Raw genomic sequence first — 143,521 nt, 5'->3', positions numbered from 1 at the left:
GGAGCACCTCTGCTATGAGGACAGGCTGAGAGAGTTGGGGTTGTTCAGCCGGGAGAAGAGAAGGCTCTGGGGAGACCTTAGAGCCCCTTCCAGTACCTAAAGGGGGCCTACAGGAAGGATGGGGAGGGACTCTTTATCAGGGAGTGCAGAGGTAGGACAAGGGGTAACAGTTTTAAACTGAAAGAGGGAAGATTTAGATTAGATATTAGGAAGAAATTGTTTACTGTAAGGGTGGCGAGGCACCGGAAGGGGTTGCCCAGGGAGGTTGTGGATGCTCCATCCCTGGAAGTGTTCAAGGCCAGGCTGGATGGGGCTTTGAGCAGCCTGGTCTAGTGGGAGGCGTCCCTGCCCATGGCACAAGGTGGAACTACATGATCTTTAAGGTCCCTTCCAACCCGCACCATTCTATGATTGTATGATTTTTCCCCAGCACCCTCGTTAGCCCTCACGTCCAGCCCTTGACCACCCTGCACAGGGCCATGCAGAAGTGATGTGACTGAGCCACCGGTAATCACAGCTTGTAGGAGGAAGAGGCTGCTCAGTCCCTGACACAGCACAACCGACAGCACCGCAAATCCTGTCAGGGCTTCCCTGGCTGGCACTAAAATCACACATATTATTTATGGATACCCCTTTTTAAAATTAGATGATTACAAATTAGAAAATACATGCCCTTAAATCTGAAAGTGCAAAAAGGGGTTACAAATACGCCAAGTCATTCTTTTATGTGACCTGAATAATTATGGAAACTGTAAGAATCACAATTTAAAAGGATTTTCAAAACACATGATCTTTCAAAAGACACATCAGTAGAAGGTCATCTGTGACCCCTGCATTGTGTGGGGTTTTCTGATAGAGTAGATAGACCTAAAGTGAGATGACAGCTGCCCTCCCATAATTAGCAAGTAGGAAGCTGAAACAAACTGAAAGCCACCCAAAATATCAATATCAAAGTACGCTGAAATGGGATCGGCATAAAGATAAGCGCTACGCCTAAATCTCTACAGGATGCTGTATCTGAGCTTAAAGGAAGACGCTGATTTTTAATGCAGACACAATACATCTGTAATTATTGTATACCACAATTATTATAGCAGCATATGCAAATCTTGTACATTGCAGTATGAGACTAGACTGCTCACGCGGACGACTAGTTTGTGCGGTCACAGTAATCGCAACGTGAGCGGGAGGGAAAATCCCGCGTGCACGTCCGTCTCCCCATGTTTGGGAGCCTGGGCACATCCACCCCTCCGTCCTATTCACCAGCAACCTCACGTCAGAGCGGCGCTTATACATTCAAAAATCAGGAGTGTCAGTTCTAATGCTGAGGGACAAGTCCCATTGTCTTCTGGCATATTGTGTTTTCTTTGAAATGACTTGTCCTAGATTTTTAGATTAAAAATAACAAGTATATAATTCATATATACCACATAAATTTTATATTAAAAAAAACTTAAAACCATACCTACAGTACTTTAGTACCTGACTTGTATATTTATGTGACTATTGTTAGAAGTGACTAATTGGGTTTGATTAGCTTCATCATTAATATTCTGTCCATAATTTAACATGCTTCAATAAAATACCCTAAAGCAGTATAATGATTAGATTTCAGGAATATGTGTTTTGCAATTAAGTTGCTCTTGATTTTGATATGCAGATTAAGAAATGGTGGTCTCATTTAAAAAAAAAAACTGCCCTTATTAACTCAGCAGTATACTCTGAAGATTAGGTAAGAAATCCAAGATTTTCTCTTTGTATATGCTAGTTAAAATGTATTTCAATCAAGCATATGTGGGCAAATCAGATTTGATTAGTTTAAGTTCACAGTCATTCTATCTAAATGAATAATGTGTCACCTAACATTGCAAAAATTTGATTAATAGTTTATCAGTTAATTAAAAATGGGGTTTAATTTTTCTTTTTTAGGAAAATGCAAGGTAGATATTCCTTGTCTTCATCATAAATGCAAATTATTTCAGCTTGAATCTATTGTTCCTTGTTCGCTTCTTAGCCAACTGGCAAGAAAATAAAGCTTTTAAAATGATCTCTTCTAGAGAGAAGTAGTAAAACTTTGTTTGCTTACACATATGGCTGCCAGTTGTCTAATCCGTGCACATCCCTGTTCCTCCCCCAGCCTCTGCTGGGACATCTCGGAGAAGGTCTCGGATCGCTTTGCTCCATTCCCAGAGCAGGTCCAGGAGGACTCCAGGAGTGCAGTGGCTGGGTAGGACCCACTGAGGTGTTTGGGGAGAACGGAGGGGATGTCATCCACTCCAGGGAGTGAAAGGCATCACCTCAGAGGGCAGGCGTTACTGGCAGCCCTTGCCAACCCCACGGGCCGAGCGCAGCAGCAGCTGGTGGTCCTCAACGTCTCCTCCATTAGTCAGCAAGGGTGCCAGGCCCCCCTTCGCAATGGCAGCTCCCTGGGGCCATCAGCTCGTCACAAGCCCAGAGGAGCACAGGGGCAGGTGGGAACCCAAACTAAGGGCTGCCGAGGAAGGGAGCTACTGGGCAGATTGGGCATGTGAGCGCAGCTGCTGTGGGGTTGTACCTTGTGTGTGTGCATATATATAAATATATACACATGCACATTCACTCATTCTCACTAGCGGACCTCCATCCTGCTTCGCCAGAGGGAGGAGCAGGATGAAGCCATTGGTGGTGCCTGCATCTGTGCAAGCACTCTACACGTGCCTGATCTGTGTTGCCAGCTGTGCATATGTGTGTGTATATTTATATATTTACGTGGTGTGTGCAGGTGCCTACAGGGAATACACCTTCAGCCTCGCTGCTGGTTGGACCCGGGAGCAGGGAGCTGCAGCAGCCTCGCCTCTCTCCGGCTGTCAGATCCTGCTTCATACATTTTCCTCCGACTTTATCTATGCAGAACAAATTGGGAAGGAAGGGGAGGGCAGATTTCCTCCATCTAAAACGCTTAGAAAGTTATTTACAAACACCAATATTAAATAAATGATAATGCTACAAAAATCAAGAATGGAAATTTAAAAACTGGCAAAGTGGAGGTTTCCTTCACGACCTCAGTTCGGTTACTTGGTGCAGCCACGTCATATAGTTTTAATTATATTCTCCCATATTACACTTTCTACAGGGTTTTACATTATCCAGTGCACAGCATGAATAGCGCGCTCTGAATTAGCAAGCGTGAAACATGTACATCTACACATGACATTATCCAAGTACACAATTTAAGACGCTTAGCAGAGCCTCTTTTAAAGATGCTCTTACGAGTCCCCGTTATACCCTAGGGAAAACAGCCAGGAATTTAACAGGGAAAACAGGACAGCCTTCACACTGCAGAAACAGTCACAGGAGGTGCCTCTCGTCACTCGGGCTGAGCGTGGGACTGCTAGGCAGAGCAGCCTGTCTGCTCCCTCTAAGCATCGCCACCAGAGCAGGTGAGATGGGCAGGATGGTGGTTTCTCTGCTAACTCTTCAGCAACTACTGAGAAAATTTGCCTGCTTTTCTTCAAGAAGTCTTTTCCTTTGTTTTTCTGTTTGAATTTTAATGTTAAAAACAGCCCAGAACATTAAAGATTCCTACTCCAAAACAGCCGGCTGAGCTCCTCATGCATCTGGGTTCTCCCCTCCTCCCCGTGGCTCACGCATTGCCTCCAGTGCTCGGAGCATCCAGAACATCCCGCCCTTATTTCTTCCACCCAGACATTTCAGCATCCCATCCTTTTCAGTCTCTCTGCAAATCAAACCTCTTATTTTAGTCCTTATAATTGACTCTTCTGTTCCCTTGTCACCTACACTTTCCATACTTTATATCTTTATTTTTCTGCTTAAGGCAGCCTCCCAGAACTGATCAAGAGGACTATTACCCTTTCTCCTTCTCTGTATAGCCACTATTGCTGCCACATCAGGAAGAAATCAGCTACTTAATTACAGCGTATGAGACAGATAAAATGCCAATTTTGCCTCCTATTTATAATGATCACTTAATTCTGCAGGCATCCCACAAAGAGCAGAATCTGCATGCTGGTCCCTCATATTTTCATATTGTTATTAATAATCTGAGCATGAGGGGGGTGAAAGACAGAAGAGATCATATTCGCTGCTGTACAGTTCTACACTAGATATCGTAACTGTAGCACAATAACGCTGTTTGTGAGCAACTAAATGTATCTATATTAATGAAACTCTGCAAAGCATCGTGCTTTCCTGACACAAGCGGTCCCCTCTGACTTTATAAGCCATCTTCTGATTGATCAAGTAGAACACTAAAAAGGGAAAGAAAAGCCTTATTTGATTATCCACTGGATAAAAATGGAACAAAACAGTTAACAGTAATTAAACATAAAAATCTCCAACTGCAAGTGGAAATATACGATTACAGTGACATGCTCCCAGATTATATTAGACAGAGGGCTACATGTAACCCTGAATAATGGGTCCATCAAGAAACACAATTCACTTCAGTGGAAGCTGGGAGTACTCAGACTTCTAAAAATCAGGCCCGTAAAGACTAACACCTAGGTAACTGTGTCCCTAAGACAGACAGAAACTAATTGGTCATGGATAATAATATAACATGCTTGCCCTCCACCATTAATATGTGGGTATATTAATATATCATGGCTTGGTAACATGGTATGACTGGGATCTATATCAAATGATTATGTCAATGGCCCATTAAGCAAATAGTATATTAAACCAGGAGAAGAGCATTGAGTGTTTGCTCCATAAATGGGCATATAACAGCAGGTTTAGGATTTAACTAGACTCTCCAACAAATGAAATACTATATAAGCTGCAGGTTTGCAACAAATTTGCTCTACCTCGTTGGTTTCTACATAGAACCAGACATGAGGAGGCATTTTCTATCCTAAGATTTGCACTGTAGCCAATTAATGTGAAATATTTTCCTATAAAAAGCCATACAAACATGACCATGTAATTCCCTTCTAACAGAAATGTTCCATTAACATTTCTGATAGAGGTCATCAATTCTTCTTCACCACGTTATTGTCACCATGTCCAGCAGTTATCTATAACACTGAGGACACCAAACATGCCTCCCATCCTTTTTTCTCCCTCCAATGTTTGAGTTCGGCTTGCCAAGGAAGTTTAGCGATGATGAAAACTCCTGGACAGGAGCCCGTGCAGCCTGGAAACAGGGCAAACCTCCCTTTCCCATAGCGCCCCAGATGTTGAAAGGCAATTACCCAGAGGAAAGAGGTTTGACTTCTGTGTCCATTCCCCCTGAAGCCTTGCTATGAGGACTTCCAAAAAGAAAAGGAAAAAAAAAACCCAAACAGACCAACAAATTCAAGTTGTAATGTGGATATTTGTCCATTGAGAACATACTAAAATTGCAATGCTTGCCCAGGTCACCAAGCACCTATCGTCTGGCACTGGTCCCAGCAGAAGCTGGACTGGAAGGGGTGTCGAGGTGAGAGGCACCAAGAAGCAATGGGAAAGCTGCAGAAAGAGCCTCTTCCCTCTGACACCGAGCTTGGCCTCCGGGCGCAGTGTTAGCCCTGGAGCCACTCCGGCTGCACGGGTTTTGCTGCACGGACTCTGCCGGTGACCCCCAGACTCGCCTGGTTTCTCACCGCCGCGCTCAGAGGACCCTCACGAGAGGTTGGGCTGCTCTCTGCCTCCCCGAGCCTGCCAGCTGCAAACCAACTGCATAGGAAACACCTTCCACCTTATAAAGAAAACACAGGACTTTTTTCAAACAAAGAGAAGGAAACTACAGTTAAATTATAAAAGGCTTTAAGCGTGTTCCTGTGCACTGGCCCACCAGTGGGGTGCAGGGCTGATGCCCCCCAGCGTGCGGCTACGTCCTGGCAGCAATCGCTCCCCACCAGCGCCCGCCCAACCTGTCGCTCCTGTATACAATATCAAGAGTCACCTTTTTTTGTGTACCCTTTAACAAACTCATGTAAATAAAAACCATGTGGGATTGATAGACACTATTACTCCATAAAAAAAGACTTCAAAAACCGACATGGAGAGGAGGTGCAGAACCCAAGGTTCAGCCCAGTTATTATAAACTAAAAAGGATTTCAAAAATAAACTACTGAGTCATTTGCTACAAGCTGCAGCTGGGGGCTAGGGCTGCATCTCCTCCCCCTGCACAGGCCGAGGAGCAGCAGAGCTTTGGGGTGCATGGCCCCTGCGTCCCAGTGCTTGCAGGCTGCTTTTAGCCTGGTTCTGATGCCCATCCCCAATTTTGGGCCACTCCCTGTCCAGGAGGCCCTTACCCATTGCCTCCTCCACAGCAGCTTGCCTCACCACCGCTCCCAGCCTTGCTGCCAGCTGCTGATGTTCCCAACACACAGGTCTCCTCCGCATGTCCACCCGCCTGCCGGATGCCGCTGCCCCCTCCTGGGATCCTTCCCAAGCTCACTCCTGCCAGCGGACACAAGTTACTGCTGTTCTGGTTCTCACACGTTGAGCACAAATTGCTCCCCTCCACATGTGTTTTCTGTTCACCGATACACAGATCTGGTGACAGTAATCCTCTTTATTTCCAAAATGGTTAATGAATTCGGGCTCAGTTTACCTCCGCTGTGTGTTCAGCTTTCTGGCCTCTCTGAAGTGAGAATAAAACAGAGCTTCAGACACTTCTGTTCACTGTGCACAAGAGCAAAGTGCTTGAAAAGATGCAAGATAGTGAAAAATCAGTGCGGTGTCTTTCTGCCTCACTCACGCCTGCCAATATCATTTAAAAAAATCAATAGATTGCAATTTGCATTAATTTTAATAAATTTGCATAAACTCAGGCAAATACATTGAAAGCTTTGTCCCTAGCAATTTTAAAGTTATGCTGGAGCAAAATGCTAGCATCGACACCTCATTGCAAGCAACCAACCCCCTCGTTGCCTTGAGGGGTTCGCTAAAGTGGGCAAGTATTCCCTCTCTCAACACGGTACAGGCAGTGTGGGCATGGGAGCAGGGACCCTGCCCCGGCAGCTTGGGAAAACCAGGCACATCCCTGGCTATTGAAAATGCTACACACTGCTAGGCAGCCAAAAATGTAACTTCATACGCTTAGAAGTAAAGAAATCATTTGGTAGTAGAGTAAGAGAGCCCAGACTTGGTTTATGACTGCAGCCCAGTCCTCAGGCTCAGACTGTTCGAGTAGCCTGTAGTTACTGTTTCACTCCCACGTTTTGGAGCCCAGCGTTGGGTCCCTGAGGTGCTCATCAGCCCCGGGCTACCTGCAGCGGCTACCCAGCAGTAGATAGTTCAGGTGTGCACAAAAGCAGGGTTTGACATTGGGAGAAGATTTAGAGTGGTGCAGGCCAGCAAATCTTTCTTCCCTTGACTAAGCTTCTAGGTCAGATCTGCCAGTCCACCTTCTCCAGGCTGCCCCGGCAACCTCCAAGCCAGCGTTTCTCTTTTGAGGAGGGTATGTTTATCTCCCGAATCCATAACCGATCAGGTATAAAGTTTGTGGCAAGACATTGAGATTGCTTTAAAAGCATCGGGTTTCCTGGCTGTCCGCTGTGTTCTTCAGCCAGAGGTGCATTCCCTCAGCCTACGGCATAACCCACTACGTAGCAGGACCGTCCCACTGGTACAAGGCACCACACACTTACTGGCACAGGCTGGGTAAAACCCAACCAAGCAGAGAGGGCAGTGCAGTGTCAGCAGGGAGAACCACAAGCTCCTCATCCACGTCGCACACCCCGAGGTAGGCCGTTGGCAGCTCAGCCTTCAGCAGGGCGGGCAGGCCATGGCGCCGTCCCCCACCAGCAGCCTTGCCTCTCACCTTGGCAAGTCTGAGCAGAAACGCAACTTCTGCAAGGTTTTTAAGGCACACTGTTCTACAAAATTGCTGTAGGTGACAGACAGGCCCAGCACAGTGCCCTTAAACCTCAGCCACAAGCAACAAGCTACCACACCACAGCCCCCTACTAAGATTTAAGGGGGAAGCAAAATATTGCTGCTTACAGGGCTAAAACCAGAAATACAAGGGTAAAAATGTAGTGAGTAACCACTTTTCTGCAAAACGTGTAAAATATCATTGAGAGATTACAATCTGCAGTTGGCTGGGATATAAATAACAAAAATCTCACAAATACACCAAGGCCTTCAACATTGCAGCTAGACCAAAGAGCAGCAATACACTGGAAAAAATTCTTTCAAATCCAGTTCAGAGAGGCTGATTTCTGATGTTCTTCAACTCAGAGCTAGTATAATTTTTTTTTTTTCCCCTGTAGGAACTTACACAAAAATGACAAAGAAGGAAAAATATATAAAAAGCCAAGAAATAATGACTTTTTAATCTTTGATGATATCTACTCAGAGGGTAACTATCTGTGAGGATTGCAAAATTTAACCTATCATTTTCATAGTGACAACAGAATTTATAGATTAAAGATTTATAGATTTTAAACATTTGGAACGAAACCATCTGGCTCCGCAATAGCCAGCCCCAGACTCAGTGCTTCAATAGCTAGAGCTCTTCTCACTGAACAAAAGCCAAACCTCAAGTCGTCAACAGCATCTGGCTATGATAAAGCCTTGCTCCAACACCAACTATTCAGAGATGCGCTGCTAAATTAGCAGGATGCGCCTGAGAAGTTGAACCGCATGAAGGGGTGGCTGGAGAGGCAGTAAGTGTCCCGAGAAGGCTGGATGAGGTGCATGTGCCTTGCTGGGTCGAGAAGAGGACAATTAAAGCTGGGTAGACACCAACTAAATTTTTTTAAATCTGCTCTCGCAGGGGTCAAACGCTGTCTGGGTGCTTAGAATGCTTACAGCCGGGGAGGAGGCAGCTCCTGGGAGCAGCCAGTGGGATGGTGCCATGCCAGGGAGGGTACCAATGCAGCACCCGGCTCCACTTGCCAGGGAAACCACTGCCACACTCCTTCACCATGCCCATCCTGGTCTTAGAGGCCCAGAACACCCCATTGCCCAAACCTCGGCAGGGAAACGGGATCTCTGGGGCCAGGGTGGCCAGAAGCTCGCTGCCCACCCACCCACCAGCCCACCACACTGCCCATTTTGAAGCCACTTCTGTTCCTCAGTGGTAAGGTAGAAATAAAAAACTTAAGACAAATCTCTGACATTTTATAACTGCGTTTGCACTAACAAATGTAGACGACACATTTATTGACATTGTAACAACTCCTCCAGGACAACAACATTTTTAAAAAAATGGAAGAATAAAGATAAATCTCCCATAGATATTGCAATGAATCTTACACTGACATCCTAACAGCCCTGATTCAATCCTTGAATAGGGAAGAGCTCATTAAAAATATCTTCCCCAGCCGCTGCATGGGGCCGATGGCTCCTTCAGCCCAGCCCCAGCGACTCCCGCGTGCAGCTGGTGATGCCAGACAGGAACAATTTATGGTTTCATGAATTTGATGAAGTGACATATACACCCAGATTAGTATGTTTGTAAGAATTGTAAAGGTTTCAGGCTCGGATTTTGTGAACTACAAGTTTAATTGGCCTGCGATTACTATGACTGCGTATGCAAATTAGATCGGAGCAATTTCACATGTAAATGGCCATAAATTGGGCACGCCAAGCCTGCTGTGGACTCGCTGCCGCTCTGCCCGTGTGGCACCAGCCTGCCCCCGAACCCTCTGCACCTGCATCGCGCGGGTGCTGCCCTCGGGATCCCGTCCACGCAGCCACTGCTGCGCGTCGTGAACGATATCGCAGGCTTTTGTGAAACGTGGCTGAAAGCTGAAGCCATGGGCCAGGGAGAGCGCAGCGCAAGGCACAGCTGGCAACGTGGGAGGCAAGGGGAAGGGCTTGCAACCCGAAGGGCGAGCCAGCGCCTCTCCTCCAAGGAGGCTGCTTCTCCTACCATGTGCAATCCCAACCCAGGCCTCTGCCAAGGGCTCACCTCTGCTGACAACTCACCAGCAACAAGGAGTAAACTTTATCCTGAAGTTTTTCTTACAGACTTGGCTACACTTAAGAAGTTTTACAAGTTTTCCAGACTTCAGTGCCTTTCCCCCAGGACAGTCCCCCCCTCCTGAGTCTTTCTTCAAGGTGAGAAGTTAATGGGAACCCCAAGCCACAGGTGTGGAACTTAAGGCTGAGCCCTCAAGTTTAAGGCCATTCAGTAGATTTGAACCTAGACAACTGCTTTTCCACCCAGGGCCAGGAGGAGATGAGAGAGGAGCCCAAGGCCTGGCATAGGCATTCCTGTCCAGGCAGAAGGCACCCAGCAAGCTCTAGTTACATCATTAGCACAAGTTTTGCTGCTGTGTATGGGGCAAAACTACACAAGGAAGAATGCTGTCAATCAATATCGCAAACCAAGCAGTAATTCAGATAAAAAAAAAAACTTTCCTGGGGATTTACACCGTAGCTTTGGTGGCAGAGGAGAGTGGCTGGGGCACGGGTGCTCTGCAGGGCATCACCTTGCCTTTGCACGGAGCCAAGTGCCAGCCCAGGTGCACCCAGGGCCGAGGGGGAGATGCTGCAGCAGGGCCTGGGGACACTGCGGAAGAGCCACTGGCTCCAGACACAGCAGCTTCTGCTCCGTTTCCCTAAATATCTCATTTGTGCACTGTATTTGTTGTTGTTCTTTTTAATGAAGAAAGACTTCAGATCTTCAGCTGTGGACTTGGAGCTCTTAAAAAAAAATTGAAAGGATAAAAGCCTAATATTAATGAAGAAAAACAGAGCTATGCCAGCCAGAGACAACTAATAACCTATGCAGAGATATAAACTGATAAAGATTTGCTGGTCTCTAGTAAGAAGTGAAGCACCAAGAGTTTTCATATAATGCGCTCTTAAGGAAGACTCAAGCATTCAGTCTATCTGAACAAGATGCTTCAGGCTCAGTTTCCTGAAGACTTTTGTGCCATTTATGGACCATTTCTGCATGTAAAGCAGGAAATTAGTGCACTAAAAATGACTTATGCACCAAATTAGTCTGTTTTCATACCCACAAAATCCCAAAGCAGCTGTATTTAACTCTGACCCAAGTATTCACCTCAGGGGTGAATTACCTAGAGAAGCTGGAGTCAGATGGAAAAGCATTTGCAGCTTTAGGAAGCTTATTTTACATATTCACCAGTAACTTCATTTTGTGGAAACAAGTGCAGATTTGGTGCAGATCATGCCACGAGCCAGCGTGGCAGGAGCCATTCCCCGTAGCACCACATCCCCACACTGCTGCTCCGCCTGACCATTTCTGTTATTCTCATGTTCTTTCCATTTTAGGTGGGCACTAAAAATATATTCCAGCTTTAAAAATGAATCCAGAGTACCGAACCTCAATAAGCCGCATACATAGCGGTGCCACCCTTCCCATGCCCTGCTGCTGCCGGGCTGCGAATGTCACCCAGGGATGGGCACATAGGCCTCGGGATCCCACATCAGTCTCCTTCCACTTCATCCTGTGCATGATGATAGGGGCTGAAAGGCACTGGGGAAGGAAAGCTAAACCCGGGCCGTGTTGTACAACAGCCTCCCAAATTGTGGCACCTTTTCCCACCCGTTTTCTGGGCATTTTCCAGAAATGTAGAGATCCTCCCAGTTTCAGCAGGAGGCACCACTCAAAACTTTTTTATAACTGTTAGTCAGCCTCTGGGTGTGTGTTAGCCTTGGGGAGGTCAGAAGCCAGAGCTGGAATGGGAATTTGCTTCTTTTGCTCCCTCTAACGCAATGCAGTTGCCTCTGTTTACATCTGCAAGCTAGGCTCAGCAAAAACATCCTGCACAGATGAACTCTACAAGTACATAATAAATAAATAATAACAATAACAGTTTGTGTTAATATAGCACCTCTAATCCAATTATCTGAAAGCTCTTTGCAAATACTAATTAATTAAGTCTTGCAACACCCCTGTGACATAGGTTATTATTATCCCCATTTTACATATGATAAACGGGAGTCACCAGAACGCTGCTTTCCTGGAGCACACGGTTAGCAGCACGGCCAGAGCCCGCAGCCTGCGCTCCAGCACCACACATCACATCACCCTGAAAAAGGGGGGATTTGGGGGAAAGAGCATCAGACTATAACAGCAGAAGGGTGGAGAAACTTCTCAGCCATGGCGACGCACCAGCACAGCCAGCCCTCACACACAGCGAGAACCAGGCTCCCGCTTGCTGCTTTCCTGCCCCAGGAGACCCCCCCACTGGACCACAGAGAAGACAGATGAGATCACACCTTACCTTTCCAGCCACCAGCACAGCACAAGGCAATAATTGTTTGCCTTGGGTCCACGCCAAGGCAGGGATTGCAAAACAAAGAGAGGCAGGACAAGAGCTCAAGCCCCAAAAGCACTCAGGGGAGCTCAGGACTCTTTTATGGGCAGCTTTGGTTTCCTCCAGGTGCCATGAATTTAAGCATCCCCAGAAAAACCTGTAATTTATGACAAGTGGAGCCATTTGTGTTTGGTTAGGAAATGGCCCATCCCAAAAGGGCAGGAAGGAGTGGTGTCTCCCATGGGCTTCCCTCCCAGCCTAGCCCATGGCAGCTGGGGGGGTGCAGGCCCAGCTCCAGCCGCATGGGTGCTTGCACAAATAGTCTGCCCTGATGCCTTCTGCTTGTCCCAGTAGTTTCAATACTCACTTTGTTCATAAATCCTTTAAGAGAGATTCTAACATCAAGAAAGCAAATAACTTTTTAACTTGCATTTTATGAAAAATTAATCGTTGGAAAGAAAGGCAGCTGCTGTTCCCTCTCTGCTGAAAGCAGGTTGGGTTGCTTTACATGTCAGGAAAGTCAAGGCAAAATACCTCTGAAAATGACCCTTTTGTGCTCTCGCCTGACAGGGAAACACATTTGAAGGGCTTTGAATTTGTTACAACTATTTTACACCCACACAGTTTTTAAACTACTGTTGGCTGGAAGAGCTGCCGCAGGTCCCTGGACCAGCCATCCAAGCCAGGGACACTTTGGGGCACGCTTTGGGCAGGAGCACGGTTGGAGCCATCCCTCCCCTTGCTGCAACTTACCCCAACGCCAATGAAATGGTGCAAAAAATGAAATATTTTACATTCCTCTTGTACCTTTTGAGGAACATGCTGGTTTTCACCCCAAAAGAGCGTTGCTGTCAAACCCATCTCTGCTGCACACCAAGCCATGGGCTGCTCGGTAGTAACGGGAGGAACCACCCTTTCGTCTGCAATGAAATCCATCCTCCCCATTTTAAACATCCAAGTCATAAAATTCACACAGCTAAATGAAAGATGTTGTTAATTATTTTACGGACTCGTTGCCAATTCATTCTCTCCCGCGTGATACGGAGGTCAGTTGAGTGCTGCAGCTTGTCCCCTGCTTCCCCAGCAGCACCGCACGTGCAACACGGAGAAAAACGGGCAAGAAGGTGTATTGCTTTAAGTCAAACGAGATAAGGCATGTTTGCCAGTTGATTACTAAACCTAGGAAAGATCAAACGGCTCCAGTGGAGGAGAACTGGGTACAGCAGCTCATAGCAAGTGCTGTGGCTAATTCCAGACCAAAGGGGAAGCAGGATAAGAGGAAATTTATGAGTAAGCTCTTGAAGTAATGAAACGAAAGTAATGCTGATTGGCCTCATTTACAGCAGTTCAAAAGCTGATCGGCATCGCTGAAGTAGTGAAGGATCAACTGACAATCATTTCTGCGGCGAGGAGCAGAGCTGACCTGTAGGACACAGCATGGGGGGTCCGGGCACGGGGGGCCACGGCTGCTGGTCCCCATGTCCCCTCCCAGCACTGCCCGGACATCCCGCTGGGCCTGCCGGGGCACCAGCCCAGCTTCCTTGGGAAATGGGGTCCGCAGTGCCAAGTGATGAGCAGAGCAGCTCACCAGCTTGGTATTTTTGCTATGAGGACAGGCTGAGAGAGGTGGGGCTGTTCAGCCGGGAGAAGAGAAGGCTCCGAGGAGATCTTATAGCGGCCTTTCAGTCCCTAAAAGGGGGCTTACAGGAAGGATGGGGAGGGACTCTTTATCAGGGAGTGGAGCAATAGGACAAGGGGTAACAGTTTTTAGCTGAAAGAGGGGAGATTTAGATTAGATATTAGGAAGAAATTCTTTACTGTCAGGGTGGTGAGGCACTGGAACAGGTTGCCCAGAGAAGCTGTGGCTGCCCCATTCCCGGAGGTGTTCAAGGCCAGGCTGGATGAGGCTTTGGGCAGCCTGGTCTAGTGGGAGGTGTCCCTGCCCAGGGCAGGGGGGTTGGAACCAGATGATCTTTAAGGTCCCTTCTAACCCGAACCATTCTATGATTCTATGATTCTATGATTTTGCCTCTGTAAAATGGGGGGACAAAGCCAGAGGGTGGGTGAGAGCCCGGAGATACTTGACAGGAGATGAGCACCATGCATGGAATGCACTGTCTCAGTGCAAAGAGGAGCCTGTGGCCAGCCAGGCTTCAGAGGAGCAGGATGTTGGCCAAGGTCCCACCAAGCACTTGCCCTGTCCATGGAGCTCACAGGGCCACCAGGGAGAGCATGGGCCCTGCGGCACGAGGCCCTCCCTGCTTGCCCAGCACAGTCACGGCTGTGGTCAATTACAGGAGCCATTAACCAACAAATCAGAATAAAAGCTGGTGGATCTTCAGTGACTCTAAAACCTATTTTTAGGATTAGGAATGTTTCTCTCCAATGGTTTGTACTGCGTACACCCAGAGATGGGGCAGGGAGAAAGAACGGCACATTTGTTACTAATATACCTTCACTTCGAGACTGAGTTTGACCTGTGTCTGGATCAGAGTTGTATGGGAATACATTATCTGTGAACACGGAGCCATCTGGAAAACACGTGATTCCGCTGAATTTGGACAAAACCATCTGCCCATAGGTTGCACCGACACGCTGACGGAACATGCAGTTTATGGAAATGTTTGTCTCTTCCTGGCTGATGTACTGTGTTATGACTAATTTTTGTAGGCCACATTGCATTAAGTCAGGATGTGCAGTGAAAACAACATGCCTGATAAAATCTTATGTGAGACAATGAAATGTAATATATACATTTTGGAACTATGGAGAGAAAAATGGCCTTTTCCACCTACACATTGATTCAAGGCCTTATGTAAGCAGAAAATCACTGTCCATAAACCTATATGGCCAAAAGTGTAGGGTTTCCAGTAGCATTTCTCATACCTGGGGAAAAAAAAAAGACAAACGCAAATGAGTGAAGTGTTTTTAAGCTTTAGATTTTGATACTAAACACAGCTAGTTTAGTTTAGTCTCTGTAATGTGGAGAATCCTCATCCACAGCTGTTTTACGGGCCACATTGGTTGTGCCTCTCTGAGTCGCTCCCACTCCACGGGGATCAAAACCCAAACTTTATTCGCGTGGAAAACAAAATCCCATAAGAGACCACGAGTTCCCGGGTGTCCGTGCAGAGGCATGGCGGGACTGGGTGGCTTGGTCAGAGGCAGGTGGTGCTCTCCGTGGTGAGGCAACAAGGGAAACTTGTTATTTTTGGGGGGTGGTAAGGGTGCAGGCGTGGGTCTGCGGGGGAGATGGGGAGGATGCCGGGTATGGTGGGAGGATGCGGGTGCGGCGGGAGGATGCGGGTGCGGCGGGAGGATGCGGGGTCGGCGGGAGGATGAGGGTGCAGCGGGAGGATGCGGGGGCGGCGGGAGGATGCGGGGGCGGCGGGAGGACGCCGGGCCGGTCTCCCCGCGGCGGGGCTCGGCGGGGCTCGGCGCGGCCCACGAGGTGGCAGCAGACCCTTTGCAATGCGGCGTCCGGGCTCTGCCGGGACAGCCCGGCCCCCGCTGGGCCGGAGAGCGAAGGAGCTGCCGCGGGGCGAATCGCCTTCGCGCGGGTTTTACACTGCGGCAGGACAGGCCCGGCACGGAAAATTCTCCCGGCGAAGCCAGGGCTGCGGGGGAGTGTTTCCAGGCGGTAACTCAGGTTCCCTCCGATGTATGTGTTGCTCAGACGCTCAAAGCCCTGTGACAAGCCCACCTCTGCCATCCATCCACCCGGCGATGCTCACTCTTTTCTGCCGCGTTCAGCACAGCTCGCTGGCGTGCTACTGATACGATAAGAAACGTCATGTCGTTGAGATCTTTTAAACATAACAACAGGAGAGAATTGTATCTCAAGTATCTTTACTTCCCAGGAACTGATCCTCCAAGGGAGGCGGGCTGGGGTAGGAGCGACCTGCGAGGCCCTCGGCCCCGGTGCCAAGCGGGACAGTGGAGCACTGCTGAGACAGTGGCACTGCTGGAGCCCGTCTCCTGTGCCACAGGCAGAAAGAGGTTCTTCATCTGCTGGGGGAAAATTAAGACATTTCCCACGAGGCGTGTACAGGGACTAACGAGTCCTGCACTAGCCGCCCTTCCCTGGGAGCCGTGGCCTCGGGCACCACAGACACGGCTGGAGTGGGCAGGAGGCCCCTGCAGCAGGGTGGGACAAGTGGGGCTGGTTTTATCTAGAGCTCCAAGGCACGGTCAGTGATGCAAACCCAGGCAGGGCACCATCAAAATTCCATGGCTGGTAACCATATCTGGGGACCTGCGGGGTGATGGCAGATGGCTGAAGGAGTTTTTCTTTATAAACCGAAAATGCAAACGTGGAATCACTGTCCACACTGATTTTCCCCCCAAAGAGCTCACGCGCTAATAGAGACTGCTACACATCTCTGCAATTAAACAGTCAAGACATGCTGAATAATAAACGAGCAGAGAAAGGCCTCGGCTGCAGCTGGGACCGAGTCCCCGGGTAGCTGCGGCAAGTGCAGCGGGCGCACGTCGCTCTGGGGGAGCGCTCCCAGCCCCCGGCTTTTCCAGGGAAGCTCCTCTCTGAAGAGCCCGGCTGTCGCCGTAGCCAGTGCCTTCTCCCTCCCCTGTCCCACTCAGCCCTTGGGAAGGCACAGCGCTGGTGGGGAGGTCCAAGCCCATAGACCCAAGCGACCCACTGTCCCTGTCCTTCACCTCTCCGATCACAGCTGCCAGTTCCCTGCCACCTTTGCATCCCCGATACATAGACCACTGCATATGTGTACATATGAGAATAAAGTAAAAGTTACTTAAAAGGTATGACCTACGTCAAGCAAGACTGTCAAGTGTCTGTTACATTAAATGAGGTGGATGAGTCCTCCATCCTGCTCAGTTTTAGCAATTAGTTTTGGGCAAAGCGTAGGCACAATGGCATTTTACTACTATCTTGGGCGGCAATATACCTTTGTTTAAAAGACTGTAAGGAGCAGAGGAGTGAAAGGAATGAATACAGTTTGAGGTTATTGCTTGGGTGGGCAAGAGAACATGAAAATTCAAAACATCCCAGCAGCCTATAGATGTAGGCAAACTCCTGGCTGTTCAAGCAACTGATTGTTCAATAAATGCAAACGGACAAAGCGAAGCATCACTGAACTTGAGAGATAAAGGTCCTAACAATAGAGGCTTTTTGCAGTGTGAGTCCAATTTTTTTTTTTGCCTGTTTATATAAGTAAAACCCAATTTGAGCAACTGGAGCATCAGCTCTTTACAGTGAAAGATAATTTGGCTGGAGCAGCCAATAAGGTCGTGTAAGATCCTCTAAAGAAAGCCCAAAATATGTATCCTCGTTTCATTAATAAATGGCTTGAATCCAAGCATAAAAACGATGTGACTTTAATGGTTTCTCCAACTGGTAGCCACATTCCTTGTTAGTGAGAGATCCCATGTGGGAACATTAAAATAAGACATCCCCACGCAGGCTGGGAGTGATGAAACACGACCTAGCAGCTTCAGCACGCATCAGAGGATGGAGCTGGGTAATAAAATATTCAAATAAGCAATTCAGCCCTAAATGTTTCTGTACCTGCTGGGTGTCCAGATTTTGACACTGGGATTTAAAGATCTTTATATTTCTAAGTGCCAAGTTTCCATAAGTAAATACGAAATTGAACAGCAAAAGCTGATAATTATGACCCAGTTTGTAGCTGGAAGTCTAACTGGATAATTTAAACCTGGTTTTTGGCTTAGTCCAGGAAAACCATCAAAATCTAGCATCTCTTGGTGAATAAATCTCTGTGAAGTTGGCATGCCACAGGTAGGAGAGGGACCACATGATACGGTAGGTTCTCATTTTTTGCTTCAGTAGACTCATTTTTTATTGAATAGCAGAGTAAATATTTAAGCAAAACTAGTGTAAACTGCTGGCAGGTATGCCATGCTAAGTAGCAGTCATTTACTTTTAAATAATTAAAAGTCAATATACAAGCATAGCATTCCCGTTGCAGTGCGGCATACGGCACCACCGCTCTGCCTACGTGTCACTTCAGAGCCTGATTTACTAACAAAACGTTTAGCTCAGCTCAATTGGGAAAAAAAAAAAAGGGTTTTAAAACCCAGCCCTGTCTATTGTGTATGATCGCAGGTATTTTGGCTGCACAGACCCCAGCGATTTCTGGGTGAGGCTGAATTTGCATTACTTGTGGGGCTGATAAGGAAAGCCCTGATTTCCTTTGCATTATGCATAGTGGAAGTGTCAGGATGGCTCTGATGGCGTTTAATTAAATATTTGGCAGTGTTTAATTAATTAAATATTTAAACATTAAATACTAAATAGAATGTGATATCTGCTTAGTGGACATTATGTCTCAATAGCCATTAGTCATTAAATAGGACTCAAATTGGCCCTAGAAGACTCCCCTTAGCTAAGCAAGGTCTTAAGTACATGCACTTTTGGATCTTCATTAATAAGTAATAGAGGCCAATTCAGACTATGTAGCAACACAGAGATCCCTATTAACGGAAATGTTAATGTCTCTGTTTGAGACCGAACTCTCCAGCCCAGACAGCAGATGAGATGCTCAGAGCGGAGGGGTGGGATGCGGCCCCTCGGGTGACGGACGGGGCAGCGGCTGGGGCGGGGGGGGCAGCAGCCGGGTCGAGCCCCACCGCGGCCGTGGGACGCCTGCCAGCACCTCCGCAGGGAAGGATGAGGCCACGGCGCTCAGATGCCTGTGGTCTACCGCTGTCTGTGTGGGACTATTTTGGGTTAACTTCAGGGGATTTTAAATTAATTACATGGCTTAGCGTTCGCATACACTTACACTCGCGGCAAGAGCCCCGCTCGCCCGGGGAGCCGTGTACGACCGCCTCGGCGTAAATGAGAATCAGGCTGCACACCCCCAGCCTCTGCCAGATTCCCACAGGCTTTGGCCACGGGCGGATCCAGCCACACGTCACCACACGCCAGCGCTCCCAGCCCGCGCTCTCCCCGTCGCACCCGCAGAGCGGCTCAGGCACTGCACGCTGAGCACGTGCATAAGCCCTTGGATGAAGCGAGGTCTATAAAAAAGAAGGGGAATGACGCTTTAAAGATTTTTCCCTAAGATATTTTTAGCAGGAAAACAATGTTTTGCAGGCCCTCGTGGGTTTGAGTTTGCTGTTTCATTATTCTCTATTCCCCAGACGACTACTAGTGGCAAACACTTCATACTTTTCGTCACAGTGATATTTTTGGTAAGATTTATCATTTTTACCATTAAATCTGAATACTGCGCCCAAGTGGGCATTGGCAGTTCCCTTCAGCGCCACATGGCTCAGCAGCAGTTTCACAGCCCGCACAGGCGGCGACCAGGGGACTCAGGCTCCCAGGGAGGGCGGGCTATCCCAGCACCCCCCTGCCAGTGGGGGTCCCAGCCCCAAGACCCAGGGCTCTTCAGGGGGGTGATAAACTGGTTGGAATTTAAAGCAACTCTGAGATGGTTTTAAATGATGCTAAAGTCAAAATAAAACCCAGCAAGGGGATCCCTAATTGTAGAATCACGGAATGTGTTGGGTTGGAAGGGACCTCCAAAGGCCATCTAGTCCAACCCCCTGCAGTGAGCAGGGACATCTTCAACTAGATCAGGTTGCTCAGAGCCTCATCCAGCGTGGCCTTGAATGTCTCCAGGGATGGGGCCTCTGCCACCTCTCTGGGCAACCTGTGCCAGTGTCTCACCACCCTCAGTGTAAAGAACTTCTTCCTAATGTCTAATCTAAACCTGCCCTGCTGTAGTTTAAAACCAATGCCCATCGTCCTATCGCTACATGTCCTTGCAAACAGCCCCTCCCCAGCTTTCTTGTAGGCCCCCTTCAGCTACTGGAAGGCTGCTATAAGGTCTCCGCAGAGCCTTCTCTTCTCCAGGCTGAACAACCACAACTCTCTCAGCCTGTCTTCATAGAAGAGGTGCTCCAGCCCTTTGATCATCCTCGTGGCCCTCCTCTGGACCCCCTACAACAGGTCCACATCCTTCTTGTGCTGAGGGCTCTGGAGCTGGACGCAGTACTGCAGGTGGGGTCTCACGAGAGCAGAGCAGAGGGGGAGAATCACCTCTCTGGATCTGCTGGCCACGGTTCTTTTGATGCAGCCCAGGATGCGATTGGCCTTCTGGGCTGCAGTGCACATTGTTGGTTCATGTTCAGCTTTTCATCCCCCAGTACCCCCAAGTCCTTTTCCGCAGGGCTGATCTCTATCACAACATCCCCCAGCCTCAGCTCAAGATTTCCTTTCTTTGGGGATCTGCTGTAACATGCCCCGTGCCATCAGTGGGACTTCTGGAGGGGCAGTGGTGGCCAGCCAGCTGGACCACAGCGTGGGGCTCAGCCTGCTCCTGCCCCGCGCTTCTCCCCGGCCTCAGTGTTCATAGATCTTCTGTGCCTCCCAGGCTGCATACACGCCGATAATCAGATTGCACTTCTGCCTAGTAGTTTTTACTTGAAATATCATTGAGTTAGCTCTTGAGGGATTTGTGTCTGGTGACATATATATTGGTATTGAAGTCAGAGGTTACCTATTGCAAAGATCATCTTGATAGGATGATTATGAAAAAAGCCATGCTGGTTAGAAGACCCTCTAACTAGATTTGGTCTTCTTCCTTCAGCTTCACATTAGCGACTCCTGGTTTCTCTCTCAGTTTTAGTGATCCAATCTTTCTTCTTCTGAATTTCTCCCTTGGGAGCTTTCTACACAGACATTTTAATATATCACACTATTCTCTGCAGAAATCATTTGCTCAATAAAGAGACTGGATTATTTTTTTAATTGTAACATTAGCAGTGCTCAATAGGAGCCACGATGCCCGCACCTACGCCTGGCACAGGCTGGGAAGGGCTGGTCCTGGATCAAAGCCATCTTAGGAGGGAGTGAGTCAGTCCTTTCGCCTTCATGTTTCCACCGCGCACAGCTGGGACCAGCTTTGGAGGGGACGACGTGGCTGCAGTGCTCAGCAGAGGAAGTTCCTCCACCATTTTGCTCCATGCAAACTCCAGCTGCGCCTTCCGTATGTTTTAAGAACTTGTCGGCGACGGGATAGGCACTATAAAGCAAGCACCCCATCGAATATTAATCAGCACAGTCAGTCGCTGAATTACCAGCTGACTGCCAAACGCAGGTTTATTTCTCAGTTTTAAGGCTTCTTGTCGCACAATGTCAAGTTGTCAGAAGACACCGTCTGCAGAACACAAAACAAGTACCAGTGCCACACGTCCTAATAATTCAGACAGCCTGCGCAGCATCCTCTGCCCACACCACCTTCCCAGGCGGAGCGAGGGCAGCCCGCCCGAGCTGCTCCCTCAGCCATTTCTCCTGCTAGCTTTGCATGCTTGTTGCGTGCTGTTAAAAGGCTTTTCATTTCCTGACAATTTATAAATATGTATTGGGCCTGAAGGATGAGGGTAAAGCAACTGCTGTTTCTTTCTTTTTTTTTTTTTTTTTTTTTTAAAGAAAATTAAACATGACAAACTTAGTTATTCATGCAAACCATCCGCCTGTTATCTCTGATTATGCAGGATCCAAATGGTGAAGCTGAGTGAATGAGTGCATTCATCAAAGTAAACTGTCAGAGGCAGGAACACCGGTTCCAACCTACCCCTACCTATTCTCTTTTGTACTTACGTTTCATCATCTTCAGCAGGCAGTGCAGTTGCTTGGTACCGAGAGCACCTATTTCACTACTATCTCTCTATTTCAAGGGGATTAATTATCCTCCAGAGAACGGAGAAGAAACCCTGCGTGTAGCGCTCTCGTGCTTTAAAACATCACTTCATCAGGATATTTTAAGCTCACAGGCCAGAACATATGGTATTTTGGGAACAGAAGCTGGAAGCCCAGCGCACGTGTGTTTCTTCGCACACCCAGTGCGGAAGGAGGTGAAGTGTTCCGTTAAGCCTCAGCATGCGTGATCGTGTACCTATGTGTGGGAGAAATAGGCAGAAATAAGCTTCACACACCAAAAAGTGACAGATTTATTTTCACCCATCCACCAACCTGCCCCATAGCAACAGTGAAAACCCGGGATATGTAAGTGTGAGAAAACAAGAAAGATCGCATCACGCTGTCTGAAATCTGTGGCAAGTGCCACAGTTTGCTTTGTTTTAATCCAGAGAAGTTGCCTCAGATATCAGTTCTTATACCCAGGAACAGCTTTGATGTGTCTTCTGAGGAAGCTCCCTTTTCCCTGGCCTGGGGAGGATGCTCCCCAGCTGGGGGCCAGGTCCCTCCCGAGGCAGTGGTGGCCACCACGCCAGGGCTGTCCCCGCAGCCCCGGGATGCAGAGAGAGCACTGTTCCCCCTGCAGCCACCCTGGCAGCCAGGGAAAACCCCACCACCGTCCCTCCAGGCACGGCCTTGCATCTCCTCTCCTGCAAATGGGGTGTCACACCAAAACACCCACCTCTATGTCTTACCCCCCCGTAACCTGTCTGTTTGGCAGCGTGCTGGCTGCTTTCGCAGAAGGAGACTCAGGTGAAGATAAAATCATTTTAAGCTACACCTACTCACAGTGGCTGACAGGGTAAAGAGAGCGTGTAGGCAGTGCGTTGTGACGCTGCCTACCCCAACTGTGTGCCCGGCCATCTCTGCCTGAACGGCAGCAGCTCGCAGCAGGAACCAGGCTGCAGCACGTGCTGGTGTTGGGGGGCCCACATTACCCTGGGTGTGCACAGGTGACCCTCAGTAATGTTTTTTAATACCGGTTTTATTTACCTCAGAGTGCACATACACACTGGGAAGGGCCAGTTACTGTTTAATGTGGCACGCACGGATCATCTGTGCAAGATTTGCAAGTTAATTAATTGGTTACAAGTCGTCTTTTCTTCTTCCACCAAAAACATTGTGTTGAACGGTACCTCCTGCCCAGATGATGCTCAGAAGACCGTGGAGGCCCCCCACCTCCATCCTGCATCACCCCTCACCACCCATCCCGCTCATGTCGGTGCAAGCCAAGGACCAGAATTTTAAGCTCTTGGTGGCACTGACGGCAGCCACCAGCCCTGCGGTGCTGTGCCATGCGAGGGAGTTCACGCCGGCCAGGGATCTTTAGGGTGGGCTGGAGGGCAAGGAGGACTTCTTGCAACTTGCAATCCCTTCTGTGGTACGGTACGATGCTTTAGCACCAGGAAAAAGCCACAGCACTCCCTGCACCGTGATTTACACTCTGGTTGAGTCAGTGTGACAGCAGGACTACTTAACGCTACCCTCCACCCCCACTGTTACAGAGTTATGACTTTAAACGCCGAATATGAATCAAGAATTTCCTTTCCATTCAAATCCTCCTTCTGCCCTTCTTATCTGACTCATTTCCAAGCTGCCCACTGACCTTCATGCTAATTGATCATTACTAATAGATAAGGGTAATGCAGCTTTTGAACTGTACTTACCGCGTGCTCTATATTCCTTGATCGGCAAAGACTGCATTTTTTTGCCAGGACTAAGATCATCTGGAATTAAATCAGAAGCCAGCAGATGGTACTTTGAGAGGACCACCACACGCCGGAGCGAGCTGCCATGCTGCTGCATGCATTACCTGAAACGACTGGAAAAACCCAGTTCCCCCAGAGGTGGGGATTCGCAGGAGGGTGGGTGAGGGGGGGGCTCTTCTCTAACACCCCCACGTAGCGTGCTTGCTGTCACCGAGCCCTCTTACACCACTGCCACATCTCCTGGGAAGGTTCCTGGGGTCACTGCTTGGAGTGTAAGCGCTTACCAGTTGCGTTTCCCCGAAGGCTGGGTGCTTCACAGGTGCAAGCTCAGGAAGCCACACAGCATCCCGGGCATCCAGCGAGCTGAGCGATGGCTGCCTTTGGATACGGTGAACTGCAAGGAATTTAAGTGACTTGTCAGGAGTTACTGGGAGAGCCCGAGGCGCAGCTCAGAAGGCAGTTGCTGCCCGTAGCCTCCTCTGCAGCTATCAGATAATGCCAGCCCTCTGTGATGGGCTAATGCTGAAGAGCACATTTCATACACAAATGGATTATTACTGGAATCTTATAGATAAAGCCATTCATCTTCTGAGAACCTTGGGAGTCTGAGCAGTTAATACATATCACAGCAGAAAGATGTATAAAGCTCGCAATACAAAGACGCAGTGAGAAGCGCGTATAGAAGTATTGAAAGGGAGAGAAGAACTGGAGCAGAAAAGCAAATCTGCATGAGATACACAGTTCAGCAGATGCACATGCAAGCTGACCAAATAAACCAGAGCTTCAAGCACTTCCAGGTGAGGTCTTCTGAAGTATCACCATGAGCCAAAAACTTCAAACTCCAATTGCTCAGCCACCAATTTTCTTCAAAACGCCATCAGCAGTACAGCAACCATGAGCCCTCCGTATCAGATTTGCACGTGCACGGGAGCAGCCGCAGGTGGAAGTAGGTGCTGGTGGCTCAGGACACCCAGCCCACATCACACCCGGGCGTTTGTACATCTGCCCCTTTACCCAGCCCCCGTGACAAAAATAAGGGCAGAAATCCTGGCGCCCCATTTTCACCAGCGCTTGTACCCTGGTGATGAGCACTCTAAGAACCCATTTCAGGCAGAATAGAAAATTAATGAGGGAATAAAAGAGGTTGAGTCACACATCTTACATCTCAAATATGCCTTGCACAAATCGGCCGTGATGAATTGTTGTATGAAGTCTGGGTAAGGCTCCTCGCTGGTCAGAATACAGATAAAGCATGCATGGGCGTCTCACATGTTAAACAGAGCTCGTTAAGCGAAAGATGCTGTTTATCCTTTTAATTCTGACCACACTCGGCATCTTATTTAGACCCTGTTTTTCCCCAGACTGGCAGGTGATATGATTGCATTGGCCCCGATACAATCAGAGCTCGCTCTCCGCTCGACAGCCCGGCAGCAGTGACCGGAGCTTTTGTGCCGCTGCAGCTGGGAGAGCCAAGAGCCCGTGCACGGAGATCCCACCCCATCACAACCACGCGGCCGGCATAAAAACAAAACCGGGCAACTTTCAGTCCATGAATATACATCTCATTCAGAGCAAAAAGGAGGCTCTCCAGCAGCAATGCCAAACACGCAGATTAATGACAAAGCTTTGCCTGTGAAAGTGGCCTTGCTGAGTCCAAACACGTTCTCCCGAGATGCCAGATTTTGTAAGTTAGCAAAAATGTTGAGCTGTCTGTTTGCTTTAAACAATTATATCAGCTCGGCAAGTAAAATATGTTCCCTCGCCTGACCTCCCCGTGCTGCTAGGTAGGGCAGCATTTGGCTGTCTCTTGCTTTAACACAGACATCAGGGGACAGCTGGAGAGTTTCCTCGGGAAAAGCAGGGCACAGCCAGCGCCAGGAGAGGCAGAGGGACCAGAAGCACCAACGGGCCCTTGCAGCAACATGCTTTATCACCTGCTGCACCACAGCGAAGCCCTAATACCCCAACTCAGGTGCAAGCCTTAGTCAGGTGTGGGTTTAAGTCTTAAGTGCCAAGTAAAAACTAACCTGTTTTGGGAAGGCATTCCTTTAAATAGAAGATGACTGGTGCCACACACTTTATTTAAAATACAGCCCTAATGCAGACAAGATGAAGGAGGCTATTACTGCTGCTCCCACCTCTCTCCCCAAAAGGCGAGCTGTTGCAGAAAGAGAGATTAAATGATTTATCCCAGGTCACAGTAGAAGTTTGTGGCAGAACTGGGAATTGCAGAGGGTCCCCTGGGTGCCCGCCCAGTACATTAAGCACAAACTGAACCTTCTTCTCCACAGCAGCGGGTCAGAGGCCAGGTCAGGCAGCCTCCCAACTGGAACAGCCTGTCAGCGCCCGGCACTGGGCTGCTGAGCAGAAAAACGCTCGCTGTCAATAGCCAGGGCAGAGCAGCAATATTTATACCCCAGCTAATGGAGGCAAACACCCATCGCTTTCTTATGATTTACACCGAACACGCCGTGGCCAAGCCCAGCCGAGGGAGCCAGCCCAGAGCCAGCCTGCCAGGATACTTTCTCACGCGAGCAGGCGCTCGTTTGAATTTTTCCCCCATTCAGTAAAACAAATCACGCAAACGTAGTTTACCCTGGGGCTGATGCTTGATGTGAGACCACACGAGGCTCCCAGCCTGGAAGACGCACAGGAGCACTGCTCGGGCAAACCTGGGCTAGATGCCACCAGCCTTGAGTGAACTGCAGTGGAAATATAACTAGAGGGCAACCTAGTGCCAGAGTGAGCGCATACACATATCCCAAATATTTCATTGCCGTTATCTCCAGAGCCCATCTAGGCAGCCTTCTGGCATGCGGAAGATCAGGTTTGGGAAAGCCAGAAACGTGGTGGGGGTTATGCTGAAATGGTTGATTACAGCACAAGCTCATTTTGAACAAACAGAATAAAAAAAAAAAGAAAAGAAAAAAAAAAAAGGATTCCTCAGTTTTGCGGCTGCATTGGAGGGACTATGAGATGGCACATCTGGGAATGCCTGGGCCAGGCCGCTCCTGGACACACCGGTACCTCACACCGGGATCACTCAGCCTGCTCTGCAGGTCTCTGTTCACACAGGGCGGTCTGTCCTGGAGCAGGAACCTCCTCCACCTTTCAGCTGCTAATCCGCAAAAGTAGCTTCTCGGCATTCAACTGCATATAAAGCCAATAGCCATCTTGGCTCAAACACAGCGAAAAAACCTGTGCATGATAATACACAGTGGTTATAGAAGGTATTTCCCACGTTATAATCATGTGAAGAGGGAACATAACTGCGTAACAAATCCAAAAGCTATTACACTTTTGTCTCTGATGTTTCCACTTTCAAGCTAGCAGCAGGTGAGAGGACAACACAGCTTGCTCTTTCCAATATTCAGATACAGTTTAGCATCAAAAAAATCTTTCAGAGTGATCACAGTCCAGGAGAACACATCTAATTCCCTCTAAAATAATTTGGAGCTTCACTGGGTAGAAAATTGCTATTTCTGCTCCAATGCCAGAGAATTCCATTTTTAATTATAGAAATTTCTGTTATGCACAATTATAATACTCTTTCATATTCTCCCTCACTCTTAGTTCAAATATACTATTAGCTTTTTAAACCACTGCTATGCACCGAGCAGACACAGGTTGCTCCTGCTGCAGAGGAATGCCGCCGTTCCTGCCTCTTGAATCAACTCAGACCGAGTAACACAGAATGAAGCATCTTTTTCATGTGTTCCAGGACAAATTATCCCAACAATCAATGACAGTTGGGATGCAGCCTTCAGTCAGATGAAACTGGAACAGAAAAATGTTAAATATCTTCTCCAGAACACGGATATATGCACTAATAGTGCCTTGTGGAGACACGGTGCGCTGAGGACCAAATTCAGTGAGCAGGCTGAGAAATGAGAATCCACAGCAGAAGTCAGTGAAAAACAATAACCCTTTGGTACTGGCTGTGTTTGCAGGATCAGGAAATAAAGGGATAAACTCTCATGTCCCAAACCAATAAACACAAAATTATCTTTCCACAATAACTAATCATCCTGTAGAATTAATCAGCTGAACAAAAAAAAAAAAACAACCTGTTTCTGAGGAGATAGCTATTCAAGGGCAACAGTTGGAGATTCGCAGCTCAAATCTGTCCTGGTCAGGCGAAACGAGAAGACTCCAAACACGCAGGAGCTGGTCCAGACCCACATCCTGAGGATTAGTGTTTGTGAAGATACAAAGATGATAAATCAGCTGCTGTAACCCGTGGCTGCGTTGAACAGATTGTCTCCATAAGTTTAGTTCCTGCTTTTTCAGTTCTGACTGGAATTCAGTACCTTTGCTGATCAGAATCAATAACTTTAATTGGTAGTTCAGAGTTAGGGGCAAGGCACATTGGCACTAATGAAAATTAGCTGCTTAAATCACTGGCCACGCAGGGGAGAGGGCCAGGGAAGGTGGTGGGAGAGCAGAAGAAGGCTGCTGCTCTCTGCGCCCCATTGCTGGGGGCACGGCGGGATGGGATGGAGTGGGATGGGGTGGGATGGGGTGGGAGCTGACACAGACAGGCAGCAGCAGGAGAGTGAGCAGGCAGCTGGCTGTGCGTGCCCAGAGGGGCACGGGCCAAGCTGCTCCGTAAGCGTCGGGGCTTTAAACGCACCAAGCGGCTCTCTTTCTCCTCGAGGAGGAAACTTTTCCTCCATACAGATCAAATGCAGACCATGGCTCCGCGGGCAGGAGGGGAGGCCGTGCCTGCCTGCACCGGGGGAGCCTGGCAGCGAGCTCCCCGCTGCCGGGACACCCCCCCGTCACACCAGAGACCACCTTTGGTGTCTGCTCTAACGGCGGCCTCTGCTCACCCCATTGAAGAGGCTGTACACATCAAAACCCCCAGCATCTTCCAATTAAGCTCTTTTGGTATGGATCAAAATTAAAACACATTTGCCGCGCAGGCACATTTGAAGCCCTCACTAGCCAGCAACTAAAGGGTCCAGGCTGGCCCGGTTTCCTTTGAAGCATGCCTGCTGGCTGTAGGGTTCTGTAGCGCTCACTTGCAATTACAGCTCTTTTCAACTTCTCTCTCTCTCTCTTTTTTTTTTTTTTAATTTAAAGAGATTGAGAGGAATTAAAAAACCCTCATCAATCAGATTTATCAAATAAAACTGTAGAGGTAGGGCCAGCTGCAGCTACACATGTCAAACTCAGCTGCAGATATGAAAGGCTGTAATTCATAGTTAGGGTGCTCAGCTTTTTGAGGTTTTAGCAGTGAAGATAATCCCATTGCTATAGTCCTAAACCTACAGACATGCCTGACTGAGCTAGGAGAGGGCACCCCAGGGTCGGTCCCTGCGTACGCGGGTCAGGACTCCAGGAAAATCAGGGAGAAAGATGTGTGTTTGTGCAGAATGAGACACACTCAGGGATGCAAAAGTATGGAGGTGCTTCATGATTTTCCTCACGACTATTTTAACCAAAAAATTGTAAAAACTAAGAAAAGAAGGGATAAGGAGCTTTCCCACCCCACCTGACCACACGGACAAGCCTCGCACGTGGGCTCTGCCCTGGCCTCTCCTGCATCCATGTTCCCACGGAGATGCTTTCCAACACAAAACATCGCAGCCTGCCTTTAGAAGAGGTCTTACAGTGCTGAGCAGCATCTTGTGCTGAAAGATAAGAGCCTGACATTCATTTTCCCTTCAGACCACCCCAGCAGCTTGGCCCTGCAGTGCGGCTGTGCTGTGGGGTGGCTCCCGGAGCCCTCCCGCACCCCCGAACCACCGCCCCGCTCCCCCAGGCCAGCGATGCTCCCCCCAGCACAGCGGTGGCGTGGGAGCATCCCTGCCCACACTCAGTCCGACGTCCTCCCTCCTGCGCTTCTGCACAGTTGAATGCAAAGCCGCTAATGCTGGAAAATACCAGTTGGCTGTGCTGAAACCAAAGTCTGTTGGGTTTTCCACCATCCAGCAGAAAGCCGTAGGGATGGTACAAGGTCCAGCAGATGAACGGGTCCAGAGGAGGGCCATAAAGATGATCCGAGGGCTGGAGCACCTCTCCTATGAGGACAGGCTGAGAGAGGTGGGGCTGTTCAGCCGGGAGAAGAGAAGGCTTCGAGGAGAGCTTAGAGCCCCTTCCAGTGCCTAAAGGGGGCCTACAGGAAGGATGGGGAGGGACTCTTTATCAGGGAGTGGAGAGATAGGACAAGGGGTAACAGTTTTTAGCTGAAAGAGGGGAGATTTAGATTAGATATTAGGAAGAAATTCTTTACTGTCAGGGTGGTGAGGCACTGGAACAGGTTGCCCAGAGAAGCTGTGGCTGCCCCATTCCCGGAGGTGTTCAAGGCCAGGCTGGATGGGGCTTGGAGCAGCCTGGTGTACTGGGAGGTGTCCCTGCCCAGGGCAGGGGGGTTGGAACTAGATGATCTTTAAGGTCCCTTCCAACCTGAACCATTCTGTGATTCTATGATCTTTGACCCCTCTCAGCCAAATCCTTTCTACCAGGGGCACAGGATCCCATACCGACTCACCTGGGTTCCCGGCAAATGCAGACGCTTCAGCATCGACCAACTTCTTTAGCAGAGGTTTCCAGACTGCACCTCACATGGCAAAGGTTTACAAAATCGAGCTGGTTTCTTAGGCTACTGCTGGGCCCTTGTGTCTTCCAACAGACTCCATCTGCTGGTTTTTCAGACAAGCAACTCCTGCAAGGACAAAATATATCGAGTTAAATAATATATACTTCATCTTCTGTTTCCCTCAGCAAAACGGTGCAATTTTGGAGATATTTTGTAAATTCAGATTTATGGTGATTATTTTTCATACTATGGCTACCACAGTGACCATAAGAGAATTTATTGAGGTAATAATGTATTTAAATAGCCAGTTTTCAAAAAATGGAACCATTGCAATGGATTAACGTTCAAACCATTAATATTCAAACATATTAAGTCACTTAAAGGATTTTTGTGTGTGTACACACATTTTGGGGTATATTCTCCTCATAATACGTGAAGAGAAGATATGCTTTACTGTTGACATTTAGCACATTTTCTTTATTGCTTTTCATTTCATTATGAGTAAAAGCGTTATTTGTCCATCCAGCCTTCCCTAGGACGAATGTCATTATTTCTCTTTGCAGAGGCAACCAAAAATTAAAGGAAATATTTTAGATGTCAACATTAAATGTCAAAAACCGATTTTAAGTAATTACTGATACCTTGGCACGTATGCATTTTATTCAGAAAATCCCTGTTAAAAATATTCTTCTGGGGATATTCAAATTTATTATGTAGAACAACACAGCATTAACGCGCGAGCTTCTATTTACTGCTTTGGTTCATAGCAACAAAGATACCAATGGGAAATCATTAAACAAATATGCAATTTTTGCAGCATAATAGGTCTATGTTTGGTATCGTTTGAAAAAAAAAAAACCCAAACCAAAACAAAACTCACCGAGCTCAAACCAACAGAAAAAAATGCAATGATCAGGCAAAGTACAGCAACGCTATAAATGCTAACAGATTTCAGAAAGTGATTTTATGTTAATTCAAATGTTAATGCTGTCCAGGGCTGCTGAAAGGAGCGCGGGGCTGCGGGAGGAGATAGACGTTGCCGGCAGGGGAAAGCACAGGGAACACAAAGGGCCGCCTCTTGGGGTGGGTGGGGGAGTTTTATCAATTATATTTCCTTTAGAGCCCTAACAATAACATGTCAGTAATCTACACATTCTGTACTTAATTGACGTTAATGATTTGGCCGGTTCCCGGTCGTCGCCGGCGAGCCTCCCCACGCCGTGAGAATCCCGGCCATCTTGTGTTCCTCCAGCCCCGCAGCGCAGCCCCAATTAAGTCAATGAGCGCGGGGGGCTGCTGAGCTGCTCCCGAGATCTTCACAGCCCCTCTTCCCAGCCAGGTCCCACCCGGACATCTTCCAGCCCACCCTCCGCATCCCTGAAGGAGCGCGCGACCCCCGGCCCAGCCCCGCACAAAGGGCTGCATTCATGCTCCCCCAGGGGAGACGAACACCCAGCACACGGGGCTGCCCCGGCCGCAGTGGGCAGACGGAGGTGGAGGGGGTCCGGATGGTTCCCCTCGGACACTGACAGCTCGGGGAGAGCCAGGGATTTCTCTCATGCTCCTGAGCAACAGGTGCCAGAACACACACAGGCATCCCAAACCCGGCGTCCGCCCAGCCTGCAGCTGCCCTGGAGGCGATGCCCTGTCTGTAAGCACGCAGCAAAGTCCGATACGCAATGATAAACGGTGAATTGATGCCTCTCAAAACTACTCCCCGCCTGGGTTGCTCTGGTATCTCTACCCTTGGTGCCAGCCAGCAACGTGTCCCAAACTCCCGTGATTTACCTTCTCCAGAGCTGAACCTTTCCGTTACGTCATTCCCAGGAATCGGGGCTTCTGTCCAGGCTGGCTGCCGGGTAGCAAAGTCCGCTCGGCAGCAGGAGGATCCAAACCCACTGCAGCTGCCAGCACGGCCCCAGCCCTGTTGCCACCGGCAGGCAGCCCTTGGAAACCGCAGGAGAAACCCGTAGTCTTACCACAGTTCAAGAGCACACGCGAGTTACAGCAACGACAAAACCAGGGTGCTCTGGGCTGACACGCAATGGCTTCTTGGTGCCTTCAACCAATGCATTTCTTGCACCATCCCAGTGTGACGGGACGTAGAGAAGTCAAGCAAATGTCTCCATGAGCACCAGACTAACAGAGCTGCTCTGATGCGTGGTGTTTCTTCCCTCCTTGGAGCTACTCTTAGCCTCTACCCAGACCCCTTGAATAGCAGATGTACATCACGGCTGCCAGTGCCGCACCCCAGATTCCTTCCCCTCTTCCCTCTTGCTTCCCACCTTTCATCCTGCCAGCACGGAGACTCTGCTGCCACTCATCCAGGGATCTGGCCAAGCACAGAGCACGGTGGCCGAGCTTGTGCGTCTCCCTCACACGGAGGAACAACAGCCCATCTGACTCCTTTTTCTTCTTACCTATATTAACAGAACTCAGTTCTTCTTGAAGCTGTGCAACAAAGGAAGACAACAGACAGGGAAGGGGGTAAAAAAAACCAAAAACAAACCAAAAAACCCATATAAACACACCACATCCCCCCATGAATCCACCTTTGATAGGAAATCAGGCTAAAAAAATAAAAAATTGGCACACTGTCACTGCAAGAAAATACCATGCTCTGTTAGGAGGTCTGAGGACCAGCCATCCTGCAGGAGCACCCCTCCCGCTCCCAGGAGAGCCGGGTGGCCCAGGCAGCGAAACATTCAACAAACCGTTCTGCTGCCACTTCTCGGGGGAAAACATTTGCTTAAAAACAGTCAGATGAATTTGGAGTGATCTATAGGGCACTTTGTTATGTTAATGACTGTTACCAACTGTCTCTTCTTTATATCAAAGTGTTGACTCATTGTCAGTCGGGGCGAGACAAGACAGCTTGCTTGTGCCTTGCAGTCCTTTTGCACTCACCCAAACTACTCATGTGAAGACACTTTAATATGAAGGCACATTGTCTGTGGCCATTATTAATCTCCTGACTGAAGCCCAGAATACTAATAAAACCACGCAGGATCAGCTAACCTTTCCTCGGCGCGTTCTTCATTCTGCAAGTTTTTGGCCAAAATTAAAACATTTTTCTTTGGTCTTGAGAGCCTGCGGCTGACAACCAGGCTTCCCAAACCAAGATGTAAAAAGGGTTTTACTTGCCCTCTACTGTGCCCAAATACCACCATCATCATCATCCTGGCATAGGTAAGGGGGGTGCCTCCTGCGAGCCCAGAAACATCAGCTTTATGAACATCAGAAAGCAAGGTTTTGCAGATCTGGCCGAGATGAGAGAGCAACTTGCTTATTGTCAGACCGACCTTAAACCAAAGTGTAACAACCAAACCTCCCTGCGAGCTGTACGGTCCAAATATTGCATCGACGTCTGGTGAGAACTTGGAAGATGCATGTTGGGGTGGGAGGAAAAAAGAGGTTTTCTTTTAATTCTTGTCATGGTCAATAATTCTATAACATACAGAAAAACTGAGCTGAGGCGCTCAGCTGCAGAGGCTGGCATCTTGGTACACACCTCCCCCCAAAAAAAAAAAGAGACCAAAACACCTTACACAGAATTACAAAATAAAGCACCATATTACTCTTTTCTGTCTGATGTTGTTACTCTGGGATTCAATCCAAGAACGCTCAAACCATTTATCCTAGTTGCACGCAGGGCACGCAATGGGTAAACTCATGTAACTGGAGCCTGAACACGGTAACCTGGCAAACCACAGCTGTCCCTGCTCCTCTCGCCTTCGGGCCGGGGGAACTCAAACCCTTTCCTACACAGCTTTAGTACATCTTTCCTGTCGTTGTAGTGAGCGCCTAATTTCTGACCAAGTGACTTAATTTTTAGTCCTACCTGAGGATTCTTCCATCCATATTTAGAAGAAAAGGCACGATGCGAGATCCGGAGCGTAGCGGTGTGCTGCCTGCCCACGCTCCCAGTTGATTTTGCATCTTTGCTTTCTGAAATTCCTTTCCGAAAGCTCGCATCTGTACACAAGTCACTTTGGACCCCTGACCCTACTGAAAATAAATGAATCTGCCTCCAACTGAAGAAAATGCCGCATACCAAGATATGTGTTTAGTACCAGGAAAATCATGTCTGTGGCTTGGCCTTTAGCTGCATGGTTTTCCAGAAAATGCTTAGGCTTGTTGCTTTTCTGTCAGGAAGATTGTTTAGCTCATGATTGGAACCGGTATCATTTCAGTTTCAAGGAACTTTGTTGTAAACAGTTTGTAAAAAAACCCAAACATTCGATCATTTGATTTTGCCTTTATAGCTTAAAAGTCCTTTAACATATGTGGCTGAATATTATTATTTTTTTTAAATAAAGACGCTAAATGCATCTATATTTAGAGAATCATTTCCCCAGCACAGCCACTGTCCATAAACGCACTAGCTCCTCCTCTTTGCAATGCTCATGGAAATTTAAGAAAGCAGCTAAAGCCTTTTTTCTCTAGCCAAGCCTAAGTCAGAAATGTAACATCTGAGACTTGGAATACATCACCGGAAAACATGCTGATAGAGGAAATACTTGCCCCTCATCAGTTGGGCGATCACAGGCTCTTCTCCACCCCTGGAGCAGAAGCTGGTGCTCGTGTCTCAGCCTCATGCCGAGGAGCAGGGGATTTTCACACCCCTTGCGTATCGGTGGCAGTCTCCTCGGTTCAAACAAGCAGATATTTAACTGAAATGCCCGGGGAGAGGAAGAAGAGCCACCCCCGAGAGGCAATGCTGCAGTTTGCCTCGTACGCTTGCACCCAGGTCCGACTCCACAGCCTCATGGAAGGAAGGATGTTTTACCCGGCCGCCCAAATCCAGGCTGCCACTGCTGCGAACCAACCCAGCTGCGTGGGGCACGGAAGAAACAGCACCCGGAATTGAGAGAAACTCGATGCACGGCTTCCAGCTCCCACAGCACGCGCAGACAAGTGTTTGTGCAAGCGCTCCCCTCATCTCGTGCCGACTGCTGACCTCCACCTCCTGCGAGTGGGGATGTACCAAACCCTCTCGTGTTGTAATTCCTGAGAACCAAGAGGAGATGCTGACCCGAGACCTAGAAACTGGTAGGCACAGGCAGACCAGCCGACTGCTTTATGGGAGACACACCATGCAGGAGAGCTATTTCTACAAACTACTGTTAGATTATTACAGCGTTTCCAACAACTTAGCATCTGGCAGGCTCACAGCGCAGACCTCCGCATCTTCATCCTTTCTCCTCCTCCCCAGGCCCAGCTCACATCCGCCGCCTCAGCTCAGTCATCTGGGGCTATTTCCTTCGGTACAATCACAGCCACCACCGACTTTCAATTCTGTAGTAGCAGCAATAGAAAATTAGCCCTGGATTCATCTCTCTCGTTCAAAGTTTCTCCGGTGCCCCCAGCTTTCAGGCCAAGGTGAGGTTTTGATACATAGCTATGACAAACCTTTCAGGAGGAGGAAGATAATCACATGCCACCTGGGTTACTGCAGAATTCAATTTGCTTTGCAGCATGCTTTATGCTAGCTCTATAGCTATTAAAGGGAGAGAGTTTCCAGTCGAGGAGTGCGCAGCAACGCGAGGCTAAATTGTTTTCTGGGCATTCCCCAGCGCTCCTGCCCCAGCAGAGCAGCCCTACTGTCCTCCCCTGCCGCCTCCTCACCCCCTCTTCTAAGTCTTCCTTAAAATTAGCTGCACCGTTCCTCCCTAAAATGGTTTTCAGTCTGTGGCAAGCAGTGCCTAATTTTCTCAAGCCACCCTAGAAAGGCAGTGCACTCAGACGTTAAGTATCCATATGTGTTGCAAGACAGCCAGAAACAAAGGTTCTTAAAGCATGAGATAAGGATGAGAAAGTAAAAAAAACAGTCACTCCTGCTGGAAAGTTCTGCACCTCCAGCGTGTGATCACGTTCCTACCTGGGAAGCTGCAAAGCTGTGATCTCCACGCTGTGAAACGGCTGCTTCCCACCCAAATAAAGGAGGTTGACCTTTCGGGAGGGGGGAGTTATAAAATTTGCAGGATTACCACCTAAAAACAGAGATCCAATTTAGAAAGAGGCCTGTTATCTGAACAGTTTCATTCACAGATAAATATGTATCTCTCAGATATGTGTTTCCCACACAGCCAAGAACACATGGAACACCTGCATTCAAGAGTGAATAAGTATTAACCAGAAAGTTATATTTAGCTTAAACTGAAAGTTAGAGCTCATCATATCAGTAATGTTATTACAGAATATTTTCTTGAACAGTTGAGAGTCATACAGAAAATACAATCCCCATTTATAAGGGTCAGTTACAGTTTAAATATGATTTTTAAATTTTTTTTTTTTTAAATAGATGACACACATACTAAGCACTGCACTGCAAAGCAACAGCAAAAGGACCAGTACTGAAGCTTTGCTGGTAATTTAGTAATTAAGCATAGAAAAGGGTTATTGTCCATCCTCCCCCCTCCCCGGGTTTTGTGTTTTAAATCTAAGGACCACAAAGTACCAAAACATGTCTTGACAATTCCTCCAGCGTTACCAACTTTTTCAACAGGCAAATATAACATTCCTTTGCCTAGGATATGTTAAAAGCTCTCTGAACTGGCACGCTTCTTCAGCTAACATTTACACCTGTTTTGTTAGCACAGAACTTAGAACCATTCATTGCAAGGGAAAAAACAAAGCCAGCAAAACACCACCAAATAATTTGCTTACCATTAGTTACTGTAGGCATTTTTATTACATTAAAGCTTGAACATTTATCAGAATATTGGGGCAGGGAAGAGCAACAGGGAGAATAACTTAAAAAAATAATAATAAAAAGCAGCCTTGCTGGGAACTAATGTTTAGAAAAATTAATCAACAGCAGAAGTAGGAACTTCATGAAATAAGTCTTGTAGCATTTAAGTTACCTACAGGACATTATGAATCCTGATAGTCTCACAAAAGTTTTCAGTGTTGTTGAATAGTCCTTCAAAGCGAACATCATGAGAAAGACACAAGCAACCTTTTTTTTTTTTTTTTTACATTTATTTCTCTATTTCCCTTTTCTCCAGAACCATGACTGCCCAGAAAACATCTTACTATGACTTCTCAGATTCTCAAACCTTGCAAAGGTCAAGGACAACTCTTCCTGTAAAAAGGCACACAACCAGTCCAGAACTCAATTTTGCACAGAAGACAATTAGCTGTCAAAGACTATGCCAAAATCCCCAAGTTTAAATGATTATGTTTTAAGAAAAAGGTAGGCTTTCCCTACTGATCACTTCTTGCTATTAAGCATAACAACCCAGACAATTTTATTCAAGAATTTCCCAGTACACTGATCATTAAAAAGCGTGTTGTGGAAGGATTGCCCACATACTTGTCATGTTTATTATCCCCTCCCCAGCCACCTGCATCTGGCCAAGGGAAATCCAAGTAGCCCAACATGACAATTTTATCTTAGTATCCAAAAAGGAAGTTTTAATTGATAAAGCAGTAGTGGTAAATAAATAAAGCCACAGTTACTACATTATTCATCCCCAACTCCCACACTACTAGTGGTCACAGTCTGAAAAACCTTTGCTTAACATAATTCAAAGAAAAATAGGAATATACATAAAACCAGCTGTCTTAGACAGCATTTTTATTAAAAATGGATACACAGAGACATAGCAGCATTTACAATAAAGAGTTTTTTTAAAAGGCATCAAGTTGTAAGCCAACCATTTGAAAAAGAGGCTTTGAAATGTTGTCTTCCAGAGCACTTTTTGCCCATTTGTCAACAGGGGACAGTGTGACTGCAGATTATCCAAAGGACAAATGGGCACAGAACTAATCTAAACTTCAAGCCCTTTTTCTGAACAGTTGGTCACATCAAGCATCACCCTCCGTAGCAGCATTTGGAGCACTCTTCGGTGTTCTTTTAAGTGGCTGGTGTACTTGATCCATTTCTTTAAAATATTTTAATGTTCAATAAAAATATTTCAAATAGAAAAATTTTTCTGTCATGAGAAAAGTAAGGTTTCCTTTTCGGATTCCATAAAAGCTTATGAACTTCACTGGCAGCATTTCCATAATGGAGCAGGAGTTAAAACCAGCAGAACAGGCACTTCAGCAAAATTGTCTGTCAACAGTTTCTAAAGTCATATTGGCTTCAGTCCAGAAGATTGTTTCTTACTACTTTGTGGTGGTGTAAGGACACCAGTGGGGAAAGGTGAAGTCCTATTTTGCTCAGCCAATATGGCTTGTTTTGCTTGAGCTTTGTCCTGAAAGCACAGGAAAAGGAGGAAAAAAAATTTTAAAAGATAATCTTTACTTTGGTATATTCTCTGCAACAAATCAATATAATTCACTGTTCATCTGATAGATTGCTGATCTGGAAATGCGTATCTGTATCCATGCTCCCCTAACAGTAACTGATAAATCATGCAATAGTTAGTGAATACAAACCCCAAGAGGTCAGTATTAACTTTTGGAATCTGATGATCAGCACTGTGGTACTTTTACCTTCAAGAAAGCAAAATTCAGAAACAACTGAACAGGGAGAGCTTTAACTTCTACTACAGCTACATAGCCTAAATAGGAAAAAAAACCCCACTCCAATAGCTTAGATTAACTACAGTTTGTTGGACAAGATTTTGATCCTCTGCGAGTTTCTCATGCTAAAAACCACTCTTGCTCAACTTCTTGTCAACCACTGTCACATACCAGTCCCACAAGATCAGTCTCAAGTGATTGGTCTTTATTTTCTCTTTTTCATTAGACAAGGTTGTGTTACCTGTATTTCCTATAGAGAAAGGTCTAACACGCAATATCTGAAGCATCCTGAAGGGTAGAAATATGCTTCCAATTTCTAGAGTAATTATTTGCCATTTGAGAAGAGAGGCTTAAGTTACAATTGCCTTTTTAAACTAAATACTGAACAATTCAGGTCTCTGTCCCAAGAACATTGCAACTGGAGTATAACCTTACGTCTTTTATCATCAGCACTCAGTCTCAATCCGATAATGCTTCACTTAAGTTTACTACATGTTCTAACCAAAGAAGAAATAAGATGTAGGAGATTTTACAGACAGCTTTTGTCACCATTATGCATATACATACCAGCAAGTCCAAGCTGTTTATGTGCGTCTGTATGTTGTGCAAGTCTTCAGGAGCTATACCTCTAAAGTGTTTGAGTTTGGAGCTTCCTACTTCCCTTATAGCCATCGCAAACGGAACCATCCATTTTACACATTCCTCTATCTCACACCATTCATAACCTGGAAGACAAGACATAGGCTTTTCTGCCTGAATGAAGACTTGATGCTTGTAAACTCATTAGACTTAGTTTATAAATGCCAATACCTGAAACTTTCTGCATCAACTCAGATGAGGAGAAGTGATACAAAGCAGAAGCTGCAAGTACTCCATACGTATATTCCAAGCAGCCAATATCCAGCACACAGAGATCTAAGAGCTACAAGACAACAGTTGTTTGATGTCTATCACAAGAACACTTTTTTCCAGGTGAAACAGCATTTGAAGGAAGAAGTCAGTCTTACCTCTGCTATTTGTACAAATATTTGCTGTGGATATTGTGGCAGCAATACCTCATAAAGCTCATTTAAATACGCAACTTGCATGTAAATGTTTAGCCATGATACAACTGTCAGTGGATTTAAGTTCCAGTTAAGAGCCTGAAAGAGTAGACACGCACAAGACTTCAGTATTAATAAAGAATTCCTAACCATGCAACTTTATTTACTCCAGATCAGAAGCTGTAATTCCAGTTCATCAAGGCATCTTTGAAACACACAAATCTAATCCTCTCCTGTACCTCCTCCTGCTGATAGGGTGGGGGAACAAGTCATTTTGTTAACACGCACATAATGGTGGATGCTTTAAATCACATGTTACCCAGAGAACACTGTTTTCTAATTAGAAAGAGAAATTGCCTCTTCACAGCACATAAGATTAACTGAGGCTCTCTGCTTTTAGTATGATTATGCTATACGTTTTTAAAAACTAAAATAGAACTAATTCCACTTTGAAATATTACCTTCATAATGATCAATTCCATACTGAGGATTTCATCTTCTGTACAAGCTCCATCTGTAACATAGGCAAACTGGTGCAACTTTGGTGGATATATTTCCTGAAAGATGGGAGATCAAGTATTAATTTGTGGAATAGGTTGTAACTAATCTCTTGTGCTTAAAAAAAAAAAAAAAGGAAAAGAGAAAAAACCAAAAGAATAACCCACCACTACTTCAGCATTTCAAAACAGAGGGGGTAAAAAAAAAAATAAGTTGAACCAACCCCCGATCCTAACTCTTGGTGTTCTACTCTGCCTTTAATATACACAGGTTTCTTGTTCAACCTCCCTGCTGATAGCCTTCACCTTTCATGCACTATGTTTGACTACAGCACCACGGAAACTGTATCATAATTGACATCAGGATATTTTTTTAATACATGCTAAAGAAAAGGCCTTTTATACCTTGCTTGAGAAGAACAGAATGAAGAATAATAGCCCTCTTAAAAGACAAAACAGTGAGAACTTAAAAAGCACTATGTATTTTAATAGTTCAATTTGTTCCAGTAAATAAAGAATAGCTCAGACTATCATCCAGTAGGTGCTCCACTCACAACAGAACTGCAACAAGCGGCCTCTGTATACAGCAGCCAGCCAAAAACTCATTTAGCAAAAACAATTCAAAACTTTAGATTTAGTCTAACACTGAAAAGACTATCCTTTTAAGATTAAAGACATACTATGATGTTATCTAGTCTTAATTTTAGCCACTTCTAAAAAAAGAGCAGGAATTTTGAAGAGGAAAAAAAGAACCTTTTTTTTTTTTTCCTCTCTCCCAACTGAAAAGTCACAGCAGCAAACTCCACAAAGCCTGACAAAATGCATCTAGCATATAAGTGTGCTGTCTGTCCATTCATACTTTTGTGTTTAAGTAAAGCTGGGGATACTTACCTCAAGCTTTGCTGCTATGAATAAAGAAGAGATACCAATAAGCTGCAATAGTGTTTTTACAACATTCTGTTGTGTTGCCATAAACCGATCAAAGAAATCTTGTGCTAAATAAAAAGTTTCTCTATGAAGCTTGTAGACTTCACAAACCTGGAGAGACATCAGAGATTACAAAGGTCAAGAACAATGTTATAGAGTCAAAAACAGATGCTACAGATGTATTTAAAAAAAACCCAAGAGCTAGACATAAAATTCATATTGGCTTTCTGCTTCACTGCTATTGTGAAGTAACATGTTAAATAAGAGCATGAGTTAAACAGTTTCCTTTGACACAAGATGACTGCCACTAACTTCCCCTCCAAGAAAAAAGAGATCAGAGTGAAAACCCTTTTAGGAAATGCAAGCACATGTTCTAACACCGTCAGAACATCAGTTCCTCATTTTTGCAAAGATGTATCATTCCCACACCTCAAAAGAGAAAATTCTCACAAATACGTCAGAATTAAGAACAGAGACTACGCCACCAAGTCATCCAAACAACAAGAGACTCACATACAGACAGAAAAGTTGTAGTACATTCTACATGCCAATAACAGATAAAGAGGTTGAGAGATGGATTTGGTCTCTAAGCCACCATACCTTCCTTCTTGCAGGGACTTTCATAATCATTTGTGCAGCTTTTATCTGCAGTGTGACCTTAAAAAGCTTATGTGATGGCGCTTTAGGGAAAAATTGATTATTATCCACTATCAATCTAAATGAATATCAGAATATACTGACACTTTGTACACCATCTGTACAATGCACTATTATATTCTTTTTTTAAAGTTTGGTGCTATTGACAAACTTTAAGATGAAGACAACTGTCTAGTGCTAAATGGGTTATGCAAAGATTGTGACGGTTATTAGAACACTTCAACAAAAGCACACTTGAAATACTCACAAGCACAGAAACGCTTACCTCCATTAGCCAGTCTAGAAGGATTGTTCTCATTTTAGGTTGCAGGAGAGGGTGCCTTTGCATATAAAGTTTATCCCTCACATATGTCTCTTCTTTGTTTATCATGTTTTTCCATACATCCTCTCTGTTCGCCCAGCTAAGAGAGATCAATGTGTTTATTCTCAAATCATAAGACGAAAGAAGGCAGAGGAGCAGCTGCAAAATAGCACACTTACCCTAGGACTGGTAATGGTGAAGCTCTAGTTGGAACAACACTTAGATGTATAAAGGGAGAGTAATCAACACCAACTGGATCATCATCTTTATCCGGAGTAGGAATCAGCATATGGGCATTTTTGTGAACATTATTCCAGCATGGCTATTAAATGAAATATGAGATTTTACACTGTGCCTTTTTGAAATACTAATTTTAGCTGTAAACAGAAGACAAGACATTGGCAAGAAACTATGACAGCGACTATGATTACCTATTTAAACTGCATTTAAACTGTATTTATATAAATGGATACGATCTCCCTGAGCCTTCTTTTCTCCTTATAGGAGAGATGCTCTGGTCCCTTAATCGCCTTCATCAGCTCTTTGCTGGACTCTTTCCAGTACATTCAAGTCGCTCTTCTACTGGAAAGCCCAGTATCAGACACAATACTCCAGGTGTGGCCCCACCAGTGCTGGGTAGAGACGGTGTTGCTTATTTTCACAGTAGAGAAAGTTTGCAACTAAAGCTGAAGAACATTTCCCCTGTTCTCCTTTTGAAGGACCACAACTGTTTCATGGAAGAATATCCAAGCTGGAGTCTCCTATTGTCATGTTGCATTTTGTTTGTACCAAAGATTTTTGCATGAAGGCAAGATGCTTGCCTTCAGGTAAAGAATAAGCAAATGGAACTTTAAAACCCAATTTGTGATTATAATTACACAGATACAAGGTCAGGATTTCTCGTAAGGAATATGTAGATGCAATGCCTGAAGTCACAGCTTCATGCAAAGCAACCTTGACAACGAACACAGCAAAACAGTAGTTTATAGAATTTTTCTTATTCATTCATGTTGCAGTGCTAAGATGAAAAAACAAAACACTTGTGATCCAATTGTTTTCAGAATAAAGCAAGTACATGTTAACCTATTGCCACTAAAGTATCAAGTTAATCATTTCATATACAGAATTTTGCCAAGGTCTGCAAATATCAGCCATCCGACACTTCACCCATCATATCCTTTTATTTAGATCAGAACTAAAGTTTAGGTTTACTTTTCTCCTGCCTAATTCTGTTAAACAGGATCTTGGTGTACGCTTCACACAGTTCCCCAGGAAAATACTACTTGTTTTATTTTGTGGTAGAATATAAAGCCAGCCCCACGTCATCATGCCTAAGTAAATTAAAATTTGGCATTTCTGCCTAACAGTGAAGTCAGCCATCTTGCTGCAAACTGATCTGTTCTGCAGTACTAAAAGGACAGAACTCCCTAACAAGATTCCTAATGTGCTTCAAGAAAACAAAAACCACTACAAAAATATCAGAAAAATCATGAGGTGATACAAGTAAAACGCTCTACATGAAACTTTGCCTCTCACAAAGGTTCCACACCTGATTTTTACCCTGTCCTTGCTACAAATGACATCACTTTCCAGCAAAATGGCTACCCTCTAGCATCAGTTTCAGAAACAGAAACCACTGACTCAACAAAACCAAAACCAAATTTCAGTTCACTCACAGCTAGGACTGCTTTGTACTTTGAGTTACTGACACACAGATGAGGAGTTTTTCTTCTTGGAGTTCTACATGCAAATCTAGCATAGCTATATACCCAGCCATGTCATGATTTAATTTGGGTGGGAGAAGACAGAAAGAGGGAATAGAATCTTTATCTTAAAAGTGACAGATTCCTTACAAACTGAAAGTTCAAATGAAAGTGTCACATCAGCATCGCTTTAAGTTAATTTTTGTCCTCCCTCAAAACTAGACTTTAGTCATACTTTGTCCTCCAAACTGCATAGCAAGCCCAGCTGCCAACAGCCTTTGGAGAAGTGCTGCCTTATCAGTTAATCAGCAAACCAACAGAAAAGCAGTACATACTATAATATCTCTTGAAAGGTACCTACTACACCAGCAGCTTCCGAAGGACAAGGGATCTGCTGCACGGAGTTCTCAACCAAAGTAGATACCTCACATACCACACTGCAGCAACAACTACTGTTGATTTAAGATATTTCACCACCCCCAATCTTCCATAAGGAAATATAAATCAAGGGTAAAGAACTTCTTACGTGTTTTTAGAAGTGAAAACTCAGTTTTTGGCTACATAATATCACTCATCAAGACAACTGTGGAAAAGATGCAAGCGACAGAAAAAGATATAGCTTAGCTAGAGATAAGAAGGAAACAAATGCACAGGGCCCTTAAAAGCAAGACAGTACCAGGAAGGGAGACAAGAGTCTGAATTAGTGTAAGTGAGGGAACACTATAGCTCTGGCATGGATTTTAGTTGAAGGAAGGAGCATATTAATCAGACTTGAGTCTTTAAAGCAGATTTAGCAAGACATTCAACCAAAACTAAAGAAACAATACCAAGAAACTTAATTATATCACACCGTAACTGTAAGGAAATGTGAGCAACCACCGAAAAAAGAAACAGTTTAAGGTGGGGAGGGTGTGAGGAAACGATGAAGAGCTTCCTTTGGGCTTGCACAGAGCCAACCCGAAAGCTGGGAGCTGCCAAAATGCAACACATGTTAGAGAGAATCTGTGCAGCCTAACATAGGAAATCCTACAGTCCTGGGCTTACTTCTGAGGCAAAGAGGAGCAGAGTAGGACGCGAACCAAAAATCAACGGGGAACACTGCCTGTGTATGGAGCCCAGCAAGAAAGCTTGGTGACACCACAGTTATATTCCGTGAACAGAACAATTGATCAGAAATACAGTTCTCAGTCCTGAGAACTAGATACAGACTGGAGAAATTGAACTGAGGACATGAGAAGGCTCATTAGGAGGTCCAAACAATTCCATCAGAGCAGTCATGCCCATACAGCTCCAAAAGAAGAAAACCCAGGAGTTCAAAGGTGCTAGTGTTTTGTTTTGTTTTTTTTAAAAAAGCTCAAAAATTTCCACCTGCAGTTTTCTGCAGCATGTCACCATTCACTGATACATCAAACGTGCACTGAAACAGACACCATTCAGGCGTATAGGCCAGACACAAAAAGGAGCAGGTAGCGACCGTTGAGGTTACTGGTTACAGGCAGGGCCTTCAGTGAAGCTGCCACACCTAAAAATACAAGCTGCTGACACACTCACGCATCAAAACGTGAGTTGGAAGCCACCAGAACAAGCTTCCACAGACCAGGGTAAGAAGGGGAGCAGGAAAGCAGAGGAAGAGGGTGACCGCAGAACTGCATTCAAACAGCAAGGTCAGAGGATTTTCAGCATGGAAACTGAAGGCAGAGGAAGAGGAGGGAGACAGGCCTGTTTGTCTCACCCTAGAAAGCAGCACCTCTTAACAGAGAGACACTGAAATCAACTACTAGACTGCTGCCTTAGTTTGCCCATCAGAAGTAGTAAGACCTATAATGCTAACCATTTTTCACTCGGAGGATGCATTAGTTTGAAGTATAGGGCTTTTCTTTGCCATTGGAAAGGGATTCCAGAATTAATAAATAGGAGAGAGAAGAGCAACTCACATTAAGTTGATCCAATTCTTTCTGAATAGCATAGGAGCTTCAGCTACTTTTAATTTTCTAAGGAGTCTGAATATTTTCCCACCCCAGATTTGAGCCAAGTCAAGCTCTCAACTTGGATATAGTTTACATTTGTTGTCTGTCTGAAGACTTGTAAGTTTCTTTTTAGGGTTTTGTTTTTTAAATTGGATCTTACAACAATAACCTAGATTGGTTCAAGAAACTTTTTGAAGGATATTTTCAAACCAGTTAGATGGAACATTTTCACAAGAGGGAGACCAGATTCTGGAAAAAATGCCTAGTGAGAAATTGATCAAAATTATTTCCTGAGAATTTACTCCATCTTCTTTTCACCTGAAAACTTTAGTTAGTTTCATCTAAAGAAACTAACTCCTAGATTCAGTTCTCCACTCTGGATGGAGGTGGCCATGTGATTTGCATCACAATTGCACAGGTGACTCTAATCTAGTTAGATGAATTTTGTTTTACATGGAGCCTTGGAAGTGTATGCATCCACAGAAAGCAGCCAGAATTAATATGAGAATTGCTAGCAGAATTACCGCAGTGCCAGTTCTCTAAAATCAAACACAGAATTTATGCAATATTCTGCTGTCACAAACCTGATGATATAGCCACCCTTTCATCACATAAAGGGTAACGGCATCCTAATTAAGAACTCAGGCCTTATGCTCAACAGAAGCAAACTAATGAATTGACTATGAAGATGCTGTAAAGTGGGATGTGACTATGATATTTTGCCTTGTGCATAAACTAGTGTCAGTAAACAATTTATTTAATGTAGAAGTCATGTGGTAGAGGCTGCAGTGGATTTATAGCTACTTGCATTTTAGAATTGTTGTGCCTCAACAGAATAACTATCTCACTGGCTATCATACAAGCCTGCTATACTGCTGCTGGAACCATAAACATATTCTCATTAGTGGCCCATGGCAATTTATATCAGAGAATAGCTTGTGTCACACCATAGACTGAAGAGCTGCTGCTGTGCAGCCAAATGTTAGCTTTTTTTAAACAGATCTGTAACAATCTGGCTACTTTGTCACAACAAAAAACCTTCTCTATGTAGGGATGGATACACAGGTACCCATTTTAGTTATGGTTTACAGAATCAAAGGGCCAAATCCCAGCAGCATCCTAAGTTTAACTTGAAAAATCCCCAAGTATTTTGGATGCCTACTGCTTAAATTATCTAAGTTTTAATTTACCTATCATTCTTGAAGTAACATTGAATGGCTACAAGGCCAGGAACACAAACAGGAACAAGAAATTGGAAGTCTCTATCTACTTTCAAAGTTGAAGGTCAACTTAAGCAAAATATATTTCAAGTCTCCTTCCACTCTCTTTCTGGAAGAAGGTAAAAATTCAGTCACTGTTGAGGATTCTTTAACAATACCTTGCTATTATGCAATAAACATGCACAAGAATCCCTTACTCAGCTCAAACAGAATGAATCTTTTGGTGAAGGAGAGAGCTGTGGTGAAGGACAGGCAGCTCTTCCTTGTCAGAAGTGAGAAATTAGTTTAATATACTGCACAAAAGAAAGACAGAAGGGAAGGAGAGATCCCCTCATTAAATGCTCACCATTTGAGCCCTGCTTAATATGTTGACTGATAACTAGTATACGCAGTTGCAACAAGCAGAGGCCATTCCAAACAATGATGCCCATCTGTTATGGTAGCACTTTAGTCTTAGAACTTCCAGCTGCCACTTCTGGTTAGATGTGCCACATTATGCATAGCCTTGCGTACCAAATGAGTACGGTCTGTACTCCCCAATCGTGACTTTTGCAGCTTAAGTATCACCCTGCGCGGGCATTAACAGGCTGAAGTCCTAGTGACAGTGACTGAGCAAACATGTGTGTATGTGCAGAAAAAAAAAAAAGAGGGGAATAAATCTATTTCAGAAAACAGGCTACTCTGTTTTATTTAGAGTGGGCATCTCAATGTACAAAAGCATCATGCTTTCAATACCATATACCAATACAGATACCAATAGCATCTCAGGTTCAAAGATTAGAGGCAGTACACTAAGGGAGCAAAAAGACACTACTGAAGTTAGTTTTGACTTTGTAACTCAGATCATTCTAAACATCTTACTGAGAAAACTGGCAATGGTCACTACTAACCTCCACTGCGATCCCACAGCTAAGTGACTTTACAGAAGTTATCCCTTTGTTCTGCAGAGGAATGAAGCCTTACTACTGCATTACCACCTAGAATAAACTTCAAAGTTCTAACCAGGAACCTCAGACTCTCTTGTCAGTCTGACAGCGATACTTGTCAATAGGAATGGAGCTGATGATGGAAGGAAAGGCAGACCTTTCCTCGCTCCCAGGTGACATGGAAGTAGAGACATGACTGCAAACAGAATCATCTCAAAAGATGATTCTGTTTATATGCTTAAGTGTCTTGTGCTTTGGCCTACAAGGTCTATGTAAGCACATGACTCTACTCTCACAACTCTCTAGAGAAGTCAATGCAGACCTCCACCATGTAGGCCTAAAAGCATATTAAGGCTTTTGTAATGTGCACCCTTGCAGTCCCAGGACAGTTGGATACGCTGAAGTATTAACGCAATGTTTTATAGTGACACAAGCCTCATCTCTTGCAAAGACTCCAAAGGAACCTGTATGACCTGAAGTGTTTTGCGCTCTTCATCAGCCGGGGTTGATAGTCCCCCATTGCTATACAGCACATGGTGGCTGTACATCTGCCGCGCCGTGTTCATAATAACAATGAAGTACTGCAAAACAATAACAGGGTTAAGTAAGGTTACAGGCGCATGACCTAAAGCCAAATCGATTACCTGGTCTTCATACTGTTTTTTTCTGGTCATCTCCATTTTGGCAATTTCTTCATCGGGATCCTGTAAGAACTACCAAAAAAAAAAAAGATTAGATGATTTTAGGAGCGCAAACTGTGGGATGAGGGCCCAAACTGTGGGACGGGCTCACATCCCCACCACCCCAGCACCCAGACCCCTGCATGGCCCCCAGGCCACCCAACAAAAGGTGGCGAGGGCCCGGCGGCAGGGCAGGCGCTGGCCTGCGGGGGCACCGGGGCCCGCCGGGCCCATCCCGGTGCCCCCGCAGGCCAGCGCCTGCCCCGCCGCCGGGCCGGGCCCGCACTCACCGTGGCCACATCGGCTTTCCTCTTGCGGGCTCGCATGGCGCACTCCGCACCCCCGTCCCCCTTGGCGGGAGCCTTCTCCTCCGCGCAGTCGCTGCCAAGAGAGGAGAAGCTGCGGGAGCCCCGGGGCGGCGGGGGAGCCTCCTCGGGGGGGGCCTGAGGGAGACCTCGGCCTACAGGGGCCCCGCGGACGGCGGACTCACCTCTCCCGCCGCATGCTGCCCGCCTGGGCCGCGTCGGGGCGACCGGAGCGCCGTGCGGGGAGCGGCCGAGCAGGCCCGGGCCCCAGCCCCCACAAAGGGCCGCGAAGGCGCGGAAAGGGCGGCCGCAGCCCCGGGGCCGGCCCCGCCGGCTCCCCCCCGCCCCGCAGCCGGGCACCCCAGGAGACGACAGGGGAGCCCCGCCGCCCCCTGCCCTGGCTCGCTCCCCGCCGCCCCGGCCCTCACGGGGCAGACCGGTGGGTGGGTGGGGGGGTGCCGGCCCGGCGTTGGCGGGGCGTAGGGGCAGGGCGGGAGCGCGGCGCGGGCGGGCTCCGCTGGGCGCCTCCTGCCTCACGGCGCGGCCGCTCCCGTCCCTGCGCACAGCGCGGCCCGCGCCGAGCGGGACATTTAAACGCGCGGCGCGGGGCCGCCTCCCCGCCCGCCCGCCCGCACACGTGGCCCCGCGCACAGCGCCGGGGGCCGGCGGCGGCGCCCGGCCGGGGCGGGGTCTGCGGGGGGCGCGGCGGGGCGCTGCCCGCCGGGCGGCGGCCGGGCCCTGGGGGAGCGGCGCAGGGCGCCGCGGGGCGCGGGAATCCCGTGGCGGGGGACGGCGGGGCGGGGACGGGGACGGGCCGGGGGCGGGGACGGCGTCAGCGACGCGGAAGCGGTGGCGGCGGCGGCAGCGCAGGTGGACACCGGCGGGACGGCGGCGGCGGGGTGAGCTGAGGTGAGGGGAGCGGAGGGGCTGGGCCTCCCAGCCCCGCCTGCGAGCAGGAACGGGCCCAAGCCCGGGTCCGGCCTGTCCGCGGCGGGAGGCGGGCCGCCGCCATGGCTGGCCGTGGCCTGCCCGCCCCACTGACACGCTCCTTCCCTCTCTCCCTCCCCGCAGGGCGATGCGGCTGCCCGGGCTCTTCGGGCGGCTGAAGGCGGCCGTCGTCGGGGTGGTGCATGTGGGAGCGCTGCCAGGTAAGCGGCGGCCGGGCAGAGCCAGCCGGCGGGACTAGGCCCTCCTGCCGCCCGGCCGCGGCCCCCGCAGCCAAGCCCGCTCCCCAGGAAGCCCGTCCCCTCAGCGGTGCCCTCGTGAGGTGCCACGGGGTTGGGCATCTCCCCTTTCTAGAGGTGAAAGAGCCAGGAGATCCTCCATGTAGGGAGCTAGACTAAGAAAACCAGGGTCTGGTGTCGGTGACTCCGCTGCCGTGTTTTAAGAGGCAATGGTTAGGAAATTACGCAAAGGGGCGTTGGGACGGGATAGACATTGGACTGAGCTCTCGCAGGCCCTGAGATGCGAGAGGAGGCTCAGACAGCGGGCAGGTTTGTTCCACCCGGACCTGCTCACCCTCCTCCCCGGCTCAGGGCAAGCAGAGCTGATTACAGCAGCTGACCTTCCCATTGACCGGATGGTGCCCAGAGATCTTTGTGCTCCACATTTTCCCAGAAGCAGCCTCCAGGCGCTATGGCCAGTTTTTCCCACGCTGTGACATCAGGTCATCTAACGACGTTGCCAGAGGGCTCTTGACAGTCCCTGTTTCAGACTCTCGGTGCCTGGCTTTTGGAGCCCAAGTATCGGAAAAGACTTTTGGAGATGATCTTAAGGGAAACTCATTGAACTCCAACAAAACCCATGCGCGTTCATCTCTGCCATGAAGCACTTAAACTGAATATCAGATACAATCAACCTTTTAGATTAGAGTTTAAGATAGCTTTAACTAATTTTAAATTGACTGGTGTTTTGCATAGCTATTCTGCAGACCTAGAGGTCGGTCTTGCCATAGGTTGTATTGCACAGAGCATCACTAATACAGGATAAGCTGTAATAAGTACAGGAATAACAAGCTAAGAGCAGACCTGGTACAATAAGAGATTATAGCAGATATTCCTCCAGTTTGTGAATTAGATTTAGAAGCTGAATGGTTACAGCAGATCCGTCAAGTTCAGCTAAGGAAAGAGATGCCACTGAGGCATGTCACAAGGAGACACAGCAGCCTTTTAGCAAGTTTACCCTGTTTCTCCCTATTTCAGTATGCCAATCCCTGTAGTTATCCTGTCTTCCTACCTGAAAGCTATTACTGTTCATGGTTTTGGTTTGTGTGTGCCCTGGGGTAAGCAGAATTATTCTTGCAGGGACACCAAGAAGTTCTCTTCCATTGACCCAGATCATTGATGAAGCTTGTCAAGAGGCATCAGCTTACAAGGATGCTGGAGTTGTAAGTTTTGGTTTCCTTCTTCCTATGGCAGCATTTACACTAAGCTGCTTCTGCATAGCCAATATTTTAAATTGAGTCAATGATTCATCAAAAGCATCTTCAATCACATGGTTTAGGAAGATGTTTAAATTCACATCTTTTATTTCAACATAGTAAGTAGACCTTCTAGAATACAAAAATTAAGTATCACATGCACCCAAAATAATTGAAAAAGCTTAGATTCAAATCATGCAATTCAAGTTGCTTCAGTTGAATTACCATTAATTTCTAAGAATCAAGTCAATTTAAGGCGGAAAAAAAAAGAAAGGAAAGTTAACTGCAACCCGGATGGTTGCTGGCATTCTAGGTATCTGGCTGTAGAATACTTCATCATCCAGTCTGACAAGCCACTGTATTTTTAGCTCTGTACAACACACTGGTTTCATGAAGTCAGGGAGGAATGCCATGTGCACAGCTGAGGCACTGCATGCATACCTCATAGTTAGTTCTAGGCTGCAGGATTGCCCCACGTTTGTGTTTGTACCAAAACACCACAGACTCAGGAACTGGGGGGAAAAAAAAAAAGCTTAGCCCCTTTTCTGCTTTGTTTAACCCTTCTATCCAAGCCCCCTGGCAGCAAGGATGCCTGCTTTGTGCATCTAGAAGAGAAAGCCCAAAAGGCCAGTCTCGGCCAGAGGCAAGAAGAGGCAGGTACTACTGACTGAATTGCTGTTGGACCTAAAATGGTGTAGTAATCTTCAAGAGTCAGTAGATTTTAACAGGGTGGGTGTCCTTTTGAAAGGTCAGATATGTTTTAAACATTTCATAGCACATTGTCTTCGGGTGTTGACGTGCTGCTTCTTTGACTTGCCTACATTTTCTGGCATGGTAAGGTGTCCTTATGTCTGAAGTTTGAAAATGTCTTAAATGAACAAGTAGCTCTAAGCAGCTGTTTTCTGCAAAACTTTAATAACAAACCAGTTGAAACCATTTTAGTGGCATAAGTTAGAATGCTACTTTACAGAGTGAACAAAATTGAATATAAGAGCTTAATCTGAATTATAGAAGACCTAGTTCAAAATGCAAGACAAGTCACACAGAGTAGGTTATGGGCAGAGCACTAGTAAGGCTGAATTAGGAAAGAATCCTGAGAACAGAGCTGTTGAAAGGACAGACGGCAGTGCAGAAGAATGATGTTTACACAGGCGGTCTTCAGTGCCCCTGAACCAGATGAGCACGTGCAAGATGTTCACCCAGTTAGAATAATCTCTAACTGCAAGTTGTACAGAATGAGTACGTTTTTTTCCTTTTCATTCTTGTTGAAAGAACAGGTGTGCAATAGCTCTGTATTCTGTACTGTGACTTTATATTTTGTCTTTACAGTTACAGTGTCAACATGAGGTATAGTGTGATTTGATCTACATGAGAAGAGTGGCAAGTACTAGTCTCCATCTTCCTGTGTTAGAGGAAGTGGTTACAAAAGTGATCTGTAACTCCTAAAGCCATTGCCCCACATTCCAGTGCTTGTTTACCATTTCTCTTACATACTAATTGCACATTGAAACCTTTAGCAGCAGGGAAAAAACACCAAGTATACCTAAAAGTGAGGGAGGGTACAGAGGCAGTTACTTTCACTGCTGACATGCACAAAGCTGGAACAGTTTTAAGACAAGCTTTAAAATTGGTAGTAACACAAAATTTTAAATTGGGATTTATACTTTATTATCTTTTTAACAGATATAATGAATTCTGCTATTCCAAGTCTAACTGGTTTACCTTTTCTTCTACTGCATTACTGTCTCTGAACTTGAATATATTTTTAAACCTACCTCTCAGGTAGGCAGATGAGGTGAATGCAGTCATTCCTCTACGCATTTGGACAAATACAGGGCTTAAAGTTATGCTTAGTCTTTTTCCTGTAGAAGTCACAAGAAAATCAGTACACATTCCACACCAATCTTTAATCTAAAGGTCTGTACAGCATAGTGTTACAGCAGTATGACAAACAAACCCTTTATTAATGCCATAAAGGTCAGAGATAATGAGGAAAGCTTCCATAGATATCAGTATGGCTGCCTAACACTTTCTGCAATTCACTTGTTTAGTTTTTACTGGTACTTACTGTGAAATGCAAGTATTCATTACAGATACTTCAGGAGCTTCCTGGCTTTTGCACAAAGATCACCACTATTCCAAACTGACTATCCTGCTTCTGTAATAGGAACATATTTGGGTTTCCCCCTCAGTACTCCCAGTGAGTACTTCTAAGCTGTGTGTTTTTCTTGTAGAAGAAGAGCTAGAAACTTAAAGGTTTTTTCCATGGATGTTTCTACTGACAGTCTTTCCAAATGCCGCCTACAGTAGCCTTTAAGAAGATATGTAACCAGCTTGCTGCTACTAGATATTTACATATTGTCTCAAGTTACTTGAATTGGTGTTGACTTTTAAAAATAAAGTATATGGTCTTACTCACTCAATATGCATTGCACTTGGAAGTAAGTCTTAGTATGTTCAGAAAAAGGTGACTTGTCTGGCACATTAGCAGCTTAACATAATAAATATGAAAGATTTGTGATATTAGAGCACAGTAATGAAAACAAGTGAGTGTTCAGTTAGGAAGCCATCTGTGCTCAAAATGTATATGCTTTGTACTTGTGTGTTGCTAAACAATGAAATTCCCTAGACAAGATTTTATAAGCAGCAAGCTATGAGGCATTATGATCCTTCCAATTTCTATCTGTTTTTGCTTAAGAAAAATGCAAAATATATATTCAAGTTAACTTTTATTCATTCCGTTCAGCCTGGGTGACACTTACTTTGTAGCCAGAAAATAGAGCACAAGTTGCCTCTGATTTCATTGGTAGAGATCATTTTACTACTAGTTGCTGTTATCTAGCTGTAGCCACTTGAGTAGCTGATATTAAAGACAGTTAGAGATACATAAGTAGGACTATTTATTTAAAAAAAAAATCCCAAAATTATAGAGCTGCATTGAGTTGCAAATATCATGGTGCTTCTTACCATGCAAAGTTTTAGGTTTGCTTCTTTTCCCATTGATGTCTCTAGAGGTGCATTTACGGCTATTCTGATCCTCCTGACCCTTCTTTTGGCTCTGCACCTAGAGGAGGAGTTGCTAGTACCTGTTTTACACTGAAGTTTTTAAAAAATTATAAGTTTCAAGCCTATTACTCTTATAGCTACAATGATAGTTGGAATTCAAATTACTTAGAGTTTAATAACAGTTGAGACAGAATAAGCTAGTATTTCTGCATAGAAACACACAGGTAGTTATCACTTCAATTACAGAAATTAACATTTCAAATCTTAGCTATATTGCAGTAGAACAAAACAGTAGGCAACCCTCCCCACAACTACTGCCTATGGTATATGCAGGAAAACATAAGATATGTACTTATCTATATTAAGGCCCTGATCTCATGCTCTAGAGGTAGAGTTTTTAAAGGAATTGCTCAGAAGCTGTGCCTAGACACAGCAAATAAATGCTCTACAAAGGCACTTGATTTCCTTTATAAGGGGCACATGACTGTGGTGGGGGGAAAGGTTGTAATTGTCCTGGTGCATACCTGAGCTTGTAGAATAATGGGTATGGTACAAAAAGCCCCTTTCTTCCTGTAGGAAAGAGTAGTTGCTTTGAGCTTGCAAAGCTTTATATTGGTATGTATGTGTTTGTAAGTAAAGCCTTTCTGTTGGGGAAAACACTGGGGTTAAAGATGCCCAAGGTAAAAGTTACATTAGGTAGATGCTGAGTTAAAGCTTGTATGATTGTTATACCTGTTGTGGTTTTTAGTTTTGTGACTATTTTTGAGGCTTTTCTACTGTGATATATGCGCATGCAGCTGAAGTGTTTTAAGAGGTCATTTCTATAAGTGGAGTAAAGCAAAGGAAATTATTTTTCTATATAATCAGAGAGCTATTTAAATGACCTATTTTCCAGTAGCTAACTGTGATACAAGAGGCACTTTGCACATATGTAGCACTTCAGAAGTCATTCAAAGTAAAAAGGAAATATATTGTTTGAGAATTACTTGTAATAAGGCTATTATATAGAAGCAACACTTAAATCATCTTAATGCTCAATGGAAAAGGAACACAAAAAGTATGTGCTAGAGTTTTATCTCGTACTATCTAAATAAATTTTGCTTTGGAGGGTGTAATACAGTAGCTGTTCCCATAGACTTCTGAACTATAAGCTTAAGTTCCAAGAACTTTAATTTAGCATAACTGTTTTCTATCCACCATTTTAATTAGCTGTCTGATAGTACTGAAGTCTGTTTTACATACATATCAATTCAGTAAACACAGAAATCTGTGGTGTTATATTTTTATATAAAATATGAAAGAAAGCTTTGAGTTAATGCATCTGTAATTCAGCTCTCTGTATTGCAGAACATATGTTGTTCTTTTTTAATTAAACAAAACATAATATGCAAAAGAACATAGTCTATCGGATGGTACTAAAAGAATAACACATTATTAAAATAACACCAAAAATATTCACTGTAACTGTGGACCTTGAGGCCATAGAAAGAGACAACTGCTGAAAAGTGAATATAGTAAGTTTAAGGCAAAAGAGGGAAATGTTGTAACTCTCCCATATGCCTGCATTTTGAACTAGAATTCAATCAGATACTTTTTATGCACACTGGTGTGGCTAGGGTTTTTAATTAATTTTTAAATGAATTAATTCATTAATGTATCTAATGGAATAATTTGCTTTATGCAAATCCTGAGCTGTCAAAGTAGTAGCAACTCACGTAAAGCTCAGTTTCACTGCAGAATTCCTGTGGAATTCTGACAGCCCGTTCTCCTGCTTTTTCAGCTACTAGCGTGGCTCTTCATGAGCTGATCATCTGAAGGCCCCGTTCCCAGATGCTTTTCTTCATGTGTGTCTGTTGAGGGGGATTTTTGACTGCCTGAAAGCCAGGGCTTCTGGTTTGCAGATCCGAGATCCTTGCCCTTATGTTAAGCTTGGGGTTTCCAAGACATCCAGGGTTTGGTGAAGTCTGCCAAGTAGAGCGTTCTTGAGCCAGGGACCAAGGGCTTCCAGGTTTTGTGGCCTCAAGGAATTACCTGGGTTTGAGTGTACATTGCAGTTCTTGAGTTTGTTTTGTTAAAACATTACAGTTCTACATTAATCCTTTTGTCCCATACTACTACGGACAAACTTTGCATTCTTGCTTAGACAGACCTAATATATTGATGTGTACACAGGGCAAAAGGCTAAGGGTTGGTACCACAAAGGATTCAGTAGTTGTGCCTGAGGTACAAGACCATTTGGTCAGTTCAGGTTTGTTGGAACAGTCCTGACATCATTCCAGAGAAACTGACTAAAAGTTTGTGATTTTTTTTTCTTATTTTTTTTTCATGCTGTGGGTTTTTTGAGGACTGGTTTGTTATATGGCTGCTTCCCATCATGGGTAGAGAAGTGTGGATGTTAAATCATACATTGAATTGGACATAGAAATAAAATCAAGGGCAGATGTTTTGGTTATTTGTCATATCTGGTTTTCCTTTGCCTGGTTGAGGTTTTCTTGGACTGGAACTCTGTAATTAAGTATGCTGATGAATGGCACCAAATAGCACGTAGGTCTAATGTTGGGTGTTCATAATATTAGATCACTTTTTTCCATTAATAGGTTGTGTCCTCCTGTTTTTAAGGTAGCATGTATTTTGTGCATTTAAATACTCAGCTGTAAGTCATTTGGTAAAGGCAGCTGTATGCTGGTGCACAGAACGTGTGTGGGTCCTGTGCTTGCACTGACCATATTGTTCCACTGGATTATTTCCATTCTGTTTTCCCCATCCTCCATGTTAGGTGTTCATTTATGATGTCTGTGGCTTAGCCTATAATTCAGCCATTAAATGCTGACTGCATTTTATATACTGTCTTATCTTTTACTGCCAAAAGGGCTTCTACACTACAACAAAGATTAAAGAAGCGTTACATATGAAAGTTTTTTTTTAAAAGGAAACCTTTTTTTTACCCCCTTCCTGATTTTTCTAGGTTATTATCAACCAAACTTCTTTGTTTAATCTCTACTTGTATTTTTTTCCCCAAATGTTCTTCTTTCTATTCTGGTTCAGTTACAATATCTTTGAAATATAAAGCTCTCATTTTAAAGGATTAAGATGTGTGATAGAACTCCAGAGGGAATGGAATTTATTTTCTATATACACAATTAATTTGTCTATTAAACTTTTGTATTTTTAGACAGAAGCAGGTGAGAAATTTCTAGCTTCTTTTAACATTTTCACTGCAAATGCAAAACATCAGGCTTGAAATATGTTTCATGGGTATACTTCTACTCCTTGTTGTTAGACCTTGCCAAAATTATATATAATTTATAGTTGTTGAAAACTTTCTGGTATGTACTATACAATGATTGGAAAAGTACAGGGTACCAGATAGTATACAAAGATTTTTAATAAATTGCATAAATTATATCAGCAGAGTATTTTATCATCACTCCATTGTTTGCTAAGAGTATGTCTGCGTGGAGTGAGAGGTACAGTAGATAATAAATAGCATTATCTTCCTTCAAGTAATTCTGAGTCCAGAATGGGAGAAATGTCAATAATTAATACTATGGTATTAGGCACACTGCAAATAGGCACAATAATAGTCAAACAAAAAGTTCCTTTATTTATCCAAAATAACACTTATTTTCTGACATTAATTGAATTGAAAATTTCCTTGATTATCTCTAAATCCTCCGTTATCCAAACATACTCAATATCCTATATTCCACTTGGGTAATTGAAGTTTGACTTTATGCTATTTTTAATGAGGTATAGGATTTAACTCATTCGCCTATAGTTCACATTTTAGGATGGATCAAAGAAACCAAACTGATGAATGTATAGCTAAAATCACATTTATTTCTCTTCATGACTTCCCTGCAAATACTGTGCTGTTGATGAAAGCACTTTTATAAGTGGTTGTATGCATCAACACAATTTACTGTGGATCCTCCTTCCTTTGAAGGAAAACCTTTAAACTCGTCTGTCTTTTAATACAGAAGAGCGTAATGGTAAACTAGCTGTGTTTTTTTTAAGTTCCTTTTTTCCCAGTTTAATCATATTTCTTTATAATAATTTCCGCAGGATGGCTTGATAGTAGAAAACATGCATGATCTTCCTTACACGGTGTGTCCTGGGCCTGAAGTGACGGCAGCGATGACAGTCATTAGCGCCACGGTGAGACGAACCTGTCCCCATCTTGCGCTGGGTGTCCAGATCCTGTGTGCTGCAAACCAACAGGCGATAGCCGTTGCTCTTGCTGCAGGTAATAGAAATGACTCATCGGTTATTACCGTTGTTTGCTATGGCATTTACTCTCTGCAAATTGTGCATTGTACTAACATAGATACTATGAAAAATGAGACATGAAAAGCTCACTGTACCCTGAAAAAGCAGAAATTAGATTTTGAGGAAGATGCCTGCTTGATTATAATAGATGATACTTGCATACTGCTTCAGTTGGAGGCAGCTAAAAATCCCAAGGCTGCTGCTGCAGCTTTCTATGTGAAACCTGTCTAAATATAATGATTAGTTTAAACCTACTCATGTCTAAAAGCCACCTTTGGTGTAACTCTATTTACTTCAGTTAAATTATATTTGAGGATCAGTTTAACCCACTGTGGTTAAGCATCCTGTTTCAGCATCTAATTATATGTTGTTGCTACTACTGTTATCCATTAAAACTAAGTTTTCATTGCCTTTTTTTAATGAATGGATGGAACGAAGCTTTTTATATAATAACAAAAAATTGAGTGTACAGCTAGCCAAACTACTTAAGATTAAATTGCATTTGGGGGAATTAAATATAAATTAATCTATCTTTATTGCATGAATCCTAGACTTGCTAACCTTTCTGCTCCTACTGCTTGCTGAAGCAATTTTAGTTTTTCCATATGTAAAGTTCCATGATTTAAAGATGGAGACTGGTTTAATGCGGAAGGCTTGTACTTCCTAAATATTTCATAAATTGAGGGTTAATGCCTGTTGTTGCCCAAATTGTATATGTGATTACAGTAAGGTTGCACATTTTTGAATGTACAAATTTTATAAACAGGCAGAACTTTGTAACAATGCAAAACTAAAAGATGCTAGTGTTAATTGAAAACCATACTTCAGGTAAAATAATGTAGGCTAACTTATCTGTGGTGGCAGTTTTAATTATGTTGAATATGTTCTAAAAGTCTTAAATTCCTTTTTTCTGGGGGAATACTTGTTAGTAGATGTGTTTTGAACTCAGATTTGTTTTGAGCGTTTTAAAATCAGAAGTTGCCATTTTCAAGGTATCTAGCTACTTGACAAACTGACAAAACCTAATTTTTATTGCTGCAGTAGAACCTATATGAAAACCTAAAATAAAAATCCTAACAGAATCCGGTTTTAGTTTTTAGGGTTTGTATGCACGTGGGATATTTGAGGTACATAGACATTTGCAAATGTATTTACACATCTTATTTTTTAAAAGCAGTAGTCAAACCGTTGGTGAGTTATACATCCTTTTAGGAGCAAAATTGATCACTAAGGGATATAGTGTGGGAATAATGTATTTCTCTTACTTCTCAGCAATTATTAATGAGGGAGAGAATTCCTGGAGGGCTTGGGTTTTGCTCAGCTCTACTACCGTTCTGCACTATTTGCCCTGTAACTGGAGAACACCAGCTAGGAAGGGCCTGTGTTTAATGCATTTCATTGCACTTCTCTAAAAATGGTTGTCTTGAGTTCACTGAACAGAAAAGCAAAAAGAAAATCACTTTAAGCAAAACCATAGAAGAGTGAGTGCTACTGTGTAGGTAGCAAATCTTTGAGTAGTTTTTCTGTAGCAACTTAGTAGTGACTTTAATGTCAATATAGTTTTAATAGGTGGCTATTAATAAAGCAGGCCCTGTACGCTTCCACTACAAAAAATAATTGCTGAAGGTGGTTTAGCTAAAAAGCATACGTAGCATCTCCTGCTACTATGCAGTCATTTCATTTTCCCTGTGGAAACTCCTATCTTTGGTAGAAATAATGGTTCTGAAAAGAACTGCACTGGGAAATAGTGAGTGTTCTCTAGGTGAAAGTAGTGATTTTATTTTGGAAAGGGGGGGAAAAAGTCAGCAGGTTTACAGTGTGACTAGAAGGAGCTCAACATCAGCAACATGTGGTTATGCTAATAAGCGTGTTGTGGGTAGGCAAATAGTAACAGATGAAACTACTGAGTTTTCTTAGCATATTGAGAAGGTACTGGATAAACCTGAAAATAACAGTAATAAAGGGATGAGGCATCTGAGAAGGCTGAGAATTTTTAAAACTTATTTTGGTTCTTTAGGAAATATTTATTTATTCAGTTAGTCACCTAAAGGAAGGAATGCCAGCGAAACAGTTCGTGCTGGGTGCTTCAGCAAAGGTATGGGGCAGCGGTAGGAAAACAGTGGGGGATCTTGAGGAAAAAGGGAAGCGCTGTGTCTCCACGCTTCTGACAGAAACAACCAGTTCCTCATGTTATCAAAAAACTACTGAGCCAAAACAGTTGTTGTCAACATCCTCCCAGCTCCAAAAGGTTATTGCAGACTGTTAGAGCAGTGCTGAATGCTCTTGGTTCAAGGCGCCGGCAGGTCCACCACAGGGGGCTGAAGGAGGTGGTTGCCCAAGGGCAGCCATCCGGCAGGTCACGGCATCCTCCTGCCCTGGGCCTCTCTGCAGGGCATGTGTTCCTCCTCCATCTGCCCCACAAACCAGCGTCACTGCCTCTGATCTTCGCTTTCGCTTTCCCTCTGCTCCTAAGGGTAGATATGAAAATGTTCGCCCACTCAAAAATCAGTGTAATTATATAGACAAATAGCAGGGGGAGATGCATGTCACACCTTTCTTTAATATTAAAGCCCTCTGGTCAACTTTTATACTCTTCCACATTCAGTGGAATCCCTATGTAGGTCCCTAAGGAACCATAGACCACAAAACATAGAGACAATACAGAATAGTACAGTTTTGTATTTATACTTTTGACTGGAAGCCATCTTAATATCAAATACTTATTCTCAGAAAAACAACCCTTCTTAATAGTTCATTTTAATGACATCCTCTAAAGACTGTATTATCTTCCTTTTTCCTAAAATGCTTTTTGTGGAGAAGCAAGTCAGAATTTGTTTGGTAGGGTTATTTTTCAATGGGTTCATTATTAACAGGTGTACCATGTGTTTTTTAGAGGTGTATAATTTCCTGTTTGTAGTTTCTGATTTAATTAACTGCATCTGCTTGAGGTTGAAACAGAATGATGTATATAAGCAGGTCCTATGAGCATTTGTAGAGGAGGTAAAAATAGATATGCTCCCTTATCTATTTTTGTTTAGCAAATATTACTGGTTATCATTTCTCAGTGCTCAGGAATGTCTGCAATATGTTCACTAAGTCTGGGTCAGATTTAGGCATAGCTTTTGGTTTTCCATACTTATTTATCAGTGTGTCTTGTTTCCTGAAGTTAACCATTGTGTTAATTTCATGTACTCAGTGTTGTTTGTTGTTGATCTACTTGCAAATTACATGGCTTTTCTTTTACTGAAAGTTTGCTAATTGATATTAGAGGGGACTGTTGTGTCTAAAGGAATTGCCCAAAAGCCCTCAGCTGCTATTTCTGTTTTCCCTTGCCTTAGTGAGATGTTCTGCTTGGCTCTAATCTATCAGTGTAGGTCTTTGCAGAGGAGATGCAGGGCCTTTATAAAACAGGGAGTACATGCTGGTGATACTCCCTTTATTTTGCACATTCTGCATGCTCTCCATTACCAATATGTAGCAGTGATTGAGAAGAAATAAATAACTGGCCCATCATTAACCGAATGGAGACAAAGCGAATGGTGAGAAGAGGTATTTCAAGAAATACTGCTGTTGTGGAATATTGGCCTGGCCATCTGCTAGTCTTTGAGGCATAAAACAGTCACCATAGCTATATCCCTGTAGTGATGCACAGGAGCACTTTAGATATTCCGGGTACCCTTCCCTGCTGTACCTTGACTCCATGGGATGGAAAACCCGAGCACATGGGTCAGAGGCAAGTTATGATCTTCTCTTATGGCCAGAGCTTCAGTCTGGGTGCCTGAGAGCAAGGACTGTAGGGTCTACTGCAGAGTGCAGATTCCCCACACCCAGGTGAGCCTGTGTTACACTCGTCATGAATCAGGACTCAGTTTTTAAGTTTATCTTCTCTCATCTCATAAATTTAGAATAGAATAGTTCAGTTGGAAAGGACTTAAAATAATCATCTAGTCCAACTGCTTCTCCACCTGACTGTGAAACTGCCCTTTTTTTGCATTAAGGATGATGTTACTGAAATCCCATTTCTGAATTAGTCTTCATCAATGATAATGACACAGTTGGTAGCTGATTAAGTGAGGCTTTGTATCAGAGGATATCCCAGGTACCCAGATATCTCCATGTCTTCTATAAATGCAGCTTTGCTGTGTGAGACCATTCCTTTCCCTCAGCCACCAGCAGAGATATCCTCCACAGGAATTCACTTGCTACAGCCCACGATACTGTTTAAGGTGGGGTATAATGGGGCAGAATTGTATCCTGCTTTTTTGTTTTTCTTTTTAACCGCCCCCATGCTAATGCTGTGGCGGGGGGAGGCAGCTAAGCTGAGAACTGCAGCGGGGGAGCATCTGCAGGTGCTGTGGAAGAAGGCAGTGGGTGCTGTGGACTCTGCTGGAGACGCTTCTCCCAGGCCTGCAATTCATGCTGAGCATGGAAGGAGCTGCTGCAAGACGATGTCCTGAGTAGTAAAAGGTCTTTGCAGCATGGAGACTGTATGCCTCTAGCATCAATAGCAGGCAAAGTCAATACTCCTCTGAGTTTCCATTTTCAGCACAAAATCAGTCTTTCGGATTCTTTTTGAATTAGGAAGGCAAGAAGAGCTGAGAGCCAGGATTTACTGCACGTATAAAACAAGATAACTTTAGTGGTGGTATCTGCAGCATCTTGCCTCTGTGTAAAGGCAAAGGTTTTTGCCTGAAGTCTAAACTTCAGCAGCAACCAGGAGCTGCTGCCTTGCAGAGGCCGGATCCCATTTCTGTGAAAGCAGTAAATCCAGCTTCCAGCTCCATTTGACTTTAGGAAGGAACGTGTCTGAGAAAGGGCTTCTCAATTACGTCCGATTCACCGTTTTGTGGTGTTAAAAATGCAGTAACAGGCACATTTGCAGCATTCAAGATGGATAAATAAAAGTACTATTTCCTCCATCAATTCAGTTTTGCAATATTTTCTCGCCCAGCAGAAGTGTTTGTCTGTCATTTTTTTCCTTATAATCATAAATTATCATTGGAAGGAAAAAAATATACAATTGATAGACCTCCACAGCTGTTTAGGTTAAGCTGTTTAATTAGAATTAAAGTGGAGTAACACTAACTTTGGAAGAAGTGACAAGTGCGAGTTCCTTGCACAGGCCCTGCAGCGGCTGGTTACTTGATTCCATGTTGTCAATATAGTCTTGCAGTTCTGTTTATTAGGTTTCGTTGGAAATTTCCTGTTCTTGTTTTCCAGTCAGATTACGATTATTTTTTTTTGTTCCCATATAAGTCAGAAACGGGACTGCCTATTAACTATTCAACGGCTATTACTTTTCAACTAGCCAAATGTGAAAGTAAGCAATAGTATCATTCTCACAATTTTACGAGCGTAAAAATGAATTCATTAGCGGAATCTGATTATGGCTTCATAAAACAGAAGGGTAATGATTTGGTGCCTGCACCTATTACAGTTGCTTAAAATTTGTATTTTTGTAGCCCCCAAAACCCAGATAGAGATTGCAGCCTTGTTAAACTAAGTATAATCCTAATGTTGAGCAGAAAGTCTTAAGTTATTAAGTTAAGGAAGTGCAAACCAAGCATCTTACCAACAACTTACAAGCAGTGACTTCAGTAAATGAAATTACTCAATGAATAGCCCCTGTCCTGAGTTAGACATCATGATTGCTGTGAAAATGTAACATATCTCTAGACTCATCAGTAGTCTTATGATTAGAGGAGAAGTAATTTTTTCTTATTTAACTCTGAATTGTGCTGTAAACTTGGGTGATTTTAATAGAACCTGCAGCTTTTGTTCCTAGAGGCAGAAGTCTCAGTCTAGCTATTTGCACTGTTAATTACCCAATGTCTGCTAGCACCCGTAGTGGTGTTGGTGGCACACTCTTGGCTTTGGATCCTGAGAATACTCCATGCTTTTCACCTGCTAATCTGAAGGCCCAGGACAGCTCGCGTTTGATTTGGCATCCATCTGCGATGTTTCTTGTTAGCCGGAGCCTGTGTTGCTAAGCAATACAGGCTCTTCTCTATCAGGCGTAAGCTTTTGTTTCTGCAACTTCAGGGCTTCTGGAATGAAACTGAAATTTTAGAATAAACGGACACCTTGTCGTTTGGTAAATACATTTTAAAGATCGTTTATGTTTATACTTGAAATTTGCTAAGGTGAGGCCGCTGTTGCCTAAATGGTTCTCTGGTGGGTGGGATTGCATTCTTGATGGCTGCTTTCACATGCACTGGTTTCCCTGGTATGACGTCAGCTCTAATCAAATGTGCATCAGACTCCAAAGCTGGAGCAGCAGTAGAGCTTCGGAAGGGTTTGGAAAAGACCTCTAAAGCAAACTGGAAGAACAGCAAAAGCCGCACAAGATGAGTGCGGAGCTTTTAAACGTATGTTAAGTGACAGGTGAAATAAACTTCAAGGCTATGAAGGACTGGAGACAAGAGGGGCATACAATAAGTGAGTCAGAATTCAATCTTGTCCCTCACAGCTTATTACACCATGGCCCAAGGCTTCAGTATTTCAATGCAGAGATATTTCAAGGCTGTGTAGGGGGTCCCTGAGAGCAGATGAATGGCCTGTGTGAAGTCATTGCTATTCATATCTTTCTCTGAAGCATCCATCCCACAAAACCTTCCTAGTGCAAAAAATGAATGAATATGGTGGAGACCATGTTACTAAGACATGGTAGAGTTAATGGTTGGACTAAGTTCGGAGTAGAGTGGAAAATGTTTCACTCTTCCCAAAGCTTATATTTTTGTACCTTTGGCACAGTTTTAGAAGTAATTTGTTGATGTGGTACTGTGGCAATGTGGTGGTAGGAAATGCAAGCTACGTCCAGATGGAGAGTCAAACAGGTTGTATATAATGTGTCGTAGGCTGTGTTTTCTTGCCTAATTTCCTAGAGAAAGAAGACTTAATGCTATTCCTCTGTCTGTGTCCGTGTCCCTGATGTTTTTTGACCTGATGGCAAACTTCAGGCGTATTTAACTTCAGGCATCCAAGGGGAACAGATGTTGGGAAAGAAGTAATACAATGAAAGAGTACCTGGAAAGAGGGGAAGGGCCCAAGTTAATGATCCTTTTTGGAGAGAAGACACATCGTTAGGACAAAGGAGCTGTGTTTTGACCTACCTGCTCCTCCATCGGCATGTGCCCACCTGCAGGTCATGGCAAGAGGCAGGGCAGGGTGTGCAGCTGCCTGTTTGGAGGCACACAGCAATAAACTTGATAGGGACTGGGAAGGAGAAGGGAACCATGGGTATAGGGAGCAAACTGGTGGGCTCTATGGGAGCTGCAGGAGTTGAAGGCCGGAAGATGGCAAGAAGGAGTCAGAGAGAATATGGGTGAAAATAAAGAATGAAAAACTTAAATATGTGGAAAAGCAAGGTTGCTTAGTCGTAGAGCATATGGAACAACCTGTGTTGGGATCACATATGAGGGGCAGAAAGGTGGGGATTTATTTGTCTTTAGTGTTTCTGCTTTTTTCAGTCTTCAGTTTTACCTAAGATTTTGCAAATATCTCTTTTTTTTCAGGTCTTGATTTTATCCGGGCTGAAGGGTTTGTGTTTTCTCATGTTGCTGATGAAGGGATTATAAATGCCTGTGCAGGTGACCTGCTACGATACAGAAAACAAGTTGGAGCAGAGAACATTCAGATTTTTGCTGATATTAAAAAGAAACATAGGTAAATGCAAGCAATATTTTATGTAAATATGAATGTAATAATGATCTTATATTTTTCTCCATTTTCTGATATTATTTTTTTCAATGCCTATTTAGTGTCAGGAAAGTTAATGATATAGGGAGAACTTCGTTGTTCAAGCAAGGTCTTGCAGTGCTATTAGGGGATAAGGTTAAAAATAAATTTGCACTTGTAAGCTGCAGGTTGCTGCATCTGTGGAGTTTGCAGTTGTTTAACCTTCAGGATTTATAAATGCAGACTAAAGTTTTGCATCTGGTGTCAGGTGAGATTTTTGTATACTTGTGCATGTGCCTATTGCGTTTAAAGAAATTTTGTTTCTGGAGGCTAGGCATCCAAGGTTATTTCTAGTTATGCGAGCAGTTGCTATATAAAAGCATCCAAATCATAATATTTTGGCATTGTAAAAGCTATTCTCTTTTTTCTCCTTCCTGCCAAATAGTACTGATTTCTTCTAAAATCAGCGCTGTCTATGTACGGATTATGTTCCATGATTATCAAACAGAAGGAACTTATGACAGATGAATGCAGTTTCTTTTCTGATGATATTTTGTCACAACTGTCACATGGTACTTTCAGCTATTTAGATGTCACTCTTTGGGGTTTTTTTTCCCCAGAAGAACTGCTCAAGTGTTATGTATTATACATGCCAAATAACCTAATTAAAATGTTTGTGTGTAGTATGTGGGTAATCATGAGAATAACCAAGTCTGGGAGATCTTAAATACCTAATAAACAGGTAATAAATTTCAAAATAGAAAGGTGACAATGTAGCATGGTAAAATTAAGCTTTTAAGGTCCTTTCAGAGTGGTTTCTTTCTGATTATTTCTTTATATATATGTATGTGTGTGTGTATATATAAAAATACATTGCATTAGACCTTTTTGTAAAACAAAACCACATTGCATCATGAGATTTTTTTTTCTTTGTCTTGACAACTGATGAATTGATGTTTGGATTGTACTTCCTGTTGTTCAAAGGGTTTGCTTTTTAAGAAGGGGAAAATAGTTTTTTATTTCAGGCAGATTCATAAGCAGGGAAGGAAATGTTAAGGGACTTGTTGGTTGAGTTTTTTCATGTAGAAAAATGCTCCTGTCGCTGACAGCTGCTAGCCTTCTCTTCTTTAAATGGGGAAAAACTATCTTTGTAGTCTACTTGCTGTGTTATGGCTACCCTCCACGTGCTAGTTTTAGGGTGCCTACTACCCTTAAGCCCTCTTTCAGCCTCATTGTATGTATTAGGTACTTAGGCCTGCCTGTCTCCAGCTGCAGAAAGGGAGTTAGTGTTCTCCCTTTTGCATCCGTTGCCATGAGCGGAACGCACTGCACACGTGCTGCCTCTGAGTACGGCCAAAGTATGGTCCCCCCAAGAGCATTGTCCATCCAGGCTGATCCAGGAAAGAGGTTGGATCCATCACCGCTCATCAGTGCAGCATGCTGGCCATAGCCATTGTTTTCTACTTAAATGGAAATATAGAAACAACAAAGTTAGGTGTTGAACCAGCAATAGCTGGGATTCTTTCAAAGTTTAGAACAGTTTATATTAAAAGCTGCCATTGCTATAGGTTCCAGACGACGTGTGTCACCCATGTATCAAAGACCGCTGTTGAAGAGCTAGGTTGCAGGTAATTGCTGTGTAAGATGATTCCTGTGATTATATCATAGGTAATAACTATACTTTCTGTTAGCTGGACTTCGTGAAATGAAGTGGAGGGTGTTAATTCTGTTCTAGGCAACAGAACCTGATTTATGAATGACTGCACATCCACAACTCCCACTTGAAGTCAGAGCGCTGTGTGTGCTCAACATTTCTGAAATACAGGTGCTCGACTTCTAAGCAGCTGTCTCAACTGACACTTGGTAGTTCTCACTTAGCGATCGCTCTTTAGAGACGGGAGACCCAGAACAATAGACCGATCAATTATGGTTCCTTGATGGAAAAGGCTGGGATTTTTTCCTCTTGTTCGTAGTGCAATTTTACTTCCCAATTTAAAACAGGACGCTTATCCTCTCTCACAAAGCCTGCCTCTGGTTGTTCTGACAGTGGGGAAGATGAAGAAATGCAGTCTAAACATTCAACAAGATGGATAACAAATGTGTGTGCCGACAGTAACCACAGGGTACGTTCCTGCTGTTGACAGTGCTCACGCTCTGACGGCAGATGTCAGCGTGGCCGAGACCGCCTCGGCTGCCGAGCTCTTCCTGGCTGATGGGGTTGTACTGACTGGCACGGCTACCGGATTGCCCGCAGATCCTCAGGAGCTGAAAGGTGAGAGCTGTCATACGAAGGTCGGACAACAGGCAGTGAATGAGCTTCTGGATTAATGTAGAAAGAAATCTATATATCCGCTGTTCCTTAAGGGGGGGGAAAAGAAAGAAAAGAAATTCTCGCAGTAGGGTTTGATTTGATACAGCAGAACAAATGTGATTGAGGTGCTATTCACATTGGCTGTCGCGTGTTTCTAAACAACAATTTGACAAGACAAAAATTAAAATTCTTCTAAGCTTATATAACACTGAATGATGCTGAGGCTTAAATGAAAAAAAGTTAAAAATCTATGTAAAAGTATGTAAAAAAAAAAAAAAAAACTAAAACTCTTCCATTAAAAAGTTGTAATATAAACAAAACCTACTTTATTGCCTTATTAGAAAACTAACTATAAATCTTTCCATTGGAGAGTTAAGCATTTTTATCTTTCACAATGAGAATGGGAACCCTCCAAGAAAAGGGGCATTTTGTTATGGCAACATTCAAAACAGTAATACCAGGGAAAGAACTGCTTAGAAGATTTCCAGAAATAATACAAGTTCTTTGGAGAACAGAAAGATATTACATCAAAATAGTTTTTAAATATTGTGGACTTTTTATCAAAGAGTCATTTGACCTATTGACCTTTGCAAAAGGTTGTATGATTCTTCATATTTTTATATTGGCCTAAGTTTGGGCTGTCTTCATGAAACCAGATTGCTCCCATGCTAGAATTAAAGTTCTGTCTTGGGGGCATTTAATTTTCATCACTAATTTTAATTTAGAATAATGGCTTGAATTTCAGCGTCTCACTACATAAAATAGAATGTGTATTTTTTAGGTTTTACTTTTTCTGACATGCTTTAACTTAGCACGTTTTCAAGTTCCAGTGCAGAGTGTATTGTATTGAACTTATGTTAGCTGATCAGGGTGAAAAATGTACTTTACTTGCCATAGATACCTGAACCTCAAACATCTTTTCGAATAACATGAAATCATTCAGTGTTTTAAGGTTTTATCTAGATCATATGTGCTTAACAGCATTTAAAATTAATGTTGAACTTGTCAAAATGGGTTCTTATTTCATACATATTAAACTTGCTGTGAAATAATAGGTTATAAATGACTACGCTTCAATTGCCAATGTTAAAAAAAATGATGGCTTGGTGTGAACACTGAGCTCTTGAATCAGTTGGGTCTTTTGGTCTAGTAAACTAGAAATGACATGGAACAGGTGACCCTGAAAGTTAGGTGTATTTTAGAGACTGCAAAATTTTGTTAATCTAAAACTCCATCCCTGCCTGCAATTAATGTCCCTGTCGCTGTTAATGCAGATTAAATAATTTTTTAAAAGGATTTGGTAAGTCTTAGGGCAAAATCCTAGGTTAAATTCTGCTTTCACAGATGCACGTGTGCAACCTCTGTTGATTTCCTGCATCAGAGAGCAAAACCTCTGAAGCATAGGCTTTTTGTCACAGGTCCCCAGCCAGACAGCATCATGGCTTCTGTTTTTCTTTCGTGTGAACAAACACGTCAGTCTGTCTTATTCTCTTTCTGGTCCCAAAGAACAAAATGAATCAGAGTTGGCAGCTGTAATGAAGTACACACATTAATTTTGTGTTTGGATTTGTGCTATGAAAGCAAGAGTCTGCAGATCATGGGTTTATTTTACTTAGGTCACAGCATTTTGGATGTCAGCAGGCCCTCTCGTGAGAGGGATGTTGGCTTAAAACCGTTAAGAGAAGAACTTAAAAATCAATATTCCAGGGTACAAGGAAATGACAAATTAGGCATATCGATGTCAGCAGATTCTTAAAAGGAATCAGATCTACACTCACAAAGTTGGTGTTGATGTGAGTGAAATTTTGCATTTCACGAATTTATGCAGCCCTGGAAGTGCTGTATTACGATGATACACACAATTGGGCACCTTTCATCACACTGCAAAGCATCTCTTGAAAGCAGAACCAAGAGACAGATGAGATTTTTGTCATGTTTTTTTTTTTTTTTTTCCAGCTTTGTTGTGCAGTAACAGAGAAGTGTTTTTGTCTTTGTGTTGAATTGACTGATTTGTGATGGGGTGTGGGAAATGAGTGTTTCCCTGTCAAGCCAGAGAACTGCGTTCAGTAGGTTTTTGTTTGTAGTTTGTGTTGCTGCCTTCTTGCAGGCGACCATCAGCATTGCTAGACTATCAGCATTGCTACTCGCAGAGGCTGGCAGGCTTTGCCCCAGGGCTCCCTGCGCATACCAGGGCACCAGTGATCGATGGAGTACAAGGTCTAAAAGTCAGACTTCAGGTTATTAAGGAGCAAAGCAAATGGCCTCAACTGAGTAACCCGTGGAAAACAGGGTACACCATGAAACCCAACAGCTGGCTGTGACTGTCACCTCCTTGGTTATTGTTCGTAAAAGGGGCATCAAGACTGATTCACCCTCTCACCTTTTGATAGTACGTTTCGGTCAAGATTGGTACTTTTTGTAAGCCCTAGATTTAATGACAGAGAAAAAGTCCTTTGAATTAAAAAAACTAAAACATGTTACAGTGGAACATTACCATAAACATAGCGTTGTGTACAGTACAGTGATTACTGCATATGAAAAAGCTGTAAAAGAAGAGTAGTCGAGCAAGTTATTGGCACAGTAGTGCTTATTTTTACGCTGCTCTTCACCATTGTTTTCAAGCTAGGAGCACTGGGCCTTTATTTCATGTAACTTTGCGTACCATAGTTCAAATGCTTTCATTGTGCTTTGCAACCAAGCACTATTTCATTTGATTTTATTAAAGACATGTCTGCAGATGTACTGTCACAAGAAAGAGCACAGTGCCCTCTAGTTACAGTTTATTGAAATGGAGAAATGTGCAAGTTGTGTAAACTTTAGGATCTTGTTACTGTAGCATCACAAAACTGTCTCCTTTTCTCTTTGCATCAAAAAAAAATATAATCCAAAAAAGAAAACCAAGAAAGCTGAGAGACTTAAAGCAAAGCTCTGTGTTTAGAGACATCTTGACAGTGACTGAACATTGCCATGCAAAAGCGTATCTCACTGCTGTTGCTTTATTTTCTTTCACAAGTTAGAATTTGTATTAACACAGCCAATAGACACATCACTTTCTACTAATCAACTTTAGGCCTTGATGTGCTTGGAAATGACTTAAAAGTAGCATCTGTAGCATACTTAATTAGGTAACCCAGTCTCATTGCAGATCTGAGCACACCCACTGTCATTCTTCACGTTGTCAATCTGAATAAATCTCCAGCACAGGAGATGCGTGCGGACTCCACGTGTCATGTATGGATCGCAGCAGGAGCTGGATACCTTGCTACTCTGGAAAGCCTCGAGGTTTTTTTTAATAGTGTCACAGCACTCTCAGGTTTCACTGGTTTTTACTCTTTGCCTGGTAGGGCTGAGCTGTTGTCTTACACCCATGTGATCACGCTCTGTTTAATTATTTGGCTCTTCATTTTTCCTGCTGATGTGAAATAATTATAAAACAACTACCTGCTAATGTGCCTTACGCACTTGTTGTAAAAACAAATATTGACTTGGAACGCAGTTCCTCTGGGAATACAGTAAAGTACTGTTGCACAAATCTGCGGTCACTTGTAGCACCTTAATTATGCATTGCTATCTATGTAAAACAGATATGATATTTCTAAGAGCACATAGATACTATATAAATAAAATTCTGAGTTTTCTAGAACAGGATTTCAGTAATAATGCTATAAATAACTAAAAATGAATTATTTTGTTGCTATAATCAGGATGACAATAAGAATATAAAATAGGCATAGAAATAACTAAAGTTTTAATCATATATGGATGATCCATCTGATTTGTTTAAAATTTTCAAGAGGGACTGTGTGGACTGGTTTTATTTTTGCATTAAAATCTTTGTAAGAAGGAGTTATTGTTCCTAGATGGAAAAATGGCGGGGCATGTGACCTAAGAAGAGATTCGAGAGCATTTTAACTGATCGCCTTTCTTCAGTGAACTAGGAAGGTGATAAATAATTAGTCTTCCCTGAAGCATAATTAATAAGTTAGGCTTCTGATGAAACTTCATTTAAACAAACAGTGTTTTGAAGCAGTCTTTTATATGTTGCATATATGCTTTCCCTAGTTACATCAAGCTCTAACCATCTTACATCAGCTTATCGCCAATTAAGGCAATTCATATGTTTTCAAAGGTCACAAATAATGCCTAACAATATTTCTCTAAGTAAGCAATGAAGCATCCAGTCCTACAAGTGACTCTTAGGATGGCTGGTTTGAAATGAAAGGATGAGAAGGATGCTCAGTAATTCCTGAACTGGGCTTTTTAATTTTTTTTTTTTTTTACCCCGCAGAGCTGGTACTGACACAAGTTCTGCAGAAAATACTCTAATAACCTTTTATTTTCTCTGGGGGAACCTTTCCATCATCAAAACAGCCATCCCCTTTTGTTCTTATTATAAAAAATGTGAACTACATTAACTGAGCCATAGACCCGTTTCTGCACGGTCAGGTCTGTCAGAACGCGTGCATTTCACAGTGCACCTGATCACCTGAACCACGGACAGAAATCCACCCCTGTGTGTGAGGAATGAAATGGATCTGTAATATTTTGAGCCCTGTTTTGATATGTTGTCTATTTCTCCTTTTGGAGCCAGATAGAGGGTCAGATAATTAAGTAAGACATACTGTATATAGGAAAAATATTTGGCTTTTTTTGTTCCATTGCCATTTATGGAAAGAGAAGTAGTCTTTATCAGTACTATCTTTGCTTTCTGGTAAAATAGCCGGAGCTATCGGTGTAGTCTCTTGACCACTGCTTGCTTTCCTACTTCCAGGTCCCTGAAATTTATCACAAAGTAGAGAGTACATTCCCTTTCTGTTCCCTGTGAATAAGGCCCTTCTTGTTTCTTCACTGAAGATCTTCTACTAGTTGTCAACATAATATAAATTCAGCAAGGAGACCTGGCAGAAATACACACCAGTCCAACTACCATTATTGTGATTTAAACCGATGACTGAAGAATTGCAATGAGCACAGCTCTGCTGAGTAGTTCGGCCGCTGTAATGATCTCACCAGACTTGCAAAAAAAGAATCTGAGCTGATACAATGAATGGAAACAAGAATGGCATCTTATTCTTGTAGCTATACTTTGATTACTTCGTGGAAAGATTGTGGGAGGTGATTATTCATGTCTTAAGGTGGGGGAAACTGAGAACACAAGACTCCACATGGGGCATGACAGCCCACATGGTCACTCCAGCATCAGTCAAGGCAATGGACCTGGTTTGCCTGGAATCCATATGGAGCGTTACTGCAACGCAGTAGTAAATGATAGCTCCTTTCCATGCATGTGTAGTACCTCAAGCACAACGGAGCCTCTAAGTGTGATGGTAACTGTCAGAGTAAGTAAAAGGGTCTGGTCCTGCTGTGCAAAAACGTCCTGCATCTAGCATGTCTTCTTACCAGGGATGTGGAATAAAAATGAATTTATGAGGGAATATAGTAAAATACAGTACATTCTCTGCCAGCCACTTCAACTTAATCTTGTTTAAATCTTGTTCCTTGAGAATAAAGAGGGGTACAGGTGTGGTACCAAGACCCAACTTTCATGTCTTCCACAGCGCTGAAATCATCCTCTGATGGTTTCCCAAGAACATTCTTCTGCAGTGTTTCATACAATGGGATGCAAAATGGAATAAAAGTGAGATTTTTTTCTTAACAGCTGTTCAGAGCTAAAGGTGGAATATTTTTTCTAGATAAGTTGTTTCATTTTATACTAGAAGTAAGAAATCCTGTGATCATGAGTTTGTTGATACCTTTCTTTATGTTGAAAAACTAAGCCAATTAGGGTCTTGATAGAATTTTAAAGATGGAACTTAACCCTAATTTTGGTTTTCTTCTCTTCAGAGGTTAAACATGCTGTGAAGATTCCTGTGCTGATTGGGTCTGGAGTGACTATGGAGAATGTGAGGAATTATTTGGATGCAAACGCTCTAATAATTGGTTCGTATTTCAAGAAAGAAGGTTATTGGGCAAATGGTGTTGATCCTGACCGAGTAAAGAAATTTATGGAACACATAAGTAAACTGAGAGATTGTCAGTAAACACTATTTTTTTTGTGTGTGTGTATAAATGCAGTATGATACATTGTACAGAATTAAAGCACAAATGCGTGCTTGAATGGCTAATAAAAATAAATGAAAATGCACATCATCTCCATAACTAGCTGGGAAACATGGTGACCCTTTACAATAAACTGGTGCTCTGATGTCTGTTTCTAGGCAGCACATTTCTGTGGTACTCAAAGCCATCATCAATGCAAAACCAAGTCTTCGAAGGCTTGTGTAATACATTCTCTCCTATAAGCAAAATGCTTATGTAGTTTAAGAATTTGTAGTAAATATTCATCACAGGTGAGCTGAATTTTGTTTTGCCTGTGAGTACAATGGGATGCCCTAAGTTTATAGCTAAGAGTATTGTAAATTGGACAAGTTAATTAGCCTTTCAGTTTCCCCATCTGTAAAATGATGATAATAGTACCTACATCACACAGGGGTTGTAAGACATAATGAATGAATGAATGTACGGCACTTTCATCTCCTCAAATGAAGGGCTCTATTAAAGTTCAAGATCATTATTTTTTCATTAGAATTGTGCATTTATTACAAAAATGTAGTAATTGTATACTGTACAAAAATTTAAGATAATTGGGAAATTGATTTACTTACAATACTTATTAGAGAATAAATGTAAATATTTAATTACATTTTAAGTAGAGCTGGAATTTAGTCAAAATGTTTTTGCAAAAATTGGAAATTTTAATAAAGGCTTATTGTTATTTTTCAGCAAGCTCCCACAGCTTTGTACCTCTCCAGACTAGTATTAGTGATGTTAAAAACTGCCAGGTTCCTTCCAATACACAAGGTGTAATTATGATGGAAACCTTTCTACCAAAGCTGACAGGTAAACACAGATTTTCATTATTCCTGTAAAATGTAGGAAGAAAAATATGACGGTCTCGTGTGTGGTGTGAGAGATTCCCCTTGAATTTGATCTTTTATCTCTAAGGACATTTAAAAGAACCCAAAGAATACTCATTATGTCATGGCTGCATAAAATGTGGGAATATGTTTTCATTCCTTGGGACTGGGAGCTAGACTGGGACTGGGGACTGAGATCCTCTGGGATCTCTCTGTCTCTTTCCTTGTCGTCTATGCATCAGGCTTCTGCTGATGCTAATGAAAGTTATATTGTAGGTATCAAAGCAAGCATACAAACATATTTTGGTTGTCAGCTGGCAGAGTGCCCATGGTTCTCTGGACAAAAGATACATCCTCCTTCCAAAGACAAAAAGATTTTCAAGAAATTTAGTTTCATTAACATAATGGTGATTCCAGAACATTACGGTATGAGGTGAAGTCTTCTTCTCAGGTTTCTCTTTTTTTCTGGACTAGTCTGTCTCCCACGTGACTCCCATGAAAAGCAGTGAAATATCTTTGGTGTGCTGACCTCCTGGAAAAGAGATTCTTTACAGTTTGTGACAACCTTGGCAATTCTGCTTTTCTCCCTTTTCCTCCTAAATACGCTGACAAAGTTTCAATGCATAGAAATCCTTTCAGGTGCCTGTTTATTGTGGCTGGCACTACTTTGTTGAAGTCCACGTTTACACAGGCATTTTCATCTGCTATGTGTTTGGACTTCCATCAAAACCAACACGTCTGTCCCGACCACTTGTCGCCACCATTTCCCTTGTGCCAGCGGGAGCGTTCATGTGGCCTCATAGGGACCAGGAAACGGATTCCAGCTGAAAGCTAACCCGGTCTTGTACCAGCTACACTCAGCGTGTGTGGGGGAGAAATTTAGGTCATCATCCTTGTTCCTTGCATCTGCAGCTCTAGCACCAAGCTGCTGGTATAGGTAGTGCAGAATTATTTGAGGATCATGAAGATGCTTTTTATATCTGTCTTCCACACGCTCGTTCACCCACAGCATATTTGCCAGGTAAAACATTGATCTGGTTTAGTTTTTAAGTTCTTAGCCTGAGTAATGACTGCCATCTTACGCCCTCTTTATTGTGAAAAACACTACATTAAATAAAAAAGAATGAATTTAGATATCGGTAATATCAGCATGCTTAAATCAGTACATATTTTTCACTTTTGTGCATTTAGGTCTGTTTCAGGCCTTTCACAGGTTGTGTGTATTTCCATACATCATTGCACAGAAGATTTCATGATGGTTGTCCTAACACATATTTTCCTAATACAATTGTTACCAACTTTGAAAGTTATTTTTGGTAAACCTGTAAGCTAGAAAGGCTGACGTAAGCAGTGAGCAGTAGCCAGTGCTCTAGTGCCATAAGAGTAGTAGTAGTCAGCTGAAAACTACAACCGATACACTGGTAAGGATTGTTGAGTGATGATAATTATTTTTGAAGAAACTGATTACAGTTGCCACAAGTCACATTCATCACTGTGAGTGTGAAAATATAGTGTGTTACCAGCATGTTTCTTGAGTTGGTTTCTACTCATTCACATCCTAAAAACTCGGAAGTGACTGGAGCTCAAATGGGTTTTTATCTGAATAAAAGGGGCGGTAAGTGAGAACGACTTCAACGCTGTATGCAAGGTCTAAATGAAGTAATGTCACACACAGTAGCCTTTGTAAGACAAAAACCCTAATGAGTTGGTATAATTCTCATGAATACCATAGACAGCACTTTCACTGTCAGGATTACATTTGACACACCACAGTGTAACACTTACGGAAGGAACAGGCCATAATTTGGGTCTGTATTGTTACATATCAATGGTAAGTGCAGAAATTAGGGAACAGAAGTAAAGGAAAGCTGATTTTAAAGCCTGGAAACATGACTGATCGCCAGCTCTTTATCATTCTTTGTGCTGAAAGTATTTGTCTAGCAGCATTAAGCATCTGCTTGGCTGTTTCACACAGATGCTGTAAGTAGAATTTGACCTTTTGTTCAGCAAGTGCTTGAATATTTAATGTAAAAATATTAAGTTATCAGAAGGGCTGTCTCTTTTGGGAAGACTGTTCAATTTTTATATAGCCCAAGTTGTTAAAGTACTTTGGAGCATGAACGACTTCAGAGCAGAACAAAGCAGGCAGTGCTAATGTGTAGAAACTCCAGAAGTAAATAACAGCTGTTCAAGAAGACTTCTATTAAATATGTATTAATTAATTTGAAGTGCATCACTTAAATATGTGAAGAGATTATCTTGTGTTAATTTACATTAAAACACACAGCACTTGTTAGCCTCATTACAGTATCCTAAGTATATCCTAAGCTATCACCTTATCCTACATGGAGCATTTTTTTGGGTGTTGATTGCTTTCGATTTGCCCTTTTAAAATGTCAGATAGTGGCCTCCCTTTCTTGTTGGATCTCTTGGATCTCTTCTTCCTTTCAGGTTTTGCTCTTGCATAGTTAGTGTACGTACTTGTGTCCATTCTGTGCTGAGCAGGAAAAGACTTGATTGTGAAAATATAACAGTAATTGCCCATATTCCCTAATGTGCCCACTCCAACTTCGCGTGTGGTTCTCGCTGTCAACTTATGAACCAGCAGAGAGAATGTAAGTGTCCATTTGTATAGCAAAATGATTTTACATGAAGATGCAGTATCACCTTTAGTACAGGAAAGATACCTAGTAAAATGGGGGTCTCTAATGAAATCATAGATAAATAAAACTCACCAGTAATAATAGTAATAGTCTAAATAAATTTATAAATCTTAATAAACCCTCATTCCTTTCATAAAACGGAAGTATTTTTATCTGGACCTAGTAAGACGAATAGTTTTTTATCTATTTCGGTGACGAAAATATGTAAGTTTGTAAGATTTACAGATGATTCTCGAAGATTTTCTTCCCTGTGTCATTTAGGCAGCCGATCCAGCTGCTAGGCTGTTTTTCATCCCATTATTTTGACTCTGCAGACTCCCTAATTACAAGTTGGAGTTCAGTTCTTGTTTCCTGCAGCTATTCCAACAAACTCTGCGCTGGGAGGAAACTGAGGAATATAAAGGACTTGCAGGCAGGTTCTGGCAGAGTAGGAAAGGGGAAGGAAACCAAAAATATTTGGCTTTAGCAAAATCTCAAAGTCCGTGACAAATCGCTACATTGAGTGGTTCTCTTGAGAGAAGTTAATGGGGATGTGATTGCTATATTTTCAGGTTGTTTGCAGCCTCTTCGGTTAAGACTTTGTGAGTTCACACCTAGGTTATATTTCCAAGATTGTCTCTGCTGGAATGTGTGCATAGGGAGGCATTTTTTCCTAAATGAAAGCTAAAGTTTTGCAGGATAGTTATGGCAACAAGGGGTGATATCTGTAGCAAAATCCAGGCTTGAAATTCACAGCTCTTGGGTTTAAGAGCAGATTTATATGTATGTATCTTCAAAAAAGAAGCCATTAAGGGCTTCAGTTACTTTGCTTAAAACTTCACTTACTTCCTGTGCCTTTGCCCTAACATCCAGTCAGTGTTTGCTGTGCTGAGGAACTTAGAAGTTGAGTTTAGGAACAGAACTGTCTGTGGCATTTTTCTTGCATGTTTGCAGGGCTTCTCTATGCAACCTAAATGATATATTTTTCAGAAAGGGTGGAGAATTGGTCTGAGATATTTTTTTTTTTGTGGGCTAAAATGCCATGGTGTGTGGTAGAATTGACCCTCTCCTCCACTCTATGATCCCCACTGCAGAAATACCATCAGAACTTAAAATCCTTCAGAGAGAGACAGAGCTCGATTCCTGCCTTAGAAGCATCAGGGAAACCGACCCAATTAGCTCCTTGCTCTTACAAGAACCAGTGCTTGTACTGGGGATTGCAAGAAATTGTTCATGTTGAGGCCTTATGGAACTTCTCTCCATTTTTTTCCCTATTCTTAACCATTGTTTGACTGTTAGTGACAAGGATTATTTCATCCCTTGAACACTTGTTTTAGTGATAAAAAGCCTGTTTCCCTTAGGATGTCTGTTAAAGACCTGTGTTGGGATTGATAACTTCAGTCACGTGTTCTCATGTGGTGACTTGGTTAGGAATCTTCTGTTGAAAAGTCCATAGTTGGTCAATATTAAGTTGAAAGTGATGCATGACTGCGTTCATATTCCTAACTTCATCTGTCAAAAAGACTTTGACACTCACTTGCTCGGGTCTAGACAGACCTATTAAAGGCAGACCTATACTTTCCTTGGATTATTCATCTGGCAAAGTTACTACTTGCCTATGCGCTATCTCAGACTGGTGCCTTTGGGGCACTGAGGTATTCCAGCCTTCGTCGACGAGTCCCTTTCTCCCCTGGGCTTTGCTGGCGGTCAGAGAACCATGGCTTCTTCCCCTCAGCCTGTGTGGGTCTGCAGCAAATAGAGGAAACAGAGACAGCAGCTGAACTAAAAGTAAGGCCAGATGGTTTCTGGTGAAATGTTGAGAGCTTATTCACCTCAATGTTTAAATGCACAGATAATTTGAGGGAGAAAAAAAGTCTTTCTGCAATGCAAATAGGAAAGGCTTTTCCATGAGGCAAAAGGGTTGCAATTCACAACATATAGTCTGTTTCTTTGCTTACAGTTTGAAGCTTTAGAAGTAGTAAAGGTAAGGAGAGCCTAAGATGTTTCTTGTTAAACACTTGAGGATAGGAAAAGATGTGTGAGGGTAATTATCTTGATTAAAAATCTGTTGATCTTATTAACAGGTAAGTTTCTTTCAAGATGTCAAAAAGGGATTTTGCTCATTTGGGCTGTAACTACTATTCTCTATGTTTAACTTCCCTCTTTCCTGTCATTGTCAAATTTTCATTGTTTCACAGAGTAAATTCAGTGTCAGACAGCAAACGTTAGTGTTTCATAATTTCTTTTTCCAAAGGACGTCACTCTCCTTGAAAAGAATGGGTCAAAGATGCTGTCTGGTTGCGTGGATCACTGGGTTGTCGCATGTTTTGTATATTAAAATGCAACTTCTGTCCAACTACCTATGCAAAGGGAGGTGGAATATCCAGTGCAGGGAGTGGGAGCTGATGGGTATTTAGGACCTTTTTATTACTTAGTGAACATTATGAAGTGTACCAGTGTAAGTTAAGCGTACAAGAAATTTTAAATATCTAAATTTGCCAAATCTGATATGAAATTAAGTGTTCGAGATAGTAGTTAAACTCAGAATGGTTTGACTTTGTGCTGCAGTCACTGTATTAGCTATGCCATATCATATTGCTATCAGAATGAGGTCATGAAACAGAGGACATTGAAATCACCTTTCATACAAATGTAGGAGAAATCCCAAATTCAACAGTAAACGAGGATGAAAAGGGAGACAGCACAGTAAGGGCAAGAAAAGATGCTTAAGCTTCCTGCAGTTCCTGCCTCATTGTTTATTCCAGCTTCCTGCTTTTTCAGTTTGCCTCTCAAGCCTTCCTTGTGCATATACATAGATTATAGTATGCAGAACACTAAGAAAAAGCTGAAGGCAGAAACTGACTTAATGAAGACATTCTTGTGATAGAGAAAAGATTTTGTTGTCCACAGATGCGCCAAGAAAAATAGAAAAGCAGCTGCCCTTAGAAATGGAGTAAAAGTAGAGATGAGTGCCACGTCATGATGCTTTAGTCAAAATCTGATGTGTTGAAAGTCTTTGAGAGGATCTGTACTGTTGTACAGGGATATAACCAAGAGGAGAAACAATAAGCTTCTGCTGGAAAAATACTGCAAGTCTCCTGTCTTAGATACTGTCCTGAATAGTGTTGACTTTTTGTCAACTTTCAGCTGGAGAATAAGGATAAAAGGAAATAGCTTTCAACTATTCTGTTATGGATGGCAATATTAATAATCAGTTTTGTGTCAAAACCTGCTGTTTCCTTAAGACCGAGCTATAGAATTATAGCTGTCATCTTCCAGTGGAAGATTCTGAAGGGCAGAGGTCCTCATCTCATTAGTTTCCGTCTCTCCTCTGCAGGTAGTTATTTTGTCTTTTCTGAAAGCCTTTGTGGGCAGAGACAGCACAAAGGTGATGGAAGAAATTCATGTGGCAAGTGAGATGAAGTGGACTTGAGATACAGCAATCAAGTGAAGGCTTCCTGGGTCACCTGGCCTGCAGAATTAAGGAACTAGGGATGCAGTTGGTCAGTAGTGAGTTATTAAATTTAAGGAGTTATCTGCACTACACCCAAGAGGTGGCGAGCACTGGGGTTTGGTTGAGCTGGGATGGCTTATTTTACTCCTTGCATTGTCTGTTTAAAGTATCAACTGAAGCATTCATGAAGCAAATGCAGCTGGTGGCATCTGGGCTGTGGAAATGATAGTTTGTAATACTTTTCTAATAGTAATTTGAGAGCTTAAAGAATTATATGACTAATATTTCAATCGGACACCAAAAACCTTCAAGTTTCAGGAAAGAAATGTTTTTTTACACTGCCTTGATCAAATAGCCAAAAATATTAGAGGATTCCTCTGAAGCATTAGCCATGGCTGCAGCAACATACCCAGCGAAATAGATCAGTGGTTCAATCTGCTTTGACAACTCCTATGTAACTAAAAATAGGAGAAATAGAAGAGAAAATTTGTAGGGCTGGTAGTGGCTTGTATTTTTCAATAATTTATCAAGATTCGAGAGCACAGATTTCCTTTGGGAAATATTAGTTCTTAGGTTTACAAAGTGCCTCAGTTGTAAATACCCATAAAAATGACAATTTGGTAGGTCGTATTTATTCTTAAGCGGGTCAAAGGACATTAGCGTATTCCTACTGTATAAATCTGTCAAGTACAGAATTTCTTTATGCTCCCAAATCACAAAAGCGCCTCTTACAGTCAAGGAGAAAATGTCGCATTATTGCCAATCAAGGACAACAAGCAAGCATATCGATCTCTACCCAATAACTTTTGCCCTGCTCTCTAAGTTTTTATCACTGAAACTGGACACATCAAGGGATTGGGTTTAATATATACATATAGTGCTGATTTATTACAGGAGGAGAAATACAGTCTGGCCTTACTTCTAGCTCAATATTATAACACTTATTTTATTTCTTGCATGGAAGCTTTCAATGACTTTTTCTACAAAGTGTATAACTTTCAGATATCCCTGGATGTGCACACATCTTCAGCTCGCATAGGTACATTGATTGTTACAGGTGTACATGCATCCTGCATTTGGTTGTCTTACAGTCTTGATTTTAGGAGTTTATGTATGCGGATTCAGAGAGACATGACTAAAGATAAGCTTGGGGAGAGGGGAGGGAAGTTTGGAGGGCGTATAGGCACAAAGGGTCTGGGTGCTGCTTGCTGAGCCTGGTCTGAAGATGCGTTGGCTTTCATCTCATCTGTGGAGCTTGTGTATGTAAAGCCTTACGTATAAGGCTGTTGAACCCATCACAGGCATTGGAATGCAGCAGGGGACTACCATCATCCTTCTTGGTCTCTTTTGTTGGTAAAGCTTCATAATTTTTGGTCATTTTTGTTGATAACTGCAGATCACTGCAAAGGATTTGGGCCACTCCGCAAACGCAGCATCTTTGTACTCTGTGTATGCAGTGATAACCATGGCTTATGGTAGAGGTATGATCAATGAATTACTTCTTGGAAGGCAAGTGCATCTGCAAAACTGAAGGGAAAGATCTTCACAGAATTAGAGAACAGTGAAGGTTGGAAAGAGCATCATCTAGTCCAACCCCCCGTCTCAGAGCACAGTCAACTAGAACGGGTTGCTCAGGATCTTGTCCAGACAGGTTTTAATATAAGGAAGGAGTTTCCGCAGCCTCTCTGGGTAACCTGTTCCAGTATTGCAGTGGTCAAGGAGAAGCTACTGGGTTAAAAATACAGGCCATGTAAGTCATCTGGAGCAGATATCTTCTAATTTTGTTATGATAGATGTATGAAACAAGTATCCTAGACAGCAGCCAGCTCTCTGTTTTTGTGTAATTATAAGTCCTGCTGTCTTTTTTACCTATCTGGGCAGAAGACGTGAGTTTTGATTGATCTTTGGTCTCTTAAGAGCTGGGCAACCCTTCCATAGAACAAATGGGTGCAGAAATAGCTGATAGATTTGCTGCCCATGTTCATAGTGATGTGAAGTGAGCTGGAAAGGCCATACACTACTCTGCTTTATTTCCTGATCGACTGGGCAGAGGGACGTATGTTTAATTTCTCCAGACTTGTCCTTCCCCAGACAGACATTTTGTTGAGAGGTTGTATTCAAGGATTATCTATGTTTGTCAAGATTTCCAGATGCCTAGGAAGCCCAGCATTTTCTCGGCACGTGAACAAATCCTTTCTACCATGCATTTATAGCAAATCTGACACTTACTGGAAATGCCCGCTGCACATGGTGTGCACACTTGCAGTAAATCCGATGTGGCTGGGGCTCTTGTGCATGTGCCCTCCTGTGGATTTTCACAAGCACAACAAGTTGGATGTGTCCCAAACATTTTAGATTAACTGTGCATGTTCAGACCATCTGTGCAACACATGTACCACAGGTCTAGTTGATGCTTTATGAGTTGGGCACGATGCATGCGCTACACAGCTCCTGGTGATGTATTTCAGTATAAGAGGAGTTCAGAACAGGATTGTGGCACACGTAGAAATCACGCTTTTCATTGGGAACCTCTAGGAAGAATTCTGCTGTAGGAAGAAGCTGATTTTTAGTTCTTCAGTCTCCTGATTTGTCACAGATAATTGTCCAGTAAGCCTTACCCTACCTTCAATGTGCTTTCCTATTGCACAGATTTCAAAAGGATGTGAGAAGGCAAAGGGTTTCGATTTTGGGGGGATGTGTGTGTATGTCTTGACTGGAACATATTTTCTTCACCAATGTGAATTCAAGCCAGAAGAGGAGAGAAAAAGAGAGTGAGCAACTTGGAGTATAGAGGAAAATGTGACCCAGGGCAGACGTTATCCATTTCCAGTGGCGGGTGGAAATGTTGAGCTTTGCCAGCCACCTTCAAGTCACCTCTCAAAATCAAGCCCAGAATGAGAAAGTTATAACTACTTCCATGCAATTCTCACCTTTTCCAGGTAAATAGAGAAAGCTGTAGTTGCCAGAGCAGTGATGAATCATGACTTCCTCCTATCCAGAGAGCCTTGGGCTTTTTCCCCCTCCAAACATTTAACTTACTCGCAGGGCTGTCAGAAAAGCAGTAGATTTTTTTCCAAATATCCATTTGCCTTTCCATTTATCTACTTTGATCTAAAATATAGAACCTGATGGATGCCCTAGGTAAATCAAACATTTTCCGTCTGCCAAAACGGTTTTGCAAATGCTTATTTCATGCCATTACCATTTTTCTGTTTCTAGCAGTAAATCAAAAAGTATCAGCCATTCATCCACTTTAAAAGTAATGCCTTTCCTTTGCATAATTACACATACCCAGTGGAGATCTGTATGCACAGTAAATCTATTCCTTTAAAAGGTTTCGCCTTAAGTACCACAATGACATAAATTGGTGTAACGCAAATTTATTTATTTAAAAGGTTTATTCTTTTAACTGATCACTAACTGTTATCCTTCCATTGTTTGATTTGGGTGGGGAGGGCTTTTATTAATGTATCAAGAGTTAATTCTGCAGCAGATGTTTATGTAGAAAGGTCTCACTCCTTACAGGACTTGTAGCAATTGATACGTGTGTGTAATTTATTCTCATTACAGGTTTATTCTTAACTGGTGTTCAGGGGGCATTCACTGTATCTCCAGTAGATCCTTGAGAATTAAATAGTTTAATGAATGTAATGAGCAAACCTGAAAGAAGTACACGTAGAAAAGCGTATATATTTGGACATTACCTCTCCAAATTTGCAAATAACATAAGTACAGTATTAAAAGTGAGTGAGAAGTTGCCAAAAATAAATGTCTTCCAGTAATAAGTGCCCCAGACAGTATTTTGGCAAAGATTAAAAAAAAAATGGCTCTCTTCATCATTCTCGTGTAAACTTGCTCATCTTTGTAAGTCATGCTTGTAGCTCTCAGGGGTGTCAAACCTAAAGCAGACAAGCCCAGCTGGTGGAAGCCTGGGAGTGAAATGATGAATTTTTTAGCAGATCCAAGTTTATTTTTAGGCTTTATAGAATTATCTTTCATTTCCCTGTGAGTGAAATTGTAGGAAGTATTTAAAAAAAAAAAAAATTTAAATGAATAAACTTTACCAGAACGGCAAAAAGTAGCAAAACACTGGAACCTAACTACAGTTGAGCACGTAAATGTAGCCCAATTGCATTTGAAATTGTGGCTACAGTATAATCCTGCAAATATTTACATACATGTTCAGTATAATGCATGTGAGAATTCTTGAGACATGCACCAAGTCTGAAGACACACCAGATTGCAGGTTAGGTTATGACATGAGCCATGTCATGGAGAACTGAACAAAATTCCTAGTGTGAATGTATTTTCTGTGGATATATTTTCCGTGGTACTGGATGTGAAAGCGAAATTCAAAGTGGCTGTATTTCATTAGGTTATGCAATAAAATCGCGTGTAAACATTTTGGGGAGAGGATGGCTCATAGGAAAGTTTGGGGTCTTGAATCTCATTTGGTTAATGAAGGTACTTTCATTAACACAATCAAAATATTCAACTCTGTAATTTCACACTATCCTTTGCAAAATGTTATCTCTTTTTGCTGGCGTTATAGAGCTCTCAACATTCTTTACTACAGTTGGAAAGGAACAACTGCTTTAGTATCCAAGGCAAACCTGGGAAAATGCCATGGGCCTGGGATGAGAAGATCCATATGATACTTGCAGATCTAGCAAGGGCTGTATATTGGTGGGAAGAAGTTTATTACATGCAGCTCCACATCCCTTGTCCATTAAGGTCACACTTTTGAGATTTCGTTTGAAGTGGATTTGTCTTTTTTGTGTCTTTTTCTAACACATTTAATAGATCAGAGTTTGCCAACTCTCCTTTTTGATCAGAATTGATGGCGGTGGTTGCAGTCACAGAGCTTCACAATGGTATTGGGGTACTGGGGAAGAGTAACAAATGCTGGGCAGAAGGGCTTGGGGAAAATACTCCATTCAGGTGTTTTGACTCAAGTTGATTTACATACTCTGAAAGTCTGACTCTGATTCTTGTTTTACGTCCATTCTAGCTGTTCCATTTCAGACTAATACTGACCTGTGACAGTAAATAGCAGTCTTTCTTTAGTATTTAGTTTGCTACATAAAGTTGTGCAGTATAGTCCAACTGTTTCAGCCAACCTGAGTAACATTGACAGAGGTATATGCCCTGGGTAGGAAGAAAAAGCACTCTTAACTGGTTTGTAATGGTTCTTGATAGTTCTAAGGGCAGGATTGTGTGTTGTAGTTGTCTGTGATAGAGACTGGACTACTAAGTGACAAAGATGCCTCTTTGAATCCCGTGTCCTAGAATGAGCTCATGGGAGCTGCTAACTGGGAGCACCGGAGGCTGCAGCCCTCCCCAGTGAAACAGCCTCCCCTCTGTTCTGCAGTTGGGAACCGGAGGAGCCACCTTAAAGAGTGAGAGAGTACCTCAGCTCCCAAACCGGCTCAATCTTTGTCTTCCCATGCTGTTTGCATCGATGCTAATCAATGTTAATTATGGTAGTGGGGCTTGTGATGTACTCATTATAAAAGCTATCCTATTTTTCTGCGCTTGTACAGTCTGTAACACAATAGAGCCCTGATTGGGGTTCCCTAGATGCTACAAATAGTAATACAAATTGTTATAATAATGAATACGTGGCTTATAGTGTAAGACGACCAAACTCAGTTCATACAGCCTGCTGAAGCATCACTTGATAATTCTGTTTGCTGTTACCGCTAACCATGGCATACTGGATGTGTCTTGACAGCTGGGGCCTCAGCGCAGTAAACCATTTAAGCTTTTGTTCGTGTTTAAATAGGTGCTTCTTTTTAAATTTGCATTTGCGGCTGTGGTTGTTGGTGTGAATGTATGCTTAAAGTTAAGCGCGTGCTCAAACTCTTCTGATTCAGCATCTTATTTGTGCTGGGCTTATTATCCCACCACCACTCCATGACTGTACTGGGAGTTGATGGGCACTGAAGGACAGGGTGCCAGGATACATGTTTCTTTCTTAGGCTGAAGGCTATAGGTACAAGAGCGTGAAGATGCTTCCTCCCAGGTGGTGAGCAGCCGCTTGGGTGTTGGTTGTCACAAGTGTTCCCACCTTCTGCAGGGGCTGGAAGTGGGTGGAAGCCCAGAGCTGGGAGCTGACGCTTTTCTTCCGCCAGAGGCTGCGGTCCCCTTCCTGGTGTCACTCCGTGCTGGGCACCCTTGTACTAAGAGCTGACACCTGACAGGTGCACTCTTCTGTGATAACTTTGGTTCAGTTCTACTGTTATCCTCACTGGGAATTTCAGCACCACTGTTTATATGCATTAATTGGTATAAATAATTACTATTCAGCCCCTGACTCCGCATTCCCAAGCCTTACCCTTATGAGTTCCAGTGACTTAAATAGTCTCATAATTTGTTTTCAAAGAATGTTTTCCACAAAGAGTCCCTTATTGCTTGTTACCTGGTTTGTTATAGATATTGATTCTAGTCCCATTTTTTGAATTCCCCCCAGACTGCATGCCTGCATTTTAGTTCTCTATATGCAGTTTAGGTGTCTGATTATCTGCCTGACTTAGTAAGTTTTCTATTGTGTACCACACCATGTTTACCAAGCCTGTGTAACAAAAGTCGTTTAAATTGTTAAGGTGTTATATTACCTCTCTTAAGTGTGTATGTATTTTTAAAAGGAATTTGAGTCGGTGTTGAGTTGCTTCTATGTTTGTAATGAATTTAAAATATTTAGTATAGCTGCTAGATTTTTCTGTTAACTGTGCTTTACTGAAATTTCATGATCTATAGCACACCCTAGTGATAACTGGAAATCATGAAGTTAGACCCAGTCAATTTTACTTCTTTTGTGGTGAAGCAAAACTTAGGACTCCACTAAGCAAAGTCCAGGAAAGTAAATGCCTTCATATCCAAGATGGGAATTGGGTTGAATCCCTTGGTTTGTAAAACAAAAAACAGCCTTAGAAATTGAGACTACAGGATTTCCTTCTGTGAAAAGAACATCTGTATAATGAGTTCATCTGGTTTGCAGTCTGTAATGTTGGACATATTTTAGAACAGACCGTGGGGAAAAGCAGCCCAGGGTTGTGTGAGAAGAGAGGAGAATATTTGTTGGGTTCCCTTTTAGACTGGAGAGAGCAACCAGACCTACATACAAGCATTGTGGAGGAAACCTGCAGGCAGTCTTCATCGGTCAGAAGCCCAAATGATCATTTAGTGTCTTACAGGTAGAACATTAAAATTTATGCTAGATATTCAACTCCTCCTTTTGCAGATGGTTAGGTTACTTGGTTTTTCAAGGTGATGGTATTATATTTATTTTTCAGGGGCCAGCAGGCCCGTTATGATCCTGCAGAGGGATGTCCACCTTCCTAACTTTAGGCTACCTTGCATGCACCTTTTTCTGGACTTCTGTATTTCAATAATTTCTTTTTAATTGTCTGAATGCACAGGATGTCAAGGGTTCCAAATTGGCTGCTGTTGACCCCTCGATGGGGTGAGAGGAGAAAGCAGGTTTGAGAAGGACTCTGAGAAAAAGGTGTAATTAAATAGTCAAAAAGGAGGGCAAATATTTATCAGAGGTGAAATCAAATTGGTGACATGTGGATAACACTGAATGGAAGTGAAAACAATATGAGCATCAGAGAAGAGCGTAGGCCTTGTAAGTTACGGTGGTTGAAGTTAAGAGAAACAGAGAATTCATCAGAGAAATGTGAGTTACCAGTGTCTTCACCTCCCAGCATGTGAAAGCTGTACTGAGGATCCACTGCAGGTGCTGCCGAGCACTCGGGTGGCTTGTGCAAGTTCGGTATGCCTGGAGTGTTTTTGTTTGCTCTGTCTGCTTAAGCTGCAAGGAACTAAGCTATCTCAGAAGGAAAGCAGGTTTGGCCAGCAGACAAGCAGTGCTGAGGCTGTCGTCGTTTTCATGAAGGGCCATGAAGGCCTGACAAGTGCAAGGCAGCCTGTACCAGTACCCTACAGCAGCTTGCAGCTCCAGCTTGGCTCAACTGGGAGATCTGATCCTGTATCTCTGTTACACGTACGGAGCGTTACTTGCTCGGGTAAGGCAGAGCTAAAGATGGGGTCTTGCTTTCTGGCTCGCTCACGCGTGAGAAATCAGTAATATTTTGGGGAAAGGCAAGCTTCCTCTCAGACCTCTGCATTTCACCCTTGTCAGGTAATCCAAACAATAATGGAAATGAGCATTTTGTTTTATGTAAATAAAAACAAAAAGTTTGCAATAATTTATGGTATTTATTTAAATGACATGCAAATTACTTTGTGAAACTTAGGGGGGAAAGCAGCACAACTGAAACAGCACAATTGTTTCCAAGAACATTCATTTCAAATCCACATACAATATTTCATTCATGCTTAATTATTTCCCCAATGCTAGTCTAAGCATTACTAGTTTCCTTTGTCTCTCTGCTTTTGCATGCAGTGTGATTAGCAAAACTGCTTGTGCTCTACCAACTCCTGCACATATGGGGTTTAGCCTCTTTGTTCACGGGGTGGAGCAACAAGCACTATGAACACTCACACTGCCAAATTTGGCACACGTGAGCCCTCCAAAGTATACAGATACCACCCGTTTCATTTAAATCCCTGTCCATATTTTGCATTGCTACCATAATGGCAACTCCATTGTCTGGGCGTATTATTTGAAGCGGCTTTTCTCCCATTGTTTGTGCACTGTAATCCTTGAGGTTTCTGTAGTCATCGTGAGCAGCTTACTTGAAAGAAATCACTTAGCTCTCACAGATCACTCTCTCTGAACCTGCTGGCAAAGGAACGGGCCATGACTAACGCATGAGACCTGTGATCTTTCTGAAGAAAATCTCTTCAGTAGAGTTTATAATTTGTTGCTTTCATGGGGCTCTGTTCTCAGGGTTTGGACTCGGCGTTATCTTTCGTCCCCCATGGATTTTTCTACGAGGCATGATGGGAACGTAGGCTGAAAAAAGAGTAATAATGCTGGCTGTGGCTGTGTACCCTAACAACATTTTACACACATTTCAAATACTAGCAAAGGGACACATCTACTGTTTGACAGAAATTAAGGACAGTTGTTTATTCTAATTGCAGCAAAATCTTAGCCTTTTATTCTTCCGTGGTATAGATTGGCACATCCTGCTGTGAGTCTTTTCAACAGACTTTTGAGAACTGAATGCTTGTCTACTTAGGGCAGAATGAAAGATCCCCTGGAACTTGTCATAGAGAAGGGGCTGCCCGGTTCTTTCCCTTTCTAGCATTCAGTCATCTGCTTGGTCAGTGCCCTCGCTCCAGTGGCACTTGCCTCGTGATTGTGTACATGCATGATGTTGTAGGTAAAGCCATTTGGCATTAGCTGTTCTTTCTAAATTATGCCTGTTACCAGTTTTGAGTGCACATCATTTTACTCCTGAGACATCATTTATGACATTTTTAAGGCAGTGGTTCCCAAACTGAGGTCTGCAGGAAGCCAGCAAAGGGCCTCTTTGTAGTTCACAAAGAGTTTCCAGCTCTTTTTGTTTCCAGAGTCTAGATCATGTTACAGGACAACTATAAATTTAGTATAAACACTGCCCTGCTCTTCATTTAGCTTGGCAATAGCTTTTTAGGGAACCCTGTGGTAGCCACATAGGCATTATGTGATCCCAAATGGTGACACCCTTGCGACTGCAAGTGAAGCAGTGAGGTGGCCCGGGAGGCAGGGTTAAAATATAACATGCTAAATTGTGTAAGCCTGAAAATCACACTATAACTCATTTGAGTATTTGCAGTGACTTCTGGAAGCTTTGAATCTGGTCCATCATTCCAAAGTGACTTAAATTCACCTTTACATCTTCTTGCCCCGAGCCTATCACATGAGAAAAGCAAACCAGGCAATGCAATCTGTACAAGCTGGCCTCTTCCCTTCCACCCGACTACCTAGCTGACTGTGAGCTCCCCTCTTCCCTGCCACGTTATCAGAAGTCAGGCCCAAGAAGGCTGGAGAGAATTGTCCCGTGTTCCCAGAACAACAGGAAACTTCGACTAACAGCTTTGTAAAATTTGGGCTCTTATTTAGTAGCCATGAAGTCAGTGGAAGGTTGGAAGTGAAGTCAGCCAAGGGCCCTTGACTCTGATGGGCCTTAAGGCAGCTTCTTTGTGCTTACTCTTTGCGTCTCCAAAGTAGTGTTTGCCTGGGGCCAGAATTACATATAGCTGAACATTCACTATTCTCAGGCTCCACAAGTACCAGGTCATGGTACAGATTTCTCATACTACTGAATAGTATCGAGCACGGAAATCTGTCACTGATGTTATTCCATACACCTTCAAATGTCATCCTGCCATCCTTGATACTAGAATGCTTTGTTCCTTAACTGAATTTGCAATATGCATTTTAGATCTGATTTTGAACTTTGTCTACTTTATGTATGTGCTTTAATTAGAGGGTTGAAGAAACCTCAGGTGCACTTTTTTTGTTGGATACTTTCTGCAGGAGTGTGATGAGTGGAGGAAGTGGTTGTAGGAGATTGTCTCTCTTTTTTTTTAGCTCTTCTCTGTAAACCTTGCAGGTATTTTGTGTAGCTGTTTTTTAACCAGGATTTTATTTCCACTACAGTGTTCATACATGCTATAACATATAAGCGTGTGAGCTAATTTCAGGACACTGACTACTTTTACATTCAGATTTGCTGTAGCTTTTTTTCTGAAAAGGTCACAAAATGGCTACTCTGTACAGTAAACATAATTACTGAATTAGGCTGCCGAGGAAGCAAAAAAACAGCATAAATGACTACTGTAATATGAGTCTAAAAGAGCAGAAGATAGGTATACCATTTGCAGTTAAGGTTATGCCTTAAATGTCTTATTGCTAGCGAACACTATCCAAGCAAGCTGTTAATGTGCTTTATTCTGAAGCGCCAGCCTATATTTTTGGATCATTTTTCAAGACAGAGATGATATAAGGCAATTAATACTGTTTTGTGACCTTCTGCACCAGTAGTCCATCTTTTTTGGCGTTGAAACTGATTTTGCCCAACGTGGCATTTTATCACCTAGGAGTGTGTGGGGAGATCAAAGAATCACCTTTTACAGCAGCGGTGGAATGATTTAGTTCAGTCACACTGTTCTTCAAATTCACCGTTTCCTACAAGCTGATGAGGCAAACCTCTTCTTTGCTTAATGTCACATAAGGTACATTGAAAGGCTGTGAAAAGACAGATGTTCTATATCTTCACTTCATATGCAAAAACCTGTTATATCCTTTATTTGCATTCAATTAGAAGTCAGACCCTGATGAATATCTAATGTAGGAAATGGGGAAAAGATTTGCCATCAAGCATATGCTTGGCTTGTAGCGGATCTCTGTAACCTGCTGTTGTGTCTTGCTGTAGTGATTTGGTCATTTTTACTCTATTATTCACACCTGCATGTGCAGAGGTGAAGGGTGTTAATAGGTAAAAATTGGAGTTACGTTCCTGGTTTTAGAAATGTTGCCTTTTCTCTTTGCACAGAGCTCTGGAGAAAGTGTCGTTCCTTTTAAACAGCCATTCTGCAGTTCCAAAATTTCCCTTACTAAGTGGCTCTGTTTAAGGAGGTAAATACTAGAGCATTACTTTTATATTCATTTTCTCTTCCAATATAGGTTTTGCCTTTTTTGATCTTGTGAAGCTCCCCATTTTCTTGGCAATCCAGAGCATAATATGAGGAAAGCTGAAGTTATAAAACTGTAGTGTTGTCAAGAAGGGAAGGTTCAAATTATAACTATAATATGAAGCAGAAATGGCAGACTCTTTCAGAACAGATGCTGTTACTGCTGTGACCCTGTAAGAGCCCACATGGCGGGGTATTGCGCTATCAAGGGAGAGCTGTAGATCTATCTAGAGCCCTAGACATTAGACAGGGATAAGCAAAGCAGCTTTTCTTCACTGCAGCATAGGATTTCCCAGACTTCTGGGGGAACTGATGGAAATCTCCTACTCTCCTAAGTTTGGATATGATTAGAAACCTGCTTTGTTACATCTTCCACGCCCTTTCTTCTCTGTGGACCACTTCCATCACATGTTCTGGGCAACACGTGTCTTTTCTTCCTTTTTCTTCCTTTCCTCTTGCTTTGATGTAACCAGTAAATTAAACCAGCCTCACACGTATTCAAGTTAACACATTGACACGAAAGGCAAATCTCAAGGGTATTCTTAGGTGCTTTGCAGACTTAGGCAAATGGATCTATATTGCCTGCACGTGCCTCAAGTTTTGAATGTGGTTTTTTTTCCTGCCATAGTGTGTCCTGGGTTGAGTGACACGGGACTAATTTCCCTTCTAATGCTGGGGAAAACTCCACTTTTGGAAGACTCTAGTGTCTTAATTTGTGAAAATATTTACTTTATAGCCAGCTAGGCTATGTGGGATTCAAGGTCTCAGTGTTTTCAAGCCTTGCCAGGTGCAGGGATGAGGAGGAGCAAGGCCTGGGCATTTGACCCAGGCTGGCCAACAGCATTATTTCATACCATGAGCGTCACATTCTATATAAATTAGAAAGTTTGCTGCTTAGTTTCTCTCTCCCTTCATGGCAGCAGTCCAGAGAAACTCCTTGCCCCGGTGCCGGACCCCTGAGCCCTTCCCTTCCTCCCGAAGCTGTTGCGCTCGCAGTGTCCGGCATTTCCTGTCCCTGCTGGGAACGCACAGCTTCCTGCTGATAGAATTGGCTGAGTATAATTCTTGTATATCTTACATTGGTATCGGGATTAATACTGGTTCTTTAGTATTATTGTTAATTATTTAGTCTTATCCGATTAAATCTATTTATATTTCAACCCTTTTGTTTCCTTGCTTTCCCCAATTCCCCTTTCCAGGTGGGGAGGGGTCATCGGGTGATAGAATAATTGTCTAAATGACAATAAATTGTTACGGGTTTTCTCAAACCATAACATAGTGATAATAAGAAATGTAAATATTTGGGGGGCAGGGGGGAAGTGCAACTAGATTGAACAATGAAACTAAGTCTGTCCCATACAGTTGCCTAATAGTCATGGTTTTTTTTCTGGGATTCTCTGGCACAGAAGAAAATTTAGAGAAACAGGTTTTTTCTGTCCAACAAGATCAAATGCCTCATCTTAAAAAAATCTGTCATGTTTCCTGTGAAGTAGGTAGTAGGTCTTTCAGATAATTGCATCAGGTATTTCTGGACAGTTGCTCCAGACTGACCCTGCTCCTGATGGGCATTTTCTCAAGACTCCGTAAGGAGCAAGCCGAAAGCCAGAATGAATCATTCTGTTGGTAGCAACAGCCCATCTCCAGCTGAAATTGTTCCTGACGCCCCTTGGCCTGTCTCCTAGTGTGTCAAAAGCTGTGAAAATACGCAGTGAACCCAGCACGCTGAGGACATGCTGAACTGGCTTGTAGTTATTTTGGGTTCTGCTGTATGTTAGGAAAGGACTTGACAGAAATCTGTCAAACCAGAATGCCAATGCACCATTGTTGTAGTTTATTCCTGATGCTTCCTTTTGGCAGATGACTTGAGGACTTTGAGGGTGAAAGGGAATTTTTTTTTTCCTCTTGATTTTTAAAAGTATAGAGTTCCTAGTAACCTGAATAGGAAAAAGATGTAAAACATCCTGATAAAGGAAATTAAATAGTGAATCAATGTTGATAAAGGGGACAAAGAGAACTACAATATAGGAATAACAATAGCATTAGTACTTAAAAGAGCCCAGCATACTGCAGTGAATACAATGAGGTTGTTGACAGGATGCGATTTGCAGCAGGACCACCTTGAACTGCTCTCCACCAGCTCCTAGAATTCAAAAAGCATGTGAACGTTTATCTCTAATATTCTAATATATTCTAATATAAACTAATTATTTGTTAAGAGTGGATGTTGGAATGCATAAATACATGCTAGAATTACAGTGAGAGATCTAGCTGGAATACACAGTCCGGAACAAGAGAATACAGCCAGCAGAGCTGTCCCTTCTGGCATTTGGGATCACTTTTCCCCGACTGCAGAGCGTGTAGCCGCAGCCCTGCGATGGCGAGGTTTGGGAAGCCACCAGATGGAGCCCGCCGGGTAGCAAACGTGGTCAGGAGAAAATCTATCGCGGGTCTCGCTGCTTCGGTGGGACCGAAAATAGGACCTCTGTGCTGTTATTTAGCCCAAACTCACAGAATGTCTGGTGGAATGTGTGGTGGGCTGCGTCATGTGCATCGGTGGATGCTCACCAAGGATAGTAAGGGGCATGCCATCAGGTGCTGCCTGGTGACTATGTACAGGGTCGAATCTTAATCCAGCTGGTAACAATAACCAGATTCCCATTGACTTCAACAGAGTCAGAATTTCTCTGAGAGTGAGATTTACAGCAGCGTGTACATCCTTAAAGGATACACTTTGTACTGTTATCTTGCATTTTCATTCAGTAACTTCTACCACAGAAAAAAATTAGACCTAATAAATACCTGCAGATGTAGCCCTAATAACCTGTGTTTATTGTTAACCAGAGCAGTGAAGTAATCATTCAGTTTGGGATATAGTGACAAAAATTCCCTCCTTCGATGTCTGTCAGACTTTATTGCTTTTAATTTTGCTCCTTGCAAAGCTGCTTGTGGCTGGAATTTGGGGTGTTACTTCTTAAAATATACATGGCATTTTGGTTCTTTGCTCATTTTAGGAATTACATTTGCTTTTCACATCTGAAACATAAAAATCAAGAGCACCAGTAGACCTGTAACATTTTGAGTTGTTACACAGAGAGCTATTTTATGTGATCGTATAAAGCATGGGGAGGTTAAGAAGTCCCCAGTGCAGCCACAGGAAAGGGACAAAAATTGTGAGTTATATTCCTTCTCCATTGCCTCATCCTTCTTTTTCATCTTCTCAACAAGGAACTGAGGGGAGATGGTTTACCTTAAATCAAAAATGAAATTGTAATAAAGGCTTAGTTGACAAAACCGAAAACCTCTGTTAACAATCTGTTCTTGGGAAATGGCAGAATTTTTAAGGTCAGGCAGTAACTTTTCAAAGATTGTACTAGCATTAAGCAGCAGTGTGTGATATTTCAAGAGCCGTATGTGACACAGCTGCGTAACGCTGCTTCGGCGCGTCGCTTGCTGGATTGCATATGGTGCTCTATCCACCTGCCACGCTGCGCTTCACCCGGCTGCTGCCTGAAATAAACCTGGACACACAAATATTCGCAGGTGACAGTCTCCCATTAGGGCCAGGGGTGTCCTGATAGCATCTCCCTCCTCCCGTACGGGCTCCGCGGGGATGGGGAGATGCTCAGAGCACTGACAGGCTCCAGCATCCTTCATGGAGCCGCAGATGCTCCCCGCGGCGGGTTGTGCGGTCCCAGACGAGCACCAGGCGCTAGCACGGGGCCTGACCGTGGCCCTGAGCCGGGGCGGCCCCACGCCCCAGCCTTGCCGCCTCACGCCGCCCCGGGCTCGGCGATTTGCCCGCCGAACAAGCGCGGGAGCGGCTGCACAGCCCGGCCGGCTCCCCGAGGCGAGGCCTGCCGCCGCCCCGGACGGAGGAAAGGGCGGGCCGCCGCCGGCTCGGCGCTCCCTGGGGCGGGCCGGAGGCCGGGCTGCGCGGGGGTCGCCCCGCCGGGCCGCGCTCCTCCCCCGGCAGCGGCGGCGCAGCCCCTTCCCTGCCGGGCCTGCGGTGAGGCGGGCGCCGGTCGCTGAGGTAGGCGGGAGGCGGGAGGGAAGGGCCGCGGCGGTGCGGGTCCCCGGTCGGGCGGGGCCCGCTCTCCCCTCCGCTTCCCGGCGAGCTCCCCCCGACCCCGGCCCGCTGTCAGCGGGGTCCGCGCGGGCGGCGGCGGCGGGGAAGGCTCCAGCAGAGGCCCGGGGGCGGAGTGGGGAGCGGGGGCCGCGGGGCGCCAGCCCGGCGGGGGCTCGGGGCCGGGCCGGGGCCTGGCTTCCTCCCGGCAGCCGCTCCGGCCCGCGGGGCCGCCCCGGGGTTTGGGGCGTCGTTGGGGTGCGGCGAGATGAGCCTTAAAAACGGCCAGATTCGGGTGGAACTCAGCTTTAGGCGCCGGTTCCCCTCTCCTCAAGTTACATTGCGGCTGTGTCATCGAGTCAGCAGTGGTAACCCTGGAATGGGCCTTGTAGGAAAATAAAAAGAAATATATCCGAAGTGTAATTAAATTTCGGCTGTTTGAAAGCATTTGTAATTACATTTTATGCTCAGCCTATTTTAGTCATAAAGATTTTAATAAATTTTAGAACGTTTGGAACATGCTGATTAGTTTTAATGAGCTGAAGTTTATGTTTTTGTAGTGAGTCAGGGAAAGCATCTTTAATTTTCAGGCTTGGTTCAGATTTGGAAGATACCACTGCAGTGTTCTGCCCCAAGCATCTCTACAGGGGAACGAGCTCTGCTGTTTGTGTGTCTTCCAAAAGTGTTAGCTCTTTTTTTGTTCTTAACTGAAAGTCTGATTGTTTTGACTTTAGCATCAGCTAGCTGATGCAAGCGACCTGTAATTCTCTTTTTTGGATACTGCCTTCAAAATGGAGAAGCTGGACAGGAAATGAAAAAACAAATAATTCCACCCTTAATTTATAAATTAAAAAGATGTTGAGTAGGTCTGAAAAAATTAGGGGCTGAAAGACTTATGGCCAGTCTTTCACAGATTACTTTGTAATTTAGCAGTCCAGGTAAGCGGGATGTCCTAAGTGTCTAGATGGGTTAGACCCCAGATTTCCTTTAATCTTAGTGAAAGGAGATAATTCCCACTGAAATTAACAGCTACCTGCATTTTTAGGCATCCAAGAGCCTTGTAAAATCAGCTCCTAGGTTCCTAAAAGCAGTTTATTCATGTTACGATTAAATTTGTTGCTGCTTACGTGAAATAAACCAGTTAAATGCTTTGATAAATTTACACGCTATGATAAATACACAAAAGAAGAAAGTAAGCAATGTTCTTAAGGTCGCAGTTCTTATGAAACGGTGTTAAAATGAAACGGTGTTAAAATGCTCTTTTATGCGTTTCAGTTGAATTCAGATTGTCTAGCAAATATGTGAGTTTCTTACCATTTAATATAATTGACTCTCAAAAAATTGAACATCTGAATAAATGTATAGTCAGCAACATAATTATATTATTACAATAAGTATTTGTAGGTGTGGTGAATCCTCATGGTTGGGAAGGAAGAGTATCAAATACTGAGATAATGTTTTATACTGTTTTAATCTTTACACCAGTAAGTAGGAATAAACCCTAAATAACTGAAAATTACAAATGTAGAGCAGGGTTTAAACTGGTATATTTAAACCAAGTTTTACTGGCTGCGGATGCCAGTCATGATTTAAATCAGGCAGACCACCTGCTTTGCAGATTTCAAATAGTACAGTGCGCTCTAAAGGTAGGATTTTCAGAAAGTGATGATTTAGGAGCACAAATGCTACTCAAGCCAACAGTATGAGTATGGACCAGTGATGAGACAGTCCTCTCTTGCAGATAGGAATATCTTGTTCCCCTGCCCATCCACAGCCATTATTGTAATAGTTAATGGACTTTTGGCCAGTTTAATCATCAAGTCAGATCTTTGTGCCCGCTGTTTTTTGTGAAGCTGTGTTCTTTACTCTGTCTCAGTTGCGAAGTACTTTGCGTTTGGTTTTGTTCTAATGCTGATCTCATATTTATTAAAAAAAGTCACAATACAGATAGAGCTGTTGCTATCTGTATAGTCCTGGGCTATCTCCTGGGCATCTCTGCTTGCATAAATATTTGCTGTTGTCTTGAAGTTTCAGTTTGAAGTTCTATACAGATCTCACCTCACATTCTTGCTTATCACTGTATGGTGTCCACGAAGATAAAGTTAACTCCTGGTAAGAGGACTTAGACCTATGTCTTCATTGCTTGGTAGGTTTAGAATTTGTCCTGTAGGTGATTTTTGTTCTATGCACGTGCATATTGTAGAGATGTTTATTGTACTCCGTTAACTCAATAGGAGGGTGTAAGGAGCAGTGAGGAGAGCTCAGCAGTGGTCCAGGCTGTGTACTGGTTAGAATATCTCCTGCGTGGACATTTGGGAGGGTGTTAATTTTTCCATAAGTGAGACAGTGAGCCCAGGGAATAAAAGGGCTTTTGCCCATCTAAAGTCATCATTCTGTGAAGGGGGAAGTCGGGTAATGAGATGGGAATGTTAAACGGGAAGGAACTGAAATGAGGTTCACGCCATAGGTTAATCTGGGGACCCTCTTTGGTTGTTTGAATTAATAGGACTTTCAGTGAGTTGGGTATGATGTGATCCTTTTGTTATTTTAGTTCTTTCTGTGGCATTTTTCTTCTTAAGAAATGTACTTTTTAGTAAAATCCGTTGGTTGTAGGCTTAAAGATGAGATACAAACACATGATGTTATCGTTCTCTTTGGATAGGTAGAGCAGGATCATTGCTCACTTTGCTCCCCAGTCCCTGGGGTGAAAGAGAGAGCATCATCTAATTTAGTCAGAAGTACAGAGTCTAGCATCTCAGATGAGTGTTTGGGGAGACCACAAAGAGAAGAGGAACCCTGCCACTGAACTGTGGTGGTAAAATAAAAAAGGAAGGACTGTTATAAAACAAAACTTGGTTTCTCAGCGATTTCATTTTCCCAGACTCTTGGTGGTTTTTTTCTTTAAATGCTGAATATTCTCAGTGCCACGTGAAATCAGTAGGAGCTGTGAGGACTCGGCATCTCTGAAAGCTGGGCTCAATTTTATGGATGTCATTGACATTTCTATCCCTCCATTAGTGCACATCCAGTATTTTACATTCCTACTGTTTTTTAATGTCTGGGTGGGTTCTGTAGAAAATAATTTGCTGCTAGAAGCAAATCATAGTTTGTTTACTTGTCAGTTACACAATCCAAGTTTATAAATATTTTTGGCTGTCTTCTGGTTCTGCCTCTGACACACAAAACTTACAACTCCTTTTAATCTAGGATAGGATTCTTGTTCCTTGTATTTCGCTGAAATTTTCAAATATGCTTATATTACCATTCCGCTCGCCCAGTGATTCTGATCATTAGGTTGATGTGAGCCGCAACTTTGTGCTCTGCATTCTTGCAGTTGGCTTCTTACAGACCGTACCAGTCTGTCAGGTGTTAGAGGTTTGCAGATGCAGAGCTTTATAAGCCTTTGTTTGATTTCCTCAGCCTAAAGCTAGCTGTCTGTCTGCGGATATTTTTTTTTACTATTTTTTTTTTTCATGGCTGTTTATCCTAGTAGCAGGTTAAACTTTTGTGGAGTCTCTGTGCTGCAACTTGTTCATGTATTGTTAAAAGATCCGGCTTTCATGGCCTGTAGTGTATGGTTAAAAAAATACATGCTCACTCTAAATTGTCTAATTGAGCACCATAATTCTTCATCAGAACTGGAAATTTTCAAAGAAATTCATAATGGTGTGACTTCATAAAAGACCTCTGCAACATTGCTCCACTCATCTGTGTCTTTGTGCTGAATGTAGGAGTCTCTGGGATTAGTTCATTGTGTGTGAGTGTTGTAATATGATTATCTTTTAATGGCTCCCACTAGTGCTCTGTCTGTACAGTCTAAAAAAACCCCAACACCTAACTTGTATGTGCTCTGCATCAGCTGTTTGTATTCACTAAAATTCACTACAGAACTTAAAATATAGTGAATATACCAGGAGATCATAGAAATGCTACTAGGAGTTGAGAGAAAATGAGTGCTCCTTGTAATGTCTTTGAGAATTTTGAGAGTGATGCTCATATTTGGAATTAAGTAGGAACAGCTCTGCTGTGAAGAATGCTCTTCTTCAATCAAGCCAAAAAAACCCAAATAAGTTTTAATTTTGCAAGTGGAAATTCCCTTTGGGGAAGCTGTGAGGGGAGTAAAGCAGTAAAATAGTTTACTATGGAAAAATATTTACACTTGCTTGAGTTCCAGTATGTTTCTGCTTTATCTTAAGGCTAATACATTATCGTGAATTTGTGTGTTCACCACACTTTGCATGCCACCAGACAGCAGTGTGATTCCTGTTTTCATTATGGTCTGGTGTTTGTTTTTTTTCCCTATTGAGCCAGTTGTACTTTGAATCTAGTGATGAAATAGTTTTTTATTGATTGAGAGAAACGTCAGAGTGGCAGATCACCTTTGCACTGCCTGAGATGCCATGTCACCATAAGGAAACTTCCTAAGTATTGGCAATGTGGCAGATGGAGTAACGCCAGTGCCTTTCCGTGCTCAGCCAGCTTCTACACGCTGCAGGAACCTGGTGCATCAGCTTCAGGTTTCTTTGCTCACAAAACATAATTTCATGTATATTACAATTAGATTGGTTTAGGAAATTGTGGAAGTCAATCGGTTTGATTGGGGGAAAGCAGATGATACTCTCAGCAAGAGCTGTGGTGTTGTCGTCTCCAACTTGCATAGTTCCATTTGTGATGCAGAACCTCCATACTGAAGCGCTTTGCATGAGGTGTTCTCTGGATTTAGCCCAAAGAGAAGCAGCGAATTCATTTCAGTGCTCAGGCAGTTGGGTTAGTCTGAGGTTGTGCTAAGGAGGTGTAGGACAAGCAGGAATCAGTTGCTTTCGCACTGAGGGGAAGAAGTCAATTCTGCAGTGCTTAGGGCTTCTCCGTGCTGGTGTGAATGTTCCTCTGAATGGCAATCTGCTCACCTTTTGTTAAGAAAGTAAAAACAAATACTTAATCTTCTCATTTTCCAACATTACCAGGCTTGGCAGTGTGAGCTCTACCAGTTGTATATTTAAGGTTTTGGTTTTTTTCCCTACTGCTCTAGGATGAGCAGAGCAGCCATTTGTTTATTACTTTGAGCTTGAATCATATTGAATGAGATAATATATAACTCTGGAAGCAGAGTGTGTTACTCTGCTGTCACTAACCGGCATGCACTGGCATTCTGATATGCTGTGGTGTCATAAGCCTGCCAAAAACCCAAAAGCAACAGTGGTAAAGCGAAGAGCTTTGATGTTTTCCTTAGACTGGCATGAAGATGAATGAAGTAGTGAGAGAAATGCAACTCTGCTGAATTTTCTACCGTGACTCTCTGCAGCTATGGAGCATGTGTGGTGCCTTCCCACAATCCAAATTTTTGTTTAGTGTCAGTAGTGCTTGGATACTGCAGTGACACGGCTGATTTGGAGTCAGCCATTTTAGTGCAAAAGAAAGCTTTCGCTTTCACAGTAGTTAATTTTTAATATGTAAAATTGTGTGATACCGCTCCACTTTCACTTTGCAACGAGGAGATCTGTTCAAGAAAGACTTGAACACAAGTTGGCTGGAATAAAAAGTGTTCTAGAGGCTGGAAAACCAAACATTCATCTGTTTGATAGTGCTAGAGTTACAGGTACAACAATAAATCTTCATTCTGTGTATATGTGATTATATTTTTAACCATATTGAATACGAGTTTTTCTCCCCTGTGAGCCCTTTCCTCAATTACTGTGCTGAATGGAAGGTATTTGCTTAATGAATAAGCTTTTTCTTACTGTTCAGTGCTAAATCCTCAGGCCTTATTTACTGAACGCTCTTCCAACTCTGCTATGGGGATGGAGTTTCTTAATTTCACTTCATGGGTTTTCCTCTGATCTGATTGGTCTGAATTAGTATCTTTCATTAGTATTGAACCTATTTTTGCAACATGAGATGAGGTTATTTTTAGTATCTCTGTCTGTTCTTCTGTCATTAAAGTAGTCGTTAAAGTCAAACTTACTTTGCCAAACTGAAAGACAAAGAAGGGCTTTTCAGTGCTTGCCATTGTGTAACACTGCACTCAAGCAGAGCTGCGTTTGAATTCAGTTGTTATTTTGAGGGGTCAGGATTTTGGCAAATACCTCTCTTGAGATTGCAGGATGGGTGCCTGGAAAAGTTAAGAGTGTGGTAACCGTTTCTAAAAAGTTTGATTCGAGTGACTGGCTTAACAGCAAGCCAACGTTAGGTACAAAATAAGGGGTAAAATGTTTTTCTGAAGGTAGAACCTTTGCTTTTTTAAAGCAGAGAAGCTCTACTGTCTTTTCGTGCGGCCTCTTTCCGTGCTCACTATAGTCACTGGCACCTGCAACTCTGAGGCACGTGTTTGCTTGTTGTGCCTCCTGATTTACCTGCTGTGACAAGGCAAGCAGCCTGGGCAAAAGAATATGTAATATGCAGGAATTCCAAAAAAGTGCCCTGTATTAGTATTTTTTTTTCAAACTAGGTCTTGTTCGTGTGCCTTTTCTTGGGGTTGCGTTGAGTGCAATAGGGTGGCTTCGCGAACCCTCACCTGGGCACGTCCTGCTGCCCTTTTTGTTAGCAGTGGCTGTGGCAGCAGCAATGGGTAGCCACGCTCTCTGGGGGCCTCTACGGAAATGAGTGGGCTTATATAGGCAGCTGCAGAAAGTGAAGGAGGGGGAAAAGCTTTGGTCTCAGAGGGATCATTCTCAGGGCCAGGTATCTGCCCCATGCTGGACACTTGGCACTGCGTGTGAAGGAGCTGAGGTCCCATCTCGCTGCCTCCCGCTATGCAGGAGGGTCATCTTGCATGTCTGCTCTGAGTCCCGACCACCCTACACATATAACCCTGCATTTCTGATGCCTTGTCTCCAGACCTCCCCATTTATTCCCAGTCCCAGGTCTCTTCTCCTACTCCTTCTGAAATCTGTTCCCTTCCTCAGGCTCTTATTGCTTGCTATAGCCAGCCTCACGCCTTCAGAAATCAGCGCAGAAGTGTTTAAGTGTGTAACAAAACGGGGAGAAGAACTGATATGTGAAAAGAAACAACTGATTTGTGGCAAGAATTAGGACAAGGAGAAAGATGTCTGGCAGATTTGTCAAATTATAATCTGCTGTTTACAGTAGAGTGAGGCTCTGCTTTGTCTTTTTCTCGGAGCTGTGCGTGATGCTGGACACCTGTGGAAATTGCTCGAAGCAAAGGCAATGTACTGTAGAATTAGTCTTAAGTCTTTCGTTGATGGTACTTGTCCTTGTTTGGTCGTCTGAATTTGTAATAAAACCAGATTTTTCTGGTCTACTCTGTGGTTTCATTTGCAGTTTCAGTAACCTTTAGCTGTTTTCTAATAGGTTTGTTTTTCCCATAAATGAAAGAGAAAGCAAATTTTTCTTTTGCTGTATTGACCATGCCTCTGTCCTTTTAGTCTCACAGTCTCCTGAACTCTGTTTTTTCCTACAATTCATTTAGCAGCAAGATTTAATCCCTGTTGCAGCAATCAAAAGATAACTTAAAACGTCTTTTCTAGGATTTTAACTCGCCAAGATGCCCATCCATGTTGATGATGTGATGCAACTGTTCTGCCACCTCTCTCAGGAGAAGGGGATGAAAGCTGCTGTGAAACACTCTGGTCGAGGAGCACTGCTGGCGGGTGCAACAGCATTTCTTGGGGGTCTGGTAGGAGGTCCACCTGGAATTGCTGTAGGTAAGTGTGTTTTGCTTTAGGAACAAGAAATGTGGTTAACTCCTTGAGTGAAGAAGCTATGAAGTCTGTGTAGTAAACATGGGTTGAAGGAAAGGGGCGTGCAGCGCTGAGATTTCATGTAACTGGGCTTTAACAAGATGCCATTTTATATGTCGGCTTTTTAGAAACGAGGTGTGCATCAGGAAGGCATGTGTCAGTGTTTCCTTCTAGGGTGGTGGTGACCTTGCTGCTTTGACTCCTGTGTGGCAAACAGGAAGCCATCCAGAGGTCTGAGGTTGAGATAGCAGTGCCTTTGAAACCCTTTGAACAAACTGTTAACAAACCTCTTGCTTTTGGTGGGTAGAGCCCTGGTTCCCATCTGCTGAGGGACACCAGTGTCCGAGGTGAAGGGATGAAACAGAGAGCAAACTAGCAGGCTTTGAGCTAGTTAGTGCGGGCTCTACTCCAGCACTGCCATGGGGAATGAGGAGTAGAGGGGTGAGGCAGGGGCAAAGGAGCACAAGAGGAGATGGTGGCAGTCGGGGGGGATATTGGTACCTGGTGGCACGAAGGAAAGGAAATTGGGATGTAAAGCAAGGGTGAATAGGTATTCTCAGCAAGGGACAGGATCATCTTCCTAATGATCTTATTAAAAATTATGTTTGTTTCTGTATTGTAAAAGTACCTGCTGTCCACTTCTCGATGAACTTTTTTTTTTCCTCTGGAATTTATTATTCCCTGTCGCTTTCCTTTTTGTCCTTGTATGGAAAATTACAGGAAGGCCAGAGTCTAATAGTACAGAGTTGTCTCTCTGTATCTTTTGTCCAGTTTGAAAGCTGCCTTGTCATTGAAGTCACATGGGCCTTGGTCCTTGAATGCTCCTTACTCCTGCGAGCAGTTCCAGCAATTTCACAGGCTTATTGGTATTGGAGTGAATTGCAGTATGCCTGCGTGAGGGTTAGCAAGGCTGAGTTACAAAAACTAAGCAAATAATACATGAGGAGTGATAACAGAAAATGCAAAATGAAGCTGTGTATTTACTCCTGTTACAAGTACAGAGCTTAATTAATAGCCAAAATTATATTTTGACAAACATATGACTGAAGTTATCAGGAGCAAAGAAGTCAAATTAAGCTTTTTCTAAGAAATTTGTAAGCTGTAAATCAGAAGTAAAAGTAAAAATGAAAGTGGCCTCATTCGTGAGTGAGATGATGAGAAGCACTGAAAATTATTCTCGGATGTGTTTTCTCATTTTGTTCAAGTGTTTGCTTAAGCTTTCATAATGTCTCCCAGTCAAGCTCGGTGTTCTTCAGCCACTGATGAAGGCACTGGAGCAAGTATGCTGATTACTGTTTACCAAAAGTGTATAATAATAAATATATATAATAAGTATACCATAAACCATGTCCCAGTTACAGTGCAACTAAATCAGAAGACCCTCATTTAACTTCTAAAATTGCAAAGGTAAATGACCCTGGGTCTTTAGTGGGTTTTAGGACAGTTACAGGGACATTTGCAATCAAGTGCACTTTCACTTAGACGAACAGCCTGGATAGATGTGGGACTGGGGAGCAGAGATTGTCCTTGTTGCTGCCTTGCACCAAGAATGAGAGGATAAGTCACCTTCCATCTGCAGCAGTCACTGGAGAAACTTGCAGCATATCGTGCTTTCTAAGGACTGCTTGCTCTGAGAAGAATGGATTGTGGCTGTGTTGCCTGGGGGGAAAAAGTGTGATCGTGTAACAAATCTTGTCTCAATAGACAAGGAGCTTAGATATCAATACTTGTAGCGGCTTTTGCATTAAGTGCCCCTAAATCAGATATTGATGTTCTCATAAAAGTTCCTTGAAGATGAATTCAGCCATCGTAGGCTTTCAAGTATTTCTGTGGTATCATGGGAAGAATTGTCAACTGAGTAAAAGCTGCAAATTACAGAATTTTTGTCTCATGAAAAACTATATTCCTGTGAGTGCTTAAATGACTTTTTAGGAGCAATCACTGGGGTGGGAATTTTGGAGGCAGAGTCGGTTCTGATGCCCCTCCATTGTGAGGGTTCTTCCTTCCACCAGGATGGTGGAGGCTGTCTCTGGGCAGCCCTGTCAGTTGTGTGAATTCCTGTCGGAGAGCACTGTGTTTGCTTAAACCAGGACAGTTGCAAATTAAACTGGTAATGTTGTCCCAAATCTGGGTTCTTTACCCAGTGTGCAAGCCAGTAACATACAGAGGAGAGGTATTTCCAAGTTTATTCCATTAATGCATAGAAATGGGAGCACACCTTAGTTTCAAAAATTCCCCTTTTTATACACTGATTATTACGTATTCTAACAATTAATACATATTCATTGTTATTCTCTTTAATGATCGGTCAAGATTTCTTCACTTCCTATGTAAATTAGTATGCAGACTATCATCTTCTTCCATTGTTCTCATTTGGATAGGTGGTCAATGAGTTGGTGGTCGCAGTCTCCACCTGATGGAATTACCTTTTACCAACTTCTCCTCTAATCTTGGCAACTCCAGGTGGCTTTCTCGGTTTGCTGATGAGGCCTACAGTTCATCACTCTCTTGACAGGAGTATCCTGCTTATCAACAAAGCTACATTGTCTAGTAGTTAGTTCCTCAATCTAAACTTAGATAAACCATGTCTAGTTAATATTTCTGTATAAATTATCAAATAGGTTTGGGGCCGTATAGAGGACTTTCAGCAGCAGCGGCAGGTTCCCTTGGTTGCTTCAATTACATGTTACATTTCATTTTTCTAATTAATATCAATGTTACTACCACAGTAACTCTTTGAAAGAGAAGAAATATGTAGGAGTGTAATGCTGGTTTCTCAGCAGCAGCCACAATTGTCAGCTGTAGAGGATCCCTCTGCTGTTATCTTGATGATCTGGAACCACTCTACTTACCAGGAGCATTTCTTGGCCAGCTGGGATGGGTGGTGCGGGTGAGGTGTTGATTTGGTAGATGAAAGTGTGAATGTCTGTAACCCCACAAAGCTGATGGGTTTAGTCTCTGTGAGCACCTTCTCAGGGGTGGACTTCAGAAGCAGAAAGCTTGGATGGTCCTGGGAATCTCTAGTAAGAGGTTATGTGTTGGCGGTTCTGATTGATAAGGCAATTGTTGGTCAGATGTTTTCCTTGGATGTGGTTTTATTTAGTAGTAGAGCTTATTGTAAAGAGACCAATGCCGTAAGGAGTGTTGTTTTGTTTCTGATGTCTAGCTTGAAGCTATTAGCTTTGGTTTTGTAAAGAGTTCCTTTGTGATTGCTGTGGACATAAAAAGCTTTAAAAGTCCTTCTTGGTGCTTTGAACATTGTGTATAAACCTGGCTAAAGTAGACACATCCGCAACTCTGCATTGATTTCTAATTAAGGTGGGAACATCGTTGATGAAGGCTGTGGGTAGAATTTCAGATTTTAACATTGACTGGCAAAGAGTAACATCTCTCTCTCTCTTCTAGGAGGAGCATTTGGTGGATTGCTTGGTGCCTGGATGACTAGTGGACAGTTCAGGCCGGTCCCTCAGATTTTATTGGAATTGCCTCCTGCTGAGCAGCAGAAACTCTGTGATGAAGCCGTTGGTATTCTCAGGAACTTAGACTGGACTGATATTGCTCAACTGACTGCTCTTGTAATGGGAAACGCTAGTCTCCAGCAGAAATTGACAGCAGTGCTGATAAATTACCTCACCAAAGAGCTAAGAGCGGAGATACAGTATGGAGAATAAACCTTCCCAGAGCGGGCTTTTTACAGTGTAATGAATTTTACTCTGACAATTGTCATTCTTCAGCATAGCAATTAGTAGTTATGGGTACTAATTATGAATATAGGCAGATCTAAGTATTGTTTTGGGGTTGGGTTTTGGTGTTTGTTGTTTTTTGGTTTGTTTGGGTTTGGTTTTTTTTGTAAGGGTAGTATTAGATTACTGCATTATCCTGACACTGGCTTGCTATGTAATTTTGAATTACTCTGCACTAGGACTGGATTCAAAGTCTCTGAAGGGAATTATGGTTCTCTTACGCTAATGTATCACTAGTTAAAATTTTTAAAGTCATTCTGTTTTATTTAGGAGATTTAATCCTGTTTGTGTAAGTGCTTTAAATTTATCTGTGAATGACATATAGGTGCCAAAGTAGCTAGGGCACTTTGAAGAATTTTATCTACTTTGTGTTTCAGTTCTGCGAAGGAAAGTTATAGGAAGGTATATCACGTTACTGTGAACTCAAATATCTCAATCCTTACTTTATTCTTTGTTGCATTTTTATTGTAATTCTTGAGTTATTTATTCCCTTCTGTAAGAAGTGAAGCCAATGCCTAAACAAGATTTAAAGGAACAGGTAAACAAACCGTGCACAATTAGTAGTTCCTAGAAAGGGAAGGCATGGCAAGAATACACTTGAAAAAAAATATCGGAGATGGATCTGCCATTTTTGTACTATCCCCAGGATTAGGGTTGTTTCAGCATTGGTTTCTTGACTGAATCTGAACAGCTGGTCCTCTGTTTGCATTAAAATATTCATAAGAAGCATCACAGCAGCCTGTGTTTTGCTTTAAAGTAAACGAACTCTTTAAGAACTGGGTCCTGAAATTTGAGGAAGAAGCCAGGCTTGTACTGGACAGCCAGCAGTTGGCAGCGCGGTGGCGGGGGGTTGGGGTGGGGTGACATGTCGGCTGCAGTTACCGCTGTAAGCTCCAAATGCAATCCTGCTGAATGTCCCAGCCAGTTGTTCACTATTTGTTTCAAAGCACTTGTAAGACAAGTTCGTAAGTAGAAAAATGTGCAGGTGTGCCGCCTTTTACACGTAAAACCAAGTGAAACTGCTCAGGTAATTTCATTTTTCCCCGAAAATAAAGATAGATCTCTGCATGTGGTGAGGTTTGTAGAAGTTGAGTTTTAAATGGTGAAGCTTTAAACTCAGAAGTTGCTATTGTATACATTTGATTAATTTACTTCTGCAGGTACCCTTTGCCATTAATAAATTCAGTGTACTTTCCTGCCTCGAGTGCAGGGCAGTGATTGTTCTTCTCATCATATAAAACCACTTTTTCAGTGATGTGAAGGACAGATGGAAGTGAATGGTAAGTGAGCACTTCTTACCCTGTCAGAGTTTCATAATGCCAAGCCTGAAATCAGTGTTTTTTCAGTTTCGTTGACAGATTGCACACACTGAAACTGGCTTTTTAAGATTTTACATACTGTGTATATCCATTTTAAAGTACTATTTTTATGAATGCAGTTACTTTTATTTGCAATTTTCTGGTTATTTCACACATTAAATTAACTCTTTCCAGAATAACACACTGCAAACAGCAGCAGATGATTGAATGATACAGTAGGATTGAGCCTGCCATCTTACAATCAGCAGTTCAAACCCAGCCATGAAAGAAGTTGACATCTGATTGTAAAGCAGGCCATATTAAAGATGATGGTTTCAGTTAATTTATCATAGTATCCAGTATTTAAACAGATCATTACAAGTTTCAGAGTGGTTTCAGACATCAGTATCATGACTCCCATTTTACAGGTATTCATAAATTTGGGCCCAAATGTAGGTAGTGAATTGATTTTTATCACTTGTATCAGTGTAACAGACATGAACGGAGCTTAGATTATGTGAATCCCGTCCTGTGCTCTCCCTGTTACTCTATTTCTTGGGGTATTCTTTCAAATGCTTTCTAGTATACCCTTAGACATGATAAACCTGTTAGAACTACAGTCTTTTTTAGCTTTCACTGGGGTACAAGGGATACATGTGTCATATGGATACCAACAGAAATTGGTTTTTAGTAGTTCGGAGTTCTGTATGGACCAGTCTAGCTTCCGTTAAACCCCACTGCTGCTGAGCTCCCGAGAGGCTTTATACTCTGTGCCTCAGAGTAGCATGCTCTTAGTCATTATAATAAATTTAACTTCCATAGGTTTTCAGATGACCGAAGTAAAACCAGGAAGAAATGAATCGAATTCTGTTTGTTCTCTGTATCGTTATTTAACAGGTTTGATACTTGTTGAACTACTTGGAAGGTGGCAAGTACCTGTTGTCAAAGTGGTAGCAATAGGTTTGCAGTTTGGTCTGAACCACATTTCACTGCTGGGAATAGAAGAACAGAATCCAGCTCAAGTGTGCATCTGAAGTGAGTTTGGACATACGAGAATTAGGAAATAACCACTTCTGATTGCGGAGACCCTGATACATAATTTGAGGGTGAATGAGCATGGGTTCATTGTTTGTTTTTTTGTATTTTAGTAGTTTATGACAATTCATAGTGTTGAATGCTGCAGAAAGATGCAATTCTACCTTTATTGCTCTGAGTATAGCCCTGTGCTGTCGTATCGAGGTCACCATGATATCCGGCATGTAGCCGTATGCGTGGATTTGGGCAAGTTAAAAGAACTCTTCGGCCGATTTGATCATCTGAGGAAAAGACCAGCTGCACGAGAATGTATTTGTATCCATCTGTCGCTGTTCTTGGGTAGAGGCATGGCTGTCCACCGCTCTGCGTCCCTTGTTGGCATTGGAAACGGCCACAGGCAGGAGATGGCATCTTCTGAAATCCATTCCAGCCGCGTAATGCCCAGGCTGGGTGTAAGGCTCAGCTAGTGCGTAGGAAACGAGGTAACGCAGTGCCAGCAGTTTCGGGAAGCAGCTGAAAGAGTCACTATGGGGAGATGTACATATTTATATAAAGAAACCATCTGTGATGCTGGTTATTAACCTGGTTTTGCTGTAGATGTGGCAGAATCAAGCTAGGTTTTCACTGGCAGATGGTGTATTTTTAGTTAAAAATTCCTTTTTTTTCCCTATTTTTTTTTTAAAGCTGTCTGATTTCAAAGTAGAAAGCAAGCATGATTATAAAGTATTATGTTAGCAAAGGGAGGGAATATCTTTTTTAAAAAAAATTTAAAATCCTGAATTCAAACATAGATTAGTAATTGAGATGTGCCATCTAGTGGCAATTAGATTATTTCTTAAATTCAGCCTATCGAGGCTGCCTCAGTATATGGATAACACAGTTATCTTTTTCCATGAAAAGCAGGGTTAATGTCTTTTTTTTTTTCTCTTACTCTGTTAAATTCCTTGCTTTAATGAATTTGTATTAGATTACAAATATCAGCCCAGTTACAGCCTAGACTAGAATTCAGATATGTTCCCTGCTGAAGTTGGTTTTTTTGGTGATTATCATATGTGAGCTACGACTGCACAAATATTTACTGCAGCTGCATGTCACATTTAATTATAGGGAGAAAATACACAATCAGGCAGAGGAGGGCGGTTTCACCCTCATGATTACTGAAGGACAAGTGGATTTTGTGAGCTGAGCAGCAGCCAGTTTGCAAAGGCTGATTGACCACATTTGAGTTGGCAAGCCAGTAAAGAGTAATTGCTTGTTTCTCAGAGGGTTGTGTTTCTTTGTTCAGTATTATCACCTTCAAGCCTGTCCCTGCAGCAGCTCTACCTGGTCTGCGCAGCCTTTGGAGTGGTGCTCCCCTCTTGTGTATGACTGGCCCGTGTGTAACTGTTGCTTGCTGCAGGACCAAGGAGTATTTGGCTGTGAAAATTCTGTCTTCTGCTAGTCACTGTCACAGCGCAGACTTCCTAAAGGTCCCATTCCCAATGGAAACACGGAGGCTCCCAGGCTTGGTCCTCTGGAAGAGCATGGGAACTGCGAGAGAGGCCTTGAATTGAGGGTGGGGAACAGGGTGCTAGAGTGGTGCACTGTGGTGGCACACCACAGTGCCTGTGATGCTGCTTAATTAGTTGCTATAGTTCTCATTCGCTGGAGGTTTTACAGGGTTTTGGTGAGATCCTTTTGCTGTGGAAGAGGGTTCCCTGTACTGACCCACTGATGTGGTCAGTGCACAAAGAACTGTGAAAGCAGAACAGTCCTGAGATCCCATTAACTAACGCGGAGTTTACAGCGGGCAGCGAGACCCTCGCCAGCAGCAGTACCCTGCCCAGAAGGTGGTCTGGCAGAGAGCTGCTTTGAACCTCGGAGCTGAGGTTCTGCAGAGAAAGTACGTGCCGCCACGGAGGAGGGTCTGATGGCTCTGGGCTCAGCCCATTTACATCGTCTGTGTCACATCAGCCTTCACCTCTTACTGCAGTATGAAAAGTGACACAGATTAGCGTTACATGGGCAGTTTTTCTAAGGACAGCCCCTCTCCTTCCAGGGCTGCACACCCGCCCCGACGGAGGGCTTTGCTGGGGAAGAACATCCCGAAGGAGACAGTCTCCATCTCTCGAAGGCGGCAGCCAGCAGGAGGGGGTGCTGTGCAGCCGCCGGTGGAGGGGTCCCTGCCTGCCAGGGGAAGGCAGGGCTGGGGTTCCCTGAGGCTGCTGCCCTGAAGAGCAGGAGGCTTTGCAGGGGGGCTTTGCTGCCTGATGAAGGGCAGTTCGTTTAAGGAAGCCCATTGATCTCCTGCAGCAATAGTTTGCTGGATGACTTGGGGCGGTCACCCAGCGTCCCCATTCATCCGCTCTTGTGCGAGGTGGCGACGATGACGCCCAGCTATGATGGAGGGCTGTGCGAGGAGATGACTGCTGGCTGACGGAAACACGGGGGTGCGGTACTATCAGCCTTTTGTTATTATTTGAATTTTCACCATATAGTTTGAGATGATTCCAGCACCACATCCAGTGGTGTGTTGTACTGTAGCCTGATTACAGGCCACAGTGCCCTGGCAGAACTGCTTTCTCCTCTTACAGTTCACCATTTATAACTTCTGCCATACGTTTTCCAGTGCGTGGGTCATGGCTGGGCTGGAATGGCTGCAGTCACTTGCAACACTCACCTCTTCTTTAGGGAGAAAGCTTGTGCTGCAAAGGACTGTGGTGGGCCAGGATAGTGCCTCTTTAGAGGTGAAATTCTGTTTAGCACACACAGCATAAAGCTACTGAGACCCAGCATGTCCATATTTCTTTCAGGTGACACCTCTTTGGTGATTGCAACCTGACAGCGGTTAGCATGCTTTTTCTTACTTTCAGCTGGTTTATAGGAAATTAGTGTTACAAAACTCACTGAAGTATCTTATGGAAGGGGAAGGGAATTGTATTATTCAAAGTCATTAAGCAAATTGATTTTCACAGCCATGCTCTCATGGCATACCTGCTCAGATGGTCTCACCAGGATCGCTTGTGCACAACGTGGAGGAAGATTCAAATCCACGCTTCATCTCTGGGATTCTTCTTGATTGTCAATGATGAACTAAGTTTTTGAACAAATCCTTTACATCCTTTAGGCTATCTTCTATATCCTATTGCTGCTGTCTTCCTGTTAGCCCGTTGGCCTGCCAGAAGGAGGACTGGCATATGTGATTTGCTGCAGCTTCCGCCACTGTCCTGCTCAGCGCAGGATCTCCTGTTGAGGAGCTGCCCGTGCTGTGGTCTCACCAGCGTGGGGCCTCCAGGGCTCCACAGCAGCAGCACCTTCCTCCTCCCGCGTTACCCATGCAGGCCTCTGTCTTACTTGTTGTTCTGGTGCTTTCACACACACATATTTCCGGTCATGCAGCGTTTATACCAATCTTAATACTTCTGTTAAAAACTACGCAGATTCACGTGGAAATTAATTTTTTTTTCTGTTTTTCCTCACAGTGTTGCAGCAGCTCCAGTGTTGCTCACTATGAAACACAGGCAGGCTCAGGGGTTTAATCCTGCATTGCTGCAGTGGTAGGACCTGCTGAGCTCCGTCTCCACCAGCAGTTTTGCAGCACCAGTGCAGCCAGAGGATGTAGAAGTAATGCATTTTTTCCCCCCCAGAGTTAAAGCTCTTGTGGAGAGAGCACCACCTTCTTAGAAAGGCTGTCATTGCTTGGCCAGCTGATGTATAACTCCAGACTAATTGAATAGCAGACTTTCAGCAGGGTTGGAAAGCTTTTAAAAAACCAAAAGCCTTTGTATTGGAGTGAACTAAAGCTATTAGCCCCTAATTAAAACATGAGGTTTCATCCTTACCTTTCTAGAGATCACAGAAATCTATGTATTTTTCAGGCTGTAAGCCAGAAATCAAACATTCATCACGTAATTGCAGTAAGTGTGTGCTAATACTTCTCATTAAGTGTGATTTATGGATTCCAGAAGAGCCTAAGAGGTAAATATATAAAATTATTCTGAAGTCTGCAAAAATGAGGGCATTCATTTCTTCGGATGATTGTTCAGCGGGAAGGATTTAGGCAAATGTGAACATTACGGCTTTCAACATTCAGTAAAGACGCTGCGTTTGAACATATGTACCTTTGCAATTGCCTCAAAATGGTGTGGTTTCATCTAGTGTCGCTGCTGAGCTTCCAACAGACAACGCTTCAGCTGTCAGCAGGTACAGCAACGTGGCTTGGTGGGAAGCCCGTTTTGCTGGGCCTCGGAAGAAAGCCATAGAATCATGGAATCATTTTGGTTGGAAGAGACCTTTAAGATCAAGTCTAACCATTAACCTAGCACTGCCAAGTTACCACTAATCCGTGTCCCTAAGTGTCACATCTACATGTCTTTTAAATACCTCCAGGCATGGTGACTCAACCACTTCCCTGAGCAGCCTCTTCCAGTGCTTGACAAACCTTTCAGTGAAGACATTTTTCCTAATATCCACTCTAAACCTCCCCTGGCACAACTTGAGGCCGTTTCCTCTTGTCCTATTGCCTGTTACTTGGGGGAAGAGACTGACCCCCACCCCTCTACAACCTCCTTTCAGGCAGTTGTAGAGCGCGATAAAGTCTCCCCTCAGCCTCCTTTTCTCCAGACTAAACAAGATCAGTTCCCTCAGCTGCTCCTCACAAGACACATGCTCCAGACCCCTCACCAGCTTCATTGCCTTCTCTGAACGCCCTCCAGCACCTCAATGTCCCTCCTGTAGGGAGGGTCACCTTCGCTGGCTCTTCTGCTCGTTTGCTGGGTGACCTTGAGTCCAATCTTGTTCTTGAACACGTTTTTTTGTTAAACACTCTGCAATCTATCCATAGGAAATGGTGTGTTACAAAAATGAAATAGCACTATTATGCAGCTAACCACTCTGCGATCCTGCAGTCAGGACATGAGCATTGGAGAAGGGGGAATGTAATAAATGTTAGTAGAGGCTGATAGCAACAGGGTTGAAGAGGAAACTGCTAGGTTGTGAAATGCAGCTACTCGCTTTGTTGCGAGGGGATGAAAGATTTACACTGGTGTTTGACCTTAACTAATTATACCCCTCATAGAAGTGTCTAACAGGATGCAAATGTTTTGTATTCCTTATTTCCTGCTCAGCCTCAGTGGGCAGGAGTGATTTAGGGTGAAATTAAATCTTTCCTGCGCTCTGGCATGCTGCTTTGGAGTGGAGCGCACTCAGATATTCTCTTGTACGTGTAATCTGAAGACAGCATAAAAGGTTTGTTATTCCTGTATCAGTCAATAAGAATATGATTAATAACCTGTGTAATTTGGGGTCAAAACGGATCAAACAAAGCAAAAGCTTTGAAGATCTTACTTTTACCTTGCCCGTCTGCAGCTCCCTGAGCAGCTTCATGTGCTGAGACGTTGCTACAAATTAATTGGAGAATCACCCAGCCGGGTCAGAATCAGCCCCTGAACACTTGCAGAGACAGGAGGGCCCCCGATGAGGGAGATCACGGAGCCGGGGCAGGGGGATGTGTGGCCCTGACTGAACCTCCCCAGGCACCAGCACCCCCCTGGAGCTGGAGATCCACGTCCCCGGCTGAAGCATGTGAGCCAGTGGGTAAGGCCTCTCCTGGGTGCAGAATTGTAGGTAAGCACATTCTCCTTTTATTTGTATGCATTTCCAACGTGACTCTCTGTTCTCGCCCAGCTAACTGTGCCAATGGAGAGCTTTCTGCCCTCTCCCTGGCAGGCAATTCTGTTTGCTAGCAATGGAAGCTTTCTGCAAGAAGAAAGGCAGGCCAGGGCAGCCCCGAGCTTTAACCGCCCTCTGCAGTTTACTCACACCTCTCTGGGTCTAACAATCCTACTCTTTCAGGCCAAAGTGAGGGGGGCATCTAACTTCTCTACCTTGTCCTTCCAGATTAATTTTAAGCCATCATAACCAGATTTTCCAAAATCCTAAAGACTTGCCCGCTTTAGAGCAGCAAAGGATACAAAAGATGGAACAGCTGGGCTTGGGAGAGTGCAAGAGCAAATGCTTCACATTACTCAAGAAGGCAAGGGACAGGGCAAAACAGTTTAGCAAATACTGCATTAAAGGAGAAGACTTGCTGGATGTATCAGGAGGCGTCAGCTGCCTGCTCTCTGCCTGTCCGCGAGCTAGAGTTCACGCAGCAGACTTTTGACCGAACTGCAGTTTATTAATTTCTTATGCAGGAACAAAGTCAGTAATAAAATGCTAAATAGGGTGCTGGCGAGGCAGGCTCTTGGATCCGATTTTGTTGGTTTCCATAAAAGGGGCTTGCTTGCTTTTTCCCAGCCATTCTCTCCAGGAATCTGTGTATAAAAATATTTGTTCCATAACCACAGCAAACAGCCTCCCATCGCCTGGCGGCCGCTCGCATACTTGAGGCTTTTCTGCCGTCAGAAGTTTAACTCTGCAGGAGCCTGTGCTGCCACTGAGTCTAATCCTAATTTCGGGCTTTCATGTCCCCAGCCCGGCCCCGTGGGACTGGGGCTGCTGACAATGGCAGCAGCACATCCCCCGTGAGTGTGGGACGCAGATTAGCCTTCGCATTGTGCCACTAATGATAAGTAGCAATGAGGATAATAAGGAGCACTCTTGTAGTGCTTTGCGTCTTCAAAGTGCTCTGCTGATACTAACTAATTAAGCTGCCACCACAGCCTTGCGACAAAAGGTATGGATTTCTACTGCGGAATTTAACTGTACTGTATTGTTATGCCATAAACCAAAATTGGACGGCGTCTTCACATAGCAATAAGGAAATCAATTAACCAACTGCTTGCACCCCAACAACTGAGCCAGCTTCAAAGCTGCCCCATGTCTTCTGGTTAGCCCCGGCACATCTTTGGGAGCCTTAAACATTCATGCCAAGCAGCACAATGCCAAGTGTTTAACAAAGTGGCTCCGGTGTTTTGCAGCATCTTGGTTTCCGTCCACCACCTCCCCACCCTGCCCAGAGGACGCAGCCCCAGTGATGCCAAGTTAAACCCAGGCACTGCTGTGCTGAACTGAAGAGCCCCTGTTTCCATGCTGCTGGCACCGGGCTGGACTTACTGGTGTGTACTGGTCGCAAAGGAAAACAAGGTCACACCGCCTGCGTGTGCTGTGCTGACATGTCAAGGAGTAGAGCGGATGCTCTGCTTCACCTGCAAGGTTTCAAAGCCGTTCCGGGCAGTGAAGCCACCAGCCCGCAGCACCGAGCGCCTGCCATCAGCTGCCATCATCGGCCTGAGCCAGCAGTCAGCAGAAGGGTAGGTATTGGTTAGTATGGGTAAGTGCCCCCAGAAGAAAGATAACCCTGGTTATATGGTCACAGTGCTGGGCTCCGAGTGACCTATTTTCTCGCAGCAAAGAGCCTGAGGTCACTGTGGACAGGTTTCTGACAATACAGCTTCGTGCTCAGCAGCGGGTCAGGAGGCAACGAGAAGGTTAAGACAGACGGGGAAGGAAACCGAGAAGAATGCAGAAAGCGTTGTTATGTCTCTGAACGAATCCAGGTCGCAGCCACATGTTGAATAGTCTGTGTTGTCTGCTTCATCCACTCTGGTTAGTCCTTTTGGGGCCAAAAAGGGCATTGTAGAGCTAGGAAGGGTACAGAGAAGGATAACGCAGTATGGGAGGGCATCTGTGAAAAGAGAGATGGGCTAGTTTAAAACTCTTCAGCCTGGAAAAGACACTAAAGGGGGAGAGCTTTAGTCCCGGCTGTGAATGGCACAGAGATGAACAGGAGGAGCAATACCATGGCACAGAAGGCAGGGTGCACCCCCTGATCTGGGGGAGGTGAAGGGAAGTGCTTGTTCACACAGTGGAACAGGGAATTGCGGAGCTAATTGGCACAGGATGCTCTGGGTGCCAAAACAAAAATGTGTTCCAGAAGTGATTAGGCAGATTGATGGCGGGGAGGACTATTAAACACACTGGTCCGGAATCAACCACTGCCTCGAGAAGTTTCTCACCACGGGCTGACAAGAGACTAAATCTGTGGAAGTATCGCTCTGTACAGGTGCCTCTTAGGTGCCATCTCTCATGATTTTGGGGTAGGTGAGCTCTAGTTTATTAAGACTACTTTCATATGTTACCCCAAACACATGCAGCACACAATTCAGCAGTGTTGTGCCAACATATGTGCTACTGCAAGTAAAATATGACATATGTGCTGCCAAAGCAATCGTGTTCTGAAAAGAGCATGGCACGCTTTGTATTGTACAAAAGGTTTTCCTGTGATAAGGGAAGACCTGCCTGTCTGTCTTTGTGCCTCTTATCCCGCTCAGGAGTGCAGCCTTCCTCCCTGAACGCTTTCCCACATAATTAACGAGTGATTAAGCAGTGGTAGGAAACCCTAACCTCTCTCGGTCTGTCTGCTGCAATCCGGTATTTCATATTTTTGAAATTGCAGTATCAGTTTAAAAATTTAACCAAGTACCTGTATTGCTTGCGGCAAGCAGAAAATGTCTCCATGCCACCAGAATCCACAGGAAGGAAAGCTCCTTTATTCACACCCACGTACAGTGGAAGTTGTGTTAAGATACGGCCATGCTCTTTTTGTTTTGCAGAAATTGTTTTATAGAGAGAGACTGCGCAGGTCATAAGCTGATTGAAAAGTTCTTCACATTTTCTTTTTGCCTGTTTAAGTGTTCTCGCAGAACTAATTTAAAGTTTATATATATATAAAAGCGCTCCTTCTCTTCCCCTATCTTGCTGTTCCTCCCGAGCGTGCAGCCAGCCCACCCCCAGCTCGCAGAGGTCGCTGGTTCAGGGCTGGTTCCGCTGGGAGATGCCCAGGTAGGGATGCCCTGCCCGCTGTGCATGGGGCAGCTCCGGCGTGCCCCACACCGCAGCTCCAGCATCCCACATAGCTGGATGAGCCGGCCCCAGGAAAACTCAGCCTCCAAAACACAGGAGACAAGTTCTGGTGGGGGAGGATGGGCAGGGAGGAGAAAGTTCAAGTGCTGCGGGGTGGGAGGCAGAGCCGGATGAGCCTGCCGTGCTCCAAACAGCTGCTAACACCACATCTGGTGCTGGGGCTGCCTGTGAAGGCTTGTGTCTGGGGCGCTGCGTCGCTCCTGCTCGGTGAATGACCAGCTCCTCTGCCTGCTTCCAGTACGGGACCCTGCGCCCATCTCCCAAGGGGAAGTGGAGCTGCAATCCTGGAGGCTCCTCCTGTGCTTCACGGAGTGCTCAGGCCCGGGAGAATCCTGAGTGGCGAGGGTGCTGAAACAGGGGCAAGCTGTGTGGAGGAGTAACTCTATTTTGACCAGTCTGTCTCTCACTTGTGACATCTAAACCAACAACCATATCCTTTAGACTCCCTTTGGCTATCGCCTGTCCCTGAGGAGAGGAGGAGGATGTCAGCTGGCGGGGGTGATGCTTTCTTAGCATTACAGTGTTTCAGCGCTGCTGCTCCAGAAGGGACTGTCTTTGGGCTCCAGGAGGGGCTGTGAGGGACTGCCTGTGCCCGGGGGCTGCGCAATTAGTATGGTTTTATGAAGGTCACATACCTCTAACTGCTCTTTTACAGGGACAGCAGTGGTACTGCTGAAGTCTTGAAATAGCCAAGCGTGACAGTCTCCATTTGTCATCCCCTCCTGATTAACACCGTAGCTCTTCACCAGTGGATTTTGTGGATTGTCAGGGCTGTTTCCTTGCGAGCAGCTGGCTGCAGCATGTGAGGTCCCGAGCGCCTGTGGGGGCCCAGCACAGACACAGGGGCTTCCTCAGCCTGCTGGGCTGCGGGTGCTGTGTCTGGCACTAGTAGAATGGACAAATGCAGCAGCAGCCTGATACCCTGCGGGACAAGTCCTCGCCTGGCCACGGGCCGGGTGGGACTGACACCAGCCTGTCTCTGTTGAGGTCTGGGGCAGGGTAAGGCGTCTCCCCTGCATGAACCGCAGCAGAAAGCCCTGCTGCAGAGGCTCTTGCAGGGTTAATGCTCAGCCTCTCTCCTCCCTCTGCTCCGCTGGGGTGATTCAGTAACATCAGCTGTGTCAGGGAGAGCAGCTGGATCCTGCCAAGCCAGTGAAAAACAGCTTCTCAGAGAGGAGACACCCCTGCAAGTGGTGTGAGGCTCCCTCCCGCTGCCGGAGCTGTGCGGGGGGAGGATGTTCTGGCAGCTCCTCGCTTCTGTGGCCCCCACCACAGAGGCTGGACCAGCGTCCTCGCTCCGGTACCGGGGGTGGGATGCAAAGGGCGTGCAAAGTCTTACAGGAGTGTAGGGAAGACCTTTGGACTAAGAAAGCCGAACGCAGTGAAATCTTGCTGGGTTGGTCGGTACACAAGTGTGCTCAGGGCCATTTTTTGGAGGGAGCTAGCGTCTTGCTTTGGTTTGCCTGAAACTTGCTGCTGAGCAAAGACTCATCAAGTCAGAGACTCTGATGGAAACCAGGTAGTTGTGACCTGGGTGCTGGTGACTATGGTGTGTGGGTTTGGTTTGCTGGCTCGCACCAGGGTGTCGGAGCCGTTCCAGCCATTTGAGGGCAGCTCTGAGGGGGTATCCCAAAAGCACTGCTCTCCTGCACGCCCCGGGCACGGGGCTCGATCCGCAGCTCCGGCGCGGAGTCCCACGCGAGGAGGTGTGCGGCTCGGGCCAGCTGCCCAGGGGTTCCCCCAGCACAAGCTCGCCCTGGCAGCGGTGTTGCAGCTGGGCCCTGCGCCGCACGGGGCCGTCGCAGGCTGCGTGGGGGTGTGATGTGTGTCAGGGGACACGCTTCCCCCTGTGGGCTTCAATAGGAGGGGAACAAATCTGCGGAGAGGCCTCGATGTCACACTTACTTTTCCCTCTGGTGTCTCTGGAAGATCCTTTGTATATGAAACAACTAAGGGTCTGGTTTTGCCTGACGTGTAACTCTTGATAAAAACCACATGCGACTTTTTTTTTCTTGTTGCTATCTGTTAGAGGAAAAGAGGCCTGTCTGGCCGTGAGTTAATGCTTTTCCCTTCTCAAATCTGTTTTTTTCTAAGGTTCACACCAAAACACATTGTGTTTTGGACAAAAAAAAAAGGGGAGGCTAGACAAAGCTCAAACAGGGGCACAGCGTTCCCTTGCTGTGTGGGGCAGCCTGGGCAGCAGCATCAGTGCCGGGCAGCAGGACCAGTGCCAGTAGCAAGATCAGTGCCAGGCAGCAGGATGAGTGCCAGGAAGCAGGATCATGGGCAGCAGGATGAGTGCCAGGAAGCAGGATCATGGGCAGCAGGATGAGTGCTGGTAGCAGGATCATGGGCAGTAGGATGAGTGCCGGGAAGCAGAATGACGGGCAGCAGGATGAGTGCCGGTAGCAGGATCCCGGGCAGCAGGATTGCCGCTGGCAGCGGATGCTCTGCCCCAGGGTGGTTTGACCATGCAAGAGAGGGCACCGCGCAAGAGTGCTCCGTTAAAGGAGAACCTCGTACCTAGCTCCCCTCCTCCTTTTTCTCTGCCCTTCCTACAAGAGCAAACTGAGGAGGTTGTGTAACTCGCTCTTGGCCGTGAACCTCTCAAAAAGAGGTTTACAGAAAACCTGCTTATGGTTTATTTGCATTTCCGGGCCTTACTGGAAATGAAGTCAAACGCCAACTTCAAGGGACTTGCTCGGTGTTTGTCCGTACTCGATACCTCCTCCCTGCCCGCCTCATCTCCTCCAGCTGCCATCTTGTGCCCGGCACGGGGGTTTCTCCTGCCTGTGACGTGCAATATAAAGCAGACCCGCTGTGCGTTGCCCCCCCAGTACTTTACACCACGGTGTGCAGCCGGTGCTTCCCTGTAGCACAGTGCTCCTCCCCAGGGGCTCTGGAGAGCATCTCCAGCGCTTGGGTCTCAGGCAAGGGTTTCTTGGGGCTGTTTTCCCATATGTGTGCCCACCATGGAAGTGACAGGAGTGTGAGATCTTCTTCCTGCAAACACCTTTCTTAAAGATCCGTGGCCTGGAGCAGAAAGAGTCAGGAACAGAAGACTGTATTTTTTGTTAGAGACACATCGCTTTAAAGCTCAGCAGTAGCTGGGACCATCTGTGCTCCTCAGTTACTCCTGCTAACCAAAAATCCCAGGCTGAGGAACACAAGAAACTGCCTTGCAGCAGTAGCGAGTCGGAAGAGGCCGTGGGCTGTGGCAGAGCCAGAACTCCTGCTTGGATAAAGACTGAGTAACTGGGAGCAAGAATCTGACTGTGATGCTGGCTCGCTTCGCCCCGCTGCCTCCGCTTGTGAACCGCTGAGTCAGTGCCGTGGTGTGCCTTGGCTGCGCCTGGGGACATGCTTCACTGGACCTCTTTGATCCTTTCTTTTCAGTTTATTCACAGAGCAAATCTCCATGTTACCTTTTCTTCGGCTTTTGTGACTGGCGGCTACAGCAGTGCCATCCTCTTCCTCACCTTGCTACCGACTTTGGAGAGTAGAAGAGGATTGCCTCGCTGCACGGCCCTTAACTCTGCTTTCCTGCCTCTTTGCAGGAGAATCCCCAGCAGTTCCAGCAGGTCTGATGCCAACATTCAGGTTTTGCTTTGCGTGTTCAGTGCACTAGTGGTGTTCCTGCTCCTGACAGCCACAGGGACTGTCCTCCGCGTCTTGCCTGCCCAGCTGAAAAGGCACCATTTTGCTGAGGGCCAAAAAAACTCTTGCATTTTTCTACAAGTGCCCGGGCTCCAGTTTCTGCTCGAGGGAGCAGGAGGAGCATTTTTCAGCCAGTCCCATTTCCTGAAGCAGCACACCCCGGGGTCGGGCTGGCATCCAGCAGGGACGGCTGCACGGTGCTGGGCCCTTTGGGCCATGACACCTCCAGGCAGGGGCTGAGCACGGAACCCCTTCTGGCAACTGACCCCCCCCATCATGTTTGGGAGCCTTTTCAGAAGCAGGACGTGACCCCACAAAATCCCTTGCCTGCAGATGTTTTTCCAAAGTGAGCATTCAAGCTACTGCTCTGCCTAGTTGCACGGGTTTGCAACCTTTAATGAGTCCCTGGTAAGGCATTTATTTAGCTCAAAAAAGAAACCCAAACCATCAGGAAATGCCCCATTAATGCACTGGAGATAGAATCAGTCTGGAAAACTCCAGGCTGGACTGTAACAGCACGGCCCGTGATGTAAAACCCATGTGTTTGGCAGGCCAGAAGCACCAGGCTCTAATCCCAGTGCTGAGCCACACAGCTTGGCTAACGGAACTACAGGAACGGGGGGAGAGGCTCTGTTTAAATTTCCCCATGTTTTCCTGGGCAGGCTCCATTAACAGTTCAAGAGTCGCTAGGTTACTTGGGGCTTCCATGTGAAATGTCTTCTGGGACCCGTGGCATCCCCAGCCTCTCGGGGTGTCCCCATGTGGCAGCAGCTGCAGCACCAGAGCCCGCTGCTGCCCGCACGGCTGCAGAGCTGGGAACAATGCCGGGTGAGCGGCCAGCAACAGGGAGAGCCCGGGCAGACAGCACGGGAGGGCAGCAGGCATGTGAGAAACCTCTGGAAGTGCAAGTGCTGATGGGCACCTCAGCTCCAAAACACCACGTGTGTGTATGTGACGCGAGTCACACTTATTCTTGATTATTCACAAGAGCGTCGCAGCTTTTCCACCCTTGGCTCTTCTCCATACCCACCTCCTGTAAGGAACGGGGACAGACCATCTGCTGGGAGGCGTGCGCGTTTCCAAAAAGGCCATCGACTAGTGTGCGCGTTTCCAGAAAGGCCATCAACTACAGCATGCACAGAAAAAAGGGGCTGGGCTGTTTTTGGTGGAGTTTGGTTGGTTGGTTGGTTGACTGGTGGGATTTTTTTTTCCTGCTGTGATTAAGAAAAGCTCTTGCTCAACAAGAAGGCATTTGTTAGAGGCATGCCTGTCCTCCATTAGTGGATAAAACCAGTTCATAGCTCTTTCGGGGCTGATAATAGTGAGACCTTTGGACACATAAGATAAAGAAAAGCTGATCTCTAAGACAGCTCAGGAGTAGGTTCAAAACTGGGATACATTTCTGGAGCCAGTTACTAGGAAGAAACTGGGAGTTTCACCTCAGGAGCAGGGAACTGGAACGCCAGCTATGGACATGGATTCAGTGGCTGGGCTATTTTTGGCTTGTGAACCATTCTAATGGCTGTTTATTTTTAAGGTCATTTTCTGTTTGCATAGCATCTACACCCTTCTGGTGGGTGGGAGGCATTATAAAAACAATCGCTGCTGCACAGAGTTATGCACTAAGCTTGGAGAGGGATGGAAAAAACAGAACTCGGTGTACTTATTGCGCTAAAACCCAAAAACATCTGCTTAGGTCTTAAGGTTTGTTGACCCACTATTAAGCTGAGCCCCCACCGGAAAAATACCGTTTCAATTAATACAGACTACTGCAGGGGATTGCAAAAGACTGGGGAAAATTCAGTCAGATGATAACATGGTATAAATAGAAAGGAAGCATCAGATTTGGCATTTTTTTTTCACTTGTGCTTACCTTCAAGCAGTAAATAGAAACCCAGAGCACTGACCCTCCCCAGCTGAGGAGTCAGAACTCGTGCTGGCCAGCCGGGCCTGAATCCCAGCTCTTGTTTAAGACTTTTGTTAAATAACAACGTGCTTTATTGTCATATTTTCCTGGCTTCTTCCTGTTTGCCATATCTTTATTCACACACAGTCAAGTGATACAAATTCACTGGAACAGTGGCAATTTACAAAAGGCAGTAAGAATGATTACTTTGAACTGAAATTTAAAAAACCCTAAGTCTGGCCATCCGGCAGGCAATGCACTGTTTGGAACAGGTCCTGGTGAGGAAACGCTTTATAACATTGGCAGTGTATTCCCAGCCATGTTCCTTTTCCAGAGCATAAAATACACAATACAAAAATATACTAAAAGTAATAACGGAGTTTGTAGAAACGTCTGCTGCAAAACAATTGCTGTTGTCTGATTTTCAGTATATTTATTCCCACGCTATATTATGATAGAATACTTGAATAAACACAGTTTATTTCTAACTTAATTTGAACTTTAAAATTGATATCAAGTTAACTGTAAAATCTTGGGCTCCAGTCCTGGCAGTACATAAAGAACCTTAACTTTGGAGTCGTGAGACTGATAGATGTGAGGTGAGCCCACAAGCGAGCATTCAATGCCTTGGGCTCCTGCTCCCGAGGGAAGTGGAAGCTGAAATGCTATGCTTCATAGGATCTTAATTTGGGGCGTTTTCCTGGATTTTTCAAGACTTGTAACAAGTCCTCCCTTGGCTATCATTTTACCTGATAGGCTACAGTTCATCAAGTTGCTGGTAATCTGGTGGAAGTGCCTGTTTATGTGATGTGGGGCTCTGCACTTAGTTGTGTCAACTGCAGTAAGTGTCTCCCTCCTTATCTCATTCCTCTGTAAAATTTTACCTGTCCCTTTCCCCTCTCCTTCCTGCCTCCTGCCCCGGTACCGCTGAAATGGCCTCTTCCTATGCAAGAGAGCTGGATGCTCCAGCACTTTGCCAAGGCTGCTCACACTAAGCCTCATACAAGCTCCCTGCAATCGGAACACCATTTCCTTAGTGTTTTCGAAGTTGAGAGTCCCGGGTGCAGAAATGGAAGCCCATGCCGACCTTACCGTGCAGGGATAAGCAGCTGTCCCCTCAGGCTGGCATGCTTGCAGTGAGAATCCCTGCCATCCAGAATGCCCCTTGCCATGACAGAGGAACGTACCGCTAGCAGGCAAACGTGTTTAAGTCCAGGATTTCTTGCTCCTTTTTCTCCCAAGAGCCAAACTCAAAGCATTTGAGAAAATAAATTGTTATTGCTCTGTTTTTGCAGACGGGAAAGACTAAGGCACTGAATGGTGAGCTCGTTTGGCCAAGGCTGATCCGCCGGTCTCTGCCCCAGTCTGTGCTCCCCACTGAGCTCTTGCTCTCGGTGCTCACGTTGTATGAGACATGGTCCCACGGGGTAACCCCATCTCTGCTCTCCACGCAGACACCACAGAGAGGGGCCAAGTTCCACCCTCCTAGGCATGGCCTCCAGAGAACACATCAAGAAGGACATGCATTGGAGGCCAGAAGCTGGCTTCCCAATGTCTAAACGCCACCGACTCCCAAAGAGGTCAGCTATGGAAAGATGACCAGGATACTTCTGATGTATAAAACTCCGTGTCTGCTGGCCAATGGTCAGCTTTGTCATCGTCAGACTTGTCGCTGTCATCACCGCTGGAGGGTTCGTAGCCCAGGACGGCAGAATGGATTGGCTCCGGCTGCCTGTGATCTGCCTCCACCTCCTTCTTCTTTTCTGCCAGCAGCTGCCTGTAGCAGAGGTTGCAGACCCTCAGGGGCTTGGGGGACAGCCGGGGCATCAGGAATCTCTGCCTAGAGCAGTCTGCGCAGACGACAAAGCCGCACTTGCGGCAGTGATGTCTTCGGGTGAGCGTGGAGAACTTGGTCTGCGTGCAGCGCATGCAGATGTCCGTCGCCTTGTCTGGGATCCAGGGCGCCGCATGCTCTGTGGAGGGCTGCCGGCCCGTCTTCGTCAGCAGGTGCCTGATGCACTCCTCCAGATGGCTGATCCACTCCTTCCTCTCCGTGAGGGAGGCCGCGGAAACCACAAAGGACTTCTTGGAGGTTTTAATCATCCAACGGTTCTTCATCTGCAAGGTGTCTGGCAGCGTCTCCAAAGTGACATCTTCAAGGGGAATGATGTGCTGGGAATTGTACTTCCTTTTGTTGATGACTATGCTGCCGTAGACGAGGATGTCATTGAAAAGGAAGAATATGCGTGGCTTTGGTTTCTTGCGGCATTCTTTGGTTAAAATTCCTTCTCCTAGAAGGACCCTTCCCGGCACGGCTAAGGGCTGTCCAGAAGCCCCGAAGCAGTTTTCCACAGCAGCAATGCGCTGGCTGTTGATCTCAGTGTTTGCAAGATGGTCCACCATCTCCAGCTCGCTCTGAAGGGAGGAGAATAAAGAGGCAAGTGGTGAAGCTGAGCAGCGAACACATGCACAGGTAAGATGCTCCTAATGCAACCCAAGGTTACAAGTAATCTCTTTACCACTCTTGTTACCTTTTTAAATTAAATTCTCAAACTTTCTGATCTCACTTTGCAACAGCCCCATCTATACTGGTATAGTTCAGTTTGCAGCAATGGAAGCCCTTGAAGGGAGAGACAGCTTGTCATTTCCATTACAGCTGTGCTTTTTACCAGTATACCTGCGTGCCCACAGGAAAGGAAGCTGGTTGGTCTGAACCTGCTTTTATGCAGGTGTAAGTACTTGCTTGGGAGTTACCATACTGTGACAGCTGAAGGGGACCAGGACCTCCCCCTTTCCATCCCTCTTGGTGCTGGGAGCTGACTGATGCTGGGCTGGACACAGGCTCTGGGAGGAGACCCACAGTCTCGGGAGCAAGCCTCCCATTTCTGACTGCGCATCTGCTTTCTCGAAATTAGTTACAGACACACGCACCCCGTGATGCCATTTTGGGACAGAGCGGAGGCAGGAACAGAAACATGTGGTACCACTTGTTCCCACTGATCCTCCTTGTGTGACAAAAAGGGGGAGAAAAAAAAAAGAGAAAAGAAAAAAGCACCCGCTATGTGAATAAACCCACACAAGCCAAGTTCTTCCCCCATTACCCCAGTTATGCCGGGGCTGCTGGTGCTTCCAGTTACAAGACACATAATTCTGAAAATAGCCTGATCTCTGCTGAAGGGGAAGTGGAAGGCAGCACGCTCATCCTTTCCCACGCCTCTGCGCCCTCCTTCTCAGTTTCAACAGGGTTTTTTTAGTAGAAAAACCTAAATAAGGGTAACTCTGAAGTGAAAGCAAATGTTTTCTCTTTGTAGTTTGCAGCAATGAAGGCGCTCCATGCTGTTAAGTTGAATTTTTCATATCACCTAGCCCCTCCTGGGCCAAAGGGTGCTGCCCGGGGCCGTCTGGCCACGGGAATGTGAGTCATTTCCTCCCCCAGCGAGGTAGCTCAGCCATCACGAGGCAGCTCCGAGGTCACAGGGATGCCTGTCGCCCTGGTCACTCTTAGTGGTTCATCGAATCACTCGGGCAGAGCCGCTCTCCACCATGTCCTCCTTGTCCAGAGCCCCTGTAACCATGGAGGCTGGGGGGGAAGGGAAGAGGAGGAGGAGGAGAGCACGCCTGGTCCTGTGTGTTTGGGACAACCATGATTTACATTCTTCCCTTGCCCTTCACCCCAAATCATCCCTTTGGTGTGCCAGGAGGGAAAGCAGAGAGCCACTGCTCAAGGCCACTGCATGCTATTTATGTCTCGCCTAAGCTATTTGACAAAAACTGGTCAATTCCTCAGAATTTTCTTCTCTAGAGCAGGGGGTATCCTGCACAAAGTTAAGGTGCGGCTTTAGCCCTGGGGGACCTGAATGAAGCGACCTACCTTGCAGAAATAGCTTTCTCTGAGTATTGTGTGGCCAGTGCTCCTGAAGAGCTGGCTACTTCAGGGTCTCACTTGAATTAGAGGGAGGGTCCCAAGGCCTCCATCTTCCTTCTCAAAGGACGTGTATCTTCAGGGCCTCGAAGCACCAGGACGGATTTGATGGAGATGGACAGTGTCAAGCATATCCACTCGTGCGTATCTCCAACGTGGAGGGCAATTTACAATTAACTGCAACACTCTGACCGGGGGCTGTGCTGCAGCCACATGGGGTGCGATGCTGTGAGCGGTGGCTGAAGGAATGCCCCAACCAACCTGCCGTTTTGGTACGGACATGCAGAAGTTGTGTGAAGGGATTTATTACTTGCTGCCAGGAGAGGGGAAAGGCTCCGTTCCCCTCCTTGATCTATCAGCCCAAGTGGACCTGCGCACCGAAGGAGCTGCTGTGCTGCAGGATGTACATTGAAATCTGTTCTGAATTACAACGATGCAGAATCTGTTTTTTCCCCCTCTTAAATACACAGATTACGCTGAAGAACAAACAGGCAGGGAAAACTACTGTCCTCAACTTGAACACCAAACTCCCTGTCTTCGAATACCCACAGTCTTACCTATCCTAAAATGTGGTTTCATGGGGTTTCTTACAAACAAATCCTTGGATGAGGAGCTCTTGAGTGAAAGAGCAAGATGGGCACACAGAATAATAAAGGAAAAAGAAAAACTGAAATTACAGCTTGGGAAGTTTGGTGTGGAAAGAGTGCAGAAACAACAAAATACTGTAAAGAATTTTTGGCGCCAGCAACACCAAGTGGGATAAACCAAGCAGTTAATCCTGCTCCTACCAGCCTCGCTTCCCCATGTTTCTGGGTTATGCTCCCCCAGCTCTTAGCCTGTGTCTCTTATTTTATGTATTTCAGAAGCACGGTCCAGTCTCTCCAGCGGCTATGATACTTGAGACAACTCTATTTCTCAGGATCTCAGTGTGCCGGATCCCAGTGGAAATGAAACATTTTGTCAGATATAAAGACGGGGCCTGCAAAGAGCCAGGACACAGAAGCTCATTTTCAAAGAGCAGTGCAAGCCCTGCTGCCATGAAAGCTTTAGCTGTTGTATTGATTTGGGCCCCTACATAGGCCAGAGAGCCTTTGGACTTGCTGCGTGGAGCAACGCGAGAAGGGGCTGGACACAATCCAGCAACATGAAAGAAATGAAAGTGAACTCTCATTCCACATGACGCTTCCACCTGCAGGGTACGTCCTTATTCCTCCAGCCTCTGGTTTGTTACCTACTTAAAATGCCACGAGTTAACCAGCGAAAAGGTAACTCTGTTCTAGGAAAATCTTCCCTGCTAAGACTAAAAGAGTCAGCTGCTGCTCTAGCCCACGGTATTTCCCAAAGGCGTCTTCCCAGGGAAGCAAAACCAGAACGTTTTTCTTCCATCTCTCTCCCCCCAGGCATAAATGACCGGAGAGGAGCACATACACACAATAAGCAGTAAAATACAGGAGGGGTGGGATTCACACTGCCGTCCTTTAGACTTGGACAACTAATTCTGTCTTTGCGCTCCCTTTTTAGCTAGTGGGCAGAAAGAGCCATCTGCAGAGGGTGACTGGCCTCGTCCCACCACATGCGAGATCAATCCTGCCCCCAGTTCTTGATAGCAATTGAGTGCTATCGCATACAGTGATAGGCGAGTCAGTGCTTGAGTGACCACATACAGACCAATTTCATGTGAGTATTGTGACTCACTGCAAATAATGCTCAGTTTGGCTTTGGAATGGAGTACTATGTGAATTCGGTAAATAAAGATAGCTGCTGAGTGATATTATGGTCTCCTTTACTGGGAGGTGAGAACCCCTCGCTTTGGAACAGCAGTGATGAGATATAAAAATGAGGATATAAATTCTAATCTATTTGATTCATTTTGGTAAATATTTTTTTTCTGTTTGCTCTGTCAGGTCAGTCACAGTGCTTATTACCAAGTGATACGTACGCACGTGCAGCAGAAGCTTACACAGATGAAACGAGGGTGGGAAGAGGCACTTCACTGGTATGTGCCTTTTCAGGGGAGTTTTTGGCATGGCAAAGTTTGGGGTTATTTTTTTCGTTAAGCTCTGTTTGTTCTGCATGTGATCAAATATTATGCAGTGAGTGTATAACTCAGTGAATATGACTGATATTCAAAGGAAAAAAAATACTATTTGGCACTCTACTCCAGAAGTAAGCAAACCACGTCTTTTAACAATGAGCGCTTGTTCAGTTGTGATTATAAACAGCCATGTTGATGCATGCCAGGCAGAGCATTTCAACTTAAGCTCCTGGGTCAGCGAGTCTGGGGTATGTTTTTCAAGTCTGTATGTATCTAAGGCTTAGGCGTAGCAATGCAGTGAGCTGTTCTACCCGATTCTTCGGTTCTTGCTGTCAAACAGAACTGACAGTCTTGGTATCCACTGCATACCTCATGCATACCACATGGAAGGGATGGTCCATGAGTATCGCACGTTGAGAGATCTGACTGCTGGGGTCTGCCAGCAGAAAATGCCCTGAGGCTCATTGCTCTGCAGCTCTCCCTTACTCCCTCTTTCTGCTTTGCTCAGCTGAGAACTCGCTCCTGGAGTTAGCTCTTCCTTGCCAAGCACAGTAAGCAGAATGCAGCCACGTTTTATCCAGAGGAGGCATTTAGAGCAAGAAAAACATAGTTCCTCTCCTTTTCCTGCCTGAGGGGATTTCAGCTTGCCTCTCCCTCTTTCCCGGCATGCTGTAACTGCTGGCTACTGGGAGCAAGGGGGGCGGGCTCCAGCAACACCCTTCCAGCCCTGCTTATGAGCAACCTGATTCACTACACGCACGTTTTGCAAATAGGCCTTTGCTTGGGAAATGCCACCAGTCCCTGTGGGATATGGACTAGCCAAATTATGGAGCTGCTTGCTGCTGTTGCTCAGCATGCCCAGGACTTCTGGCATGTAGGGCCAGAGCAAGGGGACAGCTGAGCGGTGGCTTTTGAGGAGCTCAGACTGATGCTAGCAAAAGCAGCAGTTGGTAGCCTGAGCTCAGTTGTGGCTCTTGCACGTGCCAGCCAGGCTCAGAAGTGCCCAAGCAGCTTTGTACAGAAGGAAAACCTGAAACTCAAGAGAGAGCGTCGCCCCCTCCCTCTGCCCTGCTCTCTGTCCAGGCACACATCCTCAGGCGGTGCAGCATGGTGGTACTCCATATGCACCTCCTGGTCCCCTCTGCCACCCATCAGTGCCAACCTGGTGACCGGCCGCTCTCCAGAGACCTCCATAAGGAGCTCTCAGGTGTTGGAGCTGGCAGCGATGGGACTAACGTATCAGCACTCCATCAGGCCACCGGTTACAGGCTGAGGCTGGACAAGTGCTTGTGACAGAGGACACAGAGGCTTGCCAGTGTGCGTGGGTGACCACCAAGGGAAGAGATGAATTCTTCATCCCTCCCATGTGCCTCAGACGAGACGTACAGCCAAAGGTGGGGATTCCTCTCACAACTCCGCAATGGGATCCATGTCTGTGGTTTCAGTACTTGGTCAAACTTGGTAACTTAAGAGTCCCTTCTAAGGAAAATCAATAAATCGTCACTAATCGTCCACGCACAGACCCCAAGGCGCTGTGGAGCCGCAGGCGGTGACTCGTCGCGGCTCCCCCGCGGGCACCGCACACACTGACACGGGGAGGCCCCCGGGTGGGCGCAGGTCCCAGCCGGCAGGGCACGCCGCGGGCCCCCCCGGGCCGAGCCCTCCCGGCGGCGAGCACGATCAACCCCCCCCTACAGCGGGCGGAGCAGGGGAGTGCAGCCGCCGGGCCGCTCCCCTCCCGCCGCACCGGCCCGGCAGCGGAATCCCTCGGCTCTCCCAAAACTCTCCCCCTCCGCCCAAGCTGCCGGCCGGCCCGCCCACAGCCCCGCTCGGCTCCGTACCTCCGCGGAAGGGCCCCGGCCGCCTCCGGCGAGCGCTCCCCGGCCACCCCGCACCGGGCGCCTCCGCTCCGCCGCCGGCCCGGGCTGCGCCCACGCGGCCCCGCCCACCCCGCGCCCCTCGGCCAATGGGCGCCGCGTGCCGCGGGGGGCCGCGCCCCCCTCGCTAGGCCGTGGCCAATGGCGGGGCGGGGCAGTCCGCGAGGGGCGGGGCGGGGCGGGGCGCCGCCAGGGGGCGTCCGAGCGCCGCCTCCCCGCCCTGCGGCTGGTGCGCGTAAGAAAGGCGGGAGCGGGCGCGAGCTGTCGCTGCTCCTCGCGCCGGGAGCCGTTAGCTGTTGGCCGTTAACCGCTTCCCGTGGCTGCCTCGCGGCGCCCGCGGCCTTCAGGGCTTGTGAGCGGGCCGGACCTTGTAGCCCTTCAGGCACCTTTGGGCCCTTCCTGCTGTCTGTCCTCAGGCAATGCCCTGTCAGTGCTTGGGCTGGTGGCTGGGGATACTTGAGGGGTGTCTCTTGCTATGGCTGTGTCTCCCCAGTGGCTGCGTGCCCTTTGGGCTACTGAGCGCTTCTCCCACCTGTCACCCATGGGAGAGATGAGCAGAGGACACGGGTGTCCCTCTGCACCCGCTACAGGCAGCCTAGGCCAGAGGTGTGGGTGAGCCGAGCTCTGGTCCTTGCCTGGCACTGTAAAACAACCCCCAGCGACCCAGGCCTGCGCTGATCTATAATTCAGGTGCTTGCGCGCTTTCTGTAATAGCTTTTCTATTTTTAATGGGAACTGATGGACCTGTCAAGGTATTAGAAATGTTTTTTTTCCCCCCAGGTTTTCGTTTTCTTTGGCAATAATGTGGTCCGGGAAGCTCATAGTGTGCTTTAGAGCTAAAGTGCTTGGGCAGTCACAAGAGTTTCCACAAGACCTTATTTCTTCATACTTTGTGTCAGATGAGCAGATGAGTGTGGACGTGGACTAAGTTAATTGCAGTAGGTGGCTCCCTGGCAGTGTAAGAGGGAGGGTTACAGAGAGGGCTGTCAGGTCATCAACAGACTTCTGAAAACCTGGGAGAAAGGAGCTCCCTAGAGAGGGCGGGCTGCTGGGCTGAGCCTGCCGATCTTCAGGGTCTTGCTAGGGCTTTAGTGTGAGGTCTCTTCTGTCCTTGTGGGAGAGCAGGACTGAGTGGTGTGTTCGTGGAAGGAGGGGCAGAGCCTTTGCAGACCAGTTCTTGCAACTGGGAGCTGTTCTGTGCTGAGCCCAGACACTGGCCGTCTCTCCTGGCTGCCTTGCGAGCAGTCTTCTAGGTCTGGGGAGATCTGCCCAGCTTAGAAAACCATCCTCAACAAAATGCTTTTTTACATAAAGCTAACTGTAAATATACAAAGTGCTGAAATAAGTATGTCAGTTTGTCTTAGCTGCCAGACTAGTTCATATCTAACCAGCTGTAGATTATTACTCTTAAACCTTTTTTCCCCTATGTGCTAAAATTATTCTGAATTTGCTCTCCTGTTATCCTAATCATAGTCTTTATCACTGAGATGTAGTACTTTGATTTATTTTTCTTGTTGTTTCTCAATATGCTCACCTGGGCAGTAATCATTAGGTGTCGGCCAAACATAGCATTGGGTTAGCCAAACAGCCTAGGTTTTGAAAGTTGTTTCTACTTTCTCCCTCCTCAGGCAGAAGTGGAGGTGCGTTTGCGCAACAAGCTGCATGAGACCGGGAAAGTCTTGAGGTGCGCTCTCAGCATGCAGTCAGTATTAACCAGTTGCACTTGAGAGCTGACTTTCTGTGGGCTGGTTGTTTTAGAATCTGTTACATCCTTGTTTGAATGCCTTATTGAGATACAAAGTCAGAGTGCAACCAGTAATCTTAAGAGCTATTTTTTCCTGGCTGTAAAAAGTGAAACATTTGTGGGACCACTTGAAAAAAGCTGCAGCCCAAATTACCAGCCTTTAAAGTCTCTTTACCTTGCTCCAGTTGCATTATCTGATCTATTGCCTCTGGCGTTTTCTCCAAAGCCACTTGTTTCTCAGTAGCAGAAATATCTTGCCCAACTGGGATGCAATAATTTCAAAGCAAGTAAAGGAAACTGCAGCTGCTCAGCTGAGTCAGCCAAAGGTAAGCTCTGCAGGGGAGAGAATGGCTTTTTATTATCTTCTAGTGGCAAAATTACTACAACAGCCTGCAGGAAAAGATTAGATTATAATAGTAACAAAAACATCTGTTAAATTCTGAGCTCAGTGTATTCTTAGTGCATGTTTTTTTGAAAAACAACAGGCATTTGATAAAATTATTTTGAATGAAACTCAATATTGAGATTCAGTTTGGGATGTTAGGAACCCACTGTGATCATAGGATAGACAGTGGTTTTAACTAATTGCCTACACGGGGTATTTCATCAGTGGACAAGACAGCTTTTAACTATGGAGATTTTACTGAACTGAGCTTGGAATACTCCTGCTACTTAATGAGTGAATAAGTGAAAGTGTGTTCATTATATGGGTTACTTGTAAGCATGAATAACCTCTGTCCTATGCTCTGTGAGATTATGGTGTGCATGGAGGGATGAATGTTTGTCTGATCTGGCTCCCGGTGGATTCAGCTAATCAGCCTGTTTTAGAATTGTGTGAATTGCTGCGATAGATTTGTGTCTCTGAAGCCCTACCAGCATCATTTGCGTGCTTTAGAAATGAGGTGTTTCCAAGTCTGACGGTGCAGAAATCAGAGCCCTGTTCTGGTCCATCATTACAGTCTGAAACTTCAGAACATGAATTTCCAAAATATCACTAGTCCATATGCGTTGAAACTGTTGCCAGACAAACCCCTTTCAGAGGGTCATTGTGTCCTCTGGGCTTCTCTCGCCCCATGTGCGGGAGGTTACCCACTTTTTGAGTTATTCCTGGGGGCCTGGCCGGAAAATGGTTATCAGAGTGATGAAAGTGTTCCTGAAAGTAACCTTGAGACCTGCTTGCTCCTGTGCCTTTTGCATAAGGAAGCAATACATGATCAATGTGGTTTTGTTTTTACAACAGCATTGCTGTGCCTTGCATGTGTGCAGCACTTTATGCTGCACTTCAAGATCCTTAGAATAAATTCTAGTAATTCTGTGAGGTTTGCACCCATCTCACAGAGGATAAAACTGAAACTTGTCAAGTGACGTATGGTCATACGCAGCTTGATCATTGAAATAGGAATAGTGGGTTATTTGCTATTGTCTTCAGCAGGAACAGGTTCTGGCTCAGACTGAATCACTTGGGAGGCTAAGGAACATCCCCCAGAGCTCCTGACTCATGGCCCCATGTGCCTCACCACAGAGTAATGTCCCAGCTCAGAAATCTCAATGACTAGTGCAAAAGCTGTCGTGTGCAAGGAGTGCAAAACCACTCACACCTGCAGATTCTAAAGTTCAAGTTTGCATCATAAGAGCCATTGTGTTTGCTGTGCCTTGCCCTTCGCTGCTCAGACCTTCAGCCCTGTGCTCCTGATCATGTGTGCAGTGCTGTGCATGGCCTTTAGGGAGAGTTGGAACTGAAGTTTTGAATAACCAGTAATGACCAAGCAGGTAAACAGAACAGACTAAATTGAAATGCTGTGTATAAATACATAATAATTATTTGCTCTTGATTGGGTTCTAGGAAAAAGAAAGAAGGGGCTGTGATCTCTCCAGTAAAAAGACGTGTGGTTGTCAGCACTACGCGAAGGGTTTCAAACCCATATTATCTTTAGGCTGTATGCTAGTGTTTGTGTTAAGCTTTGGCAGTTGCCTGTGAATCTCAGTGCTGTGAAGGCATAAGGTATTTTGCTTGTTCCTTCTTAATTTTCAGTGATAAATGGCAGTGGTGAAACATACAGTGGGAGAGAGGAATGCTAGGGGTTTCCCTGCTAAGCCAATTTTGGTTTTAATAGCTCATTCTCTTCACAGTGGTCTGTAACTGTAATCACAGAAGCGTCTAGAAGATCTGATCCAAAACTTGGTAAGAGTTTTAATCTCTGTTTTGGATCAGCATGTAATATATAGTTCCATTTAGATCCCCCTTCTTAACTGTAAAATAGTCAGTATTTTGTCACTGAAATGTTCTTTATATGATGTCATTAGTGTGTACCATTCTGTGGTATACATAGATAGAGTATACTGTGAACAGGAGACATAAAACTTGACACTTAAAACTATGAGCAAACCAAATGCACTGATTTATGCTTGTGGAATCAAATGGAGAGTGTGCAGGAGTGTGGTGGATGTCAGCAGGGCATGCTGGGCCTCTGTTGCTGGGTGTGCAAAGCGGTGAGTGGGAAGCTGCTGCCAGCAGGACTGTGGATGCGCCTCACCTTGTGGTGCAGAAACACCCACACTGGTAGCCCTTTCCTTGCCTCCTGGAGCACCAACGCCACGTGCCCTATGACAACTCTGGCTTCTCCCATGTGGCTGCTGGGTTAAAGGTAGCAAGGGTATTTTGTAGCTGAGAAGTGAGCAGGTCCAAGCATTGTTTCAGTGGAAAGGGTTTTTGTTTTTTCTTAATGCAGGTTGCCTGGTCTCATTTTTTTCAGGCTGTATCACTAACCCATGCTATCTTTCATCCTTAACAGCATGAGCTTCGTGTTCATTTTTTGAGTGGATCGATCAAGTGGGTCAGTTGCCGCGAGCCTCCAGGTTGCACCCAAGAGCTGCTCAGTACGGGGACATACCACAGGGAAAGCTCTTCAGAGAAGTGGGATGGGTGAGTACACCGCTGACCAACAAGCAGTAGGTTTGGCATGCTGCCAGACCACTATTTCTGAGTAGTGCTCCCCAGTATTGGGAGCAGGTTCTAGTCGAAATATGAAAGGGGAAGGTGAGGTAAGAGGGTATGAAATGCTAGAACTGTGAGAAGGTGCATGTATTCAGTCAAGAGAGGGGTGTAATGTTATAGGAGAAATATATGAAATTAATATGAAAAAGAGATGTGTCTTAAAAGGCTGCTGAAAGCAGCATGCTGTGAAAATGTACTGCGTCTTTTGGGCTTAGCCTTCCTTCCAGAATAACATTCTGTGCATATTCGTCATCTGAACTCTCTTCCTACCATTGCTATTCTATTTAAACAGTGATCTGATATTCAGAGTGCGCTTTTATTGCACAAGATAAATCATGGTGAACAATCAGGTATTTCAAACACTAAACTTAGGTAGATTAAGCATTTCAAATATTAAAGTGGGGGAAAAGCACGGGGAACAAGAGTGTGATAATCATCAGTTAATTTAAAAAGATGTAAATGTGTTCACCTATGATTGACTGATTAGTCAAAGACACATAAAAGCATTTCATTCATAAACCCTGCTTTGCCCATGGATATACCTTCTATTTATGTGAAGAACACGCTTTGGTCTCTTTCCTTTGGAACTGCTGCTCAGGCTGACCGTGTGTGTTGCTCAGAAGAAAAAATAATCTCTTTGTAAGGGACCCATGCCTTTCCCCACATCAATGCCTTTTGTGCAGGAAGGCATCTACTGCGATTGCCTGGGGAAGTTTTATGCATTGAGTGCATATTGCAGAGAGCTCTGTGAAAGGGAAGGGGGGAAAAAAAAAAGAAAAAGGAAATCCTTGTTTCCTTTCGTGTTCTTAAAATATAAGGGAAAACAGAAAGATGGTGTGGTTTTTTCACAGTGTTCTGCTGACATCCTGGAAACCAAGAAAGCAAACCTCAGCTTGGCTGGGACCCCCATCCATTGGCTTGCTGGATCTTTAAATGGAGAGATGCTGGGCTGAAGGAGGAACCATGGGGATTTCTTAACAGGTGGAAGAGGTTTATTGGCTTTTAGAGGGTGTATTGCAGCCTCGGCTGTGCAGGGTATGAGACATGACATAGGCTAGGGCGCAGAGGACGTGTGAAGCATCACACCTTAATTTGTGAAGTGTAAGAATTGTTGCCTGCTCGAGAAAGCAGAGGGATTATGTGTAATAGGAGGTGTGTGGTGGGCTGCTGAGGGACATTTGAAGGAGGAGTTGAGGATTCTGCTTTGTACTTCAGCTCAAGCTGTGCTAAAATTGTCCATGTGCATGTGCTACCATCCTGCCTTTTTGGGAGTGGAAGGAATCTGCAAGAGTTAATGTTTCCCTGAGATTTCTCTCATACTGGTATACTGAAATATGCAGGAAGCTTTGGTTTTTGTTCTCTTGTTGTTATTTTCTCCTTTTTTTTTTGTCTTTTCTCAGAATTAAATATTTCTTCTCTAACCTCAACCCTGAAGAGCAGCTTGGGGGAGGCAGGGGAGAGCACCGCAGTTTCGCTCTGTACCATTTGGGCTGCTTGAATTTATTAGCTTAGGAGCCCCCACAAATGCCTTGGGCCATGTACCTCCTCATGCACCCAACTTGGGAGAATCTCTTACTGCTACTGCATGCATTAGCCTTCATTAATATAATTAGCATAATAGCTATTAGGATTCATTATTCCCTACAAAAAGATAAAGCCAGTAATATATATCTCAGAATCAAATTCCTCAGCACCTTGCCTTGGGATTGCTTTATTTTGGAGTTGTTTTCTCTTTATATCCTTCCATCTCCTAGAAAAAAGCAAGCCACTTAATTGTAAAACTGTTTGGGTCAAAGAAATGCACTGAGATGATCTTTCATGCATGCTAAATAGGTGAATTGATCTATGGGACCCACACAGCTCAGACAGACACTCAACAGTCGAAACTGCGAACTTCATCTTCTTCAAGCACAAAAGCTACTTAGTTTCCCCATGTTGAAGACTTTTTATAATAGCAATAAGACAACTCTAGAGAGAACCATCTAATATTAACTCCAGGGAGTAATCATCTAATCACAATCTGGGGGTGATTTGAAGCACTCATCTGGACCAAATGCCTCACAACACCCCAGGAGTGGTTTTATTGCATGATAGCAGTGCCCCATTGAGCCTTATTGCTTAATTAAAAACAAATTCCCAAGTAATTTTTTTGCCTTTCCATAAAAACACAGTAGTACATAGCATGTATAAAACATCCATTAAATGATGGTAGATGCAAATTTACATTGTGAGACACAATCCGTTTCTTTACCACTTGGGGTTGAAGTTAAATGTAAAACCATTTCCTATAATCTGTGCACTGCTGTGTTTAGAGAGGAATAAATATGGGAAAGAGAGGTTCGTTGTAGGATGCCTAGTTTTTATTAAGTGATATGTTTGGTCTCCTTACAAAGGAGTTCAAATTCTCGTCCATCTTGCAGACACAGTAGTCAATCAACAGTGCGGCCTTTTCTGCTTCCTCCTGGAGATTTCCTCAGCTTGCTGTCATTGCAGTGCAGATCTTCAATAGGAATCCTGTATTTCTGTCTGGGATTTCCATTTCTTTCTGAGCAGAGAGAGCATGAACAGCACAGGTGACATATTTGGGATATATCTAGCATACTACACAAGTGCTACCCGGGTGTCATTTGTGGGTTTTGTAATCTAATGCGGCATAAACCTGTTAGATGCAAGGTACAGCCAGTTCTGGTGGTTTTGCTGCAGAGCTGATCTCTGCCTGCACTGGGTATATGGCTGAGATGTCTCTACCTCCTGCAGTTTGACTGGGACCACTGCTACAGCTGTGTCTGCTCTGCAAGGGACCCAGGTTGTGGATGGGAAGAGTATGAAAGTTCTTTTTGTTCATGTTGAGGCATAGCTCAGCATCCCAACCCACAGATTCCTTACACCTTTACAGAGTGCTTTCATAGCCACAAAGTGATTCCCAAATACAGTGCTCCCCTGAGGACTTTTGAGTATTGTTCCTATATTACTGACAAAGGGAACAAATCCAAGTTTTAAAGTGATTGTCCAAAAATCATTCAGGAAGTGCTAGAGACACTGCTCAGAAATCCTGGCAGCCAAAGCTGTAATTGGGCTTTCGGACACAGCACTGAAGTAAATGGCAGGGAAAAGGGTCAGTATGACGGTTTTTTCAGATTTGTCACTCAGGGTGCCTTTAATTAATTGTTGGAGATAAGCTTGCAAGTATTTTTTTTTTTTTAAATAAAAGCTGAGAATTAGTAGTAACTATTACTCTAGTTGTTCCATGTGCCAAAGCCTTCCTGTGGTACCTACAAGCTCTGGAGAGATGACACATGTCAATGTCACCTGCTGTGGGCTCCACTCAGTGTTACACACACCCTTCTAGTTTTCCTCATCAAATGGTGGTTCCCCAGGGACTGGTGGGACCTGAAGCCCTGTGTGAATATCTACTGCTGATAGCAGATTGCAGCATTCAGGGTTATGGAGACAGCATGCTTTGTCCCATATTTAGATTTTGTAAAAAGTAAATGATTTTTTTTGTTTGGTGAACCACTTTGTTAGAATGTTTTGCTGACTTCATTTTTAATGTCCTGTTAGAGAGGTGTTAAGTGTTGTGGTGGAGGGTTTGTTATAAAGAGGTTACGGCATTGTAATAAGGAAATGAATGAGAGTAAAACCAGTTGCCTCCTCCTGCTGCCTGAGATCAGTCTGAAAGAGTGGCAAAAAGAATAATTACGTCTGCGTATTTAAAACAGTTCTGTAGTAACTTGGGACATTGCCAGGTCAGGAAAGGACCCGACCGTGTTCTTGAACAATAAACATTTTTACCTGAAAGATCTCTGCTGGCTTTATTAGGGATGTCATTATCTTGCTTTGATCTGACTCTGTAGAACTGGCTGCTCATACAGCTGACAGAGCAAGTAGCCAACAAAAGAAAGCCCTAATAGGCTTTAATACCTTTAGTGAAGAGTGTCTTTTCCCCTCAGATGTATGTCATTTTACAAAGGCTCTTTTCATCTTAATATATCATGGAGATGGCTGTGTGCAGTAGGACAAGCACACACTGTGTTTGCTAAGGGGCAGGGTTTAGCAGACTCGCTGTCAGACTTGACCAGCCCTGTCCCACTGCACAGTGTGGAGCTGCAGGGTGGGTCAGCAATGCTCCTTGCCTGTCCTGCCTATGGAGCTGGGGTGGGGTGGGGGGTCAGCAATGCTCCTTGCCTGCCCTGCCTATGGAGCAGCTGCCAGTGGCAGTGCTACAGCCTGGATGCCTCTGCAGGGCCGTGGGTGGGAGCTGCCCCAGAGCAGGACCTGAAGGAGCAGCCATGGTAGAGCATCTCCCACTGTGGACTGTTTTCTGTTTTTTTGTTTGGTTTGTTTTTTGGCAAGTAAGTTTTGAAGCGCAACAGGGGGTTTATTAGCCTTCACCAGAGTGAGAACTGACTGTGCCCTACCATGTGGCAACCAGTCATACTGGGCAGCAACATACTGTTGGGGTGGGCAAAGGCATGCCTCAGTCACATCAAATGTGTAGCTTACTCTGAGTGACTGCAGCAGTGCTGAAGGGTTTGCAGAGTACAAACCTGGCCTATTCTTTCATCTGAGCACACATTTTTAGCTTTAGGATGCAGAGTAGACACAATATTATATCTACATTTATCTGGCCTTTTAACAAGATGAGGAGTTAAGAATCTCACATTGATGGTTCTGGGACACGTATGACTTTCTTTAAGAGCATATCCTTTCATGAAGGAAATGAAAAATGTGATATTTTAGCAGTTGGAAATGCCTGGGTTAGTTTGGTTCTGTTTCCTGATTTCATTTTGACACGGTAGGCAATTCAGAAAACAAATTTGCAGTAAGGAAGATTCAGTTGTTATGGAAACATCTGAGAAAGGCAGCTGACATAGGCTAAGGAATGCACCAGATTAGCAGTACACACAGACGCGGTAAAAAGGCAAGTTCATGTAAGGTAAGGGAGCAGTTTCTAGGCACTGTCTGCTTCATGGATGGTTCTGTCAGAACAGCAAAAAAAAAAAAAAATATCACTTTAAAACTGTGAGCATGTGGCTCCATCTTCTGGTACCAAAGCAAAATGTGTTGCTCTCGGCATAGAGGAGGTGAGATTTCTATAGTGTTTTTATGTTAGCTGCAACAAAAGCCAACAGCAACAAAATACAAAAACAACAGGAACAACAATAATAAATTAAAATATCCGTGCCTCAAACCCAAGCCCCACAAGCTATTAATGTGGTTTTCCTGAAGCTACAAACCATTCTGCTGCATGGGAAGAAAACTGTCTTTTGAAACATTCTCATAATTGTGTAGCCCCAAAAGTGGCTTGTCTTCCAAAGCATGACACTGCTCTCCTACATGAAAACAATGTTTGATTAGAGCATGGACTGTACCAGTGAAGCTTGAGGCCTGTGGAGGTGCTAATATTGTCTTCTGCTTGTAGCTGTAGGATGTTTCTTTGTTTCCCCTTCCCCAACAATATCCTTGGCAAAGTAGCTAAAATTCATGATACATCTTCACAGAAACGCTAGCTGGGTAGAAATAGGAATGAGCGGTTCTGGGTAGAAATAGGAATGAGCGGTTCTTTGAGGTAGACTGCCAGAAGTCAAAAGAAA

At 44.5% G+C, this 143,521-nt stretch overlaps 4 protein-coding genes across 5 annotated transcripts; 2 read left to right on the top strand and 2 right to left on the bottom strand.

Annotated features, from left to right (window-relative positions):
• Positions 1-36,798: 36,798 nt before the first annotated feature.
• Positions 36,799-49,143, bottom strand: CCNE1 (cyclin E1). Its single transcript, XM_054201130.1, has 11 exons — positions 49,010-49,143; positions 48,810-48,900; positions 48,484-48,552; positions 42,203-42,345; positions 41,988-42,123; positions 41,030-41,176; positions 40,103-40,198; positions 39,606-39,740; positions 39,409-39,520; positions 39,166-39,323; positions 36,799-38,327 (listed from the first exon to the last, which is right to left on the bottom strand). Exons 1-11 carry the CDS (start codon positions 49,021-49,023, stop codon positions 38,205-38,207), a joined length of 1,224 nt encoding a protein of 407 aa, XP_054057105.1. The 5' UTR covers positions 49,024-49,143; the 3' UTR covers positions 36,799-38,204.
• A 691-nt stretch (positions 49,144-49,834) lies between these two features.
• Positions 49,835-75,288, top strand: LOC128908928 (uncharacterized protein F13E9.13, mitochondrial-like). Its single transcript, XM_054199942.1, is given in 7 exon segments — positions 49,835-49,862; positions 49,865-49,972; positions 51,128-51,210; positions 58,315-58,495; positions 66,033-66,183; positions 68,340-68,467; positions 74,351-75,288. Coding segments are annotated over 7 exon segments (876 nt in total). The 3' UTR covers positions 74,548-75,288.
• Positions 75,289-75,310: 22 nt separating this feature from the next.
• Positions 75,311-109,343, top strand: C4H19orf12 (chromosome 4 C19orf12 homolog). Of its 2 annotated transcripts, none has more exons than XM_054199944.1 (3): positions 75,311-75,406; positions 104,659-104,835; positions 108,277-109,343. In XM_054199944.1, the coding sequence occupies exons 2-3, from the start codon at positions 104,676-104,678 to the stop codon at positions 108,540-108,542; spliced, it is 426 nt and encodes a 141-aa protein (XP_054055919.1). In that variant the 5' UTR covers positions 75,311-75,406; positions 104,659-104,675; the 3' UTR covers positions 108,543-109,343. The 2 variants fall into 2 exon arrangements, with proteins under 2 accessions (XP_054055919.1, XP_054055918.1); XM_054199943.1 differs by lacking the exon at positions 75,311-75,406 and adding an exon at positions 96,990-97,141.
• Positions 109,344-125,423: 16,080 nt separating this feature from the next.
• PLEKHF1 (pleckstrin homology and FYVE domain containing 1) lies at positions 125,424-133,244 on the bottom strand. Its single transcript, XM_054200251.1, has 2 exons — positions 133,153-133,244; positions 125,424-127,769 (listed from the first exon to the last, which is right to left on the bottom strand). Exon 2 carries the CDS (start codon positions 127,755-127,757, stop codon positions 126,936-126,938), a length of 822 nt encoding a protein of 273 aa, XP_054056226.1. The 5' UTR covers positions 127,758-127,769; positions 133,153-133,244; the 3' UTR covers positions 125,424-126,935.
• Between the last annotated feature and the right edge of the window lie 10,277 nt (positions 133,245-143,521).

Source organism: Rissa tridactyla, chromosome 4 (assembly GCF_028500815.1).
Source record: "Rissa tridactyla isolate bRisTri1 chromosome 4, bRisTri1.patW.cur.20221130, whole genome shotgun sequence".
In the NCBI taxonomy this organism is placed as follows: domain Eukaryota; kingdom Metazoa; phylum Chordata; class Aves; order Charadriiformes; family Laridae; genus Rissa; species Rissa tridactyla.
Note: the sequence above shows the minus strand (reverse complement) of the source record. Positions and strands in the feature narration are given on the sequence as shown.

Bases quoted from the DNA above. Each gene is read 5' to 3' on its own strand.
- CCNE1 (XM_054201130.1), bottom strand. The intron at 40,199-41,029 runs GTAAGTATCCCC...CCCATCTTTCAG, and splicing joins TCATAGCAGCAAAGCTTGAG to GAAATATATCCACCAAAGTT. The intron at 39,324-39,408 runs GTATTGGCATTT...CTTGTCTTCCAG, and splicing joins GTTGATGCAGAAAGTTTCAG to GTTATGAATGGTGTGAGATA.
- C4H19orf12 (XM_054199944.1), top strand. From the start codon at position 104,676: ATGCCCATCCATGTTGATGATGTGATGCAACTGTTCTGCCACCTCTCT. The intron at 104,836-108,276 runs GTAAGTGTGTTT...TCTCTCTTCTAG, and splicing joins TCCACCTGGAATTGCTGTAG to GAGGAGCATTTGGTGGATTG.
- PLEKHF1 (XM_054200251.1), bottom strand. From the start codon at position 127,757: ATGGTGGACCATCTTGCAAACACTGAGATCAACAGCCAGCGCATTGCT.